General features: G+C 42.4%; 4 protein-coding genes across 8 annotated transcripts; 2 read left to right on the top strand and 2 right to left on the bottom strand.

The window, feature by feature from the left end:
* Window positions 1-6,865: 6,865 nt before the first annotated feature.
* timm29 (translocase of inner mitochondrial membrane 29) lies at window positions 6,866-10,356 on the bottom strand. The gene is made up of 3 exons (XM_079520669.1): window positions 10,127-10,356; window positions 8,681-9,094; window positions 6,866-7,772 (listed from the first exon to the last, which is right to left on the bottom strand). Exons 1-3 carry the CDS (start codon window positions 10,251-10,253, stop codon window positions 7,513-7,515), a joined length of 801 nt encoding a protein of 266 aa, XP_079376795.1. The 5' UTR covers window positions 10,254-10,356; the 3' UTR covers window positions 6,866-7,512.
* yipf2 (Yip1 domain family, member 2) lies at window positions 9,874-28,559 on the top strand. Of its 3 annotated transcripts, XR_013791579.1 has the most exons (10): window positions 10,993-11,228; window positions 13,276-13,341; window positions 13,648-13,808; window positions 15,578-15,658; window positions 16,061-16,148; window positions 17,933-18,049; window positions 20,252-20,418; window positions 23,764-23,946; window positions 25,738-27,560; window positions 27,948-28,559. XR_013791579.1 is itself a non-coding variant. In XM_079520667.1 (9 exons), exons 2-9 carry the CDS (start codon window positions 13,311-13,313, stop codon window positions 25,813-25,815), a joined length of 906 nt encoding a protein of 301 aa, XP_079376793.1. In that variant the 5' UTR covers window positions 9,874-9,894; window positions 13,276-13,310; the 3' UTR covers window positions 25,816-28,559. The 3 variants fall into 3 exon arrangements, 2 of the variants coding, with proteins under 2 accessions (XP_079376793.1, XP_079376792.1); XM_079520667.1 differs by lacking the exon at window positions 10,993-11,228 and adding an exon at window positions 9,874-9,894 and having other exon boundaries at window positions 25,738-28,559; XM_079520666.1 differs by having other exon boundaries at window positions 25,738-28,559.
* Window positions 28,560-33,720: 5,161 nt separating this feature from the next.
* On the bottom strand, window positions 33,721-36,786 carry LOC306937110 (integrator complex subunit 3-like; the record flags this gene model as incomplete). The annotated part of the gene is made up of 1 exon (XM_079520777.1): window positions 33,721-36,786. The coding sequence occupies one exon, from the start codon at window positions 36,784-36,786 to the stop codon at window positions 33,721-33,723; it is 3,066 nt and encodes a 1,021-aa protein (XP_079376903.1).
* Window positions 36,787-42,600: 5,814 nt separating this feature from the next.
* On the top strand, window positions 42,601-82,226 carry carm1 (coactivator-associated arginine methyltransferase 1). 3 transcript variants are annotated; one of them, XM_079520996.1, is made up of 16 exons: window positions 42,602-42,957; window positions 49,784-49,909; window positions 51,318-51,424; window positions 52,952-53,056; window positions 53,354-53,464; window positions 55,877-56,054; window positions 56,895-56,985; window positions 57,955-58,036; window positions 58,870-58,955; window positions 59,552-59,641; window positions 60,134-60,271; window positions 60,801-60,890; window positions 63,165-63,232; window positions 65,435-65,512; window positions 78,627-78,695; window positions 79,078-82,226. In XM_079520996.1, the coding sequence occupies exons 1-16, from the start codon at window positions 42,816-42,818 to the stop codon at window positions 79,206-79,208; spliced, it is 1,692 nt and encodes a 563-aa protein (XP_079377122.1). In that variant the 5' UTR covers window positions 42,602-42,815; the 3' UTR covers window positions 79,209-82,226. The 3 variants fall into 3 exon arrangements, with proteins under 3 accessions (XP_079377123.1, XP_079377122.1, XP_079377121.1); XM_079520995.1 differs by having other exon boundaries at window positions 63,120-63,232; XM_079520997.1 differs by lacking the exon at window positions 78,627-78,695 and having other exon boundaries at window positions 42,601-42,957; window positions 63,120-63,232.
* Window positions 82,227-126,943: the final 44,717 nt, after the last annotated feature.

The raw sequence follows: 126,943 nt of genomic DNA, 5'->3' as shown, positions 1-126,943 counted from the left end.
GGGATACCCTAATCGCAGTAGTACCTCCTTCCCTGTCAATAGCTACATAAACTGTAAGTAGTCATGGAATCAGGCCCAGTTTCCTAACTCAACCTTAACTTTAGACCTAACTTTTAACCTAACTCTGAGTCCTTAACCCAAGTCTAACCTTAACCACAACTACCTGACCCAAACAGCCCTTAACCTCTAAATCCCAAACCCCAAGACAAAGCCCATAACCTTACCGCCTTCAGCCTTCACACCGGGAGGGTTTGTTTTTTGTTTGTGTTTTGGTTTGTAATATTATGGGTGTGTTGCACATAAACAACACACCCTTAAGTGTGTTGTTTATGTGCGTGCGTGCGTGCATGCGTGCGTGCGTGCGTGCGTGCGTGCGTGCGTGCGTGCGTGCATGCATGCATGCATGAGTGTGTACATGTGTGCGTGCATGTGTGCGTGTGTGCAGTGGTGGTCCTCTGGCTGTCAGACCACCTGACCACCAGCGACCTCACTGACCCCACAACGTTGGAGGGGCAGGGGCTAGGTTTAAGGAACATCATTGGTGGAGACAGAGCTGACAAGAAGATTCAATTACATCACTGTGTATGTCCCTTACGGGTCTGTAACTCTGAGAGTGCACAAATGGAACCAAAACTCAGTGCACAAATGGAACCAAAACTCAGAGTGTACAAATGCGACCAAATGGACCTTTACGGGTGTGTAACTCTGAGCGTGCACAAATGGAACCAAATAGACCCCTAGGGGTGTTAAGGGTTTTCAAAGCTTGACCCAAATGCAGGAGGACTCGGGGGAAACAAAGTGTTAACCAATTGAACCCAAGCATTCATATTCTGGGGAGAACAGTAGCCAACAGCCAATCTACCATCTCACAATGTTGTTATCCTGTAGATCGGCTATTTCTATTTTTGGCAAAGAGAGAAAAAAAAGAGTTCCTATAGTGCAAGCTAACTCCAGTTTATTAACTCTTAATTCAGATTCCAATTCCATTCGGATAGAATGGATTATTATGGCGACGACGATCTAAGATGGACGATCCAGTGCTGTCCTAACAACATAGCTAACTAACCGGCTAACGTAAGTAGCCTTATGGCTCGATCGATTGAATGCACTATAAAAGCGCAATTGCCATTAATCAACGGCAATGGCGTTAAGCGTTAGTATCAAAATTAGGCTTCAATTGGCATTAATCAACGGCAATGGCGCTATAGGAGTTAAGTATGTTATACTTACTGAGTACTGGTGCAACCTATACGTTGTTGATTTGAGGCATTTTGTCCCAAAAATGTGTTTTGCAAAAATCCACCTGTTGGTGGTGCTATAACAGGCCAATGTGAAAAGGGTGGGATATATTCCTCAGCCTAGTTGGAAAGTCTGTGAAAGATTTCACGTAAATTGCACGCTGCGTTCATGATTTGAGGCTTTTTGTTCAAAACGGGCCAATCCTGCAAACTTTGAAAGCCAATGTTAGCCAATTAGGATGGAATATGAAATATTGGACAGATCCGGCTTGAACACATGACTATAGAGATAGTGTGTAATGATTTGTGGGATTTTTGGACAGAATCTGGAGGAGTAATATCAAAAAATATGTTTTTCAAAAGTCGGCCTCCTGGTGGCGCTATAACAGGCCGTTCTGGAAAATTTCATCAGAGGTTCATCGTTGGCATCCAGGGAGTGTGTGTGCAAAATTTGGCATCGACCGGGTTAATGGTGCCAGAGATTAGCTGTACACAGACGGACGGACAGACGGACGGACTCACACACGGACAGAGTGCAAAACATACTCTCTCCCAATGCATTCGGCCTGGTGGAGACAAAAACCTTAGGTCAGGCCCTAGAAGGCATTCCCAGATTCGGCCTCAGGTATCAATGGGTTAACTAGTTTATAGTAGTAGTACTAGTAGTCATGTGCAATTCATATATTGAAATTTGATGTTTTGCAAGTTACAGGCATAACGTATATATAAACTCTTCTCCCTTCTGGCTCCAAAATGGAATGCACTTCCCATTGCAATAGTAAGATGTTAGTAAGATGTTAAAAGTAAAAATATTTAGGACGATCGTTGAGCCGATTCTACTCTATGGCTCTGACGAAGATGTAACTTACACATCGAAACGTTGTCACTATTTGCACCCTGTTATAATAAACCAAGGGCCTAAATCGTCTGAGCTGCTCCAGTGCCTTCTTGTTCGCTTGCATAAAATATATCGGTTTCCTTATATTTTCCAGCTGTCCTAGTTGGCTGCCACCATATCAGTGAGACCGATGCTAGTTTGCTCCCACATTTATTTTCTTTTTTTTAAAGATTTGTTTTTGGCTTTTGTGCCTTTTTTATTTATAGTTACTGTGAAGACAGACAGGAAGGAGGGAGAGAGAAGGGGAGAGCCACGTTCCTTATTTTTGGGAATCAATTAATGACACACATCATTACAAGTTCAAACAGCTCATACTGTAATTCAAGGCGTTAAAGGACGACTTAATGTTCTGTCCGTCCATTATTCGAATGTCAGGTATAGTTGGCAACCCTAGAGTGCAAGGCATTCTGGGCATGTGGCCTCTGGACCGCCAGACTTCTGCTTCTGTGCTGTTGAAATGAGTGCAGCGGCATGACTCAGTATACAGTAAGACCAATCGTTCATTTTATGAAGAAAGCGCCAAATTTGGCAGAAGTGTTGATAGATATATTGGGAACAAATCTGGATATTGAGCCATCCCAAATTCTCATCCTGCTGGGCGTGGCAGCCATTTTTCAAAATGGCCGCCAGCGGTTGGTCAAATCTTCCGAAATTTGAAAAGAACTTTGAAGAGAGAGTTCAACAGGGTGTGAACTGTGAGACCGTTAAGAGGTAAACTAGTGGGGTCCGTGCAGTCTGCCCGGAGGACTCAACTTGTCGGAGGGTCGGCCGGGTATACCCCTCAGGGGGACCCCTCCCCGTTTCCGCTGTCCTGTGCCCCCGCCGGGCGCATTTTCTCTGCGGCGGTGCGTCACGACCGGCTCTGGGTCAGCCTGGAAGGGCTCGGGGCTCGCCCAGACCGAGCTTTATACTTGGATGTGCGCTGCAGCTCTTCGGTGAACGGGCCTCTGCTTTTGTGAGTGAGAATATGCCAGGTGACTCTGTTATGTATGCACACTGGGTCACCAGTGATTCAGTTTATGGCTGTGTTGTTCCATTGTGAGATAATTATTTTGCCTATTGTTTGAGAGTGTTATCACTTATTACACTATTATGCCAATTATTAAAAATTACATACACGCCTGAAGGTTATTAGATATATTGGTCTGTGTGTTTGTGTGTGAAACAGTAAGTAAAAATCACACTCGTGTGAACTGAGCAGTGCAGGCTGTGTGTGTGAGACCCAAACGCGACCCCAATTAGCTGACTGCTCGGTCAGCCTGATCGCACCAAAATAAGTACATAGCCTATGCCCTCGTGGTCATGCTACAGACAGAGTCGTACTCTAAACAGACCTCTCCCACTGCCACATCCCTTTTTTGGAAGAAAATGCTGTGCAAATGTCTATGTCCATAGATATATATATATAAGAAAGCTAGATGACTTGCCCGCGCTGCTGCCCAATGGAGAGCGACGTCGTTACGTGGTGGCCATCTTAATTCGGGGCAGCATAACATTGTGTCTATGGGGCATGTATGGGCCGATTTTCAAACGGTTTGGTTTATTATAAACGTCAGAGACGTCCGCATTTTATATGATGTTCATATAAAAAAAATATTAAGCAGATAAACATCTTGAATCTTAGCTACGTTTAATAACGTTTGTAATAAACCTACCGGTTTGTAAATCCGTCAAGATTTGAGCGAGTTATGACTATTTTTGTTTGAGCTGCCATAGAACATACTGTAATGTAGCCCCGAAGCACGTTGACCGCCGGGTGAACTACGTCAGACTCCGCCTTGAGCCATCTAGCCTTTATGTCTCTGTCTACTTGGAAGTTATGCACCTTTTTATGATAGGCCACTCCCATTGCATTTGCCCCACCCCTTTTAGCCAATTGGTATGAAAGCACTTGACCTTCATGCAACATTTCAGCCTCGTACAGTAAATATTGTAGCTGCTAGAGGGTCATTTAGGAAGATATGACCAACCACTGGTGGCCATTTAGAAAAATGGCTGCCACGCCCACCAGGATGAGAATTTGGGATGGCCCAATATCCAGTTTTGTTCCCAATTATATCTATCAACAAATTTGGCGCTTTCTTCATAAAATGAACTATAGGTTAGCTATGCTGCCCTGCTAAATCAGGCACCTACAGTATAGACATTTTAAATCCACAACTATACCTTGTGCACCATCCTGGAAATGGAAATAGTGACGCTTTTGTCCTCCATGTTGGATGCCATCACTTTAGATTTCTTGCCATTGAGCTCGAGGGCAATCTTCCTGCACTCCATTTCTACCACCAGCAGCAGTTCCTTTCTCTGCTCTGTCCAAGACTAGGTCAGTTGTAATCTACAGTGGTTGAGGTTGATGATTGTCTCCACCAGGCCGAAGTCAAGGGCAGTATGTTTGGCTAAGATTGACTTCCAAAGTTTGCAGGATTGGTCAGTTTTGAACAAACTGCCTCAAATCATGAATGCAGCATGCAATGCACGAGAAATTTTGCATGCACATTATTACTAGAGTGACTAGACCAAGGACAAAATGCCACAGCCTCATGGTGGCGCTATAACAGGCCGCTTTGCATTTACCTATAAGCACCGATCTGTGTGAAACTTTGCATGCACACTCCCTAGAGGCCAAGGAAAAACCTTTGACCTGCATCTTTCGCTTCTGCCTTTTATAGTGCAACAAGGAGGCTAACTTTTGTAAAACACATTTTTGGATATTACTCCTTCAGATTCTGTCCCAAAATCCCACAAATCGGTACACAGCATTTCTAGTCAGAGGTATAAAAGGATAGAGGGAGGACCAGAGCTACAGCCCCGCCCCCAAGCTATTCATTTCAATAGAAGTTGCTCAGTGGCGTTTTGAAGCACCCGGAAGACTGCCGGTAGTACTATAACTCAATGGCTCGAGCGAGTGGAAGTTAAGCCCGGCACACACATTACGTCACTGAATGTCCGTCCACCTCCATTAACGTGCTGCAGTTCCACTTTTCTCCAGTAGGTAGTGGCAGCTTCAACGTTGGGTAGCCTTATTGGGGGTTTGATCGAGACGGATCTGTCTGATATTTCATATTCTATCCTAATTGGCTAACATTGGCTTCTAAATTTGCAGGATTGGCCAGTTTTGAACAAAATGCCTCATATCATGAACGTACCATGCAATTTACGTGAAATTCTGCATGCACATAGGCCCGGTCTTTGTGACAGGCGGAACAGTTTGCACGCCTGTTCTGTTAGACTGTTCCTTACAATGTCTCATCTGCTGCAGTGCTGGTGGTGCCTGCTTTAAATGGGGGATGTCGTCACACTTTACTTAACAGGCAACCCAAAAAGCTGTAGAAATAAGACATTCGTCCACATGGCTTTGTTGACATTCTGCAAGCATCTATGCTCTTCTGATTCAGAAAAAAAGGGTAAAAACACTGGCATACACTAGAGGATTATACCTACCAGCCACTCAAATAGTTATATTACTGGCACATTTTAAAAACACAAATCAGGGGATCCCTGGCACAACATATTTTCATGGGGGTCTGTGGCCAAATACATATTAATGTGGGGGGGTCTTTGTCACCAAATTGGGCAAGGTGCAAATATTCATTAGGGGGTGCCCAACTCCAATTGTGCTAGTTAAAACATTACCTGGAGAAAAGGAAGAAGGAACAAAACCCATTATATAGTCCTTTAAAAGGGAAGAGGGTAGACTAAATGGAATAGATAATGCCAGAATATAACTTAGAATAGAACTATTCAAATGCCATTTCAACACTTACAGTACATTTCAATGACACCAACTCAGAAGCCCCAGTGCCATCTATTGGCGAAGGGTAGACACTGCATTTTGAGAGAATGGAGTATTAAGTGTCAACAGTGAATGAATGATACTCAAACTTTTCAATTTCAAGGACACCCAGTTTGATGGGCCAACCACAGACTAGGGACACGTGCATCAGTAAGCAGAAACTGGGGATGGCAATGAAGGACCGGAAAGTCTGGCATGGCATTGTGAAATCCATGATCTCGACCGCAGTCGAAAAATGATTGCATACAGATACAATTATCTCTGGAACCCCAATCTACACTGTACAATCCTCTGTATTCATTTGACTGCGAGTTACACCTCCACTGGCTGCCCATCATGAAGGTCGCCTTAACACCAGGATGTTATACTACGATTAAAATGAATCCTGCTGCATATTGTCATAAAGTGCGCTTCATTTGGCAGGTGTGAAGGCTCATTCAAATTCTGGTTCGCCAAAAGAAAAACAGGTTTCGCTTAGCGTCTAAGCGCACCCGACTTCGATTCACTGCAGGTGTGAATGCAATCCGCATCAAATAAAGGAAATGAAGCAAACTTTTCGTCCTAAGTATTACTCAAAGTCCAATTTTAACACCATAGATTTCACTGTGTAGTTTATGAATTGACCACATTGATAAAGTTCCCTGCTGTGGTTGACAGCGCAGTGTGAACGCAACCGCAGTAAATTAAAAATGCAAGGGGTGAGAATGCGAACAAAGAATCAACTTTAACAATTCTGCTCAACACATAAGGCCCTGCATCCACAGGTTGAGATCCACTAACCTAGACCAGGGGTTCAACATTTTTGACTGGGGACCCCCGGAAATGCTTTGGCCATGTCTCGAGACACCCGCCCCTCCCCCAATTCAAATTGACCACTACAATAACCTTAATAATAGAGTAAATATGACAAACAGAAATAAATACTGAAACCAGATATAATCATTAACGAAACTTTAGTTTATGCATGTACTACCGGTATGTGTACTATGTAAACTCTTAATTTCCATTTTCCAGCAATTCAGGTGCAATGATCTGGGGACCTCCCAAAATAATTTGGCGACCCCCATGTTGAGAACCCCTGCCCTAGATGACATTGCAATTATGAGTCATCGGTAAAACCTGCGAAGGAAGTGGGGAAGGGGCCCAAGTTGTTTCCAAAATGGCGTGTGTGCCTAGAGCCCATTATGAGTCCAGTCCAAAGTATTTGTCACACATTATATATCACACAGGACACACCCAGTGAGACGAGAGACATGATTGGTCAATTTACCACATGAACACCATCGTCCCCACTCTGGCCACATCATGATAGCAAACATTCGCCGAAAATAACGCAATTTTTGTGAAGGGATCTTGTGTTGATAGTCTTCAACGTTTTGCCTCTTTGCCGGAAATAGCCAATGTAATCTTGTAAATCTGCACTTTTTCAGCTAATGTTCCAAACAAAGAAAGAAACAAATGTAACTCTGAGGACCCCCTAGGGGTTTCGAAACCCCTGTTGAAGACCCCATGATATAAGTGGCAGATTTGAGCTCGTCTGCTTCGCCTTTAATGTTTGTTTGCTTAATTTTATTTTTTAATTCTCACTGCGCTGAGCTTTCTTTTTGCTCCTCTTCTTCCACCATTTCCGGTACTACAGCAGCATCCTGACTGCTTTCTTTTAGCTCCGCCACTTCCTCCTCCATCTTCAGAGGCAGCCAGGAAGCCTTATGCAAGCTCTCGTTGCGTTCCACCTCCTGGACAGTGGGGGGCAGTGTGGTTTGCATGTGTGTCGGGAGGCTCTTAAACTCCTCCTCGTTTATGTCATAGTCCTTCATCTTCTTGTCCAGCATCCACCAGCGTCCTGCAAATATAGTACATATATATTTTTGAGTGGTGTAAACCACTCCTACAACTGGCTTTTTTGTGCAGAAAAAATGAGCATGGTTGCTATGTTCACCCTGTTGTAATGACGTAATGAAATCACACCCGGGTGAACAGGGTGAACATAGCAACCATGCTCATTTTTTCTGCACAAACAAAGCCAGGTAATGAAATCACATCCGGGTGTGATTTCATTACGTCAGACATGATTTCATTACGTCAGACAGACCTTACACCACTCAGTTCACACGGGTGTGATTTTTCATTTATATATTATAACTCAACTATTACTTTCATGTGTTTTTAGGTTTTTATTGATTCAGAATGGTCTCGCTCAGCGACCTTGCCGATAGGTAACGCTCTGATACACTGTGGTCCGTCAATTAAATGATTCCCTGCCGTCCACCGCCATTATAAGGGCAATCTTAAAACGCGTTTTTCTCTGAATTGAGGTGTTTGAACAGAACGTCGGTTAGTGGCTGATTACACAATCGTTGCTACCTCGAGGTTACAATATTAATGCTCCTGATGACTTATAAAAAGACGGTAGCCACATTAGCTTTAGGGGATTTTGCTTCCGGTTAATTTTGGGGTCTTCAAAATAAAGTGCATTCTGTGGCATATATGAACCAAATAAGCGGCACATAAGCAGTCTCGCCCCTACGAGGCTTCCCTCCCCATATTTCTGGCATGTACTGTATACTTGAGGGGTGATTTCACCATTATGCCACACAAGCACATTACCTATTTTTTGGATTCGAAATGGCGATTTTCATCAAAAAGCAACACATTTGCACGCATGTGGTACCTATAGTAAAAACATAACAAGCCATTCATTTCATCATTTTATACCCTCAACAAATAGTCAATCTACAAGTTCAACCTTACCTGCGAAGCCCACGTCCAGCACACGCTGAGGCAGCTCCCGCCACGGCACCGTTAGGTTGCTGCAGCTGGCCTCGTACAGACTGATGCCCGGGTCGTAGTCGGCGCGCCACGCCAGCGAGGCCACACCCAGGCTGAGGTGACGCAGCCGTCCCTCGTTGTGCAGCTTGGTCAGGCTCTGCACGTGGCCGTCGGAGGCGCCGTTGCGTATCCACGGCGACAGGAGCCCCAGCTGGTTGGAGGATTCGAGGAACGTGGCGTGGAGGGAGTCCTCGCCGGGATTGGTGTATGCGCAGGCTGAGGCTCCGCCCAGCAGGCCCAGGTAGGTCAGCGCTTTGAGCGGTCGCTCCCAGGCACCGACCACCACCTCCCTGCACGCCTCCTTGTAGTCCGATACCAGGGTGCGACACCACGCACCTACCAACACACGCATGGAGAGATACACAGGCAGGTGAGAACCACACTCTTACCAGTACCAACACACCGTGACACACACACACACACACACACACACACACACACACACACACACACACACACACACACACACACACTTCAGAGGTGGCGCTCAGACTGGTTCTCATGATAGTACATACGGGATCAGCCGCTGTTTAAAAGTCAATGGCGTTTACTAAAGCATCATATTTACATTAGAGTGTGCATGGGAAGAAAACAGAGAAAGTAATGTACTAATGTCTGCTTTATTTCAACTGCAACCTTAGCCCCATATGTGCCCTCTCCCTACGCTCATTCTGTAGCTCCGAGATGAGGTCACACACAGGGCCCCTCCCACCCCGTTCAGAAACGGCGCATGTTTCCACACGGAACGATTCTTACCCTTTTCTAAACAATTAATCCAAAACGTGAAGGAGCAGAAAGGGTTTACACTAATTCAAATTTAGCAACGTCCAAGAAAATCCAACTTTAAACGGTTACACGAGCGTCTAGCGGTTGTTTAGCATGTTTTTCAAGGAAGTTGAAAAGCTTTAGCGCCTCCCCGGCGCCTCCCCTGGTCGAACATTTCCAACTGACTTCAGTTCACTCGACATGTACGCGCACACGCACGAATCCCTTGATAAACATGGAAGCGGCTGACTAAACAAACTGCTGTAACGCTCGTAACCGTTTAAACTCGGATTTTCTTGGACGTTGCTAAATTTGAATTAGTGTAAACGCTTTCTGCCCCTTCACGTTTTGGATTCATTGTTTAGAAAAGGGTAAGAATCGTTCCTTGTGGAAACATGCGCCGTTTCTGAACGGGTGGGAGGGGCCCTGTGTGTGACCTCATCTCGGAGCTACAGAATGAGCGTAGGGAGAGGGCACATATGGGGCTACTGCAACCTCAGCCAGTTGAGTGAGTGAGTGAGTGTGTGTGTGTGTGTGCAGTGTGCACGCATACACTTTGTAGTCTCTCTCTCTCTCTCTCTCAGCGACCGGCCAGTCTCTCACCTGCTCTGCTGTTTTTAACCCTTTCCCACCGTGTCGCGGTGACCTTCGCAGTGACGGCGGTACACAACGATCTCCTCTTCATCATCACCACCACCTTCATCGCCCATGAGCTCTTCATTGTGACCATAGAGTTATATGATTGTGACAGACAGGAACTTCAATGTCAGCGCTCATGTGCAGGGCAGGCAAGATGGCGCATGACGCGATTGTGGCTGTGTGACAAAGATGGTGGAGAAATGCAAAGATGTGCTACTACCTCGGTCCTCGGCTGCAGTTTACCCCCAGTTAAAAATAAATACATCTTTCTTTCTTTCTTTCTTTCTTTCTTTCTTTCAACATGCATGTGGGTGACTGCGTGTCCTGCTTGAAATGAAAATGTTTGAGAACCACTGTTCAAGCACAAGCATGTCGTCACAATTATACATAATAATCCACTCCAATCGATTCGCAATTATTTGAGATAATCACAATAATTTTTTGTCAATCGTTTTAGTCCGGCAGCCGACAGGCTTATTTTGTTTAAAGTGGGATATTTGGTAGTTCAACATTTCAACAAGTTCAACATTTCATTGTACTGTGTTTCGTGCTATCGGCTGCCACCTGCTGGAAAGAGCGGGGTAGCGTCCACTTGCCACATCTGCAGTTCTACAGAGCCTGCAGTTGTGTGCACCATCTTTGCTGCAAATCGCGTCGCTGATTGGACCGTCCGTGTGTGATGTGTCATTAAAGGACGCAAGCATGTTAAACAAGTGACAAATATTAGAAATATAGTATGTTTGCAATTTGATAAATATGTACACTTGTGTATGTGATCAAAATGAACAAATCTACAAAGTCACAACGCGTCGCCAAACTTGTATCTTACACGGTGAGCGTGTAGACTGTAGAGCATAGTTATATAGTATAGATCTGCTCAGAGCCATATGCATATGGATCGTTCTGCTCTTTATGTTGCGAACTTGCGACACACTGCGCATGCACCACAGTGACCACACAGACAGCAGCCAATCACGCGGTTCGCCTCGAGAGCCTTTCGACGTGTCCGGGTCACGTGACAGCATTGTGTACGTCCGCGTTGAGCTGCTGTTACCGTGATGTGAAGGTAATCTGTCATACTACATAATATGATATAACATTATACATGTTAACAAAGCTCGATAATGTTTAGTTCCTTTAACGCTAATTGGTCATTGTTGTGTGGAAATCCAGTGGTTTAATGTGAATGAACTCCACCTGTGTGTGCTGGTAAACACTCAAATGCAAACATTTCGAACAAGCTGTGTTGTGTTTGATCTGGCAAGACAATGGTTGCCACATCCCTGAAATTAAGGGCCCTATTTTAAGGGAAAAAAAGAAGAAAAAAAGGCACATCCAGAAAATGACTGTACATTTTTCTGTATTTACGAATCACTGGAGCTCACTGGGGGGCATTGGCCCAACATAGCAGATCTACAAGCTCACACAACACGTCACGATGTGACACGCTGTGAGCTTGTAGATTGGCTGCTTTTGGCAAAGAGATTAATGTAGACAGAAAAAAGCGTTCAAAGTGCAGAGACAACTCACAATAGGTTTTCCCAAGTCTAGATTAGAGAGTTTAAGTGGTTAACCTATGTATGTAAATTACATGTTTGAACTTATATATACCCCTCTTCTTTATCACTCCCTCTCTTTCTCTCCCTCCCCTCCATCTCTCTTATCCCTCTCTCTCCCTTCTCTCTCTCCATCCTCACATCTAGCAATGTTGGCCTGCACATCCACTCTACGTCTCTCTCTCCCCTCTTCTCCCCCACCTCTCTAGGCCAGGAGGCTCACCTAGGTCTCTCTCTCTCTCTTCACCACCTCCCCTAGTATACTCACTGGCATTTACTGTATATCGGCTTACATCTAGCTCTCCTCTTTCCCCGAGCATCAAACCTACTGGTCCATCAGTAGCTATTAGAAGGCATAGAATCAGCCTTCTGAATAGCGAGCATCAAACCTACTGCTCCATCAGTAGCTGCAGTAGCTGGTTACTGACTCTATTGAAAGCCCTGATTAAACATGATTTTCTCCCTTTGAATAGATTGATGGCATCTGAAGCGGGTGCACCGCCACTTATATTGGCTCATGTGGCTCAAACGTTATGCAAAGCTCAGCCTCCCTCACACGGGCCTGGAATTCAGCCAATCACAGTCAATTACGGGCCAGGAATTCATCCACCACAGACAATTTAGCATAGACAATCCATATGGCTCTCCTTTACTCTCCCCCTTCCTCTGCTTCCCTTTTCCTTGCTGCCACTTATATTTGGCCCATGTGGCAAAAACGTTATGCAAAATTCTAGCGCCCAGGATTGAGCCAATCATAGCGTGGTGTGATACACTTTCCAGCCAACCACAGTGCAGATTGACACATGCCATTCGTAGCAAATAAAAATTGGTGGTGATTGGCTACAACACAAATGATTGGCCAACGACACACCCTCCAGCCAATCACCTCACGGCATGACACCTCTTTCAACCAATCACAGTGCAGGAATCCAGCCAATCACGGCACAAGTTGATAATGATAATAATAATAATTAGTAAAACATTTGTAGAGATCTGCTATTTTCACTAGTTACCTCTTTTGGCCTGATGGAGGCCTGATGAAGGTAACTGGTTGGAATAACGTGTTCCTTCCATGCGCTACGTCCAACCGGGGAAACTCCCCCCTGTCAGGTGAGAAGAAGCGGCTTGGACTCCTCATGTATTGGAGGAAGCATGAGGTCATGAAAGCAGCAAATGCAAAAAAACAAAAGAAAACTAATCTTTTACTTTAACTTAAAACATGAACCTTGGTTGAAAATAACAATAAAAAACAAAGTTGTCCTTTAACCACTTTATCCATTTATATGGTAGCTATTCAAAAATAGCAGATCGACAAGGTTACAGCACGTCACTTCGTGCCATGCTGTGAACTTGTTCATCTTCTATTTTTGAAAATGTTTTTTAACAAAAATTATCTTCCGGCAAATCTTCTCTTCCCTGACGCAAGCTGTTCAGTCTGTCTGTGACCAAATACAATACGTAATGATTTGGTTTCACCAGGATGATAAAGGGGTGCTGTTCTGTTCATAATGACATAATATGAATATTGAATCTAATCCTTCAAATTGTTCCCTATAGGTCTTGCATGAGGTTGCAGTTATTCCACAATTACAATGGCGAGTCCAGATGATCTGAAATTCCAAGGTAGGCTTTCCACACATTTAAAGCATTCATATTATCATTCCTGTCGGATGGAAACCTTGTAACGTCCAAAACAAACTTTTTTTTGCTGCACAGTTGTACAATTAAAATGAAAACATACTTTGTAATTTGTACTTTTGATGACTTAACTGTGTGTGTGTGTGTGTGTGTGTGTGTGTGTGTGTGTGTGTGTGTGTGTGTGTGTGTGTGTGTGTGTGTGTGTGTGTGTGTGTGTGTGTGTGTGTGTGTGTGTGTGTGTGTGTGTGTGTGTGTGTGTGTGTGTGTGTGTGTGTGTGTGTGTGTGTACAGACTTTGAGGAGGTGGCAGGCCTGCTTGCAGCAGCACCGGGAGCGTCCACTGTTCCTCTGGTCACCTCGCCTACTGCAGGAGACGAACGGAGAGGTTCCACTGGAGGAGACGTGAAGGTGGAGCTGTCTGATGACGAGGAGGGACAGGAGGAGAGCTCCGGGGTTAGTCCTCTCGTGTGCTCCACTCACTCACTATAGCGGTGTAGTCGCTCCAAACCTCTGCCCTAAACACCCCTCTGGTGTTGTGATGGTGGACATCATTGATGTTTTTGAAGTAGTTTGGGAGGGGAAAATCAGGGAAATCACAGCACTTTTTACCAGCTGCTATGCAATAGCAAGCTGAGTCTATAATCAATGTCCAAGCTATTCCTCTAGTCCAGTAGTCCAGCTGGTTTTCTCATTGGCTGATGTATGTGCGCACCGCAAATATGTTCGGGCGGAAACGAACGACTCAGAACACAATAGTTCCGCCTTAGAGAAGTTTGGTTCCTACCTGAACTACTGCGCTGAAACTGACACAGAGGTCTGGGCCATGGCTCAGCGGTCCAGGCACCTTGGCTGGTAATCCAGTCTGGCAGTGTGCCACGGGTTCGACTCCCGATCCCGACGGCCTTTACTGCATGTCTTCCCCCCATCTCTTCCCATTTCCTGTCAGCCTACTGTCTGTCCCTCCATAAAAAATATAAAATAAAGGCGAAAGCCACAAAAAAACATAAAAAAGGGGGGGGGAAAAAAAAGAAACTGACACAGAGGCAGTTATAGCGGACCCCCGCAAATAATAATAATGCAGCTCGACTCATAACGACTAATTTCTTTTAATATATATTGTTTAAATAATTGTATACATTTAAACAAACCAATCTAAGAAATTCCATAAATAAAAATAAGAAGTAGTGAAAATAGCTGATCTAGTACAAGCTGCACGAAGCGACGCGTTGTGCGCTTGTAGATCTGCTATTTTCACTAGTTTGGGTCCCGGCCTCCCAGGCAAATGTCTAGTCTCTCTTTTGGGTCTTGACCTGAAAAGTTTGGAACCACTGCTATAGAGCATCGCAGTCCCGCCCCCAGTGACGACACCAGGCCCAGGAATGAATCCCAATGCATCTTTCCCATAGACATTTCAAAAAGTATTTATTTAAATGCGTTGTACGAAGCACAAAGAAGAAAAACAACAAAAAAAGTGTTGTAACCTGCCGTTTTTTTCTACTTTCTAATTCTTTGTTTGGCCCAAAACATTGTGTTTATTGTCATGATTTGTCACGACAAGAGTTGGCTTTGTCCGCGGCGTAAACATCTTTAAATAGTTCTGAAAAGTCTATGAGGAAAATGAACAGGGATTTATTTTCCGGGTCTCTCGCGGGGGCGGGACTGCGGCGCTCTATAGGCCGGGATTCAAAATAGACCCTTAATTACTTTGTCAGTTTTTTCTTTGTATATTATGTCATTATCTGCCTTGTTCAATGTTTTTGTTTTACCGATGTTCAATGCCACAATTACATACCGTAGTTAATTGCAGCTATTTGTATGGCAGGCAGCGGTTTCACAGGTTTAGCACTTTCATTCCTCTGTTGCACACCCACAGCCAGGCAGGGACCAGGGGCATCACCCTGGGGACGTCTGCCTGGCCGTGCACCACCATCCACCTCTGGGGGGACACCACCTCTGGGGGGACTGGTGCCTCACGCACCGGGGGTCCCAGAGTACCCACACTTAACAGCTGATGATGTGGTGGTCGGTGGGGTGGGTGGGAGAGGCTGAGCAAGCTGTCTGTGCATTTATGTATGTATGTGTTTGTATATTGTCTTTATCTGTGTACTGTACGTCTTATGTATCGTGTATGTTACGGGTCCCCCTCTAAAATGAGATGAGATGCAAGGGGCTATCCCTTCAATAAAATCTTTACAATCTCTTTGTCATGTCTGTGTTAACAGCTCCTAGGAGGCCCACAGCCAACCAGTGGATTCTGGACCTTTGAATACTACCAGTCATTCTTCAATGTAGACACTATGCAGGTACGAATGGGCCACCACTCTGTGCTACACTGTGCTAATGGCCTTTTAAAAATATGTTATTATATGGGTGGGCGGGGGGGTCCTTGGGAGGGTTCCAGCTTCCAGGGGGTGCCCAGCAAAGTTAGTTAACATGGCATCAACAATATCTGTAGCCAACTTATCCATTATATGTTGGCTATTCAAAAATAGCAGATCTACAGGCTATTTTTGGAGACATTTGGAAAAAAAATGAAATATGTTTGAATAATTTAGATTAATTTCTTTTTAATAGATCTTCTCTTCTGACGGTCCCTGGCACAAAACATTTTCAGATGGGGTTCCGTGGCCAAATGCATATTAATTTAGGGGTGCTTGTTGTCACCGATGTCACCATTTGGTTTTCACTCTTTTGACACATTGCAGGTATTGGACAGAGTCAAAGGGTCGGTGATGCCATTCCCTGGGAGGAACTTTATCAAACACTACCTCAGGAACAACCCAGATCTATATGGTAAGCACTGATTGATATTGTGTAGAGCAGTGGTTCTCATCCACGGTTACCATCCACGTCACGTCTGATTGACATTGTTAATTTTTAGAACCTCATGTGATATTATGCTACGTAAATATGTGAGGTCTCACTCTAAGATCCAGTACATCATGAGGAAAATTTGAGAGAATATCCGTTTCCTATTAGGACCGAACTTTTTTACTTGGCGTTTAAACACTTGAACCCCAGCACCCTCACACTTGGCAGGAAAAGAAAGAAACAAACCCCCAGGAAGGATCCCCCCCCTTCCTTCCACCCACATGGGACAGGTGCAGCACAATGAGCACATGCCAAGTGGGAGATATTCAAATGCAAAAACTAACAAAGGAACAAAACTTGTCAATAGTGTTTGATGTACTTGGCAGAAGCCTTGTGTCACTATCGTGACACGTTGTAAGCTTGTAGATCAGCTATGTCTGCTTTTTTTTCCTTTTACCTTTTTGTTAAGTATAAAAATAATGAATGCTAGTCGTGACAGCCCTAGATATCCGTGATATCAATCCAACTAGTCATACAGAACACATGTTTACAAATAATCACATCCGTGTGAACTGAGCAGTGCAGGCTGCTCAACAACTGCTGTTATAGTTATAGTGCTCAGTGTGAATGGTGCATTTAGGCTGCTCAACAGTGCCACTATAGGTCACCCAGGGCCAGGGGTATTGCAGCTGCTCGTACTCCAGACAGACAGACAGACAGACAGACAGACAAACCTACATGCGGCCAGTCATTGGAGCAGTTAGGCACCGCTCAAAAACATTTGCATGTGCAGATTGTGCGCACAATCCCGCACATGCGTGCAATGTGGGGTTCTCAGCTGTTGTGTTAGATGTTAGAAGGGGGTATCCAGTGCTATTGAAAGAGAGTTCCGTCACGCTTTCATCTCGCCACTCGTTCGATCTCAATGAGGAAGTTCCAAACATTAGAACTACGATTGGAACTTCCTCATTGAGATAGAATGAGCATTTCCACATTCCATTCTTACAATGGGAGTCTATGCAAGTGATGTAAGTCTCTTAAAGGGAAAGAAAAAAAGTTTGAAAATAAATCTGTGATTCATTGTGTATGGCAGTAGACGGGTTGGTATGGAGAAAGCGGATGTCGGGGGAAGGAAGCTTGGGAGCTTGACTGTCTTACTTTGGTAGACTAGGTTAGGGTTGTGTGGTTGCAGTGATGTGTTTACAATTTAGGCATTTAGCATTTGACACTCTTAATCCAGAACGACTGTGTTCCTCCTCTGCTTTTGTCTAGCAGGGATATTCAACTGCTGGCCCACAGGCCAAATGCGGCGTGCAGGGACCTTTCTTGACAATGGACGCAACTGTGTCCCTTTCCGGGAGTCCCTGGACGCACTAATCAGTACTGCACTGTAACAAGAATCCACGTAAAATCGTGGTTAAAAAAAACAACAATCCACGGATACAATCATTTTGCATGACCACATCAGACCTCATCCGACATTATAAACAATAAAGTCCACCACGTAGACATCGTTGGAAAAACAAGATAGAAATGATAATCAGCCTCAGAATTCGTTAGGGTAATTTCTTTGAGCATAACTCTGTGTGTGTGTGTGTGTGTGTGTGTGTGTGTGTGTGTGTGTGTGTGTGTGTGTGTGTGTGTGTGTGTGTGTGTGTGTGTGTGTGTGTGTGTGTGTGTGTGTGTGTGTGTGTGTGTGTGTGTGTGTGTGTGTGTGTGTGTGTGTGTGTGTGTGGGGGTGTGTGGGTGGGTGGGTGGGTGTGTAGGGCCATTCTGGATCTGTGTGACGCTGGTCTTCTCGGTGGCCATCAGCGGAAACCTGTCTACCTTTCTGAGCCAGATGGGAGACCCCTCATACCACTACAGACCCCAGTTCCATAGAGGTAAGATGGGAGACCCCTCATACCACTACAGACCCCAGTTCCATAGAGGTAAGATGGGAGACCCCTCATACCACTACAGACCCCAGTTCCATAGAGGTAAGATGGGAGACCCTTCATACCACTTCAGACCCCAGTTCCATAGAGGTAAGATGGGAGACCCCTCATACCACTACAGACCCCAGTTCCATAGAGGTAAGATGGGAGACCCCTCATACCACTACTGACCCCAGTTCCATAGAGGTAAGATCCACAAAAGCTCATGTTTTAATAATAGTAATAGAAAAACTGTCCGTGTCTCAGGACGAAATTGCAATGATACAAGAAACAGAGCTACGAGGCAGAGAAAAGTCCCTACCAGGAAGTGAAACTGAGTTTTACGTCCATGTGGTTTCCGCATGATTTGGAATCCCACCAACGCTCCAGGATCCCACCGCCGATCCAGGACCCGCCTTACCGCGTGTCTGATTGGCTCCCGGGCAGGCATAGTTTTACTGAGGTTAGGTTTCTGGTTGAAGGATGGTTTAGGTTTAGTTTGACTGAGGTTAGGTTTAGGGTTAGGTTTAGGCATAGGTTTAGGCTGCAAAAACGAGAACTGTCAATCACAGCGACTACTGGCCAATCACAGCAGGGTTGGTTAGGGTTAGGTTTCGGCTGCAAAAACCATAGATATATATATATAAACACTAGATGGCTCAAGGCGGAGTTTCTGACGTCGTTCACCCGGCAGCCATCTTACTTCGGGGCTACAGTACAGTATGTTCAATGGCAGCTCAAACAGAAACAGTCATAACTCGCTCAAATCTTGACGGATTTACAAACGGGTTGGTTTATTACAAACGTTGTCAACGTGGCTATGATTCAGGACGCTTATCTGCTTAATTTATGTTTTTTATATGAACGTCGTATAAAATCATATACGTATGCGGACGTCTCTGACGTTTATAACAAACCAAACCGTTTGAAAATCGGTTGAAAATTGAGCAAGTTATGGTCATTTAAGAGTACATGAGTACATGTTACCTCTTATACACAATGTTATGTGTCCCGAGGTAAGATGGCCACCACGTAACGACGTTGCTCTCCATTGGCCAACAGCGTGGGTGAGCTATCTAGAGTTTATATATATCTATGGCAAAAACGAGAACTGTCAATCACAGCGACTACTGGCCAATCACAGCAGGGTTTCCTGGAGCTGTGGTGGGATTCCAAACCACGCGTGGTTTCCACATGGATTCCTTCACAGGGAGTTTCAAGGTTGATCATAGGTTAGCTAAGAGTGACATCTTGTGGAAACACTGAAAACACAGTTTGGACGTGTTACATGTCATTGGCAGGATTAGCCATTGGAAGAAATGGCCGTGTTACATGTCATGACCCTTTGGTCCATTTGGTTCCATTTGTACACTGAGAGTTAAGGGGGTCCTTGAAAATACAACATTTGAGAATTACTGTCCTAGTGGACTCCTAATTGTGTCATAGTAAATCAGTGTCATACATATTCTGAAGAGAATCTGACATTCAGTGTTATGATCAAAATAAGAGCATTATAATGTTGTGTAAAATAGAAAGTAAAAAATGTGCCACGGACAAGCCCAAGTCTTTGCCACGGTACAGACGTAGTGATTGTGTCTATAGCAGCGGTAGTGATCCTTCATGGTGTTCTCTGTGTGTTAGTGTCCATAGCAGCGGTAGTGATCCTTCATGGTGTTCTCTGTGTGTTAGTGTCCATAGCAGCGGTAGTGATCCTTCATGGTGTTCTCTGTGTGTTAGTGTCCATAGCAGCGGTAGTGATCCTTCATGGTGTTCTCTGTATGTTAGTGTCCATAGCAGCGGTAGTGATCCTTCATGGTGTTCTCTGTGTGTTAGTGTCCATAGCAGCGGTAGTGATCCTTCATGGTGTTCTCTGTGTGTTAGTGTCCATAGCAGCGGTAGTGATCCTTCATGGTGTTCTCTGTGTGTTAGTGTCCATAGCAGCGGTAGTGATCCTTCATGGTGTTCTCTGTGTGTTAGTGTCCATAGCAGCGGTAGTGATCCTTCATGGTGTTCTCTGTGTGTTAGTGTCTATAGCAGCGGTAGTGATCCTTCATGGTGTTCTCTGTGTGTTAGTGTCCATAGCAGCGGTAGTGATCCTTCATGGTGTTCTCTGTGTGTTAGTGTCCATAGCAGCGGTAGTGATCCTTCATGGTGTTCTCTGTGTGTTAGTGTCCATAGCAGCGGTAGTGATCCTCATGTACGCCTGGCTGGTACCGCTGGCCGTGTGGGGCTTCCTGACCTGGAGGCAGGAAGCTGAGAGGCAGATCGGCGGATACTCCTTCCTGGAGACGGCCTGCGTCTACGGCTACTCCCTGTTCATATACATCCCTACGTCTGTGAGTACTGTACTTGAATGATTCATTTTGGCAGGAACGTTTGATTTAATTTTGGCCCCATTTTAGCAGTGGTGGTCACTGGTGGAAAAAGTACTCGCATTACACTATACTTAAGTAGTGTTGAGTATCAATCAATACTGCAATAGAGAAATACTCTGTTACAACACGTGAAACTCTGGAATTAAAAACGAGTAAAAGTACAATGGTATTGGCATCAAAATGTACTTAACACCTTTACTGCGTTAAGTCATAATAATAAGTTACGTTCACTAACCTTTGAAGAATCACAGCAAATTGTCGTTTGTTACCGAGTTGAAAAATAATCCCCTGGAGTGATGCGGAACATCAACACAGAGCAATGCAAGATGGAAAAAACGCTGTTGACTTGCATTGAACTCAGTTTGCCCTTGCAAGCCAGTGATAGGTTGATTTCCGGTTATGTCATCATAAAGCGTCGTCCTCGTCACGATGTCCGCGACAAAGCTGGTATTTTTTTAAAGTTATCAAAAACAGCGAATGAAACGTATAAAACAAAAGGCGGGTTTAGCGGTTTCATCAGGGAAAGACAATGGGAAATAAACGGGTTTGGTGGGTTCCACAGGGAAACTGTTAAAGGTCATATAGACAAGTTTTAAGCCAAATTTTAAAATATATATATATATATATATAGTTACATGGGAACATTCTCGGTGTTACCCCACTGTCATGCTTCCTCTGCTCCCGCCACAACAGAACTATGGCCTATACAATTTTGCGCCTGACCCACCACTCAGACTGCCGACTTGCACACACACACACACACACACACACACACACACACACACACACACACACACACACACACACACACACACACACACGGTGACGCCCGTCGCGGATCCACTGCTGCTTTCACTTGATCACTTCCACCACTTCCGATATCAACAGCCCACGTAAACTTTCCAAACTACTTTCGATGTGCGTGCGTGTGTGTGTAAACTACTTTCGCTGTGCACACGTGTGTGTCAGCATGTGTGTACTGTGCGTGTGTGCACGCGTGGCCAAGTGCACATTTTCAAGAGCACATTTTCAAGAGCACATTTTGAGTGGGGATGCAACCGTCTTCAGTTCGCTATAAAACACAACACGAGATACAACTGTCTTGAACGTACGTGGTCAGAGTGCTCTGTCTCTCCTTAGGTCTCTACCAACTCGTCTCCCACCCCCCCAACACACACACAAACACTGAGCGTGAAGTGGCTACAGCGTGCGGTCAGGCGAAAACAACTAATCTACAAGCTCACAACATCACAGGTTGCAAAAGCCATGAGTTCTCTCAAGCCAAAGCTTGCAATTGGATCTGTGTTTCTCCTGTGTAGATGTCCTCAGATTGATTGCAATTCTTGTCACACTGTTTACAGTGAAAGGGTTTTTCTCCAGTGTGGAGACACAGGTGTGTCTTCAGATTACCTACTGATTGAAACTCTTGTCACATTGTTTACAAAGGAAAGGTTTCTCTCCAGTGCGGTTAAAGGGGCATTCCACTCATTTTCAACATTTTACTATGTCATTAACCCATTCAGGCCTGACGTCAAAATTTAAAAAAAAAAGTTTTCTAAATCATGACAATTTTCGGAAAGATTTGAGGCACATTTTAACGGTTTTTCAAAAATAGCAGACCTACAAGTTCATAGCGCGCCACTCGGTGGCGTGCTATGAGCTTGTAGATCTGCTATTTTTCAATAGCTAAATTATAACAATGTTTAAAACACCAAAACGGGTTCCCGCCCCAAAATGGGTTAATGGTTAATGTGGTTAAACGCTAACGTGACATGGATGCGTTCCAGGTCTCAATGGATTAATATACCTTAGAGCTGTTGTGTGGAAATAATAAAAAAGTCCCCCCATTCTGTGTTTCCTAGAACTGTAAGTATGAAAAAAATCACACCCGTGTGAACTGAGTGGTGTAAGGTCTTATATAGACTGATCAGCTGTGGTCTGACGTAATGTCTGACGTAATGAAATCACACCCGTGTGAACTGGGTGACCATAGCAACCATTCTCATTTTTTGGTACGAACAGACACAGACAAACTAACAAAGCCAGTTGTAGGAGTGGTTTACACCACTCACAAATCATTAACATGGTGAAACACATCTTGATGACATCATCAAGATGTTTCTTCAGATTTCTGGACTCACTGAAACTCTTTTCAGTAGTAAGGTGTCTCTTCTGTGTGGGTAAGTCGGTGTGTCTTCAGGTTACTCCACCAAAATAAACTCTTGTCACAATGTTTACAGATGTGAGTTTTCTTTTCTGAGAAAGTACACTGATGTAGTTGATCATTGTAGGATCTTGGTTCATCTTTGTCTCCTCCTTATGTCTGGCTGGTTAAAGGGGTGATGATTGTAGGATCTTGGTTCATCTTTGTCTCCTCCTTATGTCTGGCTGGTTAAAGGGGTGATGATTCGCTGAAAATCTGCTGATGAGATCTGTCCATTCTTCAGAATTGTTTTGGTAACGGATTTCATCGTGGAACCTCTTCATGAGTTTATGGAGGGCGACTTCTAAGTCTGAACACTTAGATATCCTCCATACTGCCATTTGTAGTCTGTGTAGTCCAGCTTTAAGCCTTCTGCCTCAACCCTCTCGTCATCCTCATGTCATCATCATCACGTGTCATCATCACGTGTCATCATCACATCAGTGGTATGGGGTCCAAGCTCCTACAGGCCTTCTAAAGAGGTGTCGCTAGCAGCACTGGTTGTTTCACTGCCTGGTGTGGGAACTGCACTGTCCTAAACCACAAAGCATTGCAATAGGTCCCCTCCCTCCTCCCCCAAAGCATATGCCCATATATAGTCATATATGGAAATCTGGTTTTGCAGAACCGCAGATCCAACCGCTATGCCAATTCATGGTCATTCAAATAATGGGCGTATGTTGATGACATCAGACGGGGAACAAACAGGGTACAACAGGAACTCTGACAACAGGTACGAAGATTGGTAGTATAGTTCATCTAGTGCAGGGGTTTTTTGAGTGGTGCAAACCACTCCAACAACTGGCTTTGTACCCGTGTTTGTTCGTACCAAAAAAACGAGCATGGTTGCTATAACAATAAATGTGTAGTTGCACCACTCAGTTCACACGGGTGTGATTTTTTAGTTATTTTGAGGCGCCAGCCCCTCCAACGTCTGGCTTTCAGAATGATGTGGCAGCCAAGTGTCTATGGCTTGTTTAATTTGTTTTATTTTATTTCAATAGAAAACAACTCTGTGACCCATGGTGATAGCGGCCGCTAGCGGCAGTGATGTTTACATGATTATTACAGTTGTATTTAGCTAGTCTTTCGTTTTAAACCAGGTGTTATGGATCATCCCGGTGGAGTGGCTGCGTTGGATTCTGATCGTGGTCGCCATGGTGATCTCTGGCTCGGTGCTGGCTTTGACGTTCTGGCCGGTCGTACGTAATGACACCAAGGTGACGGCCGTCTCCACCCTTGTGACAATCCTGCTGCTGCACTCACTGCTGGCCGTCGGATGCAAGGTAGTGCCTAGGGCTGTGTCACCAATCAGGGTTGGGATCCTTTAGGATTTTAACCATTCCGATTCCTTAACGATTCCCTTTAATGATTCCTATATATTTTTTAAATGGACCTTTGCAGGTTTCATTTGGTTCCATTCTTACACTCTCAAAGTTATGAGTGGAGTGGCCATAGCTGAGTGGTGGTTAGTGAGCCCACAAGGGCTCACTAGTCTCACAGGTTTGATGCCTGGCCAGACCAGCAATGTGTCAATGTGATCAAGACTCTAACCCAGGGGTAGTCAACTAGATTAGGCCAGGAGCCACAACTGAAAATGTGTGGGTTCTCAAAATGCATTTTGTGTTCAAACACAAATATTTATGTAATTCATTGTGCACCATCTTAAAATAGATGTAGACTTATTTGACAGTGCATAAACATAATTGCCTTGACATTAATGAACGTCAACGAGCACACACACACACACACACACACATGCACACACTCGCACACACACACACACACACACACACACACACACACACAGACACCAGCGGTACTCTATTCTAAAGTGACTGGTGTCTGTCTCATTTATACTCCAAAAGCCCTTGAATAAATATGATATAATTTGATTAAAGATTACTGTCATTATGATAATCTCACACTATCACACACACACCATACCTGTAACTTTCATTAGCTCCAAGGGCCACTAGGGGGCGACATTTGAATACCCCTGCTCTAACCCCTATTTGCTCCCTGAGTGACGCACAATGGCTACTAACTGCTCTAGTGATTATAGGATGGGTAAATGCAGAGGACAAATTTCACACACGTCCCTCTCTCTCACACACGTGTGTGAGGGAGAGAGAGAGTGAGAGAGACCCCGCTGTGCCTGATCCACAGTGATCCAGATAAATATCAAACATGTTTGAAAATGGTCAGGGCTTTTTATATCAGGCTTTTTTATGTAGCTTGATTCAGTATTCATTATATAGAGCACCGAAGTCCTGACGTCACTGTCAGTAGAGGGCGTCAGTCCCCAGGTTCGTGTACTTTTTTTTTGCATTGTAATCTCCATAGGGGGATTTTAGATCGCCTCATATAAGAACTGTGTTTGAAAAATAAACCGATCACCGGCCTTTTCACTCATATGGATATGAAGCATCGACTGAAGGTGGAACTGTACAAATATACCCAAAGAGTAACAAAATAAGCGTTAGAAACGAGTCAAACAACCCAGAGACTACATTTCCGGGTAGGCAGGGTGGCTGCATCTGCCCGTCGCACAACAGAAACCGAATGATAATTACGTTTATTTTTATTTTTATTTTATTGATATTTAATGTTTCGTGGTTAGTACGAGTCGAGTCACCACCAGTTGAGCTTACGTCAACGAGGAATCTCAGGAACGCAATGTGTTGACAGCTGGGCATGACGTATATTAGCAGCGACATTGCCTTCATATGTAGTTTCAAGGCTTTTGCGCCCACATTTTCTCCAGAAACTGGCTGTATCAAATATGAATGGACAGCCGGGGTGGTCGGTTTATTTTTCAAACACAGTTCTTATATGAACCGACCTAAAATCGCCCTATGGAGATTTCACTGCAAATAAAAAAAATACATGAACCTGTGTATATGCGCCCTCTACTGAAAGTGACGTCAGACTTCGGTGCTCTATTATCTTTCTATATAAACCCATTGTAAGTTGTAACTTCAAATTCAATCTTAACCATGTTAGACTCATTGAAAACACACAGCCCTGCTTCTGGTGACTGATATTGTCCTTCTAATGCCTCTCTCTCCTCACAGATGTACTTCTTCCAGACTGCGGTGCACAGCACCTCAACGCTGATCCCCACTGTGCAGCCCACCCAGCAAGTCCACTAACCCCCTGCTTCTCAACGGCCGCTCCACCAAAGACCGGCGGTCCAAAGGCACCGTTTTACACACTTTCTTTGCGTCTAGCATTTAATTGATTGTTTGATTTGTTTCCATTGTGCTCCATGTACACATTCAACATCTTGACCGGGACCCAAACTGGTGGAAATGGCAGATCTACAAGCTGTGAGCTTGTAGATTCTGTATATTCACTGTATATTCACTACTACTTATATATATATATATATATATATAATATATAATATATTATTATTATATTATTATATGTGTTATATGTTATATTTTGAAAACTGCCCACCCCCCCTCTCTCCTCTCTCTCTCTCTCTCTCTCTCTCTCTCTCTCTCTCTCTCTCTTCAAATAGGTATTTATTTATTTTTAATGTCGAAACAAAACCCACTGTTTGGGAAACACTGATCTAGACCAAGCAACGATACAAGAAACAAACTGTACAAAAAGATGACATATCAGAAATAAGCCTTGTATGCCTTAATTCATTATAATTGCCCTCTACTGTACATATATAACTACAATTAAAAACACCTTAAATATTTTCTTTATTTTAGAAATAGTTCATCTTTTTCCCAAGGGACACATCAAGTTGATGATGTCATATGTCCATGTGTGTTCCTATGGAATGCATGTGCTAATAAAACATTCAAAATATTGCTTTACCATAGGAAGTACTAAGTTGTGGTTTTTGAGCGGCGCAGGCAACTCCCAACACGTGGCTTTGTGTGTGCCCCTGTGACGTCATGTGGCAGCCATGTCTATGGACGTTTTACTATGCTGACATAGTGGGTGTCACAGTACACTATGATGTAGTGGGTGCCACAGTAAACTGACGTAGGGGCAGCCAAGTCTATGGACTTTTTACGGAACCTTGGTGACACTTGATGACTTCATCATACACGATCATCATGATAAAAGGTGCCTCTCACTTCAAACACATTTTTTTTCTCGTTTTTTTGGGGAGCTAGCCCCTCCTACATCCAGCTTTTAGTTACCGTCCACTAACTTTGTCTTAAACAAACATTAAATTCCCATTGACAATGAATGGTTAAATTTACGTCATGATGATGTATACAATGATAAGCGCCCCTATTTCTAAAATAAAGAAAATATTTAAATGTATTTAATTCAATTTTAGTTAGAGAGGGCAATTCTAACGTATTAAGGCTTATTAGCCACGGATCCTTTTAACTTCTGAAGAGGAGTGCCGGTCAGTTTGATCTTCCTATCTTTGTGTAACAACCTGCTAATTCACGCTGTCCGACGCTGAATCGTTAGCAAGTGGTGGAAAAAGTACTAAATTGTTTTACTCAAGTAAAAGTGTCAATACTGCAATATAGAAATACTCTGGAATTCAAAATTTACTTGAGTAAATGTACGAAAGTGTTGGTATCAAAATGTACTTGGAAAGTATTATGCAGAATGTTCCATTTCACATGACCACACATTGAGGAACGTGAACTAGCTTTATGCCCCGGGGTGGCCCAGGGACTTTCGCCCTATAATTTTAGACCGTTTTCAAGGGCTGACGTACAGCAATGTGTAGAACGAGGCATCAAGCTCCATTTATACAGCGGCGGAAATAGCCGATCTACAAGCTCATAATGTGGCGCAATGTTTGCTTGTAGATCGGCTATTTCCGCTGCTTAATTCCATCGTGCGACAAAGTATATATTAAAGGTACTGTAAGTGATGGTCTGTGCACGTTTGTTCAGTAACAGAGGTCTCCCTGTCTCCAGCTCTATTATTAAAACAGAAAACATTGTCATGTTGGGATACCAATTTTATCCAATCAGAAGAGAGTATTCATACAGAAAAAATCACACCCGTGTGAACTGAGTGGTGCAAGGTCTTATATAGACTGATCAGCTGTGGTCTGACGTAATGTCAGTGACCATAGTAACCATGCTCATGTTTTTTAAATCACCCGTGTGAACCATGCTCATTTTTTTGGTACGAACAAACACGGGTACAAAGCCAGTTGTTGGAGTGGTTTGCACCACTCAAAAAGTGAAATGACAAATACATGAGCAGACAAAAATTAAATTTGAAAACTGACTAATATTTAAGCTGATGAATGGGCTCTATGCACGCACGCCATTTTGGAAAGAACCTGGGGCCCTTCCCTACTTCCTTCACAGGTGTTACCAATGATACTAATGAAGGCTAAAGAATGAAGGCTCTGTGCCAATCTGGTCAAACAGAGTCAGGGTTCTGCTATTGTGCAAGGCTGGCTCACTGGAAATACTGCTACACCAGTGGGTCCAAGTGTCCTTGAGTGGGTTTCAAATGGCCCTATAAAGGGCCATTTCAGAGTTATGGGGGTCCTTGAAATTAAAGTTAACCGAGTTAACCTTAATAATATCATCGGTAAAACCTGTGAAGGAATAGGGAAGGGGCCCGGAAGTAGGAAGAGTTATTCTCCATGTATAGAGCTTTGCTACTCTCTCCTGATTCAATGACATTTCTTACCCACCTGCAAATGTATTTTCTGTTTATTAAAGAGCTGAAGAGACGGGGAGACCGTTGCTGACCAAACACTCTAGAAATGTACTTTCTAAAAACTAAAATATCACAGTACTTTGAGCTTGTGCAGATCTGCTGAACACTGGATAGTTCTATTATATAATGACCATGTTGAGTTTGGTATGGAATGGTTGCTTGCTCAATTTATTTAAAGATGAACTTGTGCTTCACATGTCAATAAATATGCTCTTACGTCATGAAGTACTCCATGTTATCCATTGGACAATTAAGCTATTTATTAATATATCGCCACAGTCAGGCATAATAGTCTTCAAGTTTCAACTATTTTATTTGATCGTGAATTAATGTCATATTGTATACTTCTTGAGCGTGTAGATCGGCTGTTTGTGCTTTAGCCTGTCTGTGTGTTTTATATAAATATTTAACCAATGAAAAAGGTTTCAACCTGATATACAGGCGTGGAATGCTTAGTTTAAAGTTATTCTCTCATTTGGTGTTTTTTTTCTCCGATGATGGTGGTGGAGAGCGCTGTCTACCATGTACTGCATCCAATATCTGCCATAGGCTGGGACGGGGTGGCCATTGGGAAATTTGGGACAACTCCAGTCCTGAATAGCCTGAATAGCACTATGTAACAACTCTATAGCATATTATGTCTGAGCTTGACTATATTATGTATAAGGGAGACCATGAGTTTTATCCTGGCATTTATCAAGGCAGAACCGCCAGTCAAAGTGAAGACTGGCCAACCACAGCGCGTCCTCTTGGGTAATGAAGTCTATGGGCACAAGCACATTGTCGCCTCAAAAAACACCTAGAGCAGGCGACTCTTCCGGGTTTCTAAACAGCTGGTGGATGGAAATGACGCTTGCGCGGCTTTAAAAAAATCGGAAACGCTTTGCAGACGCTACAAGTTGAAGCCGTCCACGAGCGTCATTTCCATCCACCAGCTGTTTAAAAACCAGGAAGGGACGTCTGCTCTAGGTCACAAGAAAGACCCATTTATCACCTTCAATTTACTAGTTTTCCAGTTCCAATTTGATTGGCTCATTACTTCACTTCCAATTTCCAATTTCATTATATAGAGGCATTTCACCTATTTTAACAAAATAAAATAACTATTGTTCCTCAAAATCACTCTACTTAATTCTTCTCTAATTAATTGAAAGTTCTGCTAATCATACTGTAGATGGATTATGAATTACTTTGACTCCACCTCTTGATATCAAAACTTATAAGCTTGCCTCCCATGAAAGGTATTTGTTTTCTGTGATACAATACAATTACAATACAATACAATGTATATATTATTTTCTTGAGTATTATTTAAAGGGGGTTAAAGCAATATTCTTTGGTTAAAATGCGTGTTGAATAGCTCTTGTGATAATAATCATTGCTAAAGTTTGTTCAGTAACAGGGGTCTCGCTCTCTTGTGGCCATACTGTATCACTCCTATATTGGCTGCTCTCCACTGGTTTCTTGTGAGCTTCAGAATCCATTTTAAGCGTTGCACGGAGAGGCTCCCAAGTACATTACGGATATACTGGAACCCAACATGCTGGGGAGCAGCCTTAGATCCTCAGGTAAGGCTCTCTTGGGCTTTAGCGACCTGGGCCTATAGGCTTTGGAACACACTCCCTAAGGATCCGAGACTAGCAAAATCAGTGCTCCTCTGAAAACACTTGGACTATTTGCCTTTTATTAGCACCTATACTGAGATGACACAGACCAAAATTCTGGCTGAGCACACCTGCATAGCTTCTTCCAGAAACCAGTAGGCCTACAAGTGAGAAAAACAGGGTGAGGAGTGCCCGGTTTGTTCTGAGATGTACTATACTTGTACTGTACATTGACAAATTGAATCTCATCTCATCATCTCAATCTCATCAGATGTTTGAATTTCTGTTTGTAGTGAAATGGGGGTGTTAGTGAACCATGGCAAAATCACACGGATGAGATTCTGCCCAAAAGTCTGGTTAACTTTCACAATCGCCTTTGATTTTTTCCACCGGAAACGGGACCGCCAAATAATCTAAACTGTCTGTGATCCGAGTTTTTGCGGGGTCAAACAAAGAATAAACACATGACGTTGATCCCCTTTCCCTCTTCACTCATACTAGGACATAACGTTTGTGTGGTCAGAAGAATTAAATCGTTAATCACAATAATTTGAGCGATCTGATCATCAAGCAAAGTGTCATAATCATGACAGCCTTAGTTGTTAAACATAGGCCTAACTTTAAACATTGACTGCCATGTATTCATTTATTTAATTAAGTGCCGAGATCTTTTCAGCCGTATCTCATTTAAGGGGAAGAAATCACATTGCATTTCTAAGTCACTCGAAACATACATTTTGTAACCGTGATCAGTGGCGCGGCCGTAATCGGACGTAAATAAAGCTTGTTGTGATTCAAATCTGGGATTAGAATCCGAAATAAAAGCTTCTGAAAAAGGTCTGTGACTCAATGGCCGGGCCATCTTGAATTTTCGGGTCATCGCCTGGTTACGGGACTACTAGATGGGCGCTGTTGGGGCGCTTGTTTTACATCGCCGGCTAGTAGGAAGTAGTGGGCCGCCCACAGAGCGGGGCTTTCGCACATTCAAATACAGCCCAAAAAAAACCATTCTGGCAGCCAGCTCGGTAGCGTGCCTCACTAGTCATTAGAATCCCAACCCCACACCTCCTGGTATCGAATACCGCTGCCTGACACTTTTTTTCCAACAACCGCAGACACATTTTTCTGCCAATAAAGTACGTTAGGGTTAAAGTTAAGGTTAGGTTTACGTAGGTATAGTTTTTGTGAGGTTATATAACCACTGAACACAGCAGAGTGCTCCCTACCAGTAACCCCGCTAACAGCCCGGGGGGGTAAAACAAGCACCCCATCAGTGCCCGTCAGCTACCAGGCTCTGCGAATAATGTAGTCACGACTGTTTACATAGCACTAGCATTCCAGAGCTAACCAGATGTAGCTTAGGACCAACCTTAATCAATATTAAACATTAAAAGACGGCTATCTCGGATTTGAAAAGATGGAGATCTCCGTCCATGGCATGGCATGTGGTAAGCAATTTGGGAACCCATGGGCAAAAAAAATAAATGTGCCCTCTTCTGTTTGTTTCCTTTAAATTTGCTTCTGGGGCGGGCCACAATAGAATGTGTGTAACAGTGTTATATAATTGCACAAAATATGATACAAATAAGTGCTTCTACCTGACTTAATTCTCCATGGTTCATGTGTATAAGAGTACATAGTGCATTAGAGGTCACAGCTCCTTTAAGTCTCCTCCTTGCCCCCCGTATAAATGCTCTGCCACACCTCCACCTCTTCCTTCTGTATTTCCGCATGGAACGAGGTGGGTGTCTTTGTTGTTCTCAACAAAATAAGCATTGTACTTGTTGCAAAATGATTTATACGGTGTTTGTTCAACTCTGTTTAGAGAGGAGTCCTTGCATTAAGAACTAACGTGGAGACGTGTCTGTGATTATTCTTTGTCAGGTATGTTACGTTTTATGTGTTATGTTACTGTCGTTGCTTCTGTATTTCCGCATGGAACGAGAGAGGAGTCCTTGCATTAAGAACTAACGTGGAGACGTGTCTGTGATTATTCTTTGTCAGAATAAAGTGTTGTCTTCAAAGAGAGTTCTGGGTCCGTCTTGTCCATTCAACACAACGCAGAGAGAGACAGACTACACCGGTTACATGTGGATGACAGGATGTTGGCCCGTTTGGTCTGCCCTCAGCCCTCCTCTCCCTGAGGACGCCTATGTTTTCATTCCCACTAACGACAATGTATACACGTTCTGAATGCCCCTGCTGACAGATTCAGTAGCTCAGCTCAGAGTCGGACTCTTGAGAGATTGTAAGAACAGCAACGTCTTCGGAATGCCTGCCTGAGGGACCCCACAGTTCACTTGGAGGGGTGAGGACATGGTGACATTTGCGTTGACCACCTGTTCTCTTCCCCCCAGGTAGGATTTCACCCATTTCACAGACGTGCTATCAAACATCCTCCTTGGACCACGGCCCAACTATTTGGTGATCTGAAACCTTTTGACATCATGATGGCATGCCTTCCTCTTTAGCTTAGACTTCCCTTCAAAATGTCTCCTCAAGAAAACTCTGCTTGTTATATTTCATGGAATGCTTTTTGTTGTTGCATCTTACTGTACATATAGCCTACAAGTAGGCCTACATAAGAATAATAATACAAAACATTTTTTGATTCGTCTGGGGACAAAAGCTGTCACACACTTGTGTGAAGTGAGGGGCGCTCTTATCATCATACATCATCATACTTACACCATACATTCCGTGCTCAACCAATCAAATGATTTCAAAGCTGGGCAAAGAAGAGGCTAGCTTCCCTCAAAAAGGGGCGGATTTTAACTTTTATTCACACTCGTGTGAAGTGAGGGGCACCCACTGTGGCTGCCACATGATGTGGCTGTCACGGGGCATGCTGAAAAGGGGGCATGAATAAGACAAAGTCCATAGCCTTGGCTGCTACATGGCGTCACGAATGAAAGCCAGATGTTGGAGGGGTTAGCACCCCTTAATAATAGTAGCAAAGAGGATGGGAAAAAAACGAGGTCAATAAGTTTATATACACACACACACACACACACACACACACACACACACACACACACACACACACACACACACACACACACACACACACTTGTGTGAAGTGGGGGCGCCTTTTCTGCTTTTGTACATCATGGGGGGGCCACCCATAGACTTGGCTGTTACATTACGAGGTGGCAGCCAAGAATATAGTTTTAAATGTTTGTTTTAAGTATGCCCATCCGGAGTGTATTTGTTTCTTATGAAGCTTTATCCACATTGGTTACAGTTGTACTGTCAAACACCTGTATAGAGAGCCACTGATCCATGCAGAACTTCCTCCTTTAGTTTTAATATGTATCCACGTTTTGTACTTTTTGAAATACGTCATTGTTTTTGCTCTTCTTTCTCCTATTCAGCTATTAGTGTAGATTTTCGTCTTACACAAACATTAAATTCCCATTGACAATGAATGGAGAATTTATATATGTGGACGAGCAAATCGGCTATTTTTGTCTTACACAAAGATTAAATTCCCATTGACAATGAATGGAGAATTTACATCATGATGTACGATGATAAGAGTGCTCCTCACTTCACACGGGTGTGATTATTTATTAATATTTAATATGTTGTGTTATAATATGTATGTGTTGTTATTATTTCAATTACTTTTCTCTACTCAGTTCAGCCCCTTTCATCAACAGTAATTTTGACCAATCAGCAAGATCGAGGCCTATGGACAGATCATTGGTAAGTTTCTAACGGAGGCAGGGCTTCTGTGGGAGCAGCAGACATGTGATTGGCCAGTCAATCAGTCCATCACTGCCATTCGTTGTCAGAGCTGACAGCAGACAAATCTTTTCTCTTCCTCTTGGCCGCTTTGGGTTTAGAATCCTGCTCATCCGATGGAGAGCTGGAGATGGATTCCTCTTCGTTGGGATGAGCCAAAGCTACTTTCCTGCTGCGAGGAGAAGACTTCACGACCGCTTTGCGGCGGCGCTTTGAAGGTTTCGACTGACTGTCCTCACATTCCTCCACCAGAGAAAACAGATCCTTTAACCTCACGCTGTGTGATTCATTGCAGTTGGCCTGGGCATGCTGCAAGGCCTGGAGGACGGGTATCTCACTGAAGAAATTGTGTTTGGTGTCGGTCAGACTCAGTCGAAGGGTATCCAGGTGTTCCAGGATCTGCTCCAGTGTCAGCTGGGCCTGCTTACTGCTGGTGCTGCGGATCGTCTGTCTCTTTCGAGGCTGGTTGTTGGTTTTAATGAGCAGAGCCCTGACGTGCTCAGACAGGATGTCTTCATGTTGGGACAGCCAGTGTCTCAGTACACTATTGGTGAACAGGTCCTCTGGATGCCACGGACGACTCAACACCATCTTCAATACGTCCTCCGTGGGCTCCTCTCTGCAGAGGGGCAGCAGCAGGCAGGACAGAGCCTCTGGGTGCTCTTTATGGTTGAGGTCTGACAGAATGGGTAGGATGGCTTCCAGGGGAATGCTGTGAGCCAGAAACAGTTGCCATGTGCTGTATTGTTCAAACGTCTCCCACTCTAAAGACTTCATCAGTGTGCTGAGAGCCGCGTCTATTCGGAACATAACCAGGTTCCCAGTCATCGCGTGACACATTAATTCGTGAAGCTGGGTCGGGTCGATAACCGCTACTATCATGTTGAGCAGTTCGACACTGTGCAGAGTCTCCCCAGGAAACTCGGAGTAGATGGTCGGGATGAGGTAACACAGTAGTCGTACATCGTTCTCCTGACAGGCCTTCATGTCCATCATCAGACAGGTGTGTAAATCTCCCAGAGCAGTCGCGTGAGCAAACAACTCATACGTCTTACCTACCGCTGCTTTACTGGCCTTCAGATAGTACAACAGGTGATACCCTAGGTTGTTCTCTTTTTGGTAAAGTTCGATCAACATGTCCAAGAGGACGGAGAAGCCAGCGTTGTCTTCTTGCATCGCACACAAACCCCTAAACAGCAAACACTGCGGCTTACGCACATACTCCTCCAGAGACTGCTCGCTGATGTCATCAGGCAGAACATCTCCTCCGAAGTCACTCTTAAACAGTATAGCCAGACAGGAAGCAAGTGTGGACATCTGGTCTGTCTCAAAGTCATCCTCCAGGATCAGATCCACTATCCCCTGCATGAGCACGCTCTGCATCTCTGAATCACTAGTTTTCTGCAATTGAACCACCTTCTCTTTCATTGTATTACCTAATTGGTCCAGGAAGGGTGTGATGTCAGCAGATTCCTCAGTAATTGCCGATGTGACTTGGGGGAAACTTATCACTCGCTTCTTACCTTTGATGCATTCATCTTCATCATCACTAAAGGCAGCCTCTGCGTTGTCATAGCAAGCCTTGTCCAACACATGGCTGTCCACCTCCATGTCGGACTCTCTTTTATCTTCCCTTTTGTCCTCCTTTTTCTCTTCCACAGTTGGAGGTGAACTACAGAAATCCGGGAATCGTTTTCTCAGCATAGAGCGAAGCTCCGTGTCCAGTTTAGGATTACCAAACAGTGGAGCTATCTGAGGCAGGACTCCCTTCTCCTCGATTAATTTCAAAGAGTTGGACATGCCCTGTTTCACGTGAGACTCCAGTGGAGGCCAGAAATGAGTAATGATCTTGCACATGAAGTCCAGCAGTGTGACCGTGATTTCAGGGTGAGGCTTCATAGAATGATGCATCACTAAGATAACAGGCTCTATATTCATGATACTGTCCTTTTCGGAATTGAAGAACAGCCAATCATAGAAGAGAGCCAGTTTAGCTTTTGAGGCCGCTACAGGAGACGTGCAGGTGGTAAGGAGCCAGCCAACGATAGCCCAGCGTGGCAAGATGCTTGAATTCAGAATCTTGTTTGGCGGATGAATGACCCCACAGATGTAACGAATAAGATCACAGCATAGCGATTGGCTTTCTGCTGTCGACAGGTACTGTTTCTGAAACCAATGTTGATAGCGCTTCTGCTGTCCAAAACGCACCTTGGATGTCATAAATAGTATCTTTTTCTCCATATCTGGAGTGAGTCGACAGGCCAGGAACCGACTAGATGTTTTAGCTGTTAACAAGTCTAAGAGACTATTGAAATCAGGACTGAGGGATGTTGGGTTATGCAGTAAATCTCTCCACAGCAGTTCCATCTCTGGTATACTAGCGACACTCTGCAGTAAGCGAACCAAGTCTCTGCCAATGACACAACAGTCCATAAACCTATCTCGCAGCAGGCAGATACACAAGTCCACCTCTTTCTGTCGGAGTGGTAACAAGATGGGTGTTCCATGATCCGCTATCAGTCTGAGATAAGTATAGACGGACAAGGCAACCAACAATCGACTCTTTAACAGCCAGTCTTTGTGTTCTACTAAGATATCCAGAACATTCTCAGCCAACCCCAGGTTCTTATTGGAGATGTCTCCCCCTGCTATTTGTTTCATGAGATACATCAGAACTTCATCAGTCTTCGTCACATTATTCTTTACTAACTCTTTGACCAACCACAGCAACTGTGTTCTGGGAACATCTTGAAGTTTGGGGAATTTCCCCCTCATGATCTCCTTGAGTTTCTCCACAATAACACTCATGCAATCTCTAGTGGCCAGCATCAGGTTTCTGAACGACCTCTGTGCCTGGTTGGGTTCAGTCAGGATCAGATGCAATAAACCCAAACACACTTCCTTGTGGCCTTGAGGACCCTGACAAGCATGACGTGTGAGGGGGTCGTAGGGCTCCTGTTCTGAACGCCCATTGGTCAATCCCTGAAGGATCTTAACACAGCCCTCCAATTCTGCTTCCAATTTGTCTTTAGCGTCCACTGGAGTGGAAATCAGCAACCGGCCCGTCTGCTTGGTCTTGGCGGGAGAAGTCTCCATGTCATCCCGCCTCCCTGACCCCTGCTCCTCGTTCACACCATGGGCTTGGTGGCCGGCGTTTTGTTTATTCCTCTTTCTAGTTCCGGTAGGTGTCATGGTTGGGTGAATGGCACCATTAGCAGGACTGGACCCATGCAGTACCTTTTATCAGAGTACTTGGAGTACGATGATGATGTCATTCATCTGATGTCAGTATACTATGATGACAGTTATCTCCTTTGGCACAGAGTTACGACAACTCCGTTCACTTCATGGGGCCTGTCCAATGGCGGCTCTTCTACAGATGCTTCTATTGGCGAAGTGCTGGAAGTTGGCAGAATGCACTGGAGCCCAGCTTTAATGATCTTAAATTCCTTTATTTTGGATCGTTTTTGAGTGGTGCAAACCACTCCAACAACTGGCTTTGTTAGTACCCGTGTGTGTTTGTGCCTGTACGGGTGAGCATGGTTGCTATGGTTAGTATGTGACGTCACTGACATCACACTGTTGAGACTGAATTCATGCGGAGAGTACTTATGACACAGATGCTTTCCTGGTTCTAATGTACAGTAACTATAACAATAAATGTGTAGTTGCACCACTCAGTTCACACGTGTGTGATTTTTTAGTAATAGTACAACATAAACATTACAGAGACCAAGGTTATTATAGTTAACTAAAACTAACTAAAACAGGAAAACTACAAAAAGAGGCTCACACACAAACTTTTGTCGATGGTTGATTGTCCAACAGCAACTGAATATATATATTTGTGAGTGGTGCAAACCACTCCAACAACCAGCTTTGTCTGTATGTTTGTGTACCTGTATACCTACGTGTCCGTGCAAAGGTGAGCATGGTTACTATGGTTAGTGTGTGAGGTGATGTCACTGACATAGCTGATCAGACTATATAAGACCTTGCACCACTCAGTTCACACGGGTGTGATTTATTTTTATTACACAATACTTATTACACAATACTTCTTGAATCTTTCTGAATCCTATAGCCTACCTGACAAATAAACCAAAGTATGAAAAAAACTAACTAAAACTAAGCATTTTCACAAAAATAAAAAATAAAACTAAACTATAATGAAAAATCCCAAACTATTATCTTCTCCCCAGGAGTCCCGTCTACAGGTGAAGTATACAACAGGCGAGGTATTTATCCGTAGCTTGTTACTCTTCATTCTATAGCCCGCAGCCAGGGGGGTGCCCGTTAAGTAACAGTCTGTGCTCCATAACAGTGCTTTAGTTTAAGAGATTTCTTTCCGACCTGAATTTAGCGTGGTCTCCTGGATTTGACGTTTACTCTGCGCCGCTCCCCGTAGACGGCGCAGTGCCCGGAGTTGGGTTTCCTTTCCCTCAGTAGATCCTGTCATGTATTTCCACACAACTTAACTAACAAACTAGAAGAATAGTGTTCTCTGAAGTGTGATGTAGGGGAGAACGGGGTAAGATGAACCACTTTTTGCTTAAGTTGTCCTGGAAGCAAGGCAAAATGAGATGGCAGTAAAATCTTAATAACTAAACACCCAGTTTAATATGATATTAAGAGTAAAACATAGCCGATAACATTCATTTTCAAATAAGTTTTTCGGACATGTTTGATAATTCATTTATATTTTAAAACTAATCCTCCCAAGGCTCGGTCTCGCTGTCAGCCCCGCGATCTACCCGCCGACACTCCCCTTTTTAAAGAGCCGTAAAAGTTCTTTGCATGTGCCACTGATCAGCTTCCCTTACGTTAAAAGGCCATAGTTCAACCCTCCTGGGGGATCCGGCTGCCGCTGATTGCTGATTAGGGCGCGGCGCCGGCGTCATTTCACACTGCTGGAGGAGGAGGTTTGGTATGTATACGTGATCGATCAGCGGGTCTCTTGTTCAAGGCGTCTGACAGCGCGTCTGATTACCTAGGGTTTCCTAGCGAGACCCCGTACATTTTTTTTTACACCATCACTAAACACGGGTATATTTTACCCAATGTAAAATATTCCATAAAAAATATTTTTCATCAAAATATATTGAAGTACAGCAATACATGGCAACTTGAGGGGGGGGGGGGGGGGTGAAATTGCAAACATATAATCGTCCGGGTGGAAGCTATTTCCTAGCCTTATTCGATGACGACGAATTTGACGAGGATATCGAGCAACAGCGTCCCCCCCGAACCCTGCTAACTGGGGTCCCACAGGGATCTATACTTGGTCCTTCCTTTTCTCCCTGTACACTAAATCTCTTGGCACTCACAATAGCTTATCACTGCTATGCCGATGACACTCAACTGTTTCTATCGTTCCCCCCTCTGCTACGCAGGTGCACAGAGCGCATCACTGCATGTCTGGCTGACATCTTACAGTGGATGTCTTCTCACCACCTCAACCTTACCCAGCTAAGTCCTGCCCCATGCAGGAGCTAACTATTTCCCATAGACAACGCCTTGGTAACTTCGGTTCCAACAGCCAAGAACCTTGGTGTTGTCCTGGACAGTAAGCTCTCTTTCAAAGCACATACAGCGGTCACTCGATCCTGTAGGTTTACACTCTATAACATTCGACGAATTAGACCCTTCCTCACCCAGGGGTCATCCTTATCCAGACATCAGTCATATCAAAACTTGACTATTGTAACTCTACTGGCCTGCTGGCATGCATACTTAATCCTCCGCTCTCTCAATTGGCTAGTGGCTACCAGTTGCTGTCCGCACAAAACTCTGATGCTGGCCTTCAAAGCAACCAAAGGTATGGCACCCCAATATCTTCAAAAAGTTTGATCGGACCCTACAAACCCTCCCGCACGCTCAGATCAGCCAACACAGAGAAGCTGGAAGAACATTCACTAAAAACGCAGGGACAACACTCCACACGTCCCAAACTCTTTTCCCTTCTCGCTCAAAAACTATGGAATGCACTTCCCATTGCAATGATAATGATAATGATAATGAATTTTATTTATATAGCACCTTTTAAAACAATGTTCCAAAGTGCTGCACAGAGCAGGGTAAAAAAACAGCAATGAACACATCAAGTCAAAAACAAAAAGCACATACAGTAGAAATGCAGATAATACAGTATCAATGTTTACATATGTTTAAATAACAAATTATAAAAAACATTTGGTATAGAGGTAGGTCTTCAAATAAGATTTAATACAGGCACGGAAGATTTAAATACAGGCACGGAATAAGGTGTTAGCCTTAGCTGTGTCGGCAATGCATTCCACAACCTAGGTGCCCGGGCGGAAAAGGCCTGATCACCATGGGTAACTACATTTGTCATAGGGATATCAAGGAGGGCCTTATCTGACGATCTAAGGGTGCGTTCAGGTTTGTGCGAGGAGAGCAAATCAATCAGACTGAACTACAGACTCACTCCCGATCTTCCACTGTAGTCTGAAAACCCACCTCTTCAGACTCCATTTTAGCCCGTAACTTGCCATAGCCTAGCCTTGACGACCTTATAGGCGTATATGCAAAGGCTCAACTTATGTAATTTAGATAGCATTTTATGTAGACATAGCACTCTATAGTGTATACGCATCGTTTCATTGTATAGATTATAGCTATTCCACTGGATGTTCTTAGCTTACTTATTTGATGTATTATGGGTTGTTCTTGCTTACTGTAAACCGCTCTGGATTAAGAGCATCTGCTAAATGCCTAAATATGTAAATTGGAGTCGATCAGGTCTCCACAGGACCAGCACTGTGGAGTCCATCAGGACAATCAGGTTTCCATGGAGCCACCCTGCGCGGTGACAGCAGAGTTCAGCACCTCGGACAGCGCCGTCTCCTGGGCCAGCTGGCCATTGTGGCCAAGTTGGTTCTGATCATGACTGTGTAAGCTGCTCACTCTGCCTCATTCATCACTGGCTCTCCTTGCTGGAGGACAGTGTTGGAAGAAGTATTCACTTTTTTTTACTTTAAGTAAAAGTCTTAATACCACAATGTAGAAATACTCTGAAAATCACAGATCTACAAGCTCACAACGCATTGCATCGCGGCGCGTTGTGAGCTTGTAGATCGGCTTAGCCGAAGTATATAAAGTGCTGAATGGGCTCTATGCACACACCGTTTTGGAAAGATCTTGTGTCCTTGAGTAAGTTCCAAATGGCCCTGTACATGCAGGTCTGTAACTCTGAGAGTGTATACACATGGAACCAAATAGACCCTTTTGGGTCCATTTTGGTTTCATTTGTATACTCCCCAGTTATGGGGGTCCTTGAAATTTAAAAAAAAGTTTGAGAACCACTGTACACTAAATGGAACAGAGCCTTAATTAGTATCATCGCTAACACCTGAAGGAAGTATTTATTCTTCTGAAAAACCTTAGTCTTTAATAGTCTTAGTCAACAAAATGAACACTGCCCAGAAGTAAGACTTATTCTGTGAGCCCATTGTATGTTTTGTAATTATAAAATCATTGTAGTAGAGTAAAAGTACAATATTTGGATCTGAGACAGATGTAGTGTAGTAGAAGTAAAAGTGTTGCAAATAGGAACTCCAGTAAAGTAAATATACATCAAACTGGAACTTATACGTATACAAAACCTGAGTAAATGTACTTCGCTACTTTCGACCACTGCTGGAGGAACACCACCATTGTGCTGCTTGGGCGGTAAGCGATTTCACTCCACATATTCTCTGTTGCACATTTACTGTGGTCTGTGAATACCTGATGTTTTTTCTTTCTGTCTCCTTTAGGCATTATAGGATAGGAGTGTCACTTTCACTGAATGCTACATGTTGTTTTCTGTAGCTTAGACCTATACCCTGATCCAGGAAGAATTTGTGTTTGACTTTAAATTTTACGTAAGCTGCCCACCACCACGCACGCACACACACGCGCGTGCACAGAACTCTAACATTTCCCCAAATAAACTGCCATTATGACACTCCTTTTGATTCCTCGTCTGTTGGTTTGGGTCAGTCTACTTAGGACACCTGTATTGTGGGCCCACTGGTTGTTTCAATAATTTGGGGGCAAGTGGGCTCCCAAACTTATTGGTAAACTGTTTTTAATGTTAACATAACATTAAAACTAAGCTTCAGACCTCCCCCCAAAAACCTGATACAACGAACTACTATACTCGCCGTACTCGGCCTAAAGCCCATGACATGACCCACCTAATTCCAACACACTTTGCTCGTTGGGGGATGGCTCAGAGTGGGAAAAGACAGGGTTAAGCAAATATAAATGGGATTGGTATTGTTAGGATGACCATCTTGAACATACAAAAGTTAACAAAACAGGACAAGCACATCATGTAGCTCTTCCCCTCAACACAAACCGCTGTCAAATGGAAAATCAAAATGCCAGCCTTTTATGCTCTGGACTATACCATTAGAAGGGTGTATTCTAAATCTAGCTAGCATTGAATAAATAAACATATACTGTACAATACATAGGCCTACATAAATATCCACATGTATATTAAAAGTCTCCATGAATTACTACACAATATAATAACTACAAATAACTTTCCCCTACAACCTAAATTAGCAACTACAAATGCACATCACTGTGATGTGCTTTTTATGGTTTATATTTAAGATATACATACATACATACATACATACATACATACATACATACATACATACATACAACATACATACATCCCCAGTAACTATCGATTAAACAATCAATCTTTAATATTGCGATACATATATATATATATATATATATATATATATATATATATATATATATATATATATATATATATATATATATACATACACACATATATATATATATATATATACACACACACACACACACACACACACACACACAAAGAGAGAGAGAGACATTTCTATGGACACTCTCCCCCTGGCCCCTGTTGTCGTAGGAGGAGGAGGAACAGCAGAGTGATCCTATTGGGAGAGGAGGAGCAGATGTGAGGCGCCAGACCCAGTGCGTGCGCGAGCAGTCAGCGACGCACGCTCTCCTCCTCCTGCCAGTGCTTCTTCTTCTCCTCCTCTCATCATCAGATCATTACACACACACACATTAGAAAAAAAGAAAGAAAAAAAAAAGGAAGGAAGATGGCGATGTCGGTGTTTCCCGGCGTGCGGCTCCTGTCCATCGGGGACGCAAACGGAGACATCCAGCGCCACTCGGAGCAACAGCCGCTGCGGCTGGAGGTGAAGACCACGCAGGACGCTGCGCTGCTCAACCTCTCCAACGGTGAGGAGCGAGTGGCTGCTCTCTAGACTCTGGCGGCCCCCCCGCTCTCTGGCTCAGCTCGGGAGCAATGAATGCTAATCGTAGCTTTTAGAGTTAAGCCTCATTTTATACTTAGTTGCGTGCTGCTCGGTAAATGGCAGATCTACAAGCTCACCACGCGTCACGTTCGTGACGCGAGGTGAGCTTGTAGATATGCTATTTACGGCACGCAACGCCAGCACGCAACCCCCCCTCATTTAGCTTCCGAAAAGCTAACCTCGCTTCCCGCAGTTACGTGGAAAAAAGCGAGGTTTCTACCACTAATGGGGAAAACGTTATACAGCAATTACATTGGTATTCGTGTTTATTATTAAAGTATTCACATTATTTGTATTTTATATGTATTATTGCAGTGCTTGAGTCATGCAGGGGTTCTATTTACTGTTCAGTGGTTTCTATTTACTTGTCCGCGGCTTAATCCGGTCTAAAGACCGCCCTACTGTATCCGGTCATTTCCACGCACACTACGTGCGTACAGGGACCCCGTTTCCGTATCCACCCTAGACCGGATCCGCAGCATTTGCAGAGCGAATAGAATCCCACCAGTCTCATTATGAACGCTAGCCTAGCCACGTTAATGCTAGTTAGCTTTTTAGCTTGTTTAGATGCTAACGCTTAGTAGGCTGTCAGTGTGAAGCCGTAGGTAGCTGCTGCTGGCACCGATCGTTAGCATTAGCGATTAGCCTGATGGTAACGTGGCTCGACGAGCCGACCCGTTGATGCGACACAATAAAGAAGCGGCTTTGCTAACGTGTGGTTTTGCTTTTGCCCTTTAACGAAAAGTCCCGGCGCGTAGCGCCTCGTGTTAGCCGTGCTTCTGTATGTTTAACTGCTTTAAATGGGTCTGTTTGTGTTTGTTTTATGACTGTAATACAATCAGTCTTTAGCTTGTTTTTGTTATTATTAGCCGCAGTAACTCGTTTGTTTTGGGACCCGGGGCTGCAGCTTTGCTTGAGCGCTACTCCGGGTTTGTTACGCCGCCATTGGTGACCTTATCGAATTCCGTGACCGATCTTATGAATAAAATCGCCGCATTTCGGCGCACAGCGTATGAGCGCCAAAATGCCACCCTAATTGGGATTCGGGTCTGTTTTGAATGTCACGGCCGAGCCGTTTCTGCTGAAATGGCAAAGCAAATGCCCTCCGGCGTTGCAGAAGTCGATAGGTCACCGGTTTCGGTGTCAATTTCGGGGCTCTGAGCTTTGCGCTCACTGCGGTCCGGCAGGCTGTAATCACATCCCGTTCAGTCGCTCTCTCTCTCGGGTACACTCGAAAGTAAAAGTTTCGGGACGTGTTGCGTTTCAGTAAACAAGCCTCTGGGATTCCTCCGCCACAGAGAGAGATTCAGTGTTAGTTATGCATCCATATATCTTTGTTCTGATCGTAACAATGGCCAAGCCCCCGCCACCGACCCTCCTTTGTTATGATCGCCCGTTGAAGATGTGCGGGGGGGGGGGGGGGGGGGGGCAGGCAGGCAGGCAGGCAGGAGTCCTCAAACTTTTACATCTCCAGTTGTGTAATCCATTTGAAGTTGCACTTGTCAGAGTTACTGAACTGTTGATTCCATTTATCACTTCAGACTGACACAAGTTCCTAACTATCAGCCATTTAGCTAGGGACCCCCCTCAAAGACCCCTGGGGGTTCCTGGACTCTGTTCTACAAATAAATATTGTCTACAAGCTCATAACGCCTCACACTGCGTTACGAGCTTGTAGGTCTATTTTCACAGTATTTGCCTCTTTATTGCATACTAGTTCATAATTTGGCCATTGTGGTATTGAAAAAAGTCTTAAGTCATTAAGTTCTGAAATGTGTAGATGTCCCTTGCCCTATCAAAGTGGTGTAGTGTAGACCAAAAAAACGTGTACACTGACATTTCCGCAACTGTCTGCATTTATCATTCGATCGTAACTTTGACTTTCGACGTACCTCACGCCAACGCTCACTTCGGCAGCTAGTGTAGTGTTTTCCGTTTAGACATGCAGAGCAGCGTTGTCTAACGACCATCTGACAGGGCAGTGATGTAAATATGTTTTCGGTGTAATGGGTGTCGAGACCCAGGGGTGGTCTTTTAGATGGGTTCCAGGGACATTTTATTAGTCCCACTTCAATGACGTTAGGAGTCATATTTTGACAAATTGCATTTTTACAAATTGCAGCATTTAACTCTTATTTCATGGAATTTGGTTTGAGCGTACGCAAAATGGCGGCGCTCGTGTGTTATGATTGTGTTTCTACGACGATTTCTACGTTGATTTTATTGTTTATATAACGTAGGATGAAGTCTGATGTGGCCATGCAAAATTATTGTCTGTGGATTTATTTGTATTAATTGTTCTACAGCGATTTCATTTTTAGAGTGTATTCTGTTACAGTACTGAGTACAGTATTGCGTCCCAGGACCCCCGGACGGTGACATGATTGCGTCCTTTCTCAATTTTGTGCATCTAAGGACGCATCACTACAGGCATCTAAATAATTATGTTAGGGCATGTCTGGCACATCTTTGTAGTCTTCGGTGGCTCACCAGGGCTAAAATTTCCAGCGCCCAGCCACGAGTCTCTGAACAAAGTGGAGTGACATATTCAATATTATACTACAGGCAGTTTTGACCAAGCAATTGGTTGAAATAGGCTCTCGAGCTGTGCTGAAATGGGCATGACAGCACACACCTAGACATTAATAGAAGATTTGAACAGATTAATCACATTAGAAATAACATCTGTGCGGCCTGGGCCGTGGCTCAGCGGTCCAGGCACCTTGGCCGGTAGTCCAAGTCTGGCAGTGTGCCGCGGGCTCGACTCTCGATCCCGACCGCCTTTACTGCATGTCGCCCCCCATCTCTCTCCCCATTTCCTGTCAGCCTACTGTAAATGGTAAATGGTGCATTTATATAGCGCCTTTATCCAAGGCGCTTTACATAGATTGTGCATTACATTCACACACATTCATACACTGATGGCGGCGGAAACCATGCAAGGTACCAACCAGCACATCAGGAGCAATTAGGGCTTCAGTGTCTTGCTCAAGGACACTTCGACACTAACTCTGGGGGAGCCCGGGTTCGAACTGGCGACCTTGCGGTTACCATCCGGAAACTCTACCCCTGAGCCACCGCCGCCTACTGTCTGTCCCTCTATAAAATAAAGGCGAAAGCCATAAAAAAAAAGAAGAAATATCATCTGTGCTGATTAGTTGAGTCTCTGCACTGTGGCAGAGCAGGCTGCAGTGATGGGGCTGTTGCTACAGTAGCAATGGCTATGCTAGCATGTTGCACGCCCCGTTCCATCCCGTTTACATATGGGATTCCGCTCGCATTAGTCGGCGCATTAGTCCGACAACGTTGCTTTGCGTGCGGTTAGGGACAGGGTTAGTAATGGGGCGAGTCGGACCAACTTGCCGTCGGAATAATGAGCCGAGCCTTGCAGTAGCTGCTGCTAGCTGTGGAAGGCTAGTGATTCAGCCTTGTTTGTTTACAGTGGAAGTAATGTGTTGCCAGGTTTTGTGAGAGAAATGGGCAATAAAACCAAGGCCATCATGATGTTCACGCCACATGCTATTTCAGCCCCTGTTAAATATCACCACTCTAGATGAAACTCAAATTGAGTGGGTGGAGCACTACAATTATCTTGGTTTCTGGTTGGATAAACTACATTTTAAATTTCATGTTGATTTGTGCAAGAAGCTTAAATTAACTTTGGGCTTCTCCTACAGATTGAAGGCTTGTTTTGCCCGTTCCTCTCTCAAACACGTGCTCACTGCCTGGTGTCTTTCTGTCCCAGCTGGGCTATAGTGATACCATTTATAGGTTTGCTTGCTCCTCCACTTTAGCTTAACTGGATCCCCTGTACCATGCTGCACTGAGATTCATAACAAACTCACTTTTCAGAACCCATCATTTCTCTCATATTGGTCGCTGGCAACAATCTTCTCAAATGCAGTCCGCGGCACAATATGAACTCGGCAACAAAAGTTCGCAAATGTTATATAATTTTAATCATTGATTAGTCACCTTTACAACGAGGTATAGCTTGTAAGGATCGGGCGTTCGTGGAATGAGCAACACAGCTAAACGTGTGGGTAGCGCCTCGAAATATTTTGCCAAAATAGCAAGTGGTTGGCATTCACCCTTGCTTTGCGTTGCTTAGTGGATTGGATGATTGCACTTTCCCACAATAATGACAACACAACACATATTGGCCATTTTTACACTCTGTATGTAAGATGGGGAAAATGGCATTTGTACAAGAGCAAATAGTGTATATCAACCCACTGTTGGGTGTTGTGGTGGCATTAGGGCCCATATTCTGAAGATATGGGATCGCCCCTGGCTCCAGAATCTAATCCCAATATCTCACTGCATTGACATTGCCTTCAATGATGACAAGTTCTGTCTTGCCTGTGAGAGAGATACAGCCCCATACCAAGCTGTTGTGGCTGCGTATGGATCTTTCAGACGCTACTGAGTTCCCTAACACGGAGTGTAAAATGAAAGTGTAAAAATGAGTAAAAACCGACATTGTCCGACGACAACCTACCTTAACCTAACCCAAAGGCACGGAGCAGCGCATGTTCGATCGCATGTCCGATCGCATGTCCGACTGTCGTTTCCGCATGTTGGTCCGTTGGTGTGTCTAATCTGCGTGTGCATCACCTGTGTTGCTCATCCTACGAACACCCGATCCTTACAAGCTAAGCTATACCTTGTTCTAAAGGAGACTAATCAAAGATTAAAATTATATACAATACAAATTGGTATTACTAAAATGGAGAAATAATGGACCAAAGTTAAGTTTCCAAACTTTTGTTGCTGAGTTTATAACAATTTGGGGGTCTTTCACATTGATTGATTGATTGAACAGGGTCCACCATGTTCAATTCATCAAAACATTTAGAGACGTACAAATAGACACTTCTATATAGACAAAGAACAGAACAGGAATTCATCATAATGGAGGTAAAAAGGGAAAAGAAACATACAGTGAGGGGAAAAGGGGGGGTGGGGGGTGATTCAGATTTTACGGGGGCCATTTTCGAATTGTAGCCATCCGTAGGTGCCCTTTGAGAGCGGTTTTGAAGTAGTCAAGGGATTTGCATGTCTTAATGACTGTTGGTAGGGCGTTCCACATTTTGGTGGCATAGGAGCGAAAATAATTTAGTCCCTTGTTTGAAAACATGAAAATGTTTGAGAACCACTGATCTATGAAAGTTATTGTCATCTAATCTATTCCATGCATTTGATCATCAGGATATGACCTAAGGCAAAACAAGTGATAGTTCACTTTCATCAGACAGTAGTTTAATTTATATTGTAGGCAAGATGGTGCCAATATGTAATATCCTGCAGCCCTCATCTCGCCGTTCATTAGTTATTGCTACTTGCACATTCACAACTTTCACCCTAAAATTCATAAAAATAGCTGATCTGCAAGCTCAGACACAATGCATTGCAATACAACATGTTGTGAGCTTGTTGGCCAGCCATTTTCACTACTTGTCTTCATCATATGAAAATGTATATCGATCTGAAGTGATTAGGATGTGTGAGGTCTGTGAGGACAGAGGAAGAATCAATACAACAAGATATCCTTGCTCAGTCAAATGTCATTTGAAAGCAAAGTCAGTTTAGGGGTTGCACAGCTGTATCACCTGTCACTGAACATGTAACAGATAGTTTTGTATCGCTTGTTGTCCTGTCCTAGACTTATTGGATGCCGTCACTGTACACGATGTCTGTAGGTTTTTAGCCGCTCTTGCAATGGGGTTGTGGCTGCTCCATCCAACACTTTTCTCCAAAGATATCTTGGAAACTACTGGCTGGATTGTTGTGGAATTTGCCGTGCAATAGGGCTGGACCACTAACACTATTATATCAAAGTGTTGCCTTAGGTTAAGTGGTTAATCACTTAACATAATTCATAAAGCAAAGAATAGCCAGCACTCCGAAGTCCTTCTGGTACTTTTTTACTCGCTCCTTATGATTCTTGATGTTTATGTATTTGATGTACAGTATTGCCATGTGGTGTTTTTGTTTACTGTAAGTCGCTCTGGAAGTCTGTCTGCTAAATGCCTATTGTAAAATCTAGCAAAAATAGTCTGTGCAAGCGAGTTGTGATGTTACACATTGAGTTCGCAATGATGAATTGAAAAAAATTATATATAAAAACAAAAAAAATTCCCCTTAAATTCCTCTCACAGTAAATAAAATAAATTTGCCTCTTTCTTCTGAAACCGCACTGGAAATGGCAGATCTACAAAAGCAGCGTTGTGATCTTGTAAATAGGGGTGGGCGATATTGCGATAAATATCGTATCCACAATACAATGTCTCCATGATATGCCTTGTCATAGAGATCGTATATATTGTGATACAGTGACTAGTGCACATTCTGATGATTTTCTGTTCTATACCTTCATTGTTCACTGTTTTGTTTGCCAAAAATAAGTATTTTGGTCTAAATGGTATTTTACTCCTTTTAGTTTTTGTTACCTTGTAGGTGCTTGTACTGTTCAGGAACTTGATAAATAACCATAAAAACCTACATGGAAACAGAATTGTGATATCTTTGATCATATCGTGTCATATATTTTCAGGAGTAGACCTGTGTTGACGTGCCGTTTAGTGTTATGTTGTATTGTCAGGAGAGGAGACGTGCGTGTTTACACGTTTTTAGTTTTTGTGTGTTTTCAGGATAGGAGACATGCGTGTTTATAAATGTTTTGTTTATGTATGTTTTCAGGAGAGGAGACATGCGTGTTTATACTTTTTGTTTTTGTGTGTTTTCAGGAGAGGAGACATGCGTGTTTAAGTGTTCGGTGTCGCGGGACACGGAGTGCAGCCGTGTGGGGAAGCAGTCCTTCATCATCACACTGGGATGCAACAGTGTCCTGCTCCAATTCTCCTCCCCCGCAGGTAGGCGCGCACACACACACACACACACACACACACACACACACTTCTACTTGCCATAATTGTGAGGACCTCAACATGTTAGGACAGCTTTGAAAATATCTGATCATGTAGATCGGCTATTTTCGTTGCCGCAAAACAAAGTATAAAATGGGGATAACTCTAGCCCCCCAACCCCTAAACCTGACCTTTAAATATCTAATGTTGACCCTAATCCCAACCTGATCCCTAATTATTCAAAAAAAAATTAACCATAAAACAACCATTCTCTTCACTCTTTTGAGGACCAAGAAAAGTATTATTTCTCAAATTCTACACACACACACACTTAACGCACCTAATTTCAAGGACCTCCATAACGCTGAGTGTCCAAATGGAACCAAATGCACCCGTGAATAAGTAGCAACCACAGTCAACCCATTACAAAGCCATTACAGGCTGTGGGTATGAATCCACCGTGGTGCATCTGGCTTTGTCGAGCGCCTACATGAACACAATTGCTCGTGTTCGGGGGAGGGATGTCCGGCGGTGAGGGTGATATGGGCGGCACCTGTCAGCAGGGAGTGTTGGGCGCGAGGAGTAGGGCGAAGGCTCTATGTCCTCCCGGTGGGGGCTCCTTGTTGGCAAGTGAGTCGGTACGATACAACGGCACCAGTGACAATTGTGTTGGAAGGAATCAACTGTCAAATGACTAAATTGGGGAGAAAGGGGTAAAGCGAAAAACTAAAGACTAAACTACTGACATTTTTGTTTCTAACATGATTGTTTTTATTTTTGTTATATCAATACCCCCCCTGCCTACAGGTTGAGAACCACAGATGAGCGTAAACAATGTTTCATAATGCGTAGAGTAGACGGTTGTTTTGCACATGGTGCTCAGCACTGAAGGACACACGCATGCACATGCACGCACACACACAATTGTATTACTGTGCTGTAGCGACATCAAACATTTAGGATGACATTGAAAATGGCCACAAAATAGCCGAAATATTGCCGATCTACAATCTCACAACGTGGCACATTTTTCTGTGTTTGCCGCAAAGCTAAGTATAATTTGGGCATAACACACCCTAACACCTTTAAACCAAACCTCTAGATCCCTATTCTCAAACATACACATACACATTTTTTCTTAATTATAAACCTAACTCAAAGTCAGTTTCAGTCCATGAAACAGACATTTAAACTTCTACACTTGGTTAACACACATGTATTAATTAATTATTCCAAAACCACAAGTACCCTTATTTTTAAGTTTAACCTTTTGAAAAGGTATAATGGTGGTAGAGGCAATTGTTTCAATCCATTGTCTATTATGTTTGTCCCAAATTGTGCTGTTGGGAGTTCTTGACGTTGTGTGTGTGTGTGTGTGTGTGTGTGTGTGTGTGTGTGTGTGTGTGTGTGGCAGACTTCTCTTCCTTCTATAACCTGTTGAAGAACTGTCGTGGTCACAGCAGTGAACAGTCCGTCTTCAGTGAGAGGACAGAGGAGTCATCAGCTGTGCAGTACTTTCAGGTGAGAGGCAGTGTGCATGCTGCTCTCCATATCAACCATCTATTCTTAGTAAAAATGGCCCTGAGTTGCGAATGGAGTTACATTGTGCGCCATGTACACTCTACACCAAATCTCTCTCAGAACTTGGCCATGAAACAAGGCTGTCACTTCAAAACCATGGGACTTCCATTGAAAATGAATAGAAAGCTGTTTCTTCACCCCTCTCTCCCATAACGGACACAAGACTCATGTTTTGTATATGTGATAATGTGAGTGAGGTCTTAGAGCACTTTGTGCTTCCATTTGTTGATAAGCTTTATGGAGATGCTGATTTCCTTTTACAGCAGCACCTGCCCACAGTGCCAAAACTACAGATAATTGGTGCACTGACCATGGTATTGGTGTGCCTAATTAATTGACTAGCCAACTGGCATGACCTGAACCACACAGAAGAGAATGAATGTTGCATGAAGGTGTGTGAGACACTAGACTCAACAATATAAATGAGTTTACGGCAAAGCTGGGCTTCCATAACACCTCAACAGTGCCACAAGCTAATCCCGCCCCATTGATGAAATGATGTGTTCAAAAGTAGCCCAGACTAAGTATTGAGTGCAAACGTATGTGGTTGACATTTCTGTATTAAAAAGTCTCATGTTTTTCACTTTATGCACAATGTCTTGAGAATATATGAACGTTTCACTTGTTGACTTATGGTACATTACAGAAAAAAATAAAGTTTCCACGATATTCTAATTGTATATGACTAGAACAGGCCATGCATTTTTTTACCTTCAAAAATAGAAGAAATAGACACTCCGCACGCAAGCTCATGACGCATCACAACTCTCAGCTTGTAGATCTGCTATATCCACTATTTTTCAACTGATGCATTTTATATATGAATGGAAACTTCTGACGACTATGCTAAATTATTATCTCATAATTGTGATTCGGCGATTATGTAATAATTGTGAAAGGCCCAATTAAAGCTCTAGTCCTTATGTGTAAGAAGTGAATGTAATCATCAATGGGGATCATCAAGCTAATAGCCCACTTGTCTCTACAGATACAGTGTAATGTATCTGTCCTTGCACACTTGTCTCTGTCTCCTACAGTGTAATGTATCTGACCTTGCCCACTTGTCTCTGTCTCCTACAGTGTAATGTATCTGTCCTTGCCCACTTGTCTCTGTCTCCTACAGTGTAATGTATCTGTCCTTGCCCACTTGTCTCTGTCTCCTACAGTGTAATGTATCTGTCCTTGCCCACTTGTCTCTGTCTCCTACAGTGTAATGTATCTGTCCTTGCCCACTTGTCTCTGTCTCCTACAGTGTAATGTATCTGTCCTTGCCCACTTGTCTCTGTCTCCTACAGTGTAATGTATCTGTCCTTGCCCACTTGTCTCTGTCTCCTACAGTGTAATGTATCTGTCCTTGCCCACTTGTCTCTGTCTCCTACAGTGTAATGTATCTGTCCTTGCCCACTTGTCTCTGTCTCCTACAGTGTAATGTATCTGACCTTGCCCACATGTCTCTGTCCCCTACAGTTTTATGGCTACCTCTCCCAGCAGCAAAATATGATGCAGGATTATGTTAGGACTGGAACCTACCAGCGAGCTATCCTCCAAAACCACAACGACTTCAAAGACAAGGTAATGTTTTAAAACCCTCCAAAAGCACACTGGCTTCAAAGACGTAGTAATGTTTTAGCCTACTAAGTCCATCGTTCAAAAACCATACTGACCGCAAAGACATGCATCGATCTATAAAGATATATCCCTGCCGCCCTTTGGAACGATGTGTCAAACGCAACTGTCATATGAGCCAGGGGTCATCAATATGTCAGGAGGTCTCTCCACTGTTAAATTGTCACAACTCATAATGCATTTTTCCACTATCAAAGGGGAGCCCTCCACCGTTTTCAATGCATCTTTGCACTGTGTGTGCAGGTCGTATTGGATGTGGGCTGTGGTTCTGGTATCCTGTCGTTCTTCGCTGCCCAGGCTGGTGCCAGGAAGGTTTACGCGGTGGAAGCCAGCACCATGGCTCAGCACGCTGAGGTATGCACTGCTTTTAACACATTTCACTGCCAGAGTAAATAATTATTTAAGCTCAGCTTCAGCAGAAAAGGGTACATTTCACTGCAACATGTGTCCCCAGAGGAGTATTGGCAGCTCAACGTTAGCACTTAGCTGCATGATGTTTACGATTTGAGCCGGAGGTGTGTATCGTACAGTTCATGTGAGCAGCGACGGGTTGTGCCTGTGTGTATGTGTCTCCGCTGACGGGTCATATGCGGTTTCAGGGTTGCCAGGTTAGCTTTTGCAACAAGCAACTGGGTCTATGAAAACAAGCCCAAAGCCCATCGCTCTTTAATCCATTTAGACCTGAGGACGTTTGCAAAAAACATGTCGTTCTCAAACATTTTCATGTCAAGGACCCCCAAAAATATATGTAATTGGCCGCCGACCCCCATCTGAAAATTATGTTGTTCCAGGGATGCTCCAGAAGCGAGTTAAAAACGTTCGCTCTGAACATTTTCACACTTTTCCAAAAATAGCAGATCTACAAGCTCGTAGCGCGGCACCAAGTGAGCTCACCAAGTGAGCTTGTAGATCTGCTATTTTTCAATAGCTAAAGCATAACATAATGCTTAAAACACCAAAAGGGGTTCCCGTCCATAATGGGTTAAACATAATACAGTGGATATTTGAAAATAACAGATCTACAAGCTCACAAGTTACAACGAGTCGGTGCGCATGTTTTTAACCCAACCGGTATGGTCTGGTGATATATAGTCGACTAAAAGCTAAAACAATTCAGATTACTAAAATGTAACCAACACTAAATGGAACTTTATTCAAAAGACTATGGCCCTCATTTATCAACCGTGCGTACGCCAAAATATGGGTGTACGCCGAAATTACCGCAATTTTCGGCATTTACGATTTGCGCCAACGTTTGAATTTGAACTTGAGCCAAGACAAAAACCACGTCTGGTCGGGAGCTGTCGTACGCTTTGTCCTCACCTGTTTTTCTGTCGTAGAACAGCGGAGCAGCATTGTTTGACCAGCTGAGAGGCTGTCACAGGCATCGAAACATATGTATTCACTCCTAAAATGTTTATATAAAACTGTATAGGTATGTATATGGGCTAAATGTAAAAAAGTAAAAAAAGTTAAGGAATACATCAACGATGTGTCTTTGTGTCATATGAAATTAGTAGGAGCTTTACAACTTTACAAGCAAGCAATTAAAATCGCGCATTTAAAAACAATGTTGCAAGTTAGATGCGTAAGCCATTTAAACAGTGTTTTGCATGATGAGCGCATACATGCGAGGATTTGGGCTGTCTGTGCTGAAATATTTCTATGACGGGCCGTTGGAGAGTATAGTGCAGCGCTGCAGCTGCGGAGAGTCCCAACTTGGGTAGCCTACTGTAGCCTAATCTACAGCAGGCCGATGTCTTTCTGGAGTTACAGTAGCCTATGTGCAATCTCCTCCTCGTTTAATAAACCCGACGCGTCGCTCGAATGCCAAATGTGCCGTGCCAGCGCAAGTGGGAACGCATCGGAGATAGTATAGGCTAAGCCAGCCTGCAGCCCACCACCACCACCACTGTCCAGTGCCACATGAGGCTACGGTTTTGGCTGCAATATTCATATAATTGACAGTTGACAGCGAGGCAATTTAAATTGTCGAACGTGCATGGTCAATTGGTCACGGACGGACCACAGTGATAGAGAGAGAGAGACTGACAGGACAGGAGATGCACCTTGCAAAACAGCTGCGTGTGTGTGCCTATTTGTTATATAATTCATGGTTCACAGGTTCAGGTTTTTGTTCACCAATATATCTTGTTGTATATTAAATGAATAAATACTTTAATAATTGAATATACAACTAACAACACAGTGACAGTTGCTTGCAAATTGCGATATGTGCGTGCGTGCGTGCGTGCGTGCGGGGGGGGTGAGGCGGGCAAGGGAAGCGAAGCGAGAGGAGAAACAGACAGGGTAGTCCTACAGCTTTATTTAATTCATGCAGGTTTATTTATTTAAGATACAACAAGTTGCGTGTGCGTGCGTGCGTCTGTGTGTGTGTGTGTGTGTGTGTGTGTGTGTGTATGGGAGGAGGCAGCAAGGCAATTTAGGCAAGTGAAACTTTTTTTTCCCTGTAACCATGGTTTCCAGGTCGTATTGCAGTTGTTCATGTCGCAAAAACGAGGGCGAGGCTTGATTTCATAGGGCGTGCCAGATTGATTTCAGCCGTCACATTTATTACTGCTAGGAATGAAATTAGGAAGGATCAGCTGTCTGCGATCACTTTGTAAATGCCGACCCGACGTGGGTGTACTACGAATCCTACACTCGAATTTGGGGCAGATTTTACACTCAATTGATAAATGAGGGCCTATGACTAGAACTAAGTAAAAATCTGCTGTTAAAATGAACCCTATGCTGCCCCCACAGGTACTGGTGAACAGTAACCGCCTTGGGGAGCGGGTGGTGGTCATCCCTGGGAAGGTGGAGGAGGTGACGTTGCCGGAGCAGGTGGACATCATCATCTCTGAGCCCATGGGCTACATGCTCTTCAACGAACGCATGCTGGAGAGCTATCTGCACGCCAAGAAGTTCCTCAAACCCGGTGGTGTGTGTGTGTGTATGGGGGTGTGTTATTTTCAATATTTGAAAATGGCATACATGTAGGGTTAAGCACTGAGCAGATGTTGAGGCTTACATTTATCTAATTTAGCTGGGGACCTCCTGGAACCCCCTCAAGAACCCCAACCCCACTTTGAGAACCACTGTTCTACTGCTCTGGCGAATGTTTTTGAGTGGTAAAACCACTCCTATAGACAGCTATGCGTGTCCCTGGGTCCCTGGCTGGCTGGCTGTGTCCGAGCACAAAAATAGCGTTTGGTTGGAAAAATATTTAAAATGGCGGATATAGTGAATGAATGGACATTTATTTCAACATGGAAACGATTGACGATTATGCAAAAATAAGTACGATTATCTCAAATAATTGCGATTAGGCGATCATGTTTGTGACAGGCCTATATTTGAGAGATGAGCAGAGCATGTCTGTCTACACACCTCGTTGATGTGTACCTCACTGCCTGTGAGCTGTGAGAGGCTGGTGTTTTTCAGTCAGCAGTAAGAGCACATTACAAAAAAGGGGAGTAAAGGTGGTTGCACACCGGCCGCGTTTTTCGGAAAACCGATGGAGAAATTCGAATCCGATTCGCGCCCGGTGTGTGGAGACCTTTCCATCAATAAAATGCCAATTGGTATTATTGAAGTGGAGAAATAATCGACTGAAATAAAGTTTCCAAACCTTTTTTTTTATTTTTTTTAGGAGTTTACATGCACATTGCTAACATGTACTGTATGTGCATGTCTCCTTTGTGTATGCTGTTGCTTTATATAAGTGTGAACTGCATTAGTAATTGTAGCATGTTGTGATATGTGTGTATCTGTTTACCAGGTAAAATGTTCCCCACGATCGGTGATGTCCACCTGGCACCATTCACAGACGAGCAGCTTTACATGGAACAGTTCACAAAGGCCAACTTCTGGTGAGTGTGTTTCTGTTAGTCCTGTCGGCCAGACAGCCACAGCATTCTGTGCAGGTGTTTGTTTGTCCTGAGGGCCAGACGGTTCAAATAGCTCCTTACGGGTCTGTAACTCTGAGAGCGTACAGATGGAACCAAATGCTTTAAGGTTCCATTTGTACACCCAAGTTATGGGGGTCCTTGAAATGACTGAGGTTTGAGAACCACTGTGCTACACTAAATGGAACAGGGCCTTAATCCCTTTAATTGCCACCCCTAATAGCAGCTGATTGTGCCTTGGCTTCTGCCAGCTCTAGATGACATATTTTAATGCCAATTTATTTTTATTTATGTTTTTCGCTGAACAAATTTGTAAGAAGAAAAACAAAACAAAGTGTTGTATCCTGCCATGTTTTTCTTCTTACAAATTATTTGATCGGCCCAAAACATTGTGTTTACTGTCATTTGTCGTCACAACTGGAGTTGGCGCTGTCCGCGGTGTAAACGTCTTTATATAAATACTTTTTGAAAAGTCTATGAGGAAAATGAACGGGGAATTCACTTCTGGTCCTCGGGAGGGGGCGGGACTGCAAAGCTGAAAGCTCTATACACTGACACCACGGCGCGTAATCGGCGCCTCAAACTGTGACTCCGTCCACCCCCTGGGGAAGTTGTGATTTGCGCTCGTTCATTGCAATGCAATTTGTGGCATTATAGCGATTATCAAACGTATTTGCAATGCCATACGTTGAAAGATCTGTTGCCCGTGGACAAGGCACGCTACCTCCGCAAGTTAGATAGCATCGGCATAGATGTTTGTCCGTATGTGATTAAGGATTGGACCAAGTTGCATTGGCAGCCATAGAAAAGTCTTACCCCAGGCTAAAACCGGATGTGATGTTTTTGGGCGTTCCTGTCTAGCTTGGTGTCAGTGTATAGGGCTGCTGTGCATAGAGCCTTTTGGGCTTAACCGCTCCCCTTCTGCTCTTTCAGGTACCAGCCCTCTTTCCATGGTGTAGACCTTTCTGCCCTGAGGGGGGCAGCAGTGGACGAGTATTTCCGTCAGCCAATTGTGGTATGACACACACACACACACACACACACACACACACACACACACACACACACTAGCACATTACAATATCGTCAGTCACTACCTCGTAGTTACAATACATTTTGGGCAGGAACCCGTTTTGGTGTTTTAAGCATTGTTATACTTTAGCTATTGAAAAATAGATCTACAAGCTCATACGAGCTTTTAGATCGTTTTTAACTCAAATCTTTGCTTCTGGGGAGGTCCCTGGAACAACATATTTTGAGATGAGGGTTGGTGGCCAAATACATATAGTTTTGGGGGTCCTTGACAGGAAAATGTTTGAGAAACACTGAAACAGGAACATGGGGTTTTCAGAAAACTGTCAGGATTTAGAAGGCATTTGTAGAATCGTCCATGCCCCCCGTACAAATAATTCAATTTAGGTTCTATTCATTTATTTTCTTCCCTTTTTATCCTAGTAATAACCGTTCAAACCAAGGCTTCATGCATATACAGTATATCTTCAAATATGTATTTGACTATCTGTCAGGAGAACCTGTCTAACCGGCAGCAGCAGTCAAAGCAGAGAACTACTGCTCTGTTTTGACAGAGCCCAGAGCTCACAATGTGTCGCTATGCGGCGCATTGTGACCTAGAGATCTGCGAGTACTTTTGGTACTTCAAGTACATCATGCGATGCGAATACTTTTGTACTTTTACTCAAGTCAATTTTGAATTCCGGACTTTTACTGGCAACAGAGTATTTCTGCATTGCACTATTGATACTTTAACTTTTCTCACCACTGTAGTCTCAGATGTAATGTGCATTATGTGATATGTTCGTGTAACGTGCTGTTCTACTCTGCATGCAGGACACATTTGATATCCGTATTCTGATGGCCAAGTCAGTCAAATACACAGTTAACTTCCTGGAGGCCAAAGAAGAGGACCTTTACAGGTGTGTGTGTGTGTGTGCATGTGTATCCGTGTGTGTGTGTGTGTGTGTGTGTGTGTGGGGGTGGTATATTGAACAGTATTGTGTGTGTTGCTCTTATTAACACCACAAACGCCCGGGGGTGTTTAGGACCATTCAATCAGAGAGCCCAGTGATTTGCAGCAATGGAGCACATTTAGCAACGCACCAGGCGCTATCCCGGATGTAGCTGAAGTAGCTAGATGTAGCCAAAACTCCCCTGAGGCGGGGCGTATGATTAATTCTAATGCGACTAGGGACGGGACCACGATGGCCTGTAAAACATAATCTTTGCTTAGAACTGGACGGAATGATTTAGATCAAGAGTTATTCACGTTTTAAGATTTTCGGTCTCGTCCACTAAAATGGGGGGGGGGGGGGGGGGGGCATTTTGGATGACGTCCCAACCGGAAATGACATCGAATGTTGCCCAACAGACGCTCCCAGCCTGTGGAGCGATGCGATCGGTTTTGATATCAATAAATCTCCGTCCTGAGCGCTGAGCGTTAGTATTTGATAGGACTGAGAACTCTGTTTATGCCGCTCGGGGTGTTAACGCCTCTATGTTGTGTTTCTTTCAGGATAGAGATTCCCTTTAAGTTCCACATGATGCACTCAGGGCTGGTCCATGGCCTGGCCTTCTGGTTTGATGTGGCCTTCATTGGGTCAGCGTAAGTTGTTTATTATTATTATTCTCATCATCTCTGGGACCAGATTCTACGAAATGTCTCCTAAATATGACAGTTTTCTGAAAAACCTTTGTTTTTATATCGGTGGTTCTCAAACTATTTCATGTCAAGGACCCAAAAACATTATGTAATTGGCTGCCGACCCCCCCCCCCCCCCCCCCCCCCCCCATAAGCAAATATATGAGAAACGTTCACTGTGAAAAAATACACATTGAAAGATTTGCACACCTTTTTCACGATTTTTCAAAATTAGCAGATCTACAAGCTTGAAGCTTGTAGAGTGCTGCGCTGTGAGTTCAATAGCTAAAGTGACATAGATGTGTTCCAGGTCTTAATGGGTACAGCACTCACATCTTTGATGATGTGTTATTATGACTGTCCAGTGTCCACATCGCCCTTATCTTTATTTTATCTTACAGGATGACAGTATGGCTGTCCACAACGCCCACATCTTATTGTTCTCTTATCTTACAGGATGACAGTATGGCTGTCTACAGCACCCACAGAGCCACTCACTCACTGGTACCAGGTGCGCTGTCTGCTTCAGTCACCTCTCTTCACCAAGGCAGGAGACACATTGTCTGGTACAGCTATTCTAATAGCCAACAAGAGGTAAGGACCTATTAGTTCTGTCCAAATGAACGTGTTATTGACCAATGCACTGTGATCACTGATGAAGGCTGGATAGCTGAAACGTCTGTCATTAAGTTATGTAGAGAATAAAAAAATAGTAATTCAATCTTTCCACTGTGTGCACTCCATTAGCTTTGTTTTCGTGGTGTTGATCTGAGCCGGATAGCTCACCAGAAGTCAGAGCTCTGTGGTTACAAGAACAGTCAGGCCTGTCATAGTTACACAATCGTCTAATCACAATTATTTGAGATAATGGCTGCTATTTTGCATAATCGTCAAAATCGTCTCCATGTTTAAAAGAAGAAAATAATACATTTGCATTGCGAGAACAGCTGTAATATTGTAGATCATCTAGTATAAAATTATTAAATATGTTAGTAAAGTATTAGTGTGACTTGTGATTCCGCAGCCTAAATGGCTAAACAGAAATGTTATTTTTATTCACATGGTCAAATGTTCAATGTCAAAAAACTCTTGTACGACAATGAATTGTCTGTTGTCACTCCAGGCAAAGCTATGACATCAGTATTGTTGCACAAGTGGACCAGACTGGCTCCAAGTCTAGCAACCTTCTAGACTTAAAGAACCCCTTCTTCAGGTCAGTGAGTTGAATGAAATAATGTCCATGTTGTAATGTCTTCACAACGTGTCGCAATATGACACGTGGTGAGCTTGTAGATCTGCTATCCCCACTTTTTTGTTTACATTCTGCTCGGCAGTCGGCACTGGTACTGCCTAGGAGGGGACGATCATTTACGATTCTGTCCCTATCGTTACGTCATAACTTGAACGGTGCCGAGTCGACTGGTGGATTCCTCAACGTTCAGCACGGTGACTCTTTCGCCACTCTAACCTCTTGCTCGGCGGTGCCTCTCGTTGCTCGAGTTCTTCAGGCATCTGAGATGCCTGAAGAAGGTCTTTGACCGAACCGTTGCCTAATAAAAGTGTTCATATTGCAAGTGCAGACGGTGTGTGGGTCTTTGTGCACTTTATGTGCATTTCTTTGACCTGCCTATGCACAGGTGTGCATAAGACTTTGTTGCCTAGGTTGTTATTAGAGAAAGTAAAAGATCAGTGTTAATTATTCTTTCATTTGCTGCTTTCTTTTGTATTAGCGATTTTAGCTATTTTTGACAGGAGGCGGGGGCATTCGGACAATGTGGCTAAATGTCTTTTTTTACGGTGATTACTTTGTTATTTACTGTAGTCCTACTAGACCCCAGGAAATTACATCTGGCCACACAAATCACAGGATCTATTGAATGTGAAGGGGGAGGTGACCAACTGACATATTGAGGCTACGACAGCCCTCTTGGGTGGGTCTTTTGGTAACACTTGTAGAATGTATACATGTCTGAGGTGGGCAGGTGAAGACCTCAGAATCTGTCCCAGAATTCACTGTGCTCAAATGGGGGTGGGGGGGGGGGGGGGGTTCAGAGGTGGGTGGATGTTCCATTGTTCATATGAGATTTCTATGAATGGATTTAAACTAATCTGTAGCGTTATCTCCTATGCACATTTACATTTTATGAGTAAAAGTACAAATGTTTTGGCATCAAAACTACTGTACTAACTTTACCAAAACATGCTCAAATTTGTAAGAATTTGTTAAAATTGTTACCAAAAAGCCAATCTATAAGATCACAACAATTTAGCTTGTAGATCAGCTATTTTCAAATGGCAAAATGCCAATTGCCTAATCTGAAATTGAAGGGTGCTAATCTCCCTCTGCCAACCTGGGGAGAGCCCCACGAAAGTTACATTTAACTCATGTACTTTTTTCCTTCCTATAAATGTATTGGGGTCAAATGTAAAATATTTGTCTTTGAAATGTAGTGTAGCTACATGTCTAATGTAGCTATACTGTAAGTATTCCAAAATACTAAAAGACTGTTCTGGAAATAATGAGTGTGAAACGTTGTGAGCTTGTAGATCTGCTATTTACTCGGCCCTAACCAATCACAGATCGGAGCTTAACATTTTAGACAAGCGAAGAAGAAATGTACCGGAATTGATCTGACACATAAGAGGTTGTAATGTTGTTATAAAAAATCATTCTAACATGATTACGTGGTTAACGATTGTTTCTTTGGTATGTACTTGGCACAAAAAATACGGTCATGTTAACACAATGCCAAGTAATGGAGCACAGACATTACCGCAATCGGCTGCAAACGGAGGGTAAGTGCAATAATATTAGCTTAGTATTAGCCAGATATGGCTAATACCAGGTGGACCGTTCTCAACTTTGCGATTTCCGTTGCACATTCATACATTTATTTACATGCCGATTTAAGCTATGACATTTAAAGGAGCATTCAGTGATTTGAGTGATTTGGAAAACCACCCAGTCCGCCCCGGTAACAAAATGTGCACATGCACGCTCTACAGTGGGGGGAAGTGCAACAGGCCAACAGCATGTGCACCAAGGCCCGCCCCCACTCGATCATGATTTGAGGAAGCCCCTCTCATCCTGATTGGATGAAGGCTTTGCCACCCGCCACCAAAACTGAAACTAGGGTTTTTTGACCCCAGTGGCTCACTGGGGACAGGGAGGAACTCCTTATATGGTCAGCACACTCTATAGTAGGGAGGATTATCCAGAAAAAAAGAAAAAATAAGTGATATTTAGATTAAGTCAAATCACTGAATATACCTTTAAGTGAAGCCTGGTGTGACGAAGTAGGGCATTCATTTACAAAAAGGCATAACGCGTTAAAATATGCAGATAAGGATAAGTTCTACCGGCGGACAGCGACAATATACTTCCCGGTCCACTTTGTGTCGTGTATATGTATACATATACTGGATATGTATGTATTTTCAGGTACACGGGCACTAACCCCACCCCTCCTCCCGGTTCACACTACAGCTCTCCCTCCGAAACCATGTGGAATACAGGAGGAGCGTACAGTATGAACCAGGGGATGGCTGTATCAGGTAATAACCACTTTTAGATGATGATAATAATACAGGATGGCTGGATCAGGTACTGCAGTGGTTCCCAAACATTTTAGCCCAAAAGAGAAATTTGATCTTTAGTTCTCCCCGGGAACTAAAACAAAAAAAAAGACAATAGCAGATCTACAAGCTCACAAGTTGTGAGCCTGTAGATCGGATATTTTCACTACTACTTAAACAGTTGTTTTCTTATGGGATTTCTTAGATTTTTCTTTTATTGTCGCCATGACATTTCTGGGAAAAAAGTTTTTTATTCATAGTTTTTTTTTTTTCTGTGACCCACAAATGGGTCCCAACCCACTGTTTAGGAACCAGTGAGGTACAGCATCATGGAAACGCCATTGCGGATCCGGATTCAGTCCCGGCTCCACTTGACAGATGTAAAGGATGAACTGTGATCCTTTCCCCGGTGCGCTTGGAAGAGATTGCCTATAGTGTGCTTGCTCGCATACCATAGGGCAGATTATTACTGTAGCCCACTGACTTGACCCATTCCCAAGTGTGATTGCCCTGCCCCTGCTGGCCAGCATTCGTATTCCAGACTAAGGCTGCACGATATTAGAAAAGCATGCAATATTCGTTTTTGAATACCTCGATGGCGATATGACTTGAGATAAGTTCCAAAAAAAATGGCAGTATATAGTTTTAATGTCTTTTTGCTTCAGGTTTAGCAACCTAAAGCAGTTTAGCAAACTAAAGATATATTAATCAAATATGTAAAACAAATATCTAGCCTAACACAAGGCAATATAATGCATCTGACCTTTGACTTTCAGTTGCATTATTGCACATAGCCTAAATACAATAATAATGTTAGGCCTGCTGCCATTCTGGATGGAAAATAGAATTGGAATTGGGGGAAAAGTAGTTTCATGAGGGGCTACTGGGAAGTACTTGATAAACAGTTAAACTGAACACAGTTCGGTTGAGAGCGGCGGAGGGGAGTAGCTGTGCTCAACTTGATTTATACTTTGATTTCCACTCCACGGTGCTTTGCCGATGGGATTGCTCTCGCAATATGTATACCTTGAATTATCATACCTTGATGACGGTAAATTCTTAATAATATCATACAGCCTTACTTCAGACAACCTCTACCAGGCGTACCGTAGTGCTGCCGTCTTACAGCCTTACTTCAGACAACCTCTACCAGGCGTACCGTAGTGCTGCTGTCTTACAGCCTTACTTCAGACAACCTCTACCAGGCGTACCGTAGTGCTGCTGTCTTACAGCCTTACTTCAGACAACCTCTACCAGGCGTACCGTAGTGATGTGGTCTTACAGCCTTACTTCAGACAACCTCTACCAGGCGTACCGTAGTGCTGCTGTCTTACAGCCTTACTTCAGACAACCTCTACCAGGCGTACCGTAGTGCTGCCGTCTTACAGCCTTACTTCAGACAACCTCTACCAGGCGTACCGTAGTGCTGCTGTCTTACAGCCTTACTTCAGACAACCTCTACCAGGCGTACCGTAGTGCTGCTGTCTTACAGCCTTACTTCAGACAACCTCTACCAGGCGTACCGTAGTGCTGCTGTCTTACAGCCTTACTTCAGACAACCTCTACCAGGCGTACCGTAGTGCTGCCGTCTTACAGCCTTACTTCAGACAACCTCTACCAGGCGTACCGTAGTGCTGCTGTCTTACAGCCTTACTTCAGACAACCTCTACCAGGCGTACCGTAGTGCTGTGGTCTTACAGCCTTACTTCAGACAACCTCTACCAGGCGTACCGTAGTGCTGCTGTCTTACAGCCTTACTTCAGACAACCTCTACCAGGCGTACCGTAGTGCTGCCGTCTTACAGCCTTACTTCAGACAACCTCTACCAGGCGTACCGTAGTGCTGCGGGCCACAGTTATGTTCTCGGGTGTGGTATGCAGCATTCACACTAATCACATGTGGCAAGTGGTTCCCAGGTGCGTACCCGGGACCCTAGTGTGAATGGCTGCAGCTTATGTCAAAGTGCCACACACATCTGTTCAGATGCACTATTAGTGTTTAGTTAACACATTATATTAGTTAATTAGGTATTCATTAATGAATGCCTTCTCCCCTGCTGAGATATTTTCATTCTGTACTTTTAATTTAGATAATTATCTTCTGGTTCTGGAGTATTCATCTGCATATGCTTTAATGTGTTTTGTGTGTGTGTGTGTGTGTGTGTGTGTCTCTCTTCTGCAGGAATGCCTGCAGCGTATGACCTCAGCACGGTTATCGGCAGCGGCACGACGGTATCACACAACAACCTCATTCCCCTAGGTATGAACCCCTGCTCCCCATGAACCCCAACACAACCACCACAAACCCCAATGCAACCACCCCACACACCATCATTCCCAATACAACTAGGGATGAATGAGGGAAAACAAGGCTGTATGTGGCCCAGTCCCACCTCCGGGGGAGGCTTATGTGAACACTGACACGTCCCGGACAGATAAAAAACATGACACCCCCGCCCCCTCCCCCACTTGAGCCTTTGTAGCTTGTTGATGCTGGCATCCATCCTGGAGGAAAAGACAGAAGAGTTCTCAACACAGAACAGAATATTACAATTTTATTAGAAAAAATATATTAATCATTTTAAATGCTTGGAATTCAAATCATGTGAAATTCTGTTATGATTTGGCTTTCTTATAAACTATACAATGTTAAATAATAGAGCCCAACCAACCAATCTATTGGCCATATTTATTGGCCATTATTTTTTTAGTATTTTAGTAGTATCAGTATAGGCGATTAGGATTTTATTTTAGTATTCTTTTTGTCAAACTAACTTATTTAACCACTTATTTAAATGAAATGGTACGTTAAAACTAACCCGTGGCATGTTAAAACTAACCCCTGGCATCCTGTGAGCTTAGGTTTAGGGTAGGGTGTCGGACTAATGTCGGTCGGAGTCGGACTCGCACCTTGATTGCCCGGGGTTATTTAATCCATTAAATCAGAGCGCCCAGCGAATTATAGCAGCAAAGCACTTTTACCGACGGACTGGATGTTATGTGGCTGAAGCAGCTAAATGTAGCCAAAACACTCTAGAGGCGATCGACAACGGGAGGTATGATTAATTCTACCGCGACTAGCGACTGGACCACAGTGGGCTGTCTAACACATAATCTTTGCTTAGAATTGGACGGAATGATTTAGATCAAAAGTTATTAACGTTTTAAGATTTTCGGTCTCGTCGGCTAAACAGGGGGGGAACATTTTCGATGACGTCCCACTGTTGCGCAACATCGAATGTTGCGCAACAGACGCTCCCAGCCTGTGGAGCGATGTGATCGGTTTTGATATCAATAATCTCCGTCCTTTTCATCAATCTCCGTCTACACCGTACTAATTAATAGGACGGAGACCTCCGTCTGGGGACCCTTAAACTGTTAATACGTCCGACCAAACACGTGCACCCCGATGTGACAGGCAATAAGCATACGCCGCTGGATGTGAAGCCGACAACGCTGTAGTTCTCCTTAGTGGCCTCGGAGGTGGCGCTATTTCCCCGCTTCTGGCTGCAGGATAATTACCACACCATTGATTACAAATATGATTAGACCGGATAAAAAAAAAGATCCTTTGAATTTGCCTCTTGGGGCACCACCAAATTTGCGTAGAGACCGCATGTCGCCCCGTTGTCTCTCCTTCAGCCCTCCTCTTCCAGTGGTGCATCTTTATTTTCATTCTTACTAACAACAAACTACATGTAACGGGAGTTGCCTTCAGCTTCCAGGCCTTCTACTGGCTCTACTGAGTGAAGGCCCACCCCTGCTGCCCTTCCAGCCAATAGCTAATATTGTTTCTGATTTGAATTACCTGAAATAGTCTGTCTTTTATGTATTACCGTAATTAATTATAAAATAATAATAATAATATGGCTTTGGTTGGGCTCTGTTATACGTATATATGTTTGAAATAAGTGTTGCAGCTAAATCTGCCCCTCCCCCATACTAAAACTCACCCAAGTTCCCTTTAAGCAATTGTGTGGACACTTGTATCATCAATCAATATACATGTAATGTCACAGTTGACAGTAGAGACTGTCAGAGCATTGCAAATACAGCTGGATTTGAATACTAGACGAGGCGTTTACAAAGTACATGTACAGGCCAATATATTGTACCAAGTACAGTCAACACATGTATGTGCAACTAGCTACTTATGCGCTGTATAACATTTACAGTCACCTTTACAAAACATATTAGTACATAGAAATGTGTAAAAAAAAAAAAATCAGCTGATTGTTGTGCGGATATTTATGTAAATATCTGAAGCTGTCAATTATCTGTTGCTCTACCTTTTAAAGGCCTGGCTGCTGAATGCATTTTAATTTACCAATGTTGGATGCCATCTATGCACTATAGGAAAGAGGAGAGGCATAGCTTGCTAATATATTTTTGTGTTCCAAATGTTCAGGGAGTTATGCTGCTGCCATGTTGACTGTCACCAGTTAATGTTTGTCTGTTTTTGGTCCATCTTTGGAGACATTAGTTGTGCGTGAGTAGGTTAAGATTCAAGGCTCAACTTTATTATGCAAGAGGCGAGGGTTATACGGTGTACACAAGAGGTCGTGCAATATGTATTTTTTCAAAGCTGATGCCTTTTGTTGAAACACAAGAAGGCAGGTATCATCCAATTTAGTACCCAGTAGTACATACAACTGTTGCAAAGTGGCTATTTTCACAGAATGTTCTCCCCCAGAATATGAATGTGGTTCAAATCACATTAACCACTTGAACCCTACTTTAACTTTGGATTTGTTTACATTACACGTTTTTTTTCCGGGTGTCCTCTAACCCGGAAGTCTTGGGTAAACACTGAAAACACCAAATGACGTGTGTGTATGTTAAGGCTGTACCTTAGCCCTTTTTTTAGGACTCGAACTTCGGCAGGAATTTTCGAGCGAACATCCGGACCATTTTGTTTCTAATTAATTTAAAAAATAACCTTTGAGACATCCGTCTCGATCAGAGCGCAGCACGTCTCCCCTGCTCTTTATCAATCTCTCTCGTCTCTCCCAACACACACACACACCGCCAAGTGGCTCCGCGAAAACAGCTGATCTGCAAGCTCATGTGAGCTTGCTGGCAGGCAGCTAAGACAGCGTATATTGCGTATAAAAGCAGAACCTCTGTGACCGTTTTGCTTAACAATGATCAGAGTTCCCTGCTTTTTGTGATGTGATGCTAGAGAGCATATGCTAATATATCATGGCTGCTAAGAACGGTTCCCCCTGTCAGCGTGTGTGTGTGTGTGTGTGTGTGTGTGTGTGTGTGTGTGTGTGTGTGTGTGTGTGTGTGTGTGTGTGTGTGTGTGTGTGTGTGTGTGTGTGTGTGTGTGTGTGTGTGTGTGTGTGTGTGTGTGTGTGTGTGTGTGTGTGTGTGTGTGTGTGTGTGTGTGTGTGTGTGTGTGTGTGTGTGTGTGTGTGTGTGTGTGTGTGTGTGTGTGTGTGTGTGTGTGTGTGTGTGTGTGTGTGTGTGTGTGTGTGTGTGTGTGTGTGTGTGTGTGTGTGTGTGTGTGTGTGTGTGTGTGTGTGTGTGTGTGTGTGTGTGTGTGTGTGTGTGTGTGTGTGTGTGTGTGTGTGTGTGTGTGTGTGTGTGTGTGTGTGTGTGTGTGGGTGGGTGGTGTCAGACATTCCATTAAATGGAACTCTTTTGTTCTCACAGAACAAGGTGAGAGGTCAATCACCTCAGCTGCAGGCCAATCACCAAATTAATGTGCACTGGAGATGGGACAGCAGAACTAGGATATATTTCTTAAAAAAGTCATAACTTCTGACAGGAATGCACTAGAAACTAACTTCTTTTTTGACATGCTCATATCGCATTCTCGCCGAGATATATTTTCGAGTTAATAAAAAAATGGAAAAAAAATGAATGGTTCAAGCCCATTAATTAAGATCAGAGTGCCAACCCTAACGAGCGAACATTCGAACCTTGAATGTTTGGGGACAGCCTTAGTGTGTGTGTGTGTGTGTGTATGTATGTATGTATCTATGGCGGTCAATGAGTTGCCTTGGACGTCTTTTTTTCCCCAGTTATTTATTTATTCAGAATAGTCTCGCTAATATCTACCGAGTAGTAACTTACCGGTGGCTAGGCAATACTCTCTTCCGCTGTCCGTCAATGAAATGTTTCCGCCTCCGTCCACTTCCATAAGTGTGATCTTTAGCTGTGTTTTTCTCTGAGTTGAGGCTCAGGTTGTGGTGATTGAACAGAACGTCGATGTTAGGAGCTCAACAAAAGAATCTGCGCTACCTCACGGTTACAATATTAAAGGACCATTTCTTAATCTATCTTCATATAATTGGTCCTTACTAATGTTCATAATACCACAATTCTGTTCTACTCTACCAGTGACATCATCATTAGGCAGATTCATTTTTTTAATGGATTTAGATTTTTATTGTATTTAGATTTGTATTAAGTAACTACTAAATACATTTAATTAATGTAGTGGAGTACATGTACAAGTAAAGTATAGTGGAGTAAGAGTATTGGAAATTGGAAATACTCAAGTAAAGTACAGTACCTAAGTAAATTTACTTAGTTACTTTACACCACTGGACACACGATCAGGACGTGTATTTACGTTCAACATGGATCGTTCAGACCCATCGATCATGTTGAAGAAATTATTCCTATAAAACATATGAAAGTTGAGAGTTGTCGTCTTGTGCTGCAGCAACATGAAAATATACAGGCCTACATTAATGTTAAAAGCATAATAAAGAAATAAAAGTAACGCTAAAGAAACTAGTAACGTAACAAACTATTTCCTTTAAGTGACTTGCCCAACACTTGTTACAACACTCTTTAATTCAAGGCTCCAAATCCTTGTTCTGCTATCTGTTTTCAGGAGATTTTTTTATATTTTTATTGCATGAGCCTAAATTGCATTTTTCAGTTTTTTTAGGGGTGCAAGAGTCTAATGAAATTATTATAAAAAATACATTTAAAATAGTGCTGTCCAAATTTACGTTACATTTTTAACGCATCTTTACCTACATCTTTACTCTGTAGGTCTCCCTCTGCGAGTCTAAACCAATCACAGCAATTGGTGGGAGGTATGTTAAGGACAAGCTTTGTTTGGGATTCGCTTATACGACCATCTCAACCAATCACAGCGTCTTTAGAAAGTGTCTGGTGTCAACACGGAAGTGTGCTACATGAAAAACACCGGGCGAAGAATTACACAGATGGGCTAAAGGCTTGTCTAAATAGAATTAAACCGTTGTCACAGCGGGATCATTTTACCACCTGGTGTTTACTACTGACATCTGTAGGACACGTTGGATGTGGATACCTTTTACATTTACGACATTACGTTGCGCGATAATGTTACATTAACGCAACTAGAGTTTTGGGTGCTCTGAAACATCACTACATCAGTGCTGTCAAAGAGACTGACACACGTTTATAGAATGTTGTCATTCTCTTCGTTCCGTGTCAGCTGCCTTGTCAGAAAGAAAATGAACGTTCTCTCTCGCGTGCGTGCGTGTGTGCGCGTGCGTGCCTCGCATACTTCGACAAGGCACCACCGAAAATCACTGTACCATAGAGAGAAATAAATAATATTGAATTATGCTAATCGATTTTCATTTTTGACACATTTACACATCCCTACTCCATACATCTGGCCATTTCGTTGGTACTTTGTGCTCCTGCGTTGTTATTGAGTACATCCAGTCATCCATGTATGTTAGTGTGGGACATCCTTGTGATCGATGCCTGTGTGTTGGTTCCCACAGCGCCAGTTTGCTGGCTATCAGTTAGTTCATGTCTTGCTAGTGTCATTCTCCTGGCTGCCATTTACTGTCTCACTCTTGCTATTCCCTCATACAGGATCTTGTTGGTAACATCTCTTTCTGATGTGAAGTACTGCATGCAACATTCTGGTGTAGCACCCATCTAGAGACTTTCAGGGTCCAGCATTAACTGCCATAGAAGAACAGACTCTACTGTTGCATAGATTAGAAGAAGCTGAGTTTGATTTGATGGGGGAGGTTGTAGTTCCATACACTGATCATGCTGTTCAGAGCCCGCCATGCAAGTGCCTTGCTCACTTTTTCAAACCTTGCTTGGTTGAGTTGACCCATGAGCTCAGGTACTTGAAGTCATTGACTTCTTTCAGCACAGTGCCTCCTGTTGTCAGAGGTTGATGTTCCGGTAAGATGTTATAGGTGCAGAACCTCCGTTTTCTTGGAATTTAGCCTAAGGCCAACCTTGGCGCACACTAACTCCACTCTGATCAGGAGTTCCTGTGCTTTACTTGTTCCACTCTGCTGTAGGTCCCTCACACATGGCAGGTCCCACTCTGCTGTCTGTCCCTCACACATGGCAGGTCCCACTCTGCTGTCTGTCCCTCACACATGGCAGGTCCCACTCTGCTGTCTGTCCCTCACACATGGCAGGTCCCACTCTGCTGTCTGTCCCTCACACATGGCAGGTCCCACTCTGCTGTCTGTCCCTCACACATGGCAGGTCCCACTCTGCTGTCTGTCCCTCACACATGGCAGGTCCCACTCTGCTGTCTGTCCCTCACACATGGCAGGTCCCACTCTGCTGTCTGTCCCTCACACATGGCAGGTCCCACTCTGCTGTCTGTCCCTCACACATGGCAGGTCCCACCTTGCTGCCTGTCCCTCACACATGGCATGTGTCCACTCTGCTGTCTGTCCCTCACACATGGCAGGTGTACACTCACCTGTCACATTTTCCTTGGGAAGTTGATGGTGTAATTCTGTTGTGGAGCAGAAGGTGGCACCATGGCACAACCTGGGCTATGTGAAATGGAATTTGGATTTAAGATAAAACTGCCAGCTGTCGAGTACCAGCCAGCCCTTGACTGCAACTTTGAAGGGAACCAGCCATTTTAATAATGGTTTAATGATTATGAATGTGTGTACTTCATTGAACAAAACCCATAGAGATAGACTGTTTAAGCTTCATCTTACTCATTTTAAAAGTATGAGATTAGGCTGCAATATTTCTGCACTTCTAGTAGCCAGCCAACCGGGATGTCTTTCATTCCAGGTGTCAGTCTGGGCTTGTAGTCCCATGGAACGTTTTCCCCTCTTGTTACGTACAATAATTAGGAATAGAGTAGCAGAAACCAGAGTTTATGGTTTACGGATGGGTTCTACTAGCAGCAGGTGTTCCTTGGCCCACTAAAGAATGGCTACTGTGAGAATGTTCTTCTCACAGCTGTTTGTGCATTCAAATCAGTGGGGATACTCTGTACAGAGCAATGTCTGCAGGCTTGGATGTGGGCCCTTGGTACTGTACATGCAGATGGATAGAACTCCTGTATTGCGTCATTGTAGAGCTCCATGTAGGATGCAGTCTGAGAAAATGCAGCCTCTATATGCTTCTTTCTCCTCTGAAGATCCATCCCACAATTTTGTAACCCATTTTTCACCCAGTGCCAACTGCCTAAGCTGTAATCCTGGACGCTTAAATCGGTTGTTGCACCCTTAAGGAGAGTGCTCGCATCTGTTAAAACGGATCACGAATACTGGATGTATTGCAATTTCCTTTTTATGTCCTGATATCACAATGCTGTGTTTGCATCTCAACAATCCATATTGACACGTTTGTATATTGCAACGTTTTGTGGCCTAGTATTCTGTCAACAGCCCTAGACCGCTACAAAAAAGGCAAGTTGGCCACTAGTTGCTTTGCTGATTTGCAAAACCCCCCCCCAAAAAACATCCAAGATATATCTGCATGGTTCTGCATAGTAGTCACGTCTTGGTCAGTCGCTAGCAACATGCATTCCAGAGCCTGGGAAACAAGCTTGTGTCGTCGTTACAGCTAAAAATAGAATGTGAAATAAATCAAATCTCACCCGTGTGAAGTGAGGGGCACTCTTATCATCATTGATCATCTCATCATAATTTGCGTCCTCACCTTCGCCTTCAATGTTTGTTTACACAATGTTTGTGGTTACACAAACCCTCAAAGCTGGCCATTCGTTGTCAATGGCACTCAATGTTTGTGTTTACACAAACCCTCAAAGCTGGCCATTCGTTGTCAATGGCACTCAATGTTTGTTAACACAACGCACAAACCCTCAAAGCTGGTCTAGCCCCCCGCCCTAAAAAATAAATGGTTTAAGTGCACACTATTATAATGTATAGTTAACATTGACCGAACCAAGGCATGACAAGCTACAACACTAACCTGTAGTTTCACTATTAACGGGGGATCTCTCTGCTAACAGAATTTTCAGTGTGGATCACTGTAATTTGTGATAATACAATTTTTCAGCGAATGGCTATTTTGCCATTCAATTTAAGTATCGTAACAGTCGCTGGCTCTGACCACTGGATATAGATGTGAAAAGAAGCCCAGTCTGTATTTTCTTTTTCTTTTTTCTTGCAAAAATACTTGGCTTCCAGGCATCTGGTGTTAAAAGGAAGGTTTCATTAAGGCTGATCCATGGACTTAAGGTCATTACACACTGGCGAATTAGCGACGCGAATTAAAAATTCGACACCGGAGCGAACACCGGAGCGAACAAATAAAGAGCGAAAACGGTCGCATTTTCGCACATTCGCACATTCGCCACTGATGTGGAAGCTTGCATTGACTTCAATTGGTTTTAAAAAAAGGCGAATTATTCGCACGAATAATTCGCGTCGCTAATTCGCCAGTGTGTAATGACCTTTAGCCTCTTGGAAACATTTACAGAATCCTAGCATCCCTATTCTGGGGGAGGGACGAACATTCAGCAAAAATAGATCTACATGCTCACAGCGCGTCACACTGCGACACATCTCATCTACTACAGTAGATCAGTGTATTGCAAGGTTGAGGACTAAGTCTCAGGTTCATGTGCTTTCTCTTACACGGGCCTAAAGCCTGGAATAAGGTGCCTCTACTAGTCAGAGTGCTAGCCTGCACACCTGGGGTCATGAAATGGCTCCAGGAAATGCTCCCAGAGTAGGCAAAGTATTTATGTACAGTTTGGAATTGTGTTGAATTATATTTAATTGATTGCTTGAACCTTTGTCAATGCATGGATTGATATTGTTGTAATGTCTTTCTTTCTGATACAGTGGGAACTATGTACAACTAATAATTATGTTGCTGCCGGGTGGAAACCTTGTATGTCCAAAAAAATAGAACATTGTAAAATGGTGAACTGAAGATGGCTGATTTTCTTTTGTGACGCGTTGTGAGCTTGAAGATAGGCTATTTTACTACCTTGGAGCTTGTATGATGAAGTAGGGCCTTAATTTACAAAAGTATGGAGATACTGAATACTAGTATGGAGCCCTGAAACATGACTGTCATGATGATTATCATGACAGTCATGGCGCAACTGCAGCCTGTTTTACGCAATCGCTACATTTACAGTCCAAACATGTATATAAACATTCCGATTTCAAATATAAAGTACTCGCCACATGTGCCACGGGTGTTAGAAATTTGCTGGTACAGCAATTATTATTGCTGCATCCCGCGTTGTTTAATAAAAAGCATTTTTATCCGAGCGCCCCGGCTACTTTTATCAAATGGGGTTAGTTTGGGAAATACAAAGTTGCACACCGGGAGCGCACTCTCCTATTAGACTGTATTGGCAGTGCGCTCAGCGTGCCTATATCGAACACACCGAGTGCCACACTCCTCCCGACCGATAGGGGCGCGTAGTTGAAAGCCAATGGCAAAAAAACAGCTCGGATAAAAATGTGTTTTATTAAACAACGCGGGATGCAGCAATGCTAAATCGCTGTACCAGCACATTTCTAACACCCGTGGCACATGTGGCGAGTACTTTATATTTGAAATCGGAATGTTTATATACACGTTTGGACTGTAAATGTAGCGATCGCGTAAAACAGGAGGCAGTTGCGCCATGACGCTCGTGAAGTACGAGCGTCATGTGAACCATGGCTAGGAGATACAGGGCTTCTACCTGACTGCGACAATTTGCAATATGTAAACTTTTCAGCTGTCTTTTTAGATCAAGGACCACAGTGGAAAAAACACACTTTTTGTTATCCTTGATATATTATTTTTTTAGCAATGCATGTTTGTTTTTTGATAATTGCCAAATAAAACTAAAGCAAACACAATCAAGTGTTTCTCATCTTTACTTGACATTTAACTTGTTTGTCATCCTTCTCACTTACAAAATAAGCCACAATGGCTCCATATCAAACTGCAAATTAGGTTTATTGGGACAATGTGCTGTCAGCTGTCTGCAATAAACAAATAATCAAGATTTAAATAGCTCAACAACACAGAAAAACGTGGTCTCTACCCATTCAACACAAAGTGCCACTTTCAATGACTGCTGTGCAGTCTAAAAAATAAACACTTTCATGACAAACCGATCAACCTCAAACTTGGTATGCGCATCGCAGAGGGTTTTGCAGACTGGGAACTCGTCGGATTGGTGGTTGAATGTGGGAATCGATCCCCATATATGATCCCTGAAGTATGCACACAATCTGTCAACTGTCCAACCCAAGTCAGTTCTATGATGTCATATTGATGACATCAGGAATCTCCCAATCTGAGAAAAGTGTTTTCCCTTTGAATTTGCCTCTGGGGGGCCCCTGTGTAGGGTCAGGTCGGCCCGCTCTCCCTCAACCCTCCTTTTCTGGTGGTGGTGTGGTACTCCTTTGTTTTCATTCCTAATAACAACTCTACATGTTGTAATAGGAGTTGTCAATCCCTAGTCCAATCTTTTGAGAGATTGGGGATCTCTAAATATGAGCGTAAAACCGATGCCCCATAGTATGGGCATAAAACATGAGGACACAGATGGGTTTCATGTTAAATGTACATGTCATTTTGTGCACGTAGGGAGCACTCGCTGTGTTCATTTCAACCTCACAAGTAGGGGAGACGAGGATTTACTATACTGTGCCCATCGGGTTAAAACTCGGGCGCCGCTGAGCCGGCTCAGGGGAACTTCACCAACGTTCGACACGGCAACTTGCTCACTTTAGCTCGTTCGGTGAGTCGGTGGTGTCCCTCGTGGTTTCAAGTTGGCTTGAGATGGCGTGCCTCCGTCACCCACTGTTCTAGTAGCCGAGTGCTTCCTAACCCACTGTTCTAGTAGCCGAGTGCTCCCTAACCCACTGGTCTAGTAGCCGAGTGCTCCCTAACCCACTGGTCTAGTAGCCGAGTGCTCCCTAACCCACTGTTCTAGTAGCCGAGTGCTCCCTAACCCACTGTTCTAGTAGCCGAGTGCTCCCTAACCCACTGTTCTAGTAGCCGAGTGCTCCCTAACCCACTGTTCTAGTAGCCGAGTGCTCCCTAACCCACTGTTCTAGTAGCCGAGTGCTCCCTAACCCACTGGTCTAGTAACCGAGTGCTCCCTAACCCACTGGTCTAGTAGCCGAGTGCTCCCTAACCCACTGGTCTAGTAGCCGAGTGCTCCCTAACCCACTGGTCTAGTAGCCGAGTGCTCCCTAACCCACTGTTCTAGTAGCCGAGTGCTCCCTAACCCACTGTTCTAGTAGCCGAGTGCTCCCTAACCCACTGTTCTAGTAGCCGAGTGCTCCCTAACCCACTGTTCTAGTAGCCGAGTGCTCCCTAACCCACTGTTCTAGTAGCCGAGTGCTCCCTAACCCACTGGTCTAGTAGCCGAGTGCTCCCTAACCCACTGTTCTAGTAGCCGAGTGCTCCCTAACCCACTGTTCTAGTAGCCGAGTGCTCCCTAACCCACTGTTCTAGTAGCCGAGTGCTCCCTAACCCACTGGTCTAGTAGCCGAGTGCTCCCTAACCCACTGTTCTAGTAGCCGAGTGCTCCCTAACCCACTGGTCTAGTAGCCGAGTGCTCCCTAACCCACTGTTCTAGTAGCCGAGTGCTCCCTAACCCACTGTTCTAGTAGCCGAGTGCTCCCTAACCCACTGTTCTAGTAGCCGAGTGCTCCCTAACCCACTGGTCTAGTAGCCGAGTGCTCCCTAACCCACTGGTCTAGTAGCCGAGTGCTCCCTAACCCACTGGTCTAGTAGCCGAGTGCTCCCTAACCCACTGTTCTAGTAGCCGAGTGCTCCCTAACCCACTGTTCTAGTAGCCGAGTGCTCCCTAACCCACTGGTCTAGTAGCCGAGTGCTCCCTAACCCACTGGTCTAGTAGCCGAGTGCTCCCTAACCCACTGGTCTAGTAGCCGAGTGCTCCCTAACCCACTGGTCTAGTAGCCGAGTGCTCCCTAACCCACTGGTCTAGTAGCCGAGTGCTCCCTAACCCACTGGTCTAGTAGCCGAGTGCTCCCTAACCCACTGTTCTAGTAGCCGAGTGCTCCCTAACCCACTGGTCTAGTAGCCGAGTGCTCCCTAACCCACTGGTCTAGTAGCCGAGTGCTCCCTAACCCACTGGTCTAGTAGCCGAGTGCTCCCTAACCCACTGGTCTAGTAGCCGAGTGCTCCCTAACCCACTGTTCTAGTAGCCGAGTGCTCCCTAACCCACTGGTCTAGTAGCCGAGTGCTCCCTAACCCACTGGTCTAGTAGCCGAGTGCTCCCTAACCCACTGGTCTAGTAGCCGAGTGCTCCCTAACCCACTGGTCTAGTAGCCGAGTGCTCCCTAACCCACTGGTCTAGTAGCCGAGTGCTCCCTAACCCACTGGTCTAGTAGCCGAGTGCTCCCTAACCCACTGGTCTAGTAGCCGAGTGCTCCCTAACCCACTGGTCTAGTAGCCGAGTGCTCCCTAACCCACTGGTCTAGTAGCCGAGTGCTCCCTAACCCACTGGTCTAGTAGCCGAGTGCTCCCTAACCCACTGGCGTCACTCACTGGTCAAAGTATTGGGAGGAAAAGACACTTTGCGTCCCGGACCCATATCTGGCATTAAAGGACCACTTCACCCATTTTCAACCAATCTTTCGTTCATCACTGATGCTCCTAATGGTTCTAAATGCCCTAATTGTTCCTCACTAATATGTGTTAATATACATTTTGTCTCAGAGGAGGGCTGTGGACAGTTCAAAAACCTGCCTACCAGTGGCATCATCAGCTAAGGTTTAAAATAATGGTTAAAGTGGTTAAAAGTTAAGGTGACAAATGGATGAATGGATGAATTAATCACTGCTTTCTCGGTTGGGAGAGGGAGACATTATGACAACTTATAGAATGCAGCTTTAGATTGCTTGTCCTTTTACATTTTACTAGCTTAACTATATTATTATTCAAATTTGACATTTACAAATCCTGACTCCCAAGACATGATTTAATTTTTGGTGGCTGTGGATATGTTATTACGAAATAATACCGTCATGGTTGGAAGCTCCTTTTTCCTCACAGTGCTGCCAATGTAAAACGATTCTTGTCAATGGCATATTTGATGCGTTTGTTTGCACGCGTGTGTGTGTGTGTTTGTGTGTGTGTGTGTACAAATAGTTGATTGTCCTTCTCTTTTGTCTCAGTTAACTCTGGAATTGTGAACCACACCCACTCCAGGATGGGTTCCATCATGAGCACAGGCATTGTCCAGGGTACGTCCACCAGGGGGTGACATTTGGCACACCTACATTGTAGCATTATATCAAGTGGAACCATTTTAAAACTCACTTTACACTTGGTGTTTTTGTGTGATGCCATAGACTCATAGAATAGGCTTTAACCCACTTAAACCCCAGCGTCCATATTCTGGGGAAGACTTTCCCAGACGTAGGTGGCGGCGTAGTTTCCCGGCGGGGTGGTGCTCAATTTAGTCTTATATTCTAGAATAGTAAGAATAATCAATGTTTTTGATGATTCGTTTATAAAAAATATATATATATTAAAATATGCAGCCTTACAACAGACGGAACTCCCTGACTAATCGTGTAACTTTTGAATGTTTATTGTAACTTGGTGTTTCTCCTACCTCCCCAGGAGCCTCGGCAGGCCAGTCAGCCGGCGGCAACAGCCACTACCCTGTCACCAACCAGTTCACCATGGGGGGTCCCGCCATCTCCATGGCCTCGCCCATGGCCATCCCCAACACCGTGCATTATGGGAGTTAAAAAAGACGGCGAGAGAGCTTCGCCCCGAGAAGATCTCGCCCGCTCAAGAAGCTCCCCCCTTCCCTCCTGGCATGACAAGACGACCTCCCCTACCCCGCCTTCACTCACACAAACACACACACACACAAGCTCCTCCTCTTCGAACCGTGGCAGTGTGCTGCCCCCCACCCCCCACCAGCCAGTCAGCCAATCATAACTGCAGCTAAAACCAGTATACCAAAAGCAGTGCTGATAAGGCACTCTCGGTGTTGTGACTGGTCTTAAAAACGATCTTGTGGTTTATCCGTCCTCCCTGCCAACACAGGCTGCTCCCACTAGTCGCTACGAGAGTTGTTCACCTCCCCTTTGCACCTCCCAGCATTCATTGGGACTTATCCCCCCACAGCCCCTTAAATCTGATTTATACTTTGTTGTGCAAAAATAGGCGACCTACAATATATAGTTACAAAATGACAAAAAAAATACAAAAACACGATTATATATATATATATATATATATATATATATATATATATATATATATAGTACAAAAACAGCCGCCCTACAAGCTCACAATGTGTCGCAGACACGACACATTGTGAGCTTGCATGTCGACTATTTTTGACAACGCAATGCCTTTTTGTACGACGGAGCATAAATGAGGGATTACACACACGTGCGCAAAACAGGACAATGAGCACAAGAAGCAGGACTCAACCCCCTTTACAAATGCAGTTCGACGGACTGGATTTTCGCGCACGTGCACACGCACGGACAACGTGGACTAGTGAAAGTCAAATTGCAGGACTGTACCACAGACATCATCTCCCCATCCCCCGTTTACGGGGGTTTCCCCTCGTTATGATCCGTCCTTTCTTCCTTCCTATTGGCTCCTGTACTTTTACCTCCTGGTCTTAAAACATCCTCCTTCATCTCCTCCTGGGAATGTTCTTTGCTAACGGCACTGTGTTCGTCCACCGTCCTCTCGTCCAGTGGATGTCCCAAAAACGCTTTTCACACGGCAATGCTGGATTCTGGTCTTGTGCGTCACGTCAGATCCACAAACATTTGAGAAGAACACGATATTCCCAGGGGAACTTTGGCGTTTTTTTTCCTTTTTTAAACCTGGGCCATGTTTTTAGGTCGTAACAAATGCAAACGAAGGGTGAGTGGAAAAGATGTTTTGGAATTGGTTCCGGAGGAGCAAGCTGGTAATTCAAACTTATGCCTTTTTATTTTTGTTTAGCTTTCTCTCTTTTCTTTACTTTTCGTTTATTTCCTCCCAAAAATGCCCCTCCTGACGGATGCAACATTTCCGGTGGTAACCACATGGATCAATTCCAATAATTATTTCCCCCACCCTTCGTTTGTTGGCCAAATGCTTCAAATGCAGAGCCCAGGATTACAGAAAATAAAGTTCCCCCTTAACGTTATTTATGTCAGAGCATCACTGCCCTACACCATGAAATTTAGAGTTAGAACTGAAAACAGTAGAACACTAGACGTTACTATGTGTTTAACCATGGTAACAGCATCCTTCTCTGCTACAGTTACGGACTGCCATGTTGGTTTGAGCGCATTGTACACTATGGACAAACGGACCGGTCCCTTTTAAACAATGTCCATGTTGTTAGTTTTTTTTTTTTCGTCGAAAGTGGAGCTAGTACTGGTCGACTCCTAGAATAACTCCTAGAAGTAGAAGGAAACCCCACCGAAGATGGAAAGCTGAGGTTGTGGTCCGGTCCAGTGCTTCTCAAACCTTTCAATTTCAAGGACCCCCAAACAATTGAACCAAATGGCCCCTTACAGGTCCATTTGGTTCCATTCATAACACTCAGAGTTTCAGACCTGTAAGGGTTTATTTGGTTTAATTTGTACAGTCTCCGAGTTACAGATCGGCAAGGGTCCATTTGGAACCCTGAGGGACCACTAGCCTAGTTAGTACACGGTCTCTCAATCGGTTGCGGTTCCTGTTAGACTGTTTGGGTCTGTACAAAAGGAATCAAATGGACCCTTAGCGCGGTCCCATTTGGATCTATTTGTTCACTCTGAAAGTTAAATTAAGGATTTTACAGCATAGAATTGGGGTCCCAGAGATTGAAATATATAACAAATTGGGGTCGGAGGTCTAATGCACTTGTTCTCAAAGTGGGGTCCAGGGACTCTCAGGGTTCCTTGGGGGGTTCTAAATTGACCCTTAGAAGTCTAACTTAAGGTGGCCACTTGACATTTTACAGTTTGATAACCACTAGTAATGCATATCAAATCAGTTGTCCTTGAAATGAAAAAGTTGAGAATCGATGGCCTAGTCAGCCATTCAAGCTCCCAAGTGGGTTGGCAACCGTCGCAGGTGGACATAGAGGATTACCCTTCCTCCATGATGGCGATGGACATCCGTTAAGGACCAATAACCCCGCTTGTTCAGTCACAGTGGCGTTGGGATAGCAAAGCTGTATCCTAAGTTTACATCCTGCTTCACATCCAACTTCTCCATCCTTTCTGAGACTGTGACTCAAAGCAGAGAGGACCCCCTCCCACCCCACCCCCCAACACACACATATCGCAATCCCAACACCGCCCTCATGAAGATGAGGGGAGAAAAAAAATAAAACAGACTTGAACGGACATGTAAAAGCATCGCTTCCATTCTCAAAGAAAAAAAAGAAAAAAAAAGTCAGACGTTGCGTAGTTCTGGATTTTGAGTTTTTTGAAAAGTAAGCTGGGGAAAAAAGAATAGAGAAAAACTTTGTAGGGCTAACCTTTTGTCTTTATTGTTTTTTGTTTTGTTTTTTGTTTTTCTTTAACAAAAGACAAATGATTAAAGGAAAGAATTGAGGATATTAAATGTGGTGGAGATGTACCAAAACTCATCCAGATTCACTTGTAGTACCTTAATTTGTTGGGTTAGGTTGTTAAAATAGACTTGTCGACACCATTGATGTCAGGTCATGTGGTGACTAGCTAGCATAATGTCCTTTTGTTTTGCCATGGAATCATTGCTATGTGTTGTCAATTATTTTTTTATTATGGAAAGTGTACGAGGAAGACCATGATATGTGCTGTATTGGTTGTTTTTCTATATACTAGATGATGACACCTTTCTCACTGAAGACTTTCTGTGCTGGGGAATAATGCAACGTAGGTACTAACGTGCCCTTAAGTCCAAACCACACCAAAGGGTTGGGTCGGGACAAAACTTTTTTAAGGTCAACCACACCAATGCAACTCCTTGCAACTCAATGAGTTGCATTGGTGTGGTTTACCTTAATAACCGTTTTGTCCCGACCCAACCCTTTGATGTGGTTTGGGCTTTAGGATGGATTTGTCGGTGGAGGGAGATATGTTTTAGTTCAAAACAACAATATGCTGCTGTCGTGCTTGTAATGTCCAAAAATCCTTTTTCAGGAAATGGGAGGTGGGATAGAACCGCTGTTCCAATGGACCAATGTAGTTATTTAGTCACATACTAAACTATTATTTTCCATTGGTTCAATATTTTTTAAATCCACAAAAACAATCACTTATACTTGTTCAAAAATCATTGCGAAATACAAGCTTGTTTATTGCAGCACTCTTATACGATGTAGTATATTTTATATTATTTACAAAAGAAATTACTAAAAGCTGAAATATTGAGTACAAGGTTTCTGTCCGCAGGAAATAGGCTCTATTCAAGGCACCCATAATTGGAAAGAATTTGGGTGTCTTCCTTACTTTGTGTTACCAATGATACTAATGAATGCTCAGTTCCATTCTAGTCATCCAGAGTCAGGGTCCTGATATCGTGCATGTTGGATCACTGGATACTTTCTGCTACACCAGTGGGTCCCAAAGTGGGGTCCAGGGACCCTCATGGCTCCTTGAGGGGGTTCATTTGGTTCCATCAAAACTTGACCTTTGACTCTGTACTTGGTGTGCCCTTCCCCCTCCCCTGTACACCAACAATCTTCACCGAAAATATACATCTACAATGTGTTTTGTCCATTTGCTTTCCATTTATACAATGTCAGAGTTATGGTCCTTGAAATGAAAAGGATTGAGAATCACTGTGCTACACTCAATTGAGCAGAGCCTTCATTAGTATAATTGGTAAGACTTGTCAGTAAGGAAGAGGCCGGTGTTGGGTTTCTTTCCAATATGGCTGCCGTGCATAGAGCCCATAGATATTTAAAAAATAGATGCCTCATTGGCTGCTGCAGTTCATTGGAGCGATGTGTGTTGAAGGAGGGGCGGAAGAATTTACACTGGGAGAGGAAGTACGCCGGAAGTGTGGATGGCACGTTACGTCATGCTGCCACTCAAGTGATTACTGGCCAATCACAGCACATATTTTCCGGGACTTGCAGACCCGAACATGCGCTCTGTGACGTGGGGGTTTTGCAAGGAATCTCTGGAAAGTTTTGCCCCCTCTTGAGCACATGCACTCCAGAGCTGGAAAGGGTGTCTACGTTTAGCTAGCCTTCATCTCAGAAGTGCTTTCTCTCATTGATTGGAGACTAATGTCAGCGTCTTAACCCAATGGCTCTCAAAGTGTGTCCAGGGACCTCCAGGGCTCCAGTGGTTAAACCAAAATCGGTTTAACCACTCTAAAGGACAACTTTACGTTTTTTTTTCAACCAAGGTTCAGGTTTTAGGTTATTAGACAAAGTAAGGTGAGTGTTTTTCTTTTTTTTTCAATTGCTGCTTTCTTTCGTTTTAGCGGGTTAAATACGTCCTTTTTTACAAAAATGTTTCTTCATTAATTTTTACTATAGTCCTATAGACCCCAGGAAATTACATCTGGCCACATAAGATCACAGGATCTACTGAATGTGAATGTAGAGGTACTAGGGGGATGCCATACTGTGTCATAGGCTCAATATCTCAGTTTGTCACATTAATAGATCCTTTTGTGGCCAGATATAATTTCTTGTGGTCTGTTAGTAGGACTATAGTTAATAATAAAATAAAAAAATCGCCATGTGTTTTTGTAAAAATACATATTTATAGGACCATGTTCGAAAGCCCCTGCCCCCCCCTGTCAAAAATAGCTAAAATCGCTAAAACGAAAGAGCAGCAAATGAAAAGAAAATGAACACTCATCTTTTACTTTATCTAATAACGCTAAAGTTGTCCTTTAACCCTATATACACCAGCAATTAAAACAATATCTGATCTACAAGCTAACAGCATGTGAGGTTGTAGGCTATTTACATTTTTTTTTCTTTTTTTTATTAACTTATTAGTCCACTTGCCAGAATGTGAACCCGTACATTTTGAGTACCCTGAAGTTAAATGTTGAGTATGGGCATTTAGAAACTGCCATATTCCAATTCAATTAGCCTTTATTGTCTCCGAGGAGAAATTTGTCTTGGGCACCAAGAGACAGCATTGTACATTACATACATACATGCATACATACACACACGGTTCATAGTACAAACAATACAGTTCATAGTACAAAAATAATAATAACTAGAAAAAGTGCCCTTCTGGGCACAGGTCTCCACCAGGAGGATAGGACTGTGTGAGATGTTTGGCAACATGTTTAGGAGTAATATAAACATGTTTGCCTTTGATGGCAATTGGATGATTTGAGGCATTTTGTTCCAAAAATGTGTTTTGCAAAAATCAACCTGTTGGTGGCGCTATAACAGGCCAATGTGAAAAGGGTGGGATATATTCCTCAGCCTAGTAGGAAAATGTGTGAAAGATTTCACGTAAATTGCATGCTGCGTTCATGATTTGAGGCTTTTGTTCAAAACGGGGCAATCTTGCAAACTGTGAAAGCCAATTATAGGCAATTAGGATGGAATATGAAATATGGGACAGATCCGACTTGAGCACATGACCATAGAGATACTCTGTAACGATTTGTGAGATTTTTGGACAGAATCTGGAGGAGTAATATCAAAAAATGTGTTTTACAAAAGTCGGCCTCCAGGTGGCGCTATAAAAGGCAGATGCGGAAAATGCAGGTCAAAGGTTTGTCCTTGGCCTCTAGGGAGTGTGCATGCAACGTTTCACGCAGATCGGTGCAGTTTTAGGTAAAACATGTGAAAAGCTGCCTCATGGTGGCGCTATAACAGGCCGTTCTGGAAAATGTGGGGCAGAGGTTCATCGTTGGCATCCAGGGAGTGTGTGTGCAAAGTTTGGCATCGACCGGGTTAACGGTGCCAGAGATTAGCTGGTAACGGACGGACGGAAGGACACACACACGGACGGACGGACGGACACACACACGGACGGAGTGCAAAACATACTCTCTCCCCATGCCTTCGGCCTGGTGGAGACAATTATCCTACCCACACTGCAAATATATCAAGGTTCAAGTATTGCAGTATTGCACTCTCCAATCATAAGGTCTTCCCGTTCCCCCCAGTAGTTAGTTATCTGTTATTGAGTGCTTTGATTGACAGTGGAACAAAAGAGAATTTATATCTGTTGAGCTTACAGTATGGTGATCTGTACCGTCTGCCAGACAGCATCAACTCATATTCCTTATGGAGGATGTGGTTCGGGTCTCGGGTGATTTTGAGGCCCTGCTTCCTCACTACTCTCAAATATCTCTTGAAGAGAACATGCATGCCTATGATTTTCCCAGCCCTCTTGACTAGGTTTTGAAGTTGGGATTTGAGTTTGACGGACAGGTTACCAAACCATGTGGTGATGCCATAACGGATTATATCTTTGCCCTATAGAACAGTAACATGTTTGTTGCCACGCCATGGACCCTGAGCCTTCTCAGAAAGTGCATGCGCTGGTTAATTCATAATCATTTGGATGCTGATTCCTCAGTTGGTTTGTGTATACTATGAACAGAAATGGGGAACTTACACAGCCTTGGGGGGCTCCCGTACTTATGGCCTGTAGGTCAGAGCGAGTGGAGTTGACCTTGACCTGCTGTTGCCTCTATAAGAAAATCACAATACCATTTAATTATATTAGGGTTGACATCCATCTGTTTCAGCCTGTGTAACAGGGTCTGAGGGAGAATAGTATTGAATGCCGAGCTAAAATCCATGAACATTAATCTAGCATAAGCTGAGGGATCCTCAAGGTGTTTTAAGATCAGATGAGTAGTGGAGTTCAAAGCGACAGGAATAATAACAGCTTTTTTCCATATAGCAGGAATGCTGCCTGAGTCTACTGACAGCTGAAATAGAGGGCTCCATGCTGGAGTTAGCTCTTCAGCAAACGTTTTAAGGAGAGAGGCCGAGATACAATCGGGCCCACATGGCCTTCTTAATGTGCAGGTTTTTAAAAACATTTACCACATTCCTCGGCTCAATTACTATTCTATGCTTAATCGGGTCACACACTACTGTAGTTAGCAGCTCTCTACATTCAGTGACACTAACTTGCATATGTTGGGCAATTTTCATAATTAGCATAATAAGCTGGGGTACCACTGACAACCTATGCAAGGCAAATATTTCAATTTTCTATTATGCTTAGAATGTGACGTGTCAAACTAGGGGTTATTCATGATTCTGAATCCATTGCAAGCATTCATTTTGCACGAAAAATAATCCTTGGTCTAAATTCGGCCATAGGTGTGTTTTTCATGCAAAACCAAGTGTGAGTGTTTTTCATGCAAAACCAATGCTTGCAATGGATTCAGAAGCATGAAAACCCCCTAGATTGATACGTACAATGCCACTTAAAGCATAATGGATTTTTTTAACATTTGTCCTTATATAGGATGTCAATGGTACCCCATCTTATTATGCTAATTATGGAAATTGCCCAACATATGCAAGTTAGCATCCGGCAGTTTCTAAATGCTGTGGACCCATACTCAACATAAAACTTTAGGGTACTCAAAATGTCCGGGTTCACAATGGGGCTCTATGGGTTGGCAAGTGGATTATATGGGGGTCAGTGCGCTTGTACAGCGGCTATGGGCTATTTTGGGTGTGCGGTACCACTGCCCCAACAACAAAGTTGAAGTATATCACAATCAAAACTAAACTGAGCACATGACATTCATCTCAAGCAGAGAGCTCTTGGTCCGTTTTTAACAAAATGCCTCAAATCATGAACGCAGCGTGTAATTTACATACAATTTAGGACGAAAGGTGATGATCATCATGCTTTGTTCAGCAGTCTGACTGTAGCTGGGTGGAAGCAGTTCATGAACCTGGTGGGTGGTGGTTTTGCCCTTGATTCTGTGATAGGCCTCCTTGCCCGGTTTGTGGCTGCTGGTACTTGTCCTTGATGCACTGGGCTGGGAACTGCTTCTATGAGCTACGGTCAAAACCTCTAGTAAAATTGTTGTAGGGTTCTTCCTTGGTCTACTGCAATGTTTCACAGCAATTTGTAGCTGTGTTCATGATTTGTTAACCTGACTCCGTCCGCATTGCAGTAGTGCAATCTGGCGGAGTCAGGTTCATGATTTGTGGCATTCTTGCAAATGATCCACTCCTGCAAAGTTTGGAACTGAATTGGAATATGAGAAATATGACAGATACGTCTTGAATACTTGACTACAGGGTTAAGGTGTACTGAATTGTGCGATGTTTGGACAAAATCTGTACATCAAAAAGCAGAAATCGGCTTCAGTGGATGATGTGAAAAATGCAGAGTGGAGGTTCTGCTCTGGCCTGGAGGCTGCAGGGATTGTGGGTGCACAGTGTCATGCCGATCGGTCCAACGGTGCCGGAGATTAGCTGCTCACTCACATGGACGGATGGTCTGATTAAATTAACACATTCACTGGCAGAATCGTTTCAGTCTGCAGTCCCTTCACACTGCCACCACATCCAGCCGGGACTTCTATTTGAAGACCCCAGAATGAACCTGAAGCAACATCACCTAAAGTCCTCCGAAACGTTAATATTGTAATCGTGACATAGCGACGATTTAGTAATGAGCCGCTGACATCCCGGTTTTGATCAAACACAATCTGCGAAAGGATTCCGAGAAACAAGCGTTTAAAGATTGCAGTTATCACAGAAGTCTATGGCCGTGGCCATCTTGGTCAGGTCACTATGCCTGTTTAACCGCTAGCTAGAGCAAGGAGATCTTTCATAATTAATAGTAACCTAATAACTCATCCAAACCCGTCCTTGACAGTCTGTGACTGGATAAAACTCGTCCAAACTCGTTATTGCATGGTTGCAGTGTGTAGCACGTGGATACACAGCTCTGCTGCATCTCAGTGGCTACAGTGTCTCACACACGAGGCGGACAGGGACAGACAACAGGCAGATGGGGACATACATGTGGACAGGGACGGACAACAGGCAGATGGGGACATACAAGTGGACAGGGACGGACAACACACAGACTGGGACAGACAGGTGGACAGGGACAGGCAAGATGCAGACGGGGACAGACAGAGCATCTACTTACAGCTGTTCCGACAGCTGGATGTCAACGTGAACGCGAACGGCAGAGTGGACATCAATGAACTGAGAGCCGGACTGGCTGCACGGGGCTTACCCTTACATAGAACCGAGGCGGAGGAGGTGAGACGCACGTGCGCATCCACACACAGTCTCACACACACGGTGTGAGGGCCAGGTGAACGATGGTCACAATGTCTATTACTAAACTTACATTTGTCCAATTGTCCCTCACAAGTATAGTAATACAAATACACACGCTGAGACACAGGCACATAGTCACGTTTCGGGCAGGCACCACGTTGCTAGGCGACCAAAATAAGCAGGGTTGTCAAGAGTAGTGCCTACTAAAATGCAAAAGTAGGTGGACATTTGTAGCATCATTCTGGAACTGTTTGTCCAAGATGTGGAGAGTGGAATCATTACTCCTAGCTACCGTATTAACCCCTGTGCTCGTTCTCTGTTTTACACACACACACAAACACACACAGCTCATGCTGTCCCACTTTTCATGGAGCCAACCAAGCCTTTTGAGTAAAGTGTGTGTAATTCCAACCTGCTGCTGTGGTATTTTTACTGGAAGACACACAAGTCACCTGTAGTGCTTAGTGGGAGCAGTGGTTCTCATTATTTATGTATTTATTCACCAGCGACCGTACATTTCATCTCATTTTTTCACCTCTACACCTAGGCCTTGTTAAAATTTTAATTGGGAAGAATTTGAAAGTCAAATAGCCTAGTTGGTGCTCTCTCTATAGGAAGACTATGCCAGATTGCCAGTGGATTTATTTATATAGCGCTTTTATCCAAAATGCTTTACATACAATGTGCATTACATTCACACACATTCCTACACCGGATGGCAGAGGAAGTGCAAGGCAACCACCTGCAATTATGGGTTCAGAGTCTTGCTCAAGGACAATTCAACACTAAAGGCCTAATTCATAGTTGAGTTTTTGGTGATGAGGTGACCACCTCATCAGCGACAACTCAACTATGAATAGGCCTTAACTCTGGGGGAGCCTGGGATTGAACTGGGAACCTTGCGGTTCCCATCCGGCCACTCTTAACGGCCACGCTAACTCTGGATTTTTCAGTGTAGTGGTCCCAGAGACAGAAGTGGTGGCAAATGGCAAATGGGGGTCTGTAGCTTTATGCAGTAGTTCTCAAAGTAGGAACCGACAGGGACCCATAGGGGTTTCTTGAGAGGGTTCAAGGGGGTCCCCAGCTAAATCAGTTAATAACAGCAGCAATTGGTGTTGTAGGCTATAGTCGAGTCCAAGTCAAGACCAAGTCCGAAGGGGAGGGCGAGTCCAAGTCAGGATCGAGTGTGGGAGGGGGTCGAGTCGAGAGCGAGACCGACGGGAGGCGAGACCAAGAGCAGATTTTTTATTTCATTTTTTCTCATTTGATACAGAAAACACAGGCACATCAGCTACACTCCGTTTAACAAGATAGCTGTCTATAAGCGCCCAAACAGCTCTATAATGTTAATGTTAATGTTAGTGAATGGGCTCCTCATATTGCATGGGTATTGTAGGAGCCAAAGAGTGCTTAGTTATATTTTCACACTTGGTTGGTGATGGGTGTGAGCACCGCATTGGCGTTTCATTCATTGGTGGGTGGCCACCAGTACGTTGCAAATGTAAGTCCTTACCAGTTCACTCTAAGGGCCTAGGTACACGAGGACGTCGCGGGCTGTTCCCCGCCTAAGTTTGTGAACGATATAAAACTTTACTGCGTCTACATTGCGGTTATGTTAATTATGTACGGGTCTAGACGACCGGTAAACTGCTTCGTTTTCAATAGAAAGTTGTAGTACACATGGTCGGCCTGTAGATGGCCACCCAAAAAGTCTGTCTCACTCACACTCTCCAACAGACATCCTCAGCCATGCTCCAAAAGTGCAAAAGTGGCAGCACCTGTCACTCATTAGTAGGCTAATCACTCTGTGAAGAGTGCATATGTTTCTCCACAACGGACGTTTTCGCTTCTAAACCCTTGCTTTTCCCTGTGTCACTCAGCAATAAGGTGAAACTAGAACACAAAGATGAGTAGCCTATTTATTTTTTAACACGCAGCACCCCTCTCTCTCTCTCTCTCTCTCTCCCCCTCTCTCGTGCTCACTGCTGCTGTGACTGTGAGACTGACACAGACGCGGTCAATAATATATAGCATAAATAATAGGCCAAATACAACACTTTCCCTCTATCTGTGATCAGCTCCTCACACACAACTCCTCTCTCGTGCATGCACGCCTGCTCAATCTCAGCAACTGTTATAATGTTGCGTAAATATGTATAAATTTTTCCCGATCGGGGGTGTTGTTTCTGTTCTCCAAAAATAGCTCCTCTACAAGCTCATGCATGCGCTGCAGATCGGCTATTTTGGATAAGAGATTTATAGACATTATGTGCAAATATAAAATAGCTGTGATACTTATATGTAAGTGGTTATGGTGAAATAAACCATTAACACTGGTTAGTTTGGAGGGGGCGAGGGGACTATGACATCACCGTTTCATCAAATTAGGTGGCATTTGCTATACACACGGAGACGTGAAAGTCGCGTCTCCAAACTTTCCCACTCTGGAAGGTAGTTTCAAAATTAGCCGTTAAAGTCCCCCAAAACGCCGTCTCCGTGTGACAAAAAGGGCAGATCGGCTAATTACTTGCCCCAGAAACACCGAAATCGTCCTCGTCTGTACAGGCCCTAAGGCTGCTCGAACTCGGAGGCAGGGTGAGCTGGGAGCGATACCATTTGTTGACCGCACTCGCACTTCATTTGGTCATTTTGATTCATCACGTTTGGTTTGCTCACTGTTTAAATTAGATTCTTTGCACATATCTATTACAGATATATTTATTGGAAATTGTATATTGTGATATTTGGTGCACTGAACTAGTGGCAGCGGTGGCCGAACGGATAGCGGCGCGGTCTAGATACCGGAAGGTTCCCAGTTCGAATCAGCCGTCCGACACGTTAAAATTACCACCGCTGAAATGCCCTTGAACAAGGCATCAACCACTACGATGAAATGTGTTCTATGAGCAGGGCCTGGCTGGAAACAAGTTCTTGAGCTTAGCCCAGATACCCTGGGTAAATATAGATTTCATTTCATTTCATTTCATTTCATAAACATTTTAAACTAAGCTCGTTTGGACATGTTATTGTTTGATTGCGCGTCATAATTTGTTTTTAGCTCCCAGGTTTAGCCTGCCTGTTACATAATCAGTGATTGTGTGTATATATATATATATATATATATATATATATATATATACACATTATACAGTGATTATATTTATATATATATATTATATAGTATACAGCGATTATGGTAATACGGTTATTTGTCAGTCACATGCAGTTGTATTGTATAGAGTGCTGATTGAAGTTCTCAGTCACAGGTCTGGCTGCTGCTGCGGTGCTCGGAGGCGGAGAGCCATCCACCTTCCACCTCGTCACCGCCTATCATCAAGCAGAGGGCCAGCCTGTGGAAGCCTATTTAAGCGCAGCTGTGATTTGAGCTCGTTGGCATTGTGACTCAGGCTGCGTTCGAATTGCTAGGGTTGTTCCCTACTCCCTACTCCCCATACGGGGACCCAGACTCAGTGGACTCAAATAGTGATTAATTCGGACAATACTCCCTGTATGGGGAGCACCGACTCTGACGTCAATATCGGTAGAGGGCGCTATAGGTCTGCGGGTTCATGTACTTTTTATTTGCATTGTAATCCCCATAGGGTTTTTTCAGATCGCCTCATAAAGAACTGTATGAAAAATAAACAAATCATCCCGGCCGTTTCACTCATTTGGATATGAAGAATCAACTGACTACAAAAAACCAGTCAAAACACTGCTGCTGAAATGATGATACAAAGGTTATTCTTGTAAAATAACATAGGCCTATGATTATGATCAATAAATTAATATTATATCCATTATCCAGCAATATGAAAACAGTGTGCATGCATGCAGAAGCAGCGCACGTGCGCGCAAACGCGTGCATGTGCGCTCAAGAGCGAGCTTGCGCAATGCATTATGGGGCAGATTTGCTTCGCTGTGTTTTTGTAGTGACCATCGGATGGTCCCTACAATTCCCGGTGCATTGTGGGATACTTCAGTCCACTACATTAGGGTGCAAAAATGCTCACTACATATTCGGACACTATAACAAAATGGCGGAACCCCAAAGTAGTGCACTATATGGGGCATAGGGAATGAATTCGAACGCAGCCCCTGTCTGTCATACTGAGAGCACACTGAGCTGTGAAGCTATCATTGTTAAAAAGCCAACACTAGGGACTCTAAATGTTTGGAGCGCCCTGAGTGTCTGAATAGCATGCCTCTGTCTCACTGTTGATGTTACAAGCAATTATAATTACGTTATGGTTTAACTGGTAAGGTATAATTTAAAGGAGTATGGGAGCTTGCTTTTTGTAACAGTCATTATTTTGTTAGGCAAAAGGTAGAGTAGAGAGTTTATATAGTTTGATCATTTGTAACCCTTCTTTTTCCTTTCGTTGGCTATGTTTAGGTAGAGGGTTCATTTGCCTTTAGGTTAGGGATAGTTCATTTTGTTTGTTTCTCTGGGTTGCCCCATACAGCCATTTTTGGTCTTTATATAATTTAAATAACATTATCTTTAAGTTGTAACTCGACGCTGCTCGAGCAGAGGGCTCAGCCCCGATATTTGATTTGGTTGGAAACCCATCAAATTATTGTTATTAGTACGTCCAGGTTGTCTAGATAGAAGATTATAGATATATATATACTCCCATATTTATATATTTATACCTGCTGTAAGTAATTGCATATCTTCTGTCTTGTATAAACCCTTATTTAAGTGAATAAACATCAGTTCACTTGCCAGCCTTGTTGCATCCTTTAATAACAATGTCCTTTAATAACCAAGTCCATACTTCATATAGTCCATGGACTATAGTCCATATACATACATCTTCTTTACAAACATAGCAACAACTCTGGTTAACAAACTGCCCTCCCACTCTGGGCTCTTTGGTGTAGAGAACATTAAAACCTTCTACAGAAACCTAGGTGTTTGTAAAGATGATTTTAAACTAGTTATGGTAACAACTGATGAGGTAATTAAGAAAATGAGTGCCCTCCAACCCCACATGGCCACTGGCCATGACAATATTCCCTCCAAATTTCTCAGAGACTCAGCCATCTCTATAGCTCCAATTATCACCCACATAGTAAACCTCTCCATCAAACAGGGACTGGTCCCCCAAGATTTCAAACTGGCCAAAGTAACCCCCTTGCACAAGACCCCGGCAACTACCGCCCTATTTCTATTCTAAGCTCCATCTCGAAAGTGATGGAAAAAATAGTCTATGAACAGGTTGAAAAGTATCTTGCCACAAATAAATTAATGTACGAGTTCTAATCTGGCTTCAGAACATCCCACTCCACTGACACATATGCCTTCTCTATTTGAGCGACCACATCAAACATGAGGTGGATACTGGCAAATACTGCGGCATGGTCATAGCTGGACCTCCAAAAAGCTTTTGACACCGTGAACCACTCCATACTGGTTAATAAGGGCCTTTCTCGGCCCCACCTCTCTCCCATTGTGTTTTAGGATCCAAGATGGCCGCAGCACCAGGAGGGGGTGGGGCAGAGGTGAGCGGGCGGGGTCGACATAGAATAGAATAGACCTGACTTGTGGACTATAGTCTATAGACTATATGGACTATATATAGTCCATGGACTATAGGCCTAGTCCATATAGTCCATGGACTATAGGCCTAGTCCATATAGTCCATGGACTATATATAGTCAATGGACTATAGGCCTAGTCCATATAGTCCATGGACTATAGGCCTAGTCCATATAGTCCATGGACTATATATAGTCAATGGACTATATATAGTCAATGGACTATATGGACTATAGTACATGGACTATATATGGTCAATGGACTATATGGACTATAGTACATGGACTATATATAGTAGCTGGGTCTGAATTTGTCCAAAATCAACAAGATCGTGCACTTGGTGACAAGTACTAAAGAATTAGGAAAAAATAACGTCTGGAAAGGCATCATTTTCAAGATTGCGTCCACAATAGCTGCAAAATGCCTATAAAGCTGGGATTTAATATGTAAAAAAAAAAAAAAAAGTAATTGATAAAATATATTTTCCAATGGATTCTATTAGTATTGGGTATGCTAAATAACATGTTTAGGCCACCGTGGACGCCATCTTGAAAATGATGCCTTTCCAGAAGTTATTTTCACCCAAAATGTTTATATGTTATTTAGCATACCCAATACTAATATAATCCATTGGAAAATCTATTTTTATCATTTTTTTTTTTTTTTTTACATATTAAATCCAAGCTTTATAGGCATTTTGCAGCTATTGTGGACGCAATCTTGAAAATAATGCCTTTCCAGACGTTATTTTTTCCTACATTTTTAGTATGTTATTTAGCACACCCAATACTAATAGAATTCATTGATTTTTTTCTTTTATCCATTATTATGGTTTTTAACCATATACTGGCCCATTTAATATTAGATTAATTGCAAACGGACCACTAGGGGGCGAGCCCAACTCGTTTGCGATGGTTTTTGAAAACCTTATGCCCATCCCTAACACCATACCAAAAATCAAGAACTTGTCACCAAGTGCATAATTGTTATGATTTTTCATGTATTAAATCCCAGTTTATAGGCATTTTAAGCTCCCGGCAGCCATCGTGGACGCCATCTTGAAAATGATGCCTTTCCATAAGTTATTTTTTCCTAATTTTTTAGTATGCTATTTAGCACACCCAATACTAATAGAATCCATTGGAAAATCTCTTTTATCAATTATTTTGATTTACAACCATATACTGACCCATTTAATATTAGATGCATTGCAAACGGACCACTAGGGGGCGCTCCCAACTCGTTTGCGATGGTTTTTGAAAACCTTATAACCATACCTACCACCATACCAAAAATCAAAAACTTGTCACCAAGTGCACGATTTTAACGAATTCAGACCCAGCTATAGTCAATGGACTATAGTACATGGACTATATATAGTCAATGGACTATATGGACTATAGTCCATGGACTATATGGACTATAGTCCATGGACTATATGGTCTATAGTCCATGGACTATAGTCCTAGAAACCCCATTCAAACGTATTTAGGTTCATCTTACGGTGGACATGTTTGCCTGAAAAGGAATCTTTGAAATGTTTCATCGTTTTAGAAATATAGTGCTTTTAAATTTGAGAAATTCAGAATGGGGGTCAGTGGCAGATTTTGGCAAGTAAAGATTTGAGTGGGGTTTGAACCAACAATCTCCAGATCATGCAGCCAGTGTGCTAAGACACTGACCTACTTGCTACCTGCCACAACACAGTCTGCTGTTCCCTTTGAGTACAACATTGATACAAAAATAAAATACATAAATAAAATAACAGGAGATTTGTCTATTGTTTCTTTTGCTGTTGTTTATCTCTAGACGTTCGAATGTTTATGAACCACAATGGAAACAAGTCTCTGGCTCTTCTGTCATTATCTATTCGGCCTTTTAAGAACAGCATGCACAGTGGCTCACTGGGTACAGAGCCTGCCTGGGTATCAGGAGGCTGCAGGTTCAAGTCCTGTCTCTGATATAGTGTCCCAAAATCATGAAAATATGACAAAATATATTATGCCGTCCCAAACCATGGACTATAGTATGTCGTTTTTTCATGATTTTCATCTTTTTTTCAAATCCTCCAAAATCATGAAAAACGACATGCTATAGTATGCCGTCCGAAGCCATGAACTATAGTATGTCGTTTTTTCATGATTTTCATCTTTTTTTCAAATAGTCCAAAATCACGAAAAACGACATGCTATAGTATGCCGTCCGAAAAAAATTATAACTTTGGCATGCTACTAGTCCTACATACTTACACCTAGAATCCCCATTAAAACCTATTTAGGTTCATCTTACGGTGGACATGTTTGCCTGAAAAGGAATCTTTGAAATGTTTCATAGTTTTAGAAATTTAGTGCTTTAAATTTGAGAAATTTATAATGGCAGATAGTGGCACGTCAAAAAATCATTCACCTAGAAACTCCATTCACACTTTTTATAATTCAGCTTTCTGTGGAGACACATGCTGGAACTTTTTACTTTGAAATGTTTTGTAGTTTCTGAGTTATTTAAGTTAAACGCCCAATGCATTCCCAATGGCAATAGCACAAACGTTGGCATGCTACTAGTCCTACATACTTACACCTAGAAACCCCATTCAAACCTATTTAGGTTCATCTTTGGTGGACATGTTTGCCTGAAAAGGAATCTTTGAAATGTTTCATCGTTTTAGAAATATAGTGCTTTTAAATTTGAGAAATTCAGAATGGGGGTCAATGGCAGATTTTGGCAAGTAAAGATTTGAGTGGGGTTTGAACCCACAATCTCCAGATCATGCAGCCAGTGTGCTAAGACACTGACCTACTTGCTACCTGCCACAACACAGTCTGCTGTTCCCTTTGAGTACAACATTGATACAAAAATAAAATACATAAATAAAATAACAGGAGATTTGTCTATTGTTTCTTTTGCTGTTGTTTATCTCTAGACGTTCGAATGTTTATGAACCACAATGGAAACAAGTCTCTGGCTCTTCTGTCATTATCTATTCGGCCTTTTAAGAACAGCATGCACAGTGGCTCACTGGGTACAGAGCCTGCCTGGGTATCAGGAGGCTGCAGGTTCAAGTCCTGGCTCTGAAATAGTGTCCCAAAATCATGAAAATATGACAAAATATATTATGCCGTCCCAAACCATGGACTATAGTATGTCGTTTTTTCATGATTTTCATCTTTTTTTCAAATCCTCCAAAATCATGAAAAACGACATGCTATAGTATGCCGTCCGAAGCCATGAACTATAGTATGTCGTTTTTTCATGATTTTCATCTTTTTTTCAAATAGTCCAAAATCACGAAAAACGACATGCTATAGTATGCCGTCCGAAAAAAATTATAACTTTGGCATGCTACTAGTCCTACATACTTACACCTAGAATCCCCATTCAAACCTATTTAGGTTCATCTTACGGTGGACATGTTTGCCTGAAAAGGAATCTTTGAAATGTTTCATAGTTTTAGAAATATAGTGCTTTAAATTTGAGAAATGTATAATGGCAGATAGTGGCACGTCAAAAAATCATTCACCTAGAAACTCCATTCACACTTTTTATAATTCAGCTTTCTGTGGAGACACATGCTGGAACTTTTTACTTTGAAATGTTTTGTAGTTTCTGAGTTATTTAAGTTAAACGCCCAATGCATTCCCAATGGCATTAGCACAAACTTTGGCATGCTACTAGTCCTACATACTTACACCTAGAAACCCCATTCAAACCTATTTAGGTTCATCTTACGGTGGACATGTTTGCCTGAAAAGGAATCTTTGAAATGTTTCATCGTTTTAGAAATATAGTGCTTTTAAATTTGAGAAATTCAGAATGGGGGTCAATGGCAGATTTTGGCAAGTAAAGATTTGAGTGGGGTTTGAACCCACAATCTCCAGATCATGCAGCCAGTGTGCTAAGTCACTGACCTACTTGCTACCTGCCACAACACAGTCTGCTGTTCCCTTTGAGTACAACATTGATACAAAAATAAAATACAAAAAATAAAATAACAGGAGATTTGTCTATTGTTTCTTTTGCTGTTGTTTATCTCTAGACGTTCGAATGTTTATGAACCACAATGGAAACAAGTCTCTGGCTCTTCTGTCATTATCTATTCGGCCTTTTAAGAACAGCATGCACAGTGGCTCACTGGGTACAGAGCCTGCCTGGGTATCAGGAGGCTGCAGGTTCAAGTCCTGGCTCTGAAATAGTGTCCCAAAATCATGAAAATATGACAAAATATATTATGCCGTCCCAAACCATGGACTATAGTATGTCGTTTTTTCATGATTTTCATCTTTTTTTCAAATCCTCCAAAATCACGAAAAACGACATGCTATAGTATGCCGTCCGAAGAAAATTATAACTTTGGCATGCTACTAGTCCTACATACTTACACCTAGAATCCCCATTCAAACCTATTTAGGTTCATCTTACGGTGGACATGTTTGCCTGAAAAGGAATCTTTGAAATGTTTCATAGTTTTAGAAATATAGTGCTTTAAATTTGAGAAATGTATAATGGCAGATAGTGGCACGTCAAAAAATCATTCACCTAGAAACTCCATTCACACTTTTTATAATTCAGCTTTCTGTGGAGACACATGCTGGAACTTTTTACTTTGAAATGTTTTGTAGTTTCTGAGTTATTTAAGTTAAACGCCCAATGCATTCCCAATGGCAATAGCACAAACATTGGCATGCTACTAGTCCTACATACTTACACATAGAAACCCCATTCAAACCTATTTAGGTTCATCTTACGGTGGACATGTTTGCCTGAAAAGGAATCTTTGAAATGTTTCATCGTTTTAGAAATATAGTGCTTTTACATTTGAGAAATTCAGAATGGGGGTCAATGGCAGATTTTGGCAAGTAAAGATTTGAGTGGGGGTTGAACCCACAATCTCCAGATCATGGAGACAGTGTGCTAAGTCACTGACCTACTTGCTACCTGCCACAACACAGTCTGCTGTTCCCTTTGAGTACAACATTGATACAAAAATAAAATACAAAAAATAAAATAACAGGAGATTTGTCTATTGTTTCTTTTGCTGTTGTTTATCTCTAGACGTTCGAATGTTTATGAACCACAATGGAAACAAGTCTCTGGCTCTTCTGTCATTATCTATTCTGCCTTTTAAGAACAGCATGCACAGTGGCTCACTGGGTACAGAGCCTGCCTGGGTATCAGGAGGCTGCAGGTTCAAGTCCTGGCTCTGAAATAGTGTCCCAAAATCATGAAAATATGACAAAATATATTATGCCGTCCCAAACCATGGACTATAGTATGTCGTTTTTTCATGATTTTCATCTTTTTTTCAAATCCTCCAAAATCATGAAAAACGACATGCTATAGTATGCCGTCCGAAGCCATGAACTATAGCATGTCGTTTTTTCATGATTTTCATCTTTTTTTCAAATAGTCCAAAATCACGAAAAACGACATGCTATAGAATGCCGTCCGAAAAAAATTATAACTTTGGCATGCTACTAGTCCTACATACTTACACCTAGAATCCCCATTCAAACCTATTTAGGTTCATCTTACGGTGGACATGTTTGCCTGAAAAGGAATCTTTGAAATGTTTCATAGTTTTAGAAATATAGTGCTTTAAATTTGAGAAATGTATAATGGCAGATAGTGGCACGTCAAAAAATCATTCACCTAGAAACTCCATTCACACTTTTTATAATTCAGCTTTCTGTGGAGACACATGCTGGAACTTTTTACTTTGAAATGTTTTGTAGTTTCTGAGTTATTTAAGTTAAACGCCCAATGCATTCCCAATGGCATTAGCACAAACTTTGGCATGCTACTAGTCCTACATACTTACACCTAGAAACCCCATTCAAACCTATTTAGGTTCATCTTACGGTGGACATGTTTGCCTGAAAAGGAATCTTTGAAATGTTTCATCGTTTTAGAAATATAGTGCTTTTACATTTGAGAAATTCAGAATGGGGGTCAATGGCAGATTTTGGCAAGTAAAGATTTGAGTGGGGGTTGAACCCACAATCTCCAGATCATGGAGACAGTGTGCTAAGTCACTGACCTACTTGCTACCTGCCACAACACAGTCTGCTGTTCCCTTTGAGTACAACATTGATACAAAAATAAAATACAAAAAATAAAATAACAGGAGATTTGTCTATTGTTTCTTTTGCTGTTGTTTATCTCTAGACGTTCGAATGTTTATGAACCACAATGGAAACAAGTCTCTGGCTCTTCTGTCATTATCTATTCGGCCTTTTAATAACAGCATGCACAGTGGCTCACTGGTTACAGAGCCTGCCTGGGAATGAGGAGGCTGCAGGTTCAAGTCCTGGCTCTGACATAGTGTCCCAAAATCATGAAAATATGACAAAATATATTATGCCGTCCCAAACCATGGACTATAGTATGTCGTTTTTTCATGATTTTCATCTTTTTTTCAAATCCTCCAAAATCATGAAAAACGACATGCTATAGTATGCCGTCCGAAGCCATGAACTATAGTATGTCGTTTTTTCATGATTTTCATCTTTTTTTCAAACAGTCCAAAATCACGAAAAACGACATGCTATAGTATGCCGTCCGAAAAGAATTATAACTTTGGCATGCTACTAGTCCTACATACTTACACCTAGAATCCCCATTCAAACCTATTTAGGTTCATCTTACAGTGGACATGTTTGCCTGAAAAGGAATCTTTGAAATGTTTCATAGTTTTAGAAATATAGTGCTTTAGATTTGAGAAATGTATAATGGCAGATAGTGGCACGTCAAAAAATCATTCACCTAGAAACTCCATTCACACTTTTTATAATTCAGCTTTCTGTGGAGACACATGCTGGAACTTTTTACTTTGAAATGTTTTGTAGTTTCTGAGTTATTTAAGTTAAACGCCCAATGCATTCCCAATGGCATTAGCACAAACTTTGGCATGCTACTAGTCCTACATACTTACACCTAGAAACCCCATTCAAACCTATTTAGGTTCATCTTACGGTGGACATGTTTGCCTGAAAAGGAATCTTTGAAATGTTTCATCGTTTTAGAAATATAGTGCTTTTAAATTTGAGAAATTCAGAATGGGGGTCAATGGCAGATTTTGGCAAGTAAAGATTTGAGTGGGGTTTGAACCCACAATCTCCAGATCATGCAGCCAGTGTGCTAAGTCATGGACCGACTTGCTACCTGCCACAACACAGTCTGCTGTTCCCTTTGAGTACAACATTGATACAAAAATAAAATACAAAAAATAAAATAACAGGAGATTTGTCTATTGTTTCTTTTGCTGTTGTTTATCTCTAGACGTTCGAATGTTTATGAACCACAATGGAAACAAGTCTCTGGCTCTTCTGTCATTATCTATTCGGCCTTTTAAGAACAGCATGCACAGTGGCTCACTGGGTACAGACCCTGCCTGGGTATCAGGAGGCTGCAGGTTCAAGTCCTGGCTCTGAAATAGTGTCCCAAAATCATGAAAATATGACAAAATATATTATGCCGTCCCAAACCATGGACTATAGTATGTCGTTTTTTCATGATTTTCATCTTTTTTTCAAATCCTCCAAAATCATGAAAAACGACATGCTATAGTATGCCGTCCGAAGCCATGAACTATAGTATGTCGTTTTTTCATGATTTTCATCTTTTTTTCAAATAGTCCAAAATCACGAAAAACGACATGCTATAGTATGCCGTCCGAAAAAAAATTATAACTTTGGCATGCTACTAGTCCTACATACTTACACCTAGAATCCCCATTCAAACCTATTTAGGTTCATCTTACGGTGGACATGTTTGCCTGAAAAGGAAACTTTTAAATGTTTCATAGTTTTAGAAATATAGTGCTTTAAATTTGAGAAATGTATAATGGCAGATAGTGGCACGTCAAAAAATCATTCACCTAGAAACTCCATTCACACTTTTTATAATTCAGCTTTCTGTGGAGACACATGCTGGAACTTTTTACTTTGAAATGTTTTGTAGTTTCTGAGTTATTTAAGTTAAACGCCCAATGCATTCCCAATGGCATTAGCACAAACTTTGGCATGCTACTAGTCCTACATACTTACACATAGAAACCCCATTCAAACCTATTTAGGTTCATCTTACGGTGGACATGTTTGCCTGAAAAGGAATCTTTGAAATGTTTCATCGTTTTAGAAATATAGTGCTTTTAAATTTGAGAAATTCAGAATGGGGGTCAATGGCAGATTTTGGCAAGTAAAGATTTGAGTGGGGTTTGAACCCACAATCTCCAGATCATGCAGCCAGTGTGCTAAGTCATGGACCGACTTGCTACCTGCCACAACACAGTCTGCTGTTCCCTTTGAGTACAACATTGATACAAAAATAAAATACAAAAAATAAAATAACAGGAGATTTGTCTATTGTTTCTTTTGCTGTTGTTTATCTCTAGACGTTCGAATGTTTATGAACCACAATGGAAACAAGTCTCTGGCTCTTCTGTCATTATCTATTCGGCCTTTTAAGAACAGCATGCACAGTGGCTCACTGGGTACAGACCCTGCCTGGGTATCAGGAGGCTGCAGGTTCAAGTCCTGGCTCTGAAATAGTGTCCCAAAATCATGAAAATATGACAAAATATATTATGCCGTCCCAAACCATGGACTATAGTATGTCGTTTTTTCATGATTTTCATCTTTTTTTCAAATCCTCCAAAATCATGAAAAACGACATGCTATAGTATGCCGTCCGAAGCCATGAACTATAGTATGTAGTTTTTTCATGATTTTCATCTTTTTTTCAAATAGTCCAAAATCACGAAAAACGACATGCTATAGTATGCCGTCCGAAAAAAATTATAACTTTGGCATGCTACTAGTCCTACATACTTACACCTAGAATCCCCATTCAAACCTATTTAGGTTCATCTTACGGTGGACATGTTTGCCTGAAAAGGAAACTTTGAAATGTTTCATAGTTTTAGAAATATAGTGCTTTAAATTTGAGAAATGTATAATGGCAGATAGTGGCACGTCAAAAAATCATTCACCTAGAAACTCCATTCACACTTTTTATAATTCAGCTTTCTGTGGAGACACATGCTGGAACTTTTTACTTTGAAATGTTTTGTAGTTTCTGAGTTATTTAAGTTAAACGCCCAATGCATTCCCAATGGCATTAGCACAAACTTTGGCATGCTACTAGTCCTACATACTTACACATAGAAACCCCATTCAAACCTATTTAGGTTCATCTTACGGTGGACATGTTTGCCTGAAAAGGAATCTTTGAAATGTTTCATCGTTTTAGAAATATAGTGCTTTTAAATTTGAGAAATTCAGAATGGGGGTCAATGGCAGATTTTGGCAAGTAAAGATTTGAGTGGGGTTTGAACCCACAATCTCCAGATCATGCAGCCAGTGTGCTAAGTCATGGACCGACTTGCTACCTGCCACAACACAGTCTGCTGTTCCCTTTGAGTACAACATTGATACAAAAATAAAATACAAAAAATAAAATAACAAGAGATTTGTCTATTGTTTCTTTTGCTGTTGTTTATCTCTAGACGTTCGAATGTTTATGAACCACAATGGAAACAAGTCTCTGGCTCTTCTGTCATTATCTATTCGGCCTTTTAAGAACAGCATGCACAGTGGCTCACTGGGTACAGACCCTGCCTGGGTATCAGGAGGCTGCAGGTTCAAGTCCTGGCTCTGAAATAGTGTCCCAAAATCATGAAAATATGACAAAATATATTATGCCGTCCCAAACCATGGACTATAGTATGTCGTTTTTTCATGATTTTCATCTTTTTTTCAAATCCTCCAAAATCATGAAAAACGACATGCTATAGTATGCCGTCCGAAGCCATGAACTAGAGTATGTCGTTTTTTCATGATTTTCATCTTTTTTTCAAATAGTCCAAAATCACGAAAAACGACATGCTATAGTATGCCGTCCGAAAAAAATTATAACTTTGGCATGCTACTAGTCCTACATACTTACACCTAGAATCCCCATTCAAACCTATTTAGGTTCATCTTACGGTGGACATGTTTGCCTGAAAAGGAAACTTTGAAATGTTTCATAGTTTTAGAAATATAGTGCTTTAAATTTGAGAAATGTATAATGGCAGATAGTGGCACGTCAAAAAATCATTCACCTAGAAACTCCATTCACACTTTTTATAATTCAGCTTTCTGTGGAGACACATGCTGGAACTTTTTACTTTGAAATGTTTTGTAGTTTCTGAGTTATTTAAGTTAAACTCCCAATGCATTCCCAATGGCATTAGCACAAACTTTGGCATGCTACTAGTCCTACATACTTACACATAGAAACCCCATTCAAACCTATTTAGGTTCATCTTACGGTGGACATGTTTGCCTGAAAAGGAATCTTTGAAATGTTTCATCGTTTTAGAAATATAGTGCTTTTAAATTTGAGAAATTCAGAATGGGGGTCAATGGCAGATTTTGGCAAGTAAAGATTTGAGTGGCGTTTGAACCCACAATCTCCAGATCATGCAGCCAGTGTGCTAAGTCATGGACCGACTTGCTACCTGCCACAACACAGTCTGCTGTTCCCTTTGAGTACAACATTGATACAAAAATAAAATACAAAAAATAAAATAACAGGAGATTTGTCTATTGTTTTTTTTGCTGTTGTTTATCTCTAGACGTTCGAATGTTTATGAACCACAATGGAAACAAGTCTCTGGCTCTTCTGTCATTATCTATTCGGCCTTTTAAGAACAGCATGCACAGTGGCTCACTGGGTACAGACCCTGCCTGGGTATCAGGAGGCTGCAGGTTCAAGTCCTGGCTCTGAAATAGTGTCCCAAAATCATGAAAATATGACAAAATATATTATGCCGTCCCAAACCATGGACTATAGTATGTCGTTTTTTCATGATTTTCATCTTTTTTTCAAATCCTCCAAAATCATGAAAAACGACATGCTATAGTATGCCGTCCGAAGCCATGAACTAGAGTATGTCGTTTTTTCATGATTTTCATCTTTTTTTCAAATAGTCCAAAATCACGAAAAACGACATGCTATAGTATGCCGTCCGAAAAAAATTATAACTTTGGCATGCTACTAGTCCTACATACTTACACCTAGAATCCCCATTCAAACCTATTTAGGTTCATCTTACGGTGGACATGTTTGCCTGAAAAGGAATCTTTGAAATGTTTCATAGTTTTAGAAATATAGTGCTTTAAATTTGAGAAATGTATAATGGCAGATAGTGGCACGTCAAAAAATCATTCACCTAGAAACTCCATTCACACTTTTTATAATTCAGCTTTCTGTGGAGACACATGCTGGAACTTTTTACTTTGAAATGTTTTGTAGTTTCTGAGTTATTTAAGTTAAACGCCCAATGCATTCCCAATGGCATTAGCACAAACTTTGGCATGCTACTAGTCCTACATACTTACACCTAGAAACCCCATTCAAACCTATTTAGGTTCATCTTACGGTGGACATGTTTGCCTGAAAAGGAATCTTTGAAATGTTTCATCGTTTTAGAAATATAGTGCTTTTACATTTGAGAAATTCAGAATGGGGGTCAATGGCAGATTTTGGCAAGTAAAGATTTGAGTGGGGGTTGAACCCACAATCTCCAGATCATGGAGACAGTGTGCTAAGTCACTGACCTACTTGCTACCTGCCACAACACAGTCTGCTGTTCCCTTTGAGTACAACATTGATACAAAAATAAAATACAAAAAATAAAATAACAGGAGATTTGTCTATTGTTTCTTTTGCTGTTGTTTATCTCTAGACGTTCGAATGTTTATGAACCACAATGGAAACAAGTCTCTGGCTCTTCTGTCATTATCTATTCGGCCTTTTAATAACAGCATGCACAGTGGCTCACTGGTTACAGAGCCTGCCTGGGAATGAGGAGGCTGCAGGTTCAAGTCCTGGCTCTGACATAGTGTCCCAAAATCATGAAAATATGACAAAATATATTATGCCGTCCCAAACCATGGACTATAGTATGTCGTTTTTTCATGATTTTCATATTTTTTTCAAATCCTCCAAAATCATGAAAAACGACATGCTATAGTATGCCGTCCGAAGCCATGAACTATAGTATGTCGTTTTTTCATGATTTTCATCTTTTTTTCAAACAGTCCAAAATCACGAAAAACGACATGCTATAGTATGCCGTCCGAAAAGAATTATAACTTTGGCATGCTACTAGTCCTACATACTTACACCTAGAATCCCCATTCAAACCTATTTAGGTTCATCTTACAGTGGACATGTTTGCCTGAAAAGGAATCTTTGAAATGTTTCATAGTTTTAGAAATATAGTGCTTTAGATTTGAGAAATGTATAATGGCAGATAGTGGCACGTCAAAAAATCATTCACCTAGAAACTCCATTCACACTTTTTATAATTCAGCTTTCTGTGGAGACACATGCTGGAACTTTTTACTTTGAAATGTTTTGTAGTTTCTGAGTTATTTAAGTTAAACGCCCAATGCATTCCCAATGGCATTAGCACAAACTTTGGCATGCTACTAGTCCTACATACTTACACCTAGAAACCCCATTCAAACCTATTTAGGTTCATCTTACGGTGGACATGTTTGCCTGAAAAGGAATCTTTGAAATGTTTCATCGTTTTAGAAATATAGTGCTTTTAAATTTGAGAAATTCAGAATGGGGGTCAATGGCAGATTTTGGCAAGTAAAGATTTGAGTGGGGTTTGAACCCACAATCTCCAGATCATGCAGCCAGTGTGCTAAGTCATGGACCGACTTGCTACCTGCCACAACACAGTCTGCTGTTCCCTTTGAGTACAACATTGATACAAAAATAAAATACAAAAAATAAAATAACAGGAGATTTGTCTATTGTTTCTTTTGCTGTTGTTTATCTCTAGACGTTCGAATGTTTATGAACCACAATGGAAACAAGTCTCTGGCTCTTCTGTCATTATCTATTCGGCCTTTTAAGAACAGCATGCACAGTGGCTCACTGGGTACAGACCCTGCCTGGGTATCAGGAGGCTGCAGGTTCAAGTCCTGGCTCTGAAATAGTGTCCCAAAATCATGAAAATATGACAAAATATATTATGCCGTCCCAAACCATGGACTATAGTATGTCGTTTTTTCATGATTTTCATCTTTTTTTCAAATCCTCCAAAATCATGAAAAACGACATGCTATAGTATGCCGTCCGAAGCCATGAACTATAGTATGTCGTTTTTTCATGATTTTCATCTTTTTTTCAAATAGTCCAAAATCACGAAAAACGACATGCTATAGTATGCCGTCCGAAAAAAAATTATAACTTTGGCATGCTACTAGTCCTACATACTTACACCTAGAATCCCCATTCAAACCTATTTAGGTTCATCTTACGGTGGACATGTTTGCCTGAAAAGGAAACTTTGAAATGTTTCATAGTTTTAGAAATATAGTGCTTTAAATTTGAGAAATGTATAATGGCAGATAGTGGCACGTCAAAAAATCATTCACCTAGAAACTCCATTCACACTTTTTATAATTCAGCTTTCTGTGGAGACACATGCTGGAACTTTTTACTTTGAAATGTTTTGTAGTTTCTGAGTTATTTAAGTTAAACGCCCAATGCATTCCCAATGGCATTAGCACAAACTTTGGCATGCTACTAGTCCTACATACTTACACATAGAAACCCCATTCAAACCTATTTAGGTTCATCTTACGGTGGACATGTTTGCCTGAAAAGGAATCTTTGAAATGTTTCATCGTTTTAGAAATATAGTGCTTTTAAATTTGAGAAATTCAGAATGGGGGTCAATGGCAGATTTTGGCAAGTAAAGATTTGAGTGGGGTTTGAACCCACAATCTCCAGATCATGCAGCCAGTGTGCTAAGTCATGGACCGACTTGCTACCTGCCACAACACAGTCTGCTGTTCCCTTTGAGTACAACATTGATACAAAAATAAAATACAAAAAATAAAATAACAGGAGATTTGTCTATTGTTTCTTTTGCTGTTGTTTATCTCTAGACGTTCGAATGTTTATGAACCACAATGGAAACAAGTCTCTGGCTCTTCTGTCATTATCTATTCGGCCTTTTAAGAACAGCATGCACAGTGGCTCACTGGGTACAGACCCTGCCTGGGTATCAGGAGGCTGCAGGTTCAAGTCCTGGCTCTGAAATAGTGTCCCAAAATCATGAAAATATGACAAAATATATTATGCCGTCCCAAACCATGGACTATAGTATGTCGTTTTTTCATGATTTTCATCTTTTTTTCAAATCCTCCAAAATCATGAAAAACGACATGCTATAGTATGCCGTCCGAAGCCATGAACTATAGTATGTCGTTTTTTCATGATTTTCATCTTTTTTTCAAACAGTCCAAAATCACGAAAAACGACATGCTATAGTATGCCGTCCGAAAAGAATTATAACTTTGGCATGCTACTAGTCCTACATACTTACACCTAGAATCCCCATTCAAACCTATTTAGGTTCATCTTACAGTGGACATGTTTGCCTGAAAAGGAATCTTTGAAATGTTTCATAGTTTTAGAAATATAGTGCTTTAGATTTGAGAAATGTATAATGGCAGATAGTGGCACGTCAAAAAATCATTCACCTAGAAACTCCATTCACACTTTTTATAATTCAGCTTTCTGTGGAGACACATGCTGGAACTTTTTACTTTGAAATGTTTTGTAGTTTCTGAGTTATTTAAGTTAAACGCCCAATGCATTCCCAATGGCATTAGCACAAACTTTGGCATGCTACTAGTCCTACATACTTACACCTAGAAACCCCATTCAAACCTATTTAGGTTCATCTTACGGTGGACATGTTTGCCTGAAAAGGAATCTTTGAAATGTTTCATCGTTTTAGAAATATAGTGCTTTTAAATTTGAGAAATTCAGAATGGGGGTCAATGGCAGATTTTGGCAAGTAAAGATTTGAGTGGGGTTTGAACCCACAATCTCCAGATCATGCAGCCAGTGTGCTAAGTCATGGACCGACTTGCTACCTGCCACAACACAGTCTGCTGTTCCCTTTGAGTACAACATTGATACAAAAATAAAATACAAAAAATAAAATAACAGGAGATTTGTCTATTGTTTCTTTTGCTGTTGTTTATCTCTAGACGTTCGAATGTTTATGAACCACAATGGAAACAAGTCTCTGGCTCTTCTGTCATTATCTATTCGGCCTTTTAAGAACAGCATGCACAGTGGCTCACTGGGTACAGACCCTGCCTGGGTATCAGGAGGCTGCAGGTTCAAGTCCTGGCTCTGAAATAGTGTCCCAAAATCATGAAAATATGACAAAATATATTATGCCGTCCCAAACCATGGACTATAGTATGTCGTTTTTTCATGATTTTCATCTTTTTTTCAAATCCTCCAAAATCATGAAAAACGACATGCTATAGTATGCCGTCCGAAGCCATGAACTATAGTATGTCGTTTTTTCATGATTTTCATCTTTTTTTCAAATAGTCCAAAATCACGAAAAACGACATGCTATAGTATGCCGTCCGAAAAAAAATTATAACTTTGGCATGCTACTAGTCCTACATACTTACACCTAGAATCCCCATTCAAACCTATTTAGGTTCATCTTACGGTGGACATGTTTGCCTGAAAAGGAAACTTTTAAATGTTTCATAGTTTTAGAAATATAGTGCTTTAAATTTGAGAAATGTATAATGGCAGATAGTGGCACGTCAAAAAATGATTCACCTAGAAACTCCATTCACACTTTTTATAATTCAGCTTTCTGTGGAGACACATGCTGGAACTTTTTACTTTGAAATGTTTTGTAGTTTCTGAGTTATTTAAGTTAAACGCCCAATGCATTCCCAATGGCATTAGCACAAACTTTGGCATGCTACTAGTCCTACATACTTACACATAGAAACCCCATTCAAACCTATTTAGGTTCATCTTACGGTGGACATGTTTGCCTGAAAAGGAATCTTTGAAATGTTTCATCGTTTTAGAAATATAGTGCTTTTAAATTTGAGAAATTCAGAATGGGGGTCAATGGCAGATTTTGGCAAGTAAAGATTTGAGTGGGGTTTGAACCCACAATCTCCAGATCATGCAGCCAGTGTGCTAAGTCATGGACCGACTTGCTACCTGCCACAACACAGTCTGCTGTTCCCTTTGAGTACAACATTGATACAAAAATAAAATACAAAAAATAAAATAACAGGAGATTTGTCTATTGTTTCTTTTGCTGTTGTTTATCTCTAGACGTTCGAATGTTTATGAACCACAATGGAAACAAGTCTCTGGCTCTTCTGTCATTATCTATTCGGCCTTTTAAGAACAGCATGCACAGTGGCTCACTGGGTACAGACCCTGCCTGGGTATCAGGAGGCTGCAGGTTCAAGTCCTGGCTCTGAAATAGTGTCCCAAAATCATGAAAATATGACAAAATATATTATGCCGTCCCAAACCATGGACTATAGTATGTCGTTTTTTCATGATTTTCATCTTTTTTTCAAATCCTCCAAAATCATGAAAAACGACATGCTATAGTATGCCGTCCGAAGCCATGAACTAGAGTATGTCGTTTTTTCATGATTTTCATCTTTTTTTCAAATAGTCCAAAATCACGAAAAACGACATGCTATAGTATGCCGTCCGAAAAAAATTATAACTTTGGCATGCTACTAGTCCTACATACTTACACCTAGAATCCCCATTCAAACCTATTTAGGTTCATCTTACGGTGGACATGTTTGCCTGAAAAGGAAACTTTGAAATGTTTCATAGTTTTAGAAATATAGTGCTTTAAATTTGAGAAATGTATAATGGCAGATAGTGGCACGTCAAATCATTCACCTAGAAACTCCATTCACACTTTTTATAATTCAGCTTTCTGTGGAGACACATGCTGGAACTTTTTACTTTGAAATGTTTTGTAGTTTCTGAGTTATTTAAGTTAAACTCCCAATGCATTCCCAATGGCATTAGCACAAACTTTGGCATGCTACTAGTCCTACATACTTACACATAGAAACCCCATTCAAACCTATTTAGGTTCATCTTACGGTGGACATGTTTGCCTGAAAAGGAATCTTTGAAATGTTTCATCGTTTTAGAAATATAGTGCTTTTAAATTTGAGAAATTCAGAATGGGGGTCAATGGCAGATTTTGGCAAGTAAAGATTTGAGTGGCGTTTGAACCCACAATCTCCAGATCATGCAGCCAGTGTGCTAAGTCATGGACCGACTTGCTACCTGCCACAACACAGTCTGCTGTTCCCTTTGAGTACAACATTGATACAAAAATAAAATACAAAAAATAAAATAACAGGAGATTTGTCTATTGTTTTTTTTGCTGTTGTTTATCTCTAGACGTTCGAATGTTTATGAACCACAATGGAAACAAGTCTCTGGCTCTTCTGTCATTATCTATTCGGCCTTTTAAGAACAGCATGCACAGTGGCTCACTGGGTACAGACCCTGCCTGGGTATCAGGAGGCTGCAGGTTCAAGTCCTGGCTCTGAAATAGTGTCCCAAAATCATGAAAATATGACAAAATATATTATGCCGTCCCAAACCATGGACTATAGTATGTCGTTTTTTCATGATTTTCATCTTTTTTTCAAATCCTCCAAAATCATGAAAAACGACATGCTATAGTATGCCGTCCGAAGCCATGAACTAGAGTATGTCGTTTTTTCATGATTTTCATCTTTTTTTCAAATAGTCCAAAATCACGAAAAACGACATGCTATAGTATGCCGTCCGAAAAAAATTATAACTTTGGCATGCTACTAGTCCTACATACTTACACCTAGAATCCCCATTCAAACCTATTTAGGTTCATCTTACGGTGGACATGTTTGCCTGAAAAGGAAACTTTGAAATGTTTCATAGTTTTAGAAATATAGTGCTTTAAATTTGAGAAATGTATAATGGCAGATAGTGGCACGTCAAAAAATCATTCACCTAGAAACTCCATTCACACTTTTTATAATTCAGCTTTCTGTGGAGACACATGCTGGAACTTTTTACTTTGAAATGTTTTGTAGTTTCTGAGTTATTTAAGTTAAACGCCCAATGCATTCCCAATGGCATTAGCACAAACTTTGGCATGCTACTAGTCCTACATACTTACACATAGAAACCCCATTCAAACCTATTTAGGTTCATCTTACGGTGGACATGTTTGCCTGAAAAGGAATCTTTGAAATGTTTCATCGTTTTAGAAATATAGTGCTTTTAAATTTGAGAAATTCAGAATGGGGGTCAATGGCAGATTTTGGCAAGTAAAGATTTGAGTGGGGTTTGAACCCACAATCTCCAGATCATGCAGCCAGTGTGCTAAGTCATGGACCGACTTGCTACCTGCCACAACACAGTCTGCTGTTCCCTTTGAGTACAACATTGATACAAAAATAAAATACAAAAAATAAAATAACAGGAGATTTGTCTATTGTTTCTTTTGCTGTTGTTTATCTCTAGACGTTCGAATGTTTATGAACCACAATGGAAACAAGTCTCTGGCTCTTCTGTCATTATCTATTCGGCCTTTTAAGAACAGCATGCACAGTGGCTCACTGGGTACAGACCCTGCCTGGGTATCAGGAGGCTGCAGGTTCAAGTCCTGGCTCTGAAATAGTGTCCCAAAATCATGAAAATATGACAAAATATATTATGCCGTCCCAAACCATGGACTATAGTATGTCGTTTTTTCATGATTTTCATCTTTTTTTCAAATCCTCCAAAATCATGAAAAACGACATGCTATAGTATGCCGTCCGAAGCCATGAACTAGAGTATGTCGTTTTTTCATGATTTTCATCTTTTTTTCAAATAGTCCAAAATCACGAAAAACGACATGCTATAGTATGCCGTCCGAAAAAAATTATAACTTTGGCATGCTACTAGTCCTACATACTTACACCTAGAATCCCCATTCAAACCTATTTAGGTTCATCTTACGGTGGACATGTTTGCCTGAAAAGGAAACTTTGAAATGTTTCATAGTTTTAGAAATATAGTGCTTTAAATTTGAGAAATGTATAATGGCAGATAGTGGCACGTCAAAAAATCATTCACCTAGAAACTCCATTCACACTTTTTATAATTCAGCTTTCTGTGGAGACACATGCTGGAACTTTTTACTTTGAAATGTTTTGTAGTTTCTGAGTTATTTAAGTTAAACGCCCAATGCATTCCCAATGGCATTAGCACAAACTTTGGCATGCTACTAGTCCTACATACTTACACATAGAAACCCCATTCAAACCTATTTAGGTTCATCTTACGGTGGACATGTTTGCCTGAAAAGGAATCTTTGAAATGTTTCATCGTTTTAGAAATATAGTGCTTTTAAATTTGAGAAATTCAGAATGGGGGTCAATGGCAGATTTTGGCAAGTAAAGATTTGAGTGGGGTTTGAACCCACAATCTCCAGATCATGCAGCCAGTGTGCTAAGTCATGGACCGACTTGCTACCTGCCACAACACAGTCTGCTGTTCCCTTTGAGTACAACATTGATACAAAAATAAAATACAAAAAATAAAATAACAGGAGATTTGTCTATTGTTTTTTTTGCTGTTGTTTATCTCTAGACGTTCGAATGTTTATGAACCACAATGGAAACAAGTCTCTGGCTCTTCTGTCATTATCTATTCGGCCTTTTAAGAACAGCATGCACAGTGGCTCACTGGGTACAGACCTAGCCTGGATCCAGCCCAAAGACCCAGCCCACTCTCTGAGTGGACTGCATCTCTTGGTCTGGTGTTGCACTGTGAACCTATAATTTCTTCGGTAGAAAAATGTATTATCCAATGAGAATCGGTGGTGGGGGGGTGGGTCTAACGAACAACCAATCAGCGCCGAGTCCCGTTTTCAGCGTCATCACGCAGCGCAACACACAGAGGGTTGAGGAAAATTCTAATCCCCTCCCCCTTGAAATCGCTCAGACAGGAGACAATGTCAGACTGAAGCTTCAAGAAAGCTACAGTCTGATAATCAGGCTAGTACATACCCTGCCTGGGTATCAGGAGGCTGCAGGTTCAAGTCCTGGCTCTGAAATAGTGTCCCAAAATCATGAAAATATGACAAAATATATTATGCCGTCCCAAACCATGGACTATAGTATGTCGTTTTTTCATGATTTTCATCTTTTTTTCAAATCCTCCAAAATCATGAAAAACGACATGCTATAGTATGCCGTCCGAAGCCATGAACTATAGTATGTCGTTTTTTCATGATTTTCATCTTTTTTTCAAATAGTCCAAAATCACGAAAAACGACATGCTATAGTATGCCGTCCGAAAAAAATTATAACTTTGGCATGCTACTAGTCCTACATACTTACACCTAGAATCCCCATTCAAACCTATTTAGGTTCATCTTACGGTGGACATGTTTGCCTGAAAAGGAATCTTTGAAATGTTTCATCGTTTTAGAAATACAGTGCTTTCAATGTGAGAAATTTACAATGGCAGATAGTGGCACGTCAAAAATTCATTCACCTAGATACTCCATTCACACTTTTTATAATTCAGCTTTCTGTGGAGACACATGCTGGAACTTTTTACTTTGAAATGTTTTGTAGTTTCTGAGTTATTTAAGTTAAACGCCCAATGCATTCCCAATGGCAATAGCACAAACTTTGGCATGCTACTAGTCCTACATACTTACACCTAGAAACCCCATTCAAACCTATTTAGGTTCATCTTACGGTGGACATGTTTGCCTGAAAAGGAATCTTTGAAATGTTTCATCGTTTTAGAAATATAGTGCTTTTAAATTTGAGAAATTCAGAATGGGGGTCAATGGCAGATTTTGGCAAGTAAAGATTTGAGTGGGGGTTGAACCCACAATCTCCAGATCATGGAGACAGTGTGCTAAGTCACTGACCTACTTGCTACCTGCCACAACACAGTCTGCTGTTCCCTTTGAGTACAACATTGATACAAAAATAAAATACAAAAAATAAAATAACAGGAGATTTGTCTATTGTTTATTTTGCTGTTGTTTATCTCTAGACGTTCGAATGTTTATGAACCACAATGGAAACAAGTCTCTGGCTCTTCTGTCATTATCTATTCGGCCTTTTAAGAACAGCATGCACAGTGTCTCACTGGGTACAGAGCCTGCCTGGGAATGAGGAGGCTGCAGGTTCAAGTCCTGGCTCTGACATAGTGTCCCAAAATCATGAAAATATGACAAAATATATTATGCCGTCCCAAACCATGGACTATAGTATGTCGTTTTTTCATGATTTTCATCTTTTTTTCAAATCCTCCAAAATCATGAAAAACGACATGCTATAGTATGCCGTCCGAAGCCATGAACTATAGTATGTCGTTTTTTAATGATTTTCATCTTTTTTTCAAATAGTCCAAAATCACGAAAAACGACATGCTATAGTATGCCGTCCGAAAAAAATTATAACTTTGGCATGCTACTAGTCCTACATACTTACACCTAGAATCCCCATTCAAACCTATTTAGGTTCATCTTACGGTGGACATGTTTGCCTGAAAAGGAATCTTTGAAATGTTTCATAGTTTTAGAAATATAGTGCTTTAAATTTGAGAAATGTATAATGGCAGATAGTGGCACGTCAAAAAATCATTCACCTAGAAACTCCATTCACACTTTTTATAATTCAGCTTTCTGTGGAGACACATGCTGGAACTTTTTACTTTGAAATGTTTTGTAGTTTCTGAGTTATTTAAGTTAAACGCCCAATGCATTCCCAATGGCATTAGCACAAACTTTGGCATGCTACTAGTCCTACATACTTACACCTAGAAACCCCATTCAAACCTATTTAGGTTCATCTTACGGTGGACATGTTTGCCTGAAAAGGAATCTTTGAAATGTTTCATCGTTTTAGAAATATAGTGCTTTTACATTTGAGAAATTCAGAATGGGGGTCAATGGCAGATTTTGGCAAGTAAAGATTTGAGTGGGGGTTGAACCCACAATCTCCAGATCATGGAGACAGTGTGCTAAGTCACTGACCTACTTGCTACCTGCCACAACACAGTCTGCTGTTCCCTTTGAGTACAACATTGATACAAAAATAAAATACAAAAAATAAAATAACAGGAGATTTGTCTATTGTTTCTTTTGCTGTTGTTTATCTCTAGACGTTCGAATGTTTATGAACCACAATGGAAACAAGTCTCTGGCTCTTCTGTCATTATCTATTCGGCCTTTTAAGAACAGCATGCACAGTGGCTCACTGGGTACAGACCCTGCCTGGGTATCAGGAGGCTGCAGGTTCAAGTCCTGGCTCTGAAATAGTGTCCCAAAATCATGAAAATATGACAAAATATATTATGCCGTCCCAAACCATGGACTATAGTATGTCGTTTTTTCATGATTTTCATCTTTTTTTCAAATCCTCCAAAATCATGAAAAACGACATGCTATAGTATGCCGTCCGAAGCCATGAACTATAGTATGTCGTTTTTTCATGATTTTCATCTTTTTTTCAAATAGTCCAAAATCACGAAAAACGACATGCTATAGTATGCCGTCCGAAAAAAAATTATAACTTTGGCATGCTACTAGTCCTACATACTTACACCTAGAATCCCCATTCAAACCTATTTAGGTTCATCTTACGGTGGACATGTTTGCCTGAAAAGGAAACTTTTAAATGTTTCATAGTTTTAGAAATATAGTGCTTTAAATTTGAGAAATGTATAATGGCAGATAGTGGCACGTCAAAAAATGATTCACCTAGAAACTCCATTCACACTTTTTATAATTCAGCTTTCTGTGGAGACACATGCTGGAACTTTTTACTTTGAAATGTTTTGTAGTTTCTGAGTTATTTAAGTTAAACGCCCAATGCATTCCCAATGGCATTAGCACAAACTTTGGCATGCTACTAGTCCTACATACTTACACATAGAAACCCCATTCAAACCTATTTAGGTTCATCTTACGGTGGACATGTTTGCCTGAAAAGGAATCTTTGAAATGTTTCATCGTTTTAGAAATATAGTGCTTTTAAATTTGAGAAATTCAGAATGGGGGTCAATGGCAGATTTTGGCAAGTAAAGATTTGAGTGGGGTTTGAACCCACAATCTCCAGATCATGCAGCCAGTGTGCTAAGTCATGGACCGACTTGCTACCTGCCACAACACAGTCTGCTGTTCCCTTTGAGTACAACATTGATACAAAAATAAAATACAAAAAATAAAATAACAGGAGATTTGTCTATTGTTTCTTTTGCTGTTGTTTATCTCTAGACGTTCGAATGTTTATGAACCACAATGGAAACAAGTCTCTGGCTCTTCTGTCATTATCTATTCGGCCTTTTAAGAACAGCATGCACAGTGGCTCACTGGGTACAGACCCTGCCTGGGTATCAGGAGGCTGCAGGTTCAAGTCCTGGCTCTGAAATAGTGTCCCAAAATCATGAAAATATGACAAAATATATTATGCCGTCCCAAACCATGGACTATAGTATGTCGTTTTTTCATGATTTTCATCTTTTTTTCAAATCCTCCAAAATCATGAAAAACGACATGCTATAGTATGCCGTCCGAAGCCATGAACTAGAGTATGTCGTTTTTTCATGATTTTCATCTTTTTTTCAAATAGTCCAAAATCACGAAAAACGACATGCTATAGTATGCCGTCCGAAAAAAATTATAACTTTGGCATGCTACTAGTCCTACATACTTACACCTAGAATCCCCATTCAAACCTATTTAGGTTCATCTTACGGTGGACATGTTTGCCTGAAAAGGAAACTTTGAAATGTTTCATAGTTTTAGAAATATAGTGCTTTAAATTTGAGAAATGTATAATGGCAGATAGTGGCACGTCAAATCATTCACCTAGAAACTCCATTCACACTTTTTATAATTCAGCTTTCTGTGGAGACACATGCTGGAACTTTTTACTTTGAAATGTTTTGTAGTTTCTGAGTTATTTAAGTTAAACTCCCAATGCATTCCCAATGGCATTAGCACAAACTTTGGCATGCTACTAGTCCTACATACTTACACATAGAAACCCCATTCAAACCTATTTAGGTTCATCTTACGGTGGACATGTTTGCCTGAAAAGGAATCTTTGAAATGTTTCATCGTTTTAGAAATATAGTGCTTTTAAATTTGAGAAATTCAGAATGGGGGTCAATGGCAGATTTTGGCAAGTAAAGATTTGAGTGGCGTTTGAACCCACAATCTCCAGATCATGCAGCCAGTGTGCTAAGTCATGGACCGACTTGCTACCTGCCACAACACAGTCTGCTGTTCCCTTTGAGTACAACATTGATACAAAAATAAAATACAAAAAATAAAATAACAGGAGATTTGTCTATTGTTTTTTTTGCTGTTGTTTATCTCTAGACGTTCGAATGTTTATGAACCACAATGGAAACAAGTCTCTGGCTCTTCTGTCATTATCTATTCGGCCTTTTAAGAACAGCATGCACAGTGGCTCACTGGGTACAGACCCTGCCTGGGTATCAGGAGGCTGCAGGTTCAAGTCCTGGCTCTGAAATAGTGTCCCAAAATCATGAAAATATGACAAAATATATTATGCCGTCCCAAACCATGGACTATAGTATGTCGTTTTTTCATGATTTTCATCTTTTTTTCAAATCCTCCAAAATCATGAAAAACGACATGCTATAGTATGCCGTCCGAAGCCATGAACTAGAGTATGTCGTTTTTTCATGATTTTCATCTTTTTTTCAAATAGTCCAAAATCACGAAAAACGACATGCTATAGTATGCCGTCCGAAAAAAATTATAACTTTGGCATGCTACTAGTCCTACATACTTACACCTAGAATCCCCATTCAAACCTATTTAGGTTCATCTTACGGTGGACATGTTTGCCTGAAAAGGAAACTTTGAAATGTTTCATAGTTTTAGAAATATAGTGCTTTAAATTTGAGAAATGTATAATGGCAGATAGTGGCACGTCAAAAAATCATTCACCTAGAAACTCCATTCACACTTTTTATAATTCAGCTTTCTGTGGAGACACATGCTGGAACTTTTTACTTTGAAATGTTTTGTAGTTTCTGAGTTATTTAAGTTAAACGCCCAATGCATTCCCAATGGCATTAGCACAAACTTTGGCATGCTACTAGTCCTACATACTTACACATAGAAACCCCATTCAAACCTATTTAGGTTCATCTTACGGTGGACATGTTTGCCTGAAAAGGAATCTTTGAAATGTTTCATCGTTTTAGAAATATAGTGCTTTTAAATTTGAGAAATTCAGAATGGGGGTCAATGGCAGATTTTGGCAAGTAAAGATTTGAGTGGGGTTTGAACCCACAATCTCCAGATCATGCAGCCAGTGTGCTAAGTCATGGACCGACTTGCTACCTGCCACAACACAGTCTGCTGTTCCCTTTGAGTACAACATTGATACAAAAATAAAATACAAAAAATAAAATAACAGGAGATTTGTCTATTGTTTCTTTTGCTGTTGTTTATCTCTAGACGTTCGAATGTTTATGAACCACAATGGAAACAAGTCTCTGGCTCTTCTGTCATTATCTATTCGGCCTTTTAAGAACAGCATGCACAGTGGCTCACTGGGTACAGACCCTGCCTGGGTATCAGGAGGCTGCAGGTTCAAGTCCTGGCTCTGAAATAGTGTCCCAAAATCATGAAAATATGACAAAATATATTATGCCGTCCCAAACCATGGACTATAGTATGTCGTTTTTTCATGATTTTCATCTTTTTTTCAAATCCTCCAAAATCATGAAAAACGACATGCTATAGTATGCCGTCCGAAGCCATGAACTAGAGTATGTCGTTTTTTCATGATTTTCATCTTTTTTTCAAATAGTCCAAAATCACGAAAAACGACATGCTATAGTATGCCGTCCGAAAAAAATTATAACTTTGGCATGCTACTAGTCCTACATACTTACACCTAGAATCCCCATTCAAACCTATTTAGGTTCATCTTACGGTGGACATGTTTGCCTGAAAAGGAAACTTTGAAATGTTTCATAGTTTTAGAAATATAGTGCTTTAAATTTGAGAAATGTATAATGGCAGATAGTGGCACGTCAAAAAATCATTCACCTAGAAACTCCATTCACACTTTTTATAATTCAGCTTTCTGTGGAGACACATGCTGGAACTTTTTACTTTGAAATGTTTTGTAGTTTCTGAGTTATTTAAGTTAAACGCCCAATGCATTCCCAATGGCATTAGCACAAACTTTGGCATGCTACTAGTCCTACATACTTACACATAGAAACCCCATTCAAACCTATTTAGGTTCATCTTACGGTGGACATGTTTGCCTGAAAAGGAATCTTTGAAATGTTTCATCGTTTTAGAAATATAGTGCTTTTAAATTTGAGAAATTCAGAATGGGGGTCAATGGCAGATTTTGGCAAGTAAAGATTTGAGTGGGGTTTGAACCCACAATCTCCAGATCATGCAGCCAGTGTGCTAAGTCATGGACCGACTTGCTACCTGCCACAACACAGTCTGCTGTTCCCTTTGAGTACAACATTGATACAAAAATAAAATACAAAAAATAAAATAACAGGAGATTTGTCTATTGTTTTTTTTGCTGTTGTTTATCTCTAGACGTTCGAATGTTTATGAACCACAATGGAAACAAGTCTCTGGCTCTTCTGTCATTATCTATTCGGCCTTTTAAGAACAGCATGCACAGTGGCTCACTGGGTACAGACCTAGCCTGGATCCAGCCCAAAGACCCAGCCCACTCTCTGAGTGGACTGCATCTCTTGGTCTGGTGTTGCACTGTGAACCTATAATTTCTTCGGTAGAAAAATGTATTATCCAATGAGAATCGGTGGTGGGGGGGTGGGTCTAACGAACAACCAATCAGCGCCGAGTCCCGTTTTCAGCGTCATCACGCAGCGCAACACACAGAGGGTTGAGGAAAATTCTAATCCCCTCCCCCTTGAAATCGCTCAGACAGGAGACAATGTCAGACTGAAGCTTCAAGAAAGCTACAGTCTGATAATCAGGCTAGTACATACCCTGCCTGGGTATCAGGAGGCTGCAGGTTCAAGTCCTGGCTCTGAAATAGTGTCCCAAAATCATGAAAATATGACAAAATATATTATGCCGTCCCAAACCATGGACTATAGTATGTCGTTTTTTCATGATTTTCATCTTTTTTTCAAATCCTCCAAAATCATGAAAAACGACATGCTATAGTATGCCGTCCGAAGCCATGAACTATAGTATGTCGTTTTTTCATGATTTTCATCTTTTTTTCAAATAGTCCAAAATCACGAAAAACGACATGCTATAGTATGCCGTCCGAAAAAAATTATAACTTTGGCATGCTACTAGTCCTACATACTTACACCTAGAATCCCCATTCAAACCTATTTAGGTTCATCTTACGGTGGACATGTTTGCCTGAAAAGGAATCTTTGAAATGTTTCATCGTTTTAGAAATACAGTGCTTTCAATGTGAGAAATTTACAATGGCAGATAGTGGCACGTCAAAAATTCATTCACCTAGATACTCCATTCACACTTTTTATAATTCAGCTTTCTGTGGAGACACATGCTGGAACTTTTTACTTTGAAATGTTTTGTAGTTTCTGAGTTATTTAAGTTAAACGCCCAATGCATTCCCAATGGCAATAGCACAAACTTTGGCATGCTACTAGTCCTACATACTTACACCTAGAAACCCCATTCAAACCTATTTAGGTTCATCTTACGGTGGACATGTTTGCCTGAAAAGGAATCTTTGAAATGTTTCATCGTTTTAGAAATATAGTGCTTTTAAATTTGAGAAATTCAGAATGGGGGTCAATGGCAGATTTTGGCAAGTAAAGATTTGAGTGGGGGTTGAACCCACAATCTCCAGATCATGGAGACAGTGTGCTAAGTCACTGACCTACTTGCTACCTGCCACAACACAGTCTGCTGTTCCCTTTGAGTACAACATTGATACAAAAATAAAATACAAAAAATAAAATAACAGGAGATTTGTCTATTGTTTATTTTGCTGTTGTTTATCTCTAGACGTTCGAATGTTTATGAACCACAATGGAAACAAGTCTCTGGCTCTTCTGTCATTATCTATTCGGCCTTTTAAGAACAGCATGCACAGTGTCTCACTGGGTACAGAGCCTGCCTGGGAATGAGGAGGCTGCAGGTTCAAGTCCTGGCTCTGACATAGTGTCCCAAAATCATGAAAATATGACAAAATATATTATGCCGTCCCAAACCATGGACTATAGTATGTCGTTTTTTCATGATTTTCATCTTTTTTTCAAATCCTCCAAAATCATGAAAAACGACATGCTATAGTATGCCGTCCGAAGCCATGAACTATAGTATGTCGTTTTTTAATGATTTTCATCTTTTTTTCAAATAGTCCAAAATCACGAAAAACGACATGCTATAGTATGCCGTCCGAAAAAAATTATAACTTTGGCATGCTACTAGTCCTACATACTTACACCTAGAATCCCCATTCAAACCTATTTAGGTTCATCTTACGGTGGACATGTTTGCCTGAAAAGGAATCTTTGAAATGTTTCATAGTTTTAGAAATATAGTGCTTTAAATTTGAGAAATGTATAATGGCAGATAGTGGCACGTCAAAAAATCATTCACCTAGAAACTCCATTCACACTTTTTATAATTCAGCTTTCTGTGGAGACACATGCTGGAACTTTTTACTTTGAAATGTTTTGTAGTTTCTGAGTTATTTAAGTTAAACGCCCAATGCATTCCCAATGGCATTAGCACAAACTTTGGCATGCTACTAGTCCTACATACTTACACCTAGAAACCCCATTCAAACCTATTTAGGTTCATCTTACGGTGGACATGTTTGCCTGAAAAGGAATCTTTGAAATGTTTCATCGTTTTAGAAATATAGTGCTTTTACATTTGAGAAATTCAGAATGGGGGTCAATGGCAGATTTTGGCAAGTAAAGATTTGAGTGGGGGTTGAACCCACAATCTCCAGATCATGGAGACAGTGTGCTAAGTCACTGACCTACTTGCTACCTGCCACAACACAGTCTGCTGTTCCCTTTGAGTACAACATTGATACAAAAATAAAATACAAAAAATAAAATAACAGGAGATTTGTCTATTGTTTCTTTTGCTGTTGTTTATCTCTAGACGTTCGAATGTTTATGAACCACAATGGAAACAAGTCTCTGGCTCTTCTGTCATTATCTATTCGGCCTTTTAATAACAGCATGCACAGTGGCTCACTGGTTACAGAGCCTGCCTGGGAATGAGGAGGCTGCAGGTTCAAGTCCTGGCTCTGACATAGTGTCCCAAAATCATGAAAATATGACAAAATATATTATGCCGTCCCAAACCATGGACTATAGTATGTCGTTTTTTCATGATTTTCATCTTTTTTTCAAATCCTCCAAAATCATGAAAAACGACATGCTATAGTATGCCGTCCGAAGCCATGAACTATAGTATGTCGTTTTTTCATGATTTTCATCTTTTTTTCAAACAGTCCAAAATCACGAAAAACGACATGCTATAGTATGCCGTCCGAAAAGAATTATAACTTTGGCATGCTACTAGTCCTACATACTTACACCTAGAATCCCCATTCAAACCTATTTAGGTTCATCTTACAGTGGACATGTTTGCCTGAAAAGGAATCTTTGAAATGTTTCATAGTTTTAGAAATATCCCAGCTAACATGTCCAAGTGGGCCCCATATGGGGTGCATGTGTGCTTATGGGTACCAAGTGGGCATGGGCTAGAACTGGGCAATTATACTGGGTTCCAGGTAGGTTCTATGTGGGCTAAGTGGGCATGGGCTTGAACTGGGCAAATATCGTGGGTTCGATATGGGTTACAGATGGGCCAAGTGGGCGTGGGTTAGAACTGGTCACCCATGTATGGGTCCCTTGTGGGTTATATATGGGCTAAGTGGGCATGGGTTAGAACTGGGCTCCCATGTCTGGGTCCTATATAGGTTACGTATGGGCTAAGTGGGCATGGGTTAGAACTGGTCACCCATCTATGGGTCCCTTGTGGGTTATATATGGGCTAAGTGGGCGTGGGTTAGAACTGGTCACGCATGTCTGGGTCCTATATAGGTTATGTATGGGCTAAGTGGGCATGGGTTAGAACTGGGCACGCATGTCTGTGTCCCATATGGGTTATATATGGGCTAAGTGGGCATGGGTTAGAACTGGTCACCCATCTATGGGTCCCTTGTGGGTTATATATGGGCTAAGTGGGCGTGGGTTAGAACTGGTCATGCATGTATGGGTCCCTTTTGGGTTATATATGGGCTAAGTGGGCATGGGTTAGAACTGGTCATGGATGTATGGGTCCCTTGTGGGTTATATATGGGCTAAGTGGGCATGGTTTAGAACTGGTCACGCATGTCTGGGTCCTATATAGGTTATGTATGGGCTAAGTGGGCATGGGTTAGAACTGGGCACGCATGTCTGTGTCCCATATGGGTTACGTATGGGCTAAGTTGGCATGGGTTAGAACTGGTCACCCATCTATGGGTCCCTTGTGGGTTATATATGGGCTAAGTGGGCGTGGGTTAGAACTGGTCATGCATGTATGGGTCCCTTTTGGGTTATATATGGGCTAAGTGGGCATGGGTTAGAACTGGTCATGGATGTATGGGTCCCTTGTGGGTTATATATGGGCTAAGTGGGCATGGTTTAGAACTGGTCACGCATGTCTGGGTCCTATATAGGTTATGTATGGGCTAAGTGGGCATGGGTTAGAACTGGGCACGCATGTCTGTGTCCCATATGGGTTACGTATGGGCTAAGTTGGCATGGGTTAGAACTGGTCACCCATCTATGGGTCCCTTGTGGGTTATATATGGGCTAAGTGGGCGTGGGTTAGAACTGGTCATGCATTTATGGGTCCCTTGTGGGTTATATATGGGCTAAGTGGGCATGGGTTAGAACTGGTCATGCATGTATGGGTCCCTTGTGGGTTATATATGGGCTAAGTGGGCATGGTTTAGAACTGGTCACGCATGCCTGGGTCCTATATAGGTTATGTATGGGCTAAGTGGGCATGGGTTAGAACTGGGCACGCATGTCTATGTCCCATATGGGTTACGTATGGGCTAAGTGGGCATGGGTTTGAACTGGTCACCCATCTATTGGTCCCTTGTGGGTTATATATGGGCTAAGTGGGCGTGGGTTAGAACTGGTTATGCATGTATGGGTCCCTTGTGGGTTATATATGGGCTAAGTGGGCATGGGTTAGAACTGGTCATGCTTGTCTGGGTCCTATATAGGTTATGTATGGGCTAAGTGGGCATGGATTAGAACTGGGCACGCATGTCTGTGTCCCATATGGGTTACGTATGGGCTAAGTGGGCATGGGTTAGAACTGGTCACGCATGTCTGGGTCCCTTGTGGGTTATATATGGGCCAAGTGGGCATGGGTTAGAACTGGTCACCCATGTCTGGGTCCTATATTAGGTTATGTATGGGCTAAGTGGGCATGGGTTAGAACTGGGCACGCATGTCTGTGTCCCATATGGGTTACGTATGGGCTAAGTGGGCATGGGTTAGAACTGGTCACCCATCTATGGGTCCCTTGTGGGTTATATATGGGCTAAGTGGGCGTGGGTTAGAACTGGTCATGCATGTATGGGTCCCTTGTGGGTTATATATGGGCTAAGTGGGCATGGGTTAGAACTGGTCACACATCTATGGGTCCCTTGTGGGTTATATATGGGCTAAGTGGGCATGGTTTAGAACTGGTCACGCATGCCTGGGTCCTATATAGGTTATGTATGGGCTAAGTGGGCATGGGTTAGAACTGGGCACGCATGTCTATGTCCCATATGGGTTACGTATGGGCTAAGTGGGCATGGGTTTGAACTGGTCACCCATCTATTGGTCCCTTGTGGGTTATATATGGGCTAAGTGGGCGTGGGTTAGAACTGGTTATGCATGTATGGGTCCCTTGTGGGTTATATATGGGCTAAGTGGGCATGGGTTAGAACTGGTCATGCTTGTCTGGGTCCTATATAGGTTATGTATGGGCTAAGTGGGCATGGGTTAGAACTGGGCACGCATGTCTGTGTCCCATATGGGTTACGTATGGGCTAAGTGGGCATGGGTTAGAACTGGTCACGCATGTCTGGGTCCCTTGTGGGTTATATATGGGCCAAGTGGGCATGGGTTAGAACTGGTCACCCATGTCTGGGTCCTATATTAGGTTATGTATGGGCTAAGTGGGCATGGGTTAGAACTGGGCACGCATGTCTGTGTCCCATATGGGTTACGTATGGGCTAAGTGGGCATGGGTTAGAACTGGTCACCCATCTATGGGTCCCTTGTGGGTTATATATGGGCTAAGTGGGCGTGGGTTAGAACTGGTCATGCATGTATGGGTCCCTTGTGGGTTATATATGGGCTAAGTGGGCATGGGTTAGAACTGGTCACACATCTATGGGTCCCTTGTGGGTTATATATGGGCTAAGTGGGCGTGGGTTAGAACTGGTCATGCATGTATGGGTCCCTTGTGGGTTATATATGGGCTAAGTGGGCATGGGTTAGAACTGGTCATGCATGTATGGGTCCCTTGTGGGTTATATATGGGCTAAGTGGGCATGGGTTAGAACTGGTCATGCATGTATGGGTCCCTTGTGGGTTATATATGGGCTAAGTGGGCATGGTTTAGAACTGGTCACGCATGTCTGGGTCCTATATAGGTTATGTATGGGCTAAGTGGGCATGGGTTAGAACTGGGCACGCATGTCTGTGTCCCATATGGGTTACGTAAAAGTGTCACAAATGCACCCAGAAACGATATATTTCCAATGTTTTAAAATAATCAATGGGTATGTATC

This window comes from Electrona antarctica (genome assembly GCF_951216825.1).
Source record: "Electrona antarctica genome assembly, chromosome: 14".
Lineage (NCBI taxonomy): Eukaryota > Metazoa > Chordata > Actinopteri > Myctophiformes > Myctophidae > Electrona > Electrona antarctica.
The sequence above is the reverse complement of the archived record's forward strand: the minus strand, read 5'-3'. Positions and strand labels throughout refer to the sequence as shown.

Coding starts and splice junctions, on each gene's coding strand:
- yipf2 (XM_079520667.1), top strand. CDS start 13,311: ATGGCGAGTCCAGATGATCTGAAATTCCAAG. Junction 13,809..15,577: donor GACAGGAGGAGAGCTCCGGG/GTTAGTCCTCTC, acceptor CTGTGTTAACAG/CTCCTAGGAGGCCCACAGCC. Junction 16,149..17,932: donor GAACAACCCAGATCTATATG/GTAAGCACTGAT, acceptor GTGGGTGTGTAG/GGCCATTCTGGATCTGTGTG.
- carm1 (XM_079520995.1), top strand. CDS start 42,816: ATGGCGATGTCGGTGTTTCCCGGCGTGCGGCTCCTGTCCATCGGGGAC. Junction 53,465..55,876: donor CCATGGCTCAGCACGCTGAG/GTATGCACTGCT, acceptor CTGCCCCCACAG/GTACTGGTGAACAGTAACCG. Junction 60,891..63,119: donor TTAAAGAACCCCTTCTTCAG/GTCAGTGAGTTG, acceptor ATGTATTTTCAG/GTACACGGGCACTAACCCCA.
- timm29 (XM_079520669.1), bottom strand. CDS start 10,253: ATGGTCACAATGAAGAGCTCATGGGCGATGAAGGTGGTGGTGATGATG. Junction 9,095..10,126: donor GGTTAAAAACAGCAGAGCAG/GTGAGAGACTGG, acceptor GTGTGTTGGTAG/GTGCGTGGTGTCGCACCCTG. Junction 7,773..8,680: donor GCTGGACGTGGGCTTCGCAG/GTAAGGTTGAAC, acceptor CTATATTTGCAG/GACGCTGGTGGATGCTGGAC.